Source organism: Callospermophilus lateralis, chromosome 3 (assembly GCF_048772815.1).
Source record: "Callospermophilus lateralis isolate mCalLat2 chromosome 3, mCalLat2.hap1, whole genome shotgun sequence".
Lineage (NCBI taxonomy): Eukaryota > Metazoa > Chordata > Mammalia > Rodentia > Sciuridae > Callospermophilus > Callospermophilus lateralis.
In genome coordinates this window covers 171,357,023-171,501,201 of record NC_135307.1, presented here as the reverse complement: position 1 = coordinate 171,501,201, position 144,179 = coordinate 171,357,023, and the positions used below count along the sequence as shown (strand labels likewise).

The following is a 144,179-nucleotide window of genomic DNA, read 5'->3' as shown; positions in this document are numbered from 1 at the left end:
ACATTTGGCATTTGTTTTTTAGGGATTGGCTAGCTTCACTTAGCATAATCTGCTCTAATGCCATCCATTTCCCTGCAAATTCCATGATTTTGTCATTTCTTAGTGCTGCGTAGTACTCCATTGTGTATAAATGCCACATTTTTTTTTATCCATTCATCTATTGAGGGGCATCGGGGTTGGTTCCACAGTCTAGCTATTGTGAATTGTGCTGCTATGAACATCGATGTGGCAGTATCCCTGTAGTACGCTCTACAGCATGGTACTGGTACCAAAACAGGCGGGTGGACCAATGGTATAGAATAGAGGACACAGAAACCAATCCACAAAATTACAACTATCTTATATTCGATAAAGGGGCTAAAAGCATGCAATGGAGGAAGGATAGCATCTTCAACAAATGGTGCTGGGAAAACTGGAAATCCATATGCAACAAAATGAAACTGAATCCCCTCCTCTCGCCATGCACAAAAGTTAACTCAAAATGGATCAAGGACCTTGATATCAAATCAGAGACTATGCGTCTGATAGATGAAAAGTTTGGCTCCAATCTACATATTGTGGGGTCGGGCTCCAAATTCCTTAATAGGACACCCATAGCACAAGAGTTAATAACAAGAATCAACAAATGGGACTTACTTAAACTAAAAAGTTTTTTCTCAGCAAGAGAAACAATAAGAGAGGTAAATAGGGAGCCTACATCATGGGAACAAATTTTTACTCCTCACACTTCAGATAGAGCCCTAATATCCAGAGTATACAAAGAACTCAAAAAATTAAACAATAAGAAAACAAATAACCCAGTCAACAAATGGGCCAAAGACCTGAACAGACACTTCTCAGAGGAGGACATACAATCAATCAACAAGTACATGAAAAAATGCTCACCATCTCTAGCAGTCAGAGAAATGCAAATCAAAACCACCCTAAGATACCATCTCACTCCAGTAAGATTGGCAGCCATTATGAAGTCAAACAACAACAAGTGCTGGCGAGGATGTGGGGAAAAGGGTACTCTTGTACATTGCTGGTGGGACTGCAAATTGGTGAGGCCAATATGGAAAGCAGTATGGAGATTCCTGGGAAAGCTGGGAATGGAACCACCATTTGACCCAGCTATTGCCCTTCTCGGACTATTCCCTGAAGACCTCACTTAAGGGTTTTAAGGCAACATTCTGACTTATATTCCCTAAGCACCCCTCTAGCTACTGCCAGGAGGATGAACTGTAAGCGAGTGAGCACGGAGGCACCAGTCAACCCTGTCCAGCCAGGGAGCCACTGTTATTGTCCAGGAATGAGAATGCAGTGGTTTCAGGCAGGGTGGTCGTGGTGGGCATGAGAGAAGTGAATGGAGAGGATGTTTAGAAGATAGAACCAATGGAAACTGGTATCAGCATAGATTGAAGATGGGGAGATAGTGAGGCTCCCTTATTCTCTCAGCAACATTTTATATCTGACTTCTATAAACACATCAGGCAGTAAAGGCAGGAGAACTAGCAGTAAAAGATGGTTCCTCTGCATGAGACTCCTTTTTTTACATGGCAAAAAAAAATTATTTTATGCACTAGCGGTAACATATGCTTATTTGGAATTTTACACCCACCACGTTTGAATGGAATCAATCCTCGGGAATCTCCTCCTATCACACCAGCTGCTCTTTCTGTCTCCCTCGGGGGCTTCTTCTACCTGATAATCTGAACACTGGCCTTCCTCAGTGATCATCTCTGGGCCCCTGTTCCTTCCTGCATGCATCTTCTTCCTGGAGAAATTACATTCTGTGCTGTGATTTTGAATGTATCTATGGCTGAGTCACAGATTCCTACACTCAGGCTTCTTCCTTGAGATTTCCTGGAGACTTGTGCACTCAACACTGCTTACTCAAAACCATCACCTGGATGTTCAACAGACATCTCACACTTAGGCTCCAAACAGAACTCTTGACCCTCCTCCACTCAGAGCTCTGTCCTTCCCAGAGCCGCTGCCCATCAGTGATGGCCACCTGTCCACCATCCATAAGATGCACAAGCTGAAATACTAATCATCGGAGTCATGTTTGATGTCCCATCTTGTCTCTGCAAGCCCTGTGGGTTCTGTCTGGTCGTTCAGCCCACATCTGCCTGCTTTCCTTCACCCCACCACCCGCACCCCTTACCTCCATCACCTCTGACTGGGTAATGATCCCCCAGGAGCAGCAGCTTAACCACTCTCACTCCATTCTTGTCTTGGAGTTTTTCTCCACATGTCAATCAAATGGGTCTTTTTAAAAGTGAGTCAGTTCCAGGCACTTTTCCTTTTGAAGACCTAAATGTCTACCCACTGCAGCTCAGGTAATTGTAAAACTTTTCCTGTGGCTCCTGACTACCTCCTAATCTGATTGACACCTCTCTCCCAGGCTCTTGGTCTCCAGTCCCCAATCACCTGGGACCTGGTTGCTTGCACCAGCTGTCCCTCTCCCTGGAATGTTTTTGTCTTGGGTCTCCACTTGACTGGCTCCTTCCTCACAGTCAGGTAGGGCTAGCTTGAAAATCCTATCTTCAACTTGATCTAAAGATGTCCCCTGTTCCCCCTGCACCCTCTGCCATGTCACTGGGATGTGCTGCCAACTAGGTGGGAGAAGGCCACTTAACAATGTGACACCTCTGAAGGAATCCTGTGTGAAATTCTCAGGTACCTGACATCTCTTTCCCATCTGTTCTTGTGATGTTAGGGCTGCTGATGGATTAGTGCTTTGGGCAGCTGTGCAGAAAACCCACCCTTTGATCAGCCACTGCCTGGCTCTCGGTACAATAAATGTCATGATAAATGTCATGCAGGATTATTGTGCTTCCTGTGCCATCCCTAGCATAGAGGGTTTCAATAAAGACTGCTCGATTAACTTTTTCTAATTCAATGCCATTTGTCCATTTGCCTACTTTAAAAGTGCTGTGGGTTTCGTTTTGATAAATGAAATAATTTTCCAAAACGTACACAATCACTTTGGCGATGTTCGATCTTCATTTCTGCACTGGGTAAAGTGCTTTCCATTGAGCTTGGGCTTCTTTCCGGAAACTGCCTCAAGCAGAAGTCAAGCCTGAAAAACCGTATTTTGTGAGGGGTATTGTGAGGGGATCATTATTAAACTCTCTTATTAAATTCAAGGTTTTATAAATACAGCCTCCTTGACGTGTCTCAGCTACACAGAATCACCCTTAATGACTGTAAATACCTTCCTTCCAAAGACTGCTGGGTATCACACTGTTGAATCATCACCCTGGGTATAGTTTCCTCCAAGGACACCACTTCATTCCAGAACAGCCACTTCAACTGCAGCATCAATGGCTGAGAGGGGTCCAGGAGTTTCAGAAAGCCAATGGGAAGCCCTCGGAGAGATCACCACCGTCCTCCCCCGGCCAAGAACACAAAGAGCTGGTCGAGTTGGGGCCTCTTAGGACAGTCTCGTTCCCCACATCAGACACAGTGGAGGTTTTACACACGTAGCTGTGTTCTTTTTTGCAAACACTCTGGTAACAAATCGCCCTCCACTCCATTTGAGAGCATACTGTGTATTTATACACTGACATTCTCTCAAGTAGGGTATGTGAGGCATACAAGTGATCCACTGGGGTGGAAGAATATTTGGATTCGTGTTTATGGTTGTGTTTATTTTAAAATAAGACAGACATTAATTTTTACTAGTATTTGCTACGTGGCACGATGTGTGTCGGGGTCGGTGAGCTTGGGAATGCCAGAGCAGTGGACTGTGGCTCTCTGACGCCTTTATTGGCCTTCGCATATCACCAGGCACTGCAGTTTCCTTGCTGCACAAAACCATCAACAGGGTTCATTTAGATTTTTACATGGTAAATTTTTTACCATACCTTAAAAGTTGGCTGTATAGTCTTTCAGATTTTTTCCCTAAGCTCTACTAACAAATGGTTATTTTTAAAAGCAGAAATAGGTTCATATCTACATATGCATCTTTTTTTTCTTCTTCTTAACCATATGGTTTGGGCATCTTTTCGTGTCAGTATATATAGCGCTACCTAGTTTTTTCAAAACTTATTTCTTTAATATTTGCATAGAATAGTCTTCATGCTCATTACGAGGTTAAGTCATTCCTAAAAATATTCAGATGGTGAATTTTTATAAATGGAAAAGATAGTAACTATTTGAACTTGATGGTAACCATTACTGCAAGAAATCATAAGCAGAACATAAGTATGATTCCTTAAAGTCATGAAATTGAAAACATTTAGAGTAACAGAGACAAAGGAAACAATGCAACTAATGCCTAGACGTTGTCACTACCACAACCAGCAACTTAACTGCAACCCGCTCCATGCACTCCTGTGGGGATGACTGCATAGGGCTGTCTGGAGGTGCCATATTGGTCCTTGTCAATGCAGTGGAATTCCTCAGAAACCAAAGAGAGGCTGTAAATTGAAACTCTTCATCGAGTCATAATCTTGAACTTCTGTAGGTAGCTCTTGGGGTAAGACTTTTTTTCAAGGAAATAAATACATATAATTTATTTCCCAACTATCTATTATCTAGACATTTGAGTGTGATAGTCAGAGAGGGTTGCCAAAACAAAACCCGACTGTCTGAGTGGCTTGACACCAGAAGTTTACCTTCTCACAATTCCGGAGGCTGAAAGGCCAACAGCAAGGTGTCAGGTTTGGTTTCTCTGGGGGCCTTCTCCGCAGTTTAGAGATGGCCACCTTCTCAATGTGTCCTCACATGGCTTTTCTCTGTGCAGGTGCATCCCCAGTGTCTCTCTCTCTAAGGACACCAGTCATATTGGATTAGGTCAATATGAGGTCATATGAGTCACGACCTTAAGATAGCTTTAAAGACCTTATCTCCAAACACTCACATTCTAAAGTAACAGAAGTTAAGACTTAAACATATGAAGGAGGAGGGATGATTCCATAACAGGAATGTGTGAAGACTACGTTTCTCATAATGTTCACTAGGTATTTCCTTGCCTCCCACACCCCTCAGTCCACGACGATCTCGTTTCCATCCTCAGCACTCCACTGAATACTTCCATCCTCTGAATTCCACCTGGTCCCATTACAGTTGTCCTGTGGACAACTACACTTGTCTCTGATGTGTTTTGGTGGCATTTTCCCCTCACATCCACCACCCTAGATCTCCTCTCCACATAGGTATGGTAAAAATGTATTTCTAATCTAATAATGCCATTCCTTATCTTGATACCCTTCTCTAGTGTGTAGCTTTTACATTAAAACGATGGACAAGGTCTTGCAGGATCAGACATCTGTCTACCTCTGTCACCCTCCCCCAGCCCACTGCCTTCCAGGCACACTGGCCTGCCTCCAACCCTCAAAAGAGCCAAGTTTTTCTCACTTAGGGGCTTGGGTTGTTTCCTCTGCCAGGAATAACCTCCCACATACTTCACATCTCAGGTTAAAAATCTGTCTCTCCAAGAATCCCTCCTTGACCCCCACTTGTCAGGTCGCCATTGTCCCAAGTGCCCACAGAACCCTGGGGATTACTTTGCAATGGTTATCACACATAACCCCAAGGAACATATTCATTCCTACATCCATTTTGTTGCTGTTGTTTGTTTGTTTTGGTACCTAGGTTGAACTCAGGAGTGCTTACCCACTAAGCCACATCACCAGACCCCTTTCTTTTTTTGTATTTTATTTAGAGACAGGGTCTCACTGAGTTGTTTAAGGCCTTGCTGAGTTGCTGAGCCTGGCTTTGAACTCAAAATTCTTCTGTCTCGGCCTCCCAGAGCCGCTGGAATTACAGGCATGCACCACCGCACCCAGCCCCACACCCTTTGTTCCTGGTGCAAAGTAGGCTCTCAATAAATATTTACTGAATGAATAAATAACTCAGTTTGCTGTTCCCTCTATCTGAGAAGCTTTTTTTCATTCTTGTCATCTGTGAAATTGAGGTCAATAGCTCCCAATCTTTCTGATTAGACCATGAGTTACTTCATGGCCAGGTCTCTGTACCCAGTGCACAGTAAGCAGGTGTGGTGGCACACAATAATCCTGCCAATTAAAGCAGAACATTTTGACTTTGCCTTGTATCCAGGCCCTACATTATCACCCCATTGAAGATCTTTGAGTCAGGAAGTAACTCAAAATAGTATCAACCTTCTATCTGATTCACAATGACTATCACTGGTAGAAAAAAATAAAAATAAAATAAAATTGACAATGGCTAAGATTGCATCTGCTAAATTTGTTTTAAAAAACTCAGAAGAGTCACATCTTGAGAGTAACATTAGAAATTGCAAAAATAGGGAAATCAGGGATGGTTGAAATAATCATACAAATTAAAACAGACTGCTGATATTAAACATCTACAGACCTGACAATTTTTACCAGAGGAAAATGGAACTTGCTAGTGCCAACTCTCCCCAGCCTAAGACCACCAGGAACACACTTGTAGTTGAACATGTTGAGTTTATTACTTGTTACTTGGAGAGTATACACCAAAGACAAACTACAGAGTTTCTCAATATAAAGGTGTCAGAAATTATTACTGAGTGTGAGCTCAGTTTGGGTAAGCAGGAGAGGGTCTTATGGAAGATGGGTTGGGTCTAGATTGGATGTTGTCAGGAAGCAGAAGCAAATCCATTCTTGTGAATCTAAAAAAAATCTAATCAATAGGAAAATGGACTAGAACAAAGATAAAATTGTAATTGGTAAAAATAAATAAATAAATAAAATAAAATAAAACGGTAAATTGCTGGTGAAAATGAGGTACCAGCAGTCACTCATTTTCACCAAGAGAGGGGGATGTTTGATATTTTGTGGATGGCCCAGTGACCATGATTTTTGTCTGTGGTTAAACAAAATTACAAAGTAGAGTTGTTTTTTCTCTTTTTTGGTAATGCTGGGTTTGGAATCCAGGGCCTACCACATGCTAGGCAAGCCCTCTCCCACTGAGCTCCACCAGCAGCCACAGCTTCTTCATTTTATCTTGCCCTTAGAATAACCTTGCCTGAGGTTGGAATTCTGTGATGTTGTTTATGTCCAAAATAACATGGCTGAGCTGAGGCAGGCCAGCTTTGGAATGCCAAGAGTTGCTCTTTCTCCTTAATTTTTTTCAATAAAATGAGGGTGAAATAAGAAACCTCATAATGACGGAAGTCAAAGTAAAATTCGACATACAAATTACTGAAGAAATAAAACTTCATTATGAAACAAATGGGATTGGATAGTTTAACGATGTTGTATAAAATACTGATCAAAGAATTAAATTGGCTTAATGACATTGGCTCTGGAAAATTCTTTCTAAGTAGTTCATCACTGTTGATATAATCCTAATTAAAATTATTGGATTCCGGTTTTGGTGGAGATGTAAATTTGTTAGTGTCTTCGGAGAGCAATTTGGCCATATCCGTGAAAATTAAAATTGCATTTGTCTTTTGACACAGTAATTTTAGTCTTGGAAATTTATTCTACAGAGAAAATTGCATGTGTACATACAGGTATATACAAAGATATTACTATATTACACTAGTACCATTTGTAGAATTGAAAGACTGGGGGGGAAATTACGTCCCCTGGTAAGAGATCAGTTAAATACTTCATGACATATCTGTGCTGCACTAAACTAAGCAGTCTTGAAAAGGTCAGAGAAACGTTTGCGCCGAGACCAGGCTACGTTCACCCTGTTGCAGATCCACCCAGCAGTGAGGCCGGGAGGTAAAGTCTCAAGGGACCCCGGGAGGTAGCCCCCAACCGGCTGTCCTTAAAGTTTCCGTGGGGCCCCAGTGCAACGCTTCCGTTGCCGTCTACCACCCACAGCAGGTGGAAAGGGTGGCGGCGTGGGCGCCACACCACTCCTGACCCGGTCCTCTGCCGCCTGCGTCACCATAGCAACCGGGGGCTGCCAGGCACTGGAGTGGGAAAACGAGGAACAGAGACTGGCAGCTTTCGCCCTGTCCGCCCTCGAAATTCTAAGCGCCCAGGGAGAATCTCTGCGAGCTCGAGCCCCGACTCCTCGCCGGTCGGTAGTTGGGGTCAAACAAGAAGCTTCCCCTCGCCTCCGAGGAAACCGAAGGCGCCTCGGCGGGGGCACAAGCGCCAGACGAGGGAAAAGGGCTCCTAGTCCAAAACGGCAGGTTAAGGGAAAGCGAGGAGTTCCCCCAACCCTAGGAGACAGGCGGCCAGGCGAGGGCTGGGCCAGACCCCGCGCGGCCTCGGACCCCGCCCCTTCCGGTGCTACTCCGGGGTCCGCATCACCATGGCAACCCGGGGGGCGGTGCGGCTTTCCCGCTCCGGCAGCCGTGGTCCCGCCCCTTCCGGCACTCCTCGGGGTCTCGCCTGGTCTTAGCAAACCAGCGGCATTCGGCCCGCTCTAGGTACCCGTGGCGCGTGCCTGCGGTCACGGGCCCCGCCCCTTCCGGCGCTTCCTCAGCCCCCCGCGTCCTTCACCATGGCAACCGGGGGCGGGTTGCCGGGATGCCGGCACGGGGTGGGTGGGAGGCTGTGGGGCTGTAGCTCTAGGTCTCCCGGCCAGGGAGGCAAGCGGTGGGAGGCTGGGGGTGGGGAGGGTCTCGAGGGCGAGGAGAAGGGTTTAGAAAGTGCTGGTGCCTTCCGCCTGCTCCTGCTGGGGGCGTTAGGTGGTCGCGGCTGTACTGGGCAAGGGCCTAGCGGCCCCAGGCCTCAGCTCCCTGGCGCTCTCTGGGAGTGGGCCGACGTGGGCTGCTGCTCCCGTTCCTAGTCGCGCAGGCAGCAGGGGGCGGTAGCGGCTCGCTGGGCGGAGAATCCCGGAGCAGGATGCAGGACTGGGGCGCCGAGGTCTGGGCAAGTCGTGGGCTTCCTCACATTCAGAACTGACCTAAGGCGCGGCCCTTGCTGAGCCGCTGACAGATCTCTACCCAGTTCCCGGTTCCATTCGCGGGAAGCCTGTGTTTGCTCCCCTGCACTTAGCGATGTCGCTAGTGATTTAGAGCAAGGGCTCTGGACTCAGGCTGCTTGCGCAAGCCGCCTTCTCAGAGCCCCTTTGGCTTCGTCTGAAAGTGGTGATAATAATAGTAATTAGCCTAGGGTTCCATTGAGGATTAAACGAGGTGATGGGACCCAGTGTCGTTACTGGACTTGATTTCTGGCACATGGCAACTGCTCAGTAATGTTAGTTGCTATTAGATGACCATGGCCAAGTTAGTTAACCCCTCTGTTCTTAAGGTTAACCTTGCCTCATTGAAAAATGAGGGTAATAATAGAAACCACCTGGCACTGTGGTGACTTATTTTTAGAGTTAATATTTGTAAAGCTGCTGGAATGGTGCTAGGCCCATAGTTAGTGTCATAGAAAGTGCTCTGTTATTACTGAGATCATAGTGTTATCACTCTATCTGTTTGCCTTGTGAATTTAAAGGATTGATTTTTGTCCTGCAATCATATGGACTTTTAGCCTCTTTCTGGATTACATAGATACTTGCCTACATTTCTCTTTTTACCTCTCAAAGTTTTCCAGCCTTTTACATGGTTAGAAGAGGCAGTATAGTGTCTTTAAGAGATCTCTGGGCTTTGAGTCAGGTGGACTTTGAACTTATGCTACTGGTTCTTCATGTGACCTTGGGCAGGTTACTTGCTGTTTTCTCATCTATCTCTAGGGTGCCTGGTATCATCTTTCATGTATTTACCTCACCTTGTAAAGTAATGTATTCAGTAAAGATAGCACCTATGCCAGCAACTCTCTTAGAATAGTGAGATAAAGTGGCAAATGCTTTGAGGAAATTATATGAGGTCCTATGGGATTCCAAGGAGGGAGAAGAAATTTCTTAATGTCTCATAAGTAGAAATACTAAGTTGTTTGGAGGATAAGTGAGAATGATTCCACCCCAATAAAATGATGAATTTCCCACCCTGAAGCCATCTTATTTCTCATTTGACAGCTGTGAATCTATATTCATGGTGGGGCCCTGAAGGTTCCCAGCCTTGGACCCCGGAAGTGACCTCCTCACTAACTGGAACAGGAGTATCTGCTAATAGTAATTTTTTTCTTTTGTTTTTAGAAACCCTCCCTTGAGTCACCTTCCTTAAGTCTATTTATCCTCATGTTAATCCACTAGGTTAAAGGATAAGCAGTGTTTCCTGGAGGTGATGGGTATTAGCTTTGAGAGAGGGCATATAACCCTGGTGTGACCTGAGATAAATGTTTAAGCATCAGTTTTTCCTCAACTCTGAAACAAGTATAATAGTACCCAGGGCTGTTGTGATGATCCAGTGAGATAATGCACTTAAAGGATCAACTTGGTGCAGAGCAAGTACTAAAAAAAAGGTTCCCTGTTCTTTTTGTTACTATGATGATGACTATTGTATTACCAGCTTACAAAAGAGAGAGTAATCTTTCATAGTCTTTCTGTTCTCTTTATTTCCTGGCACATTATAGGGGCTTAGTAAGTTTTTGTTAAATGAATGAGTGAATCCACCCAGGAAGCTCAGATAACAGTGAATTTCATACTGCAGCTAACATTTATTGAACACTTGTGCCAGAGATTATGGTAAATCTCATAACCTCCTTTAACACTCAAGTTCAACAACTTTATGTAGCCTTCTGACTTGATTCCCGAAGCATGTGTCACTGGTTTACAGAATGTGTGAGTTCAGATGCTAAGAGTGATGTCTGCTACAGAGTTCTCTATTATTTTCATAATGAGGCCATGTGTTAGCTTTTCATTGCTGGAAACAAAATACCTGACAAGAACAACTTAGAGGGGAAAAAAAAGTTCATTTTGGTTCATGGTTTCAAAGGTTCAGTCCACAGTGGGCTGACTTCTTTGCTCTGGGCCCAAGATCAGGCAGAACATAATGGGAGAAGGACATGTCAGAGAAGTGCGGCTCAGTTCCTGGTGATCAAGAAGAGAGAGAGCATTGCCAAGGACATGCCCCCAGGGACCCACTGCTCCAGCCATTCCCCATCCACCTACAGTCACTACCCAGTTACTCCATTCAAATTATCAATCCATCAAATGGACCAATCCACTGATTAGGTAACAGCTACCATAGTCCAGTCATTTCACCTCTGAACATACCTGCATTAACATTCCTCCATATCAGAACCATAACAGGCCAAGGGTACCATGATGCCTGTTAGCCTCTGCTAAGATAGGAGGCTGGTATCATACGACATCAGGCACTGTGTTCTCATCTCCTGAGGATGAGCTGCTTTGATGCACTTTCTCTTTTCTGGACATTGCACTCCTGGAGCACCAAGGATCAGTCAGGACTTGGGAGGGCCCTGCTCCTCAGGGTGATGATGTTACATAGCATTGGCATCACATTCGTCTGCCCCTCTGTGGCCACTTTCAGAGGAGTAGCAGCTCTAGAGTAAGAATAGAACAGGGAGGGTCTTTGTGCTGCTTTAGATCCCCTCCCTGTATTTGAGTTTGGGGTTAGGAATCACCTATTAGGATTCTATGCGGTCTTAGGGTTCCAGGACCCCACCCTTCATCAAGAGCTGCTCTGGGAAAAGAACCACCTGAACACACAGAGTTGGGTGGGGCATCCTGGTTCAACCAGAGCAAGCTCTTTGGAACATTGATGAACATGTTTCTCTTTATCCTCAATAGGAATTTTGAAAGCAAGTCGACACTTTGAGCAAGACTGTATGCAAGCATTTGTTCATTCACTGATTCAGCACATTTCCAGACACTATGCTAGGGCACTGGGGATCCAGCACTAAACAAAATGAAGATCCTGCCATCAAATAGCCCAATTCTAGGGCAGCCTGTGCCATGCGGTGCCTTTCCAGGGAGGTGACATTGGAGCAGAGAACTGATAAATGATGGAAGAAGGTTCCAAGCAAAAGGAATAGCTGTGCAGAGTTTCTTAGGAAGAAGGCTAAGGCAGCTGTGGAAGAGCACCATGGAGCCAGTAGAAAGAGAGAAGAGGCAGGGGTCTAGATTACCAGGACCTGGGAGACCATGGAAAGGGCTTTAGATTTTATTCTGAGGAAGATGGGAGGACGCTGGAGAGGTGGCAGGACCTAATTGATAGAAGCATTCTGGCTACTGGATGGAGAACAGAATTGAGGAAGTAAGAGTGGAAATGGGCCAACTAGGAGGCTCATCAAAGACTCCAGGTGGGAGATGATAAGAACTTGGACTTGGGCGGTAGAGAAAAGTGAGAAGTACTTGGCTTTGGGAGAAATGTTGAAGGTGGAGTGAATGAGTTCCAAGTTGGGTGGGAGAGAAATGAGGAATGACTCCAAGACCTGGGACCTGGGCACTTGGCTAAGAGGTGCTATTTCCTGGCATAGCAAAGGAAGGAGGGGAAAATGACTGACGTCTGTCACAGTTTGCCAGATCGACTATTTTTCATGATGGCAGAGGCATCACTTATTAGATGGAATGTTGGAATATCTGATGTCAAAAGGTTGTTTTAGCTGAGGTTTTCCCACAGTAATGATTTATTTGCCCAAGGTCACACAAGTTGGCATGGAAGCTAGATCAACTGATCGCCAGGGCTAAGGTCTCATAGTGCCTATTAACATCAACAAAATTTCCTTTCTATTGGCTCCATTTCAGGTTCAGGCAGCTGTGCCCAGAGGCACTGGTGGTTTTTGATGTCTAGGTGGTTTACTGCTCCACGAGGAGTTCATGTCATGCAACTGGACTAGCTTTCTCTCTTCTCCCAGTAGCATACCTGAAGGAGAATTCACAGGCTGGAGTGCATTCCAACGAGATGCTCAGAATGCCCTGGGCACTGAGCACCAACCCTGACCAGGGGCAGCTGGGATGCTTACCTGGGGGTACCTCAGGTGGGACTTGAGTGTGTCCTCTGAGACTGATGGGCTCTCCAAGGCAGTATCTATCTTGGTACTGTGTGTTGACTGGTTCTGATTGTATATCATTTGTGGTTTTCATATAATTAAAGTATTATCCTGAGGTTCTTTATGGGTTTGGCCACTTCCTCTTGGAGAGGGAGGTGGATGATGTGGTATTGAGGTCAGATTTCTTGTCGCAGTCTTGCCAGTGTCTGTTTAAACTGGATTTTGAAAGCAGCTAAGGTGGTGGGGTGGGGTGGAGGGGTCTCAGAAGTTTTTTTGTTTCCCTTTCTTTTCCTCTTCTTTTTTTCTTCTCTTGGCATTTGGGATCAAACCCAGAGCCTCATGCATGCTAAGCATGAGCTTTACTGCTGAGCTTGAACTACAAAATGAAATATTGTTCACATTGACCTTGAACTAGGGTGGGCTCCTTGCAGGAGCTGGAGAGGAGTTAGGGAGAAGAACCTGGAGGAGGCTGCATGCTCATTGGCTTAGGGCCTGAGGGCTGTTGTGTGAGGAGCACCTACAGCTTCGAGTAACAGAATACTACCCACGGTGCCTTTCAAAGAGCAAGGGTTTATTTTTCTCACATACCAAGAGATCTAAATTGGGCAGCTGCTGGTATTGGTTCAGGATCTCAGGCCTTTACATCTTCCCTTCCCTTGGCAGGGTAGCTTTTGTTCTCATGGTCACCAATCGTTTGCCTCAGCTGCAGGCATGGAACCTTCATTCAGGGCAAGAAGAGATAAAAAGGGGCAACTAGCCAGTGCCAGCTGTGTCTTTCTCTTTGTTGTTGTTGTTTTTTTTTTAGTTTTGTTTTTCTTTTAAGATTTTTTTTCTTTTTGAGCAGTTGTTCATTCATAGCAAAATTGAGTGGAAGATACAGAAATGTCCCTTATATTCCCAGACTCCCTCCCCCAACACACACACATAGCATCTCTCATATCAATATCCCCTTAGGGGTGGTATATTTGTTATAATTGGTGAACCTACATTGATAACTTCATCATCACTCAAAGTCTACAGTCTACATTAGGGTTGTTGTCTTTGTGTTGTCTGGTCTATAAATTTGGATGAATGTAAAATGACATGTATACATTATAATATCACTCAGGGTATTTTTCACTGCTTGTAGCTCCAGCTGCTTGGAAAGCTGAGGCAGGAAGATTGCTTGAATCCAGGAGTAGGAAACCATCCTGGGAATGCCTGGGAAAAACAGTGAGACCCTGTCTCAAAAACAAAAGAAAACCATAAAATCCTCTGTGTTCCATCTGTTCATTGGTCTCTCTTCTGTAACCCCTGAAAACACCCATCTTTTTTTTTTTAACTGTTTCTATATTTTGCATTTTCCAGAATATTATGTGTTTGGAATCATACAGTGCATAGCCCTTTCAGATTGACTTATTTTGTTAATAATATACTTTTAAGGTTCCTCTGTCTCTTTTTATAGCTTGATAGCTTCTTTCTTTGTAGCACAGAATAATATCCCATTGTACCACAGTTTATTGAACTATTCACCTAATGAAGGATGTCTTGGTTTGGGCAATTATGCAGAAAGCTGCTTACATGCACATGTGTCTGGGTGGACATAAGTTTCCAACTCCTTTCGGTTAATGTCTAGGAGTGTGATTGTTAAGAGTAGGTTTAGTTTTGTGAGAAATCAATCACCAAACTGTCTTCCAAAGTGACTGCGCCATTTTGCATTCCCACCATAAGTGAATGAGAGCTCCTGTTGATCCACACCCTCCCCAGCTTTCCATGGTGTCAGTGTTTCAAAGTTTTGTCATTCTGATAGGTGTATTGGGTCTATCTCCTTTTATTAGAAGAGCAAAAGCTTTCTCAGAACCCTGACAACATTCTCACACCAGCCACCTTCACTTCACCTTCATGTGACTTGGCTTCCACTATGTCGTGTGACCATCCAGGATGAAAGAGAGCCTGGAAGATGAATACTGTATTTAGCTTTGTAGAGAGATTACAGGCCAGAGAGAAAAGGGCAGCACCGTGTAATGGGATATGGTGGAGCTACATATATAATTGTATTTCTTTATTATTTTTAAAATTTTTGGGTACCAGGGATTGAACTCAGGGCACTTAACCCACTGAGCCACATCCCCAGCCCTATTTTGTATTTTATTTAGAGACAGGGTCTCACTGAGTTACTTAGTACCTTGCTTTTGCTGAGGTTGGCTTTGAACTTTCAATCCTCCTGCCTCAGCCTCCTGAGCGTCTGGGATTACAGGTGCAGGAATGCACCACAGCACCTGGCTACATATGTAATTTTAAATGTTCTATTAGTTACATTTTAATTAGGTAAAAAGAAAAAAAACAGTAAATAAATGTTTAAACTTTTTTATTCAACCTAATATAGCTGAAATCATTTCATCATGTAGTCAATATAAAATTTTTTAATGAGGCATTTTACAGTTTTTTTTTTAAGAAAGAGTGAGAGAGAGTGAGAAAGAGAGAGAGAGAGAGAGAATTTTAATATTTATTTTTTAGTATTTGGCGGACACAACATCTTTGTATGTGGTGCTGAGGATCGAACCCGGGCCGCACGCATGCCAGGCGAGCGCGCTACCGCTTGAGCCACATCCCCAGCCCCATTTTACAGTTTTTTGTATGAAATCTTCAAAACTCAATATATATTTTATATCTATAGCACATTTCCATTTAGACCAGCCACATTTCAAGTGCCTAGCAGTCACATGTGACTGTGACTGCCATATTATCCAGCACCGTGTATAAGACAACATGTAGAGTGAGAAAAACGACAATATCCTGCCACAGCTATTTTGTTGCTTCTAGTGAGGGGGTAGAAATATTTTAGGTCAATTTCTGTATATTTTTTTCTTGTTGAGACTTTGTGCTAACTTGGGCTGCAGTACTAAACATGTTGTAGGAGAGTGCTCATGTAATGAGAGAGATCTTACTAACAGAGTAGCCAAAGAAAGAATAGGAGGCAACAAGCTTTCTGCCCTGAGGATTGTTCAAGCATAAGTGAAAGCCATGGTCTCAACTCTTCCTTACTAACATAGACCAGGTTATGATGACTTAGGAGAGGAGTGAGTTGCTTTCTCTTGTCTGCTATCTGGACATAGCATAGCTAGATTGCTTGGTGGAAGAAATAGTGTAGAAAAATGTTATGTTGATCCAGGAGTAGGAATGATCTTTGTTTTATTCTGATCTTATGAACCCATTATAATACTTATATTTTTCTGACTAGTAGACCATGTGAAGTTTCTATGTTGATTCTGAAATGTATTCTGTGCTATGCTTGCCTGTGCTCTTAGGAGGCAGGGACATGGTGATTTCCTCATTTTCTCAAAGAATGAGTTCTTTTGAGGTAGATGAGATTTTCCTAAAAGATGGAAAATGTGTTTTAAAACCAATATCATGTTGTTTAGATCTTATATATCCATACTGATCTCTAGTAGTTCTACTGATTGCTGTCAGTGAGGCTACTGAAGCCACCAAAGTCATGGTGGATTTGTCTTTTTCTTCTTTTGGCACTACTAGTTTTTGCTTCTTGTATTTTTAGGCCCTATTGTTTGGTGCATATATATTTAGGATTGTTATGTCTTCTGGTGGGTTGATTCTCTTATCATTATGAAATGTTCTTCTTGTTTCTGAAGTCTAACTTATCAGATAAGTCTGAAGTCTAACTTATCAGATATTCTTTTAGCTCCTCCTGATTTTTTAAATTAATGTTTGCATGGCATTCTTGTTATATCCTTTTTCTTTCATCCTTTTGTTAAATTTGAGATGAGTTTCTTATAAGCAGAGTCTACTTGCATAATTTTTGTTAATCCCCTCTGACAATTTCTGTCTTTTGGTTGATATATTTAGGCCATTTACATTTAAGGTAATTGTTGATATATTAGAGCTTAGGTTTGCTATTTTATTATTTGTTTTGTTTGTTTCTTCTACTTCTTATTTGTCTGCTTCTGTTTTATACCATTTCTGTGGTTTTTAAGAACGTGTTTTAAGATTCCATCTTGCTTTATTTATAATGCTTTTGAGTATAACTCTGTATAATTTCCTTAGTAGTTACTGTCAGTTATTGTACATCATACATAAGTAATTTTACCACTTCGAGTGAAATATAGAATCTGCATTTAGGCTTCTTTACCTTCACTGCTTTTAAGTATCACTTACATGAGTACCAAATAGTGTTTTATTTTTTTGTTTCAATATCAAACATGATTTATAAAGCTCATGATAAGAGTAGTTGATTGCATGGACTCATATCTGTTTTTCCATTGTTTCTTCTCCCGTTTTTCTTCTTTTTTTTTTTTTTCTTTTGGCAATGCTGGGAAATCAAACCTAGGACCTTCCTCCTTTTCAATTCCAAATTTTATAATTGTCTTTCTATTTGAAGAACTTCCTTGAGCCAGTCTTTAAGTGCAGGTCAGCTAGTGTCAGATTCTTTTAGCTTTCATTTGAGAATGGCTTTATATCCTCCTTTATTCACAAAGGACAATTTTTCCAGATATAGAATTCATGACTGACAGTTCTTTTCCTAAAGCATTTTTAAAACATTGTACCATTTCTCTGTGGCCTCTGTGGTTCCAGATGACATATCTGCTGTCGTTCAAATTGGTTTTCCTCTAGAGATAATGTGCAGTCCCCCCTCAACCCCACCCCAGCTGCTTTTAAAACACTTTGTCTTTAGTTTTTAGAAGGTTAGTTATTATGGGTCTTGGAATGGATTACTTTGGACTTATCCTCTTTGAATTTAGCTCTGCTTCTGGACTCTGTAGTTTCGTGTCTTTGCCAAACTTGGAAAACATTTAGTCATTATTTTATTTGAATATTCTTTTAGCACCTCCTCTCCTCTCCTTCTGTGACTCCAGTGACACAAAAGCCCCAGAGGCCACTCGTCTACATCTTCTCTGTTGCTCACATTGGCTAGATTCTGTTGTTCTGGGCTCAGGTTCACTGATTCCATTCTGTTATCTTCTCTCTAATATCAACACCATCCAGGGAGATATTTATTTCTGGTATTATATTTTCAGTTTTATAATCTTCATTGGTTCTTTTTTTATAATTTCCATTTCTTGCTGAGATTTTCTATTTTTTCATTAGCATCAAGAGAATTTGTAATTGATTGTTGAAGCATTTTTATGATAACTCCTTTAAAATCCTTGTTGAATAATTCTAACATCTAATTCATCTCTGGTGACATTAATCGATTGATTGATCTTTCTCATTCAAATTTCAATTTCTTGGTTCTTCTTTGGATCCATGCTGGTGTGGTCTAGGGTGGCAGAAGAGGTTTCCCCAGACCAGAACCACTGGCGGTGTCTCAGCTGGGGAGCAGAGTCGGGCCTGGAGGATAAAGAAGACAAGGCACTTGCATGATAGAATCCCTTTTGTTAGTGCCACATAGCTCCCCCTATAACTCTGGGTGGGAGGGATGGAGTTTCAGGCCCATGAGGACCAAGAGGCTTCCTGGGCTGGTCTGTTAATTGTGTCATGGTCGCTCTTGTAGTGCCTTGGTACTACCACAGTGTGACTTGGTGGGGGACGGGAGTCCCAGGGCCAGCAGGGAAGGAATACACTTCCTCTGGCCTCTCTTCCCTTCTCTTTTTGTAGGGTTTCTAATCTGTCACCCTTGCTGGTACTGCTGGGCTCCCCTGGTGGTGCAGATGGGGGGTGCTGAGGCTGGGGGGTGAGGTGAGGAGCAACTGATGTTAGATCTGGGGGAGGGATGAACCTACCTGAGCTGCTTTCTGTTGCTAGGTTGGGGGCCAATTGTCCTGGGCCCATGTTTTGTCTTTTGTTTGCTGGAAGGACAGGAAGCAAGAACTCAGTTACTTTTTGTAAGCCCCCCCATCTTCCTCCCTGCTTCCATTCTTCCCTTGCTGCCTGTTGAGTGACCTGCCCAGCGGACACCACGTGCCTGGTACTTTATCTGTCCCTGAAGTGCTCTAAAACACCCCCTTCTAGTGACCTGGGCAGCCCAGCCCCACTCACCTCTGAAAACACACAGCTAGTGGCTGTGTCGTGTTCAATCAGAAACCTGTGTCTGATGGCCAAGCAGTCCCACTTGAAAACATACCCAGAAAGCAGGAAAAAAAAGAAAAGAAAATGAAGGTGCATCCCCATTGTTTCATAGGTTCTTTGGCAGCCCTCTGGGTGGGATTTCCTTTTCCTTCCTAGTGGGGAGATTTCACAGGAGCCAAGAGGCTTTACCTACCCTCAGTTCTTGTAGGAACAAATATGGATATATCAGATAACAACTTGATAGTTTCCTGCTATCGCTTTTTATATATTCTTATTTCAAATGGAAGGACTAGTTGTTCACTATCAAGGCAAAGCTTCTTCCCTTAAAATAGTTTCTTCCAAATGTTAGCTTTGTTTCTGGTTTTGTTAAAGAAAGGGCTGGGGATGGGGCTCAGTGGTAGAGTGCTGGTCAGGCATCCATGAGGCCCTGGTTCCATCCCCAGTCTGTGACAGGTCTGTCTGTGAGAATCCTGCTCACCCTTCAGGTCTAGCTTGCACTTTTTTCCCTTTTCTTTTCTTTTTTTTTTTTTTTGTTGTTTGTGTGTGTGTGGGGGGGATGTACCAGGGATTGAACTCGGGGGCACTCAACCACTGAGCCACATCTCCAGCCCTGTTTTGTATTTTATTTAGAGACAGAGTCTCACTGAGTTGCTTAGGCCTCACTGAGTTGCTGAAGCTGGCTTTGAACTCGTGATCCTCCTGCCTCAGCCTCCCGAGCCTCTGGGATGACAGGCATGTACCGCTGTGCCTGGCCCAGCTTGCCCTTTCGTGGCAGTAAGAAGCCTTCCCTTAACACTCCCACCCAGAGTCCTGGCCTTTCTCTCAGTCCTAGTTGCAGTACTCAAGTTGTGCAGGTACTGTTTTGCTGTCTCTCTTGCAAAGCTGTTTAACTCTTGCCTAGTGTTTTATTTAATCCCATTTAGAAAATAATAGCCAAAATCTTTATCTCCCCTCCCTCTCCCTCAGCCACACAGCTCTTCCTTTTCCTGGAGATGCTAAATACATTCACTGTCAAATCCCCAGGACCTAGAACCCTGCCTGCCGCCATAGGCACTCACATCAATAGCTGTTGAATTAATGAGTGAATGGACTTAACTTTATTAAATTGTCATCACAAATGTAGTCTGTGCTTATTTTAGGACTTTGGGAAATATAAAAATGTAGAGGAAAATCCTACATAATTCCATGCTTGAGAGTCAAAACATAATTCATACTTAAAAAGTTTTCTTTCTAATCCTTTTGCTATTTATGGTATTTTGGCTGATTTTTTTCCTGGGAATGAAACTCAGGGGTACTTACCAATGAGCTACATCTATAGCCCTTTCTATTTTTTTTATTTTTTTTTTTTGAGACAGGCTCTGTCTTAAGTTGCCCAGGCTGGCCTTGAACATGCAGTCCTCCTGCCTCACTGCCTCCAGGTTACTGGGATTACAGGAGTCGCCAAAGCACCCAACTGATTGATTTGTTTTATATGGTTAGATTTATAATACATTTTATGTAGAATTTTATCATTTTATATGTGGATGTCTGGCTTTTCCTATTATGTTTGTCTGTTCGTACTGTTTTGTAGTCCAAAAAGGATTCCAGGCCCTATGAGATTTACAAGTACAGGGTCTCTCTCTAATGCCTGCAGCATGCAAGCTCAAGCCCTGCTCCTAATGAGACACATGAGGGAGCGGGGAATGAGCCTGGGAGGCTTGCTCTCCAGCAGAGGGTGGCCACATATGGGACTGTATTTGATTCTGAGAAGCAGCCAGAACCTCCCAGCTGTGGTCCTGGCAGGTTACCTTTGGAATTGAGTTCTGGCTCTGATCTTTGTTTGTTCCCTTCTGTCTTCATTCTTTCTTTTCTGGAGGGAACATGTTTGAAGGCCTGGTCACAAAGAGTGGCCTTTCTCTAGATCAAATCAGACTCATTCCATCCCTCAGGAGTCTATTACCAAAGGAGCTCTGTGCATGTGAAGAATGCTCAGGAAGCCCCAGGCCAGCAACTGGAACGTGTATGTGTTCCTCTTTCCTCCCATCCCTGAGACACATGCCCCAGACATGTCCCAAACTCTCCCATCCCTCCACCTTCCCAAATTCCAGGCTACTCTGGCTAAAAGTTTGCAAAACAATGGTGTGTGTATGTCTCTCAGAAGTCAGGGTCCTAGAGGTGCTTGTAGCACCTAGCCTAAGTGATGACACTACACTGTCTCTTGCCACAGCATCATTGCATGAGCTGTCCCCTTCCTTGATACATCACACACATCCACCCTGCCCCAATCTGCTCCCTCATCAGATCTCAGTGTTACTTCCTCAGGGAAGTCTTCCTCTGACCCTGGGCTTAAGCTTGTGCCCTATTAAGTGGTCACGTAAAAAGGCACCATATGTCCTTCCTTTCTTCCTTGTACCCATCAGGTGATAATTCTTCATTTTTGCATGTTTTCATCTCCCATTGGGCTGTAAATGCAGTGAGGGTGGAGACCACATCTGGTTTTGTTCATTATGTCCCCTGTGCTTAGCACAGAGCCTGGGAATTTGATAGCATTCAAAATATTTTTGGAATGGATGAATGAATGATGAACATTTGACTTACGGCAATTAAGAGGTCTGGAGCCAGACATCCAGAGTTCAAAACCAGCAACATGCCTTTGGGTAATAACACCGTCTTTCTATGCCACCCTTGCCCTCCGTAAGATGGGAATAATACCAGATCTCTATAGGGTTGTTGCCTGGAATTGTTGCAAAGATCGAACAAAGCACCCTGTATACAAAACTTCAAGCAGAGTCAAACTCATCATAAATCTTCAATGTATATTGGCACTATTATCACAGCCACCATTTTCTAGGATATTGAAATATGTCTGTCATGAATATTATTTTATATGAATCTTGATGTACTTTGATGAGTGTTTCAGTAAGTGAGAGTCCTAGAAGCTGGATTATTGCCTCAGAAGATTGATTTATTTGGAAGTACTTTTTGCACTTTGCTAAATGGAGAGGCATGGGAGGCCAACAGTCCTGTTAGGTCCTGGGTCAGCAGAAATTGGACACTCAGCGTTTAGTCAGTGGTAGTAAGTATTAAGTAAAGGGTGCATTGATGACAAGGTGTCTCAGCTCTTCGATTTCCTAAGGGCCTTCCATGCACTGGGGAAGCTTTCCAAGAGCAGGTCAGTCCGTGTGGCCCAACTCTATTTACAAACTTCTTCGAAGTTCGGGAGCCTATTTCTAAACTCTGTTCTGTAGAGTGTATTCCTACCTTCCTTTCTTCCACCCTCATTGTTCTTATCTTGGCTATGGTCGCATCCCAGAAAAGTGGAGAATCAACTTGCTGAAACTGTGTCAACCTGCTGGTCTATCTGCAGCACACACAGGCCCCCACACGCCTGCATACCTAGGCACGCACGTGCGCACACGATCGCCCACAGGCTTCAACTGGGATTTTCCTTGGAGTTACATTGAACCAGTGGACTAATTTGGAGAGAAGTAATTTCTTTTCAATACTGAGCCTTCCCATCTGGAAACATGTCATATTGTTCCATTTTTTGGGGGATTTTACTTTTTATGTTCTTCAGTAACATTTTTACATTTCCTGTATAGATGTCGCCACATTTGGGATTCCTTGTTGCCACTGTCAATAGGGTCTCATTTATTATATTTTGTCAGTTGGTTATTACTGACTATAGGAACACCATCTTTTACTTTTGCTATTTATTCCTGGTAAGAGGTGAACTGAGAACATTTGAGACAGATGGCTAAGCTGATTTTAGTTGCCATGTTACAGGAGGAGCGATAAATCAGACACTATAAACAACTCCGAGGCAGGGATTAGAATGACCTATGGGTGGTTCACAGGGCGTGGAGTACGTGAAATATGCCAATAACATCTTTACTTGGTTTGGTTGCTAGTTAGCATTGGATGCAGGTTTATCTTTTACCTCATAAACATTATTCCCGAACAATCCAGGTTGGTTTACAGAATAACTTCAGGCAGCCTAGGCAAGATGGTATAGAAATATTTTTTTAGGGGAGTCACTTTTATTTGTTTTTGAAGGTTTGGGTTTTGTTAGACGGCCTTCCCAACAGTACCACCAGTTTTGTGTCATGTCCATGATAATGTATGTCCCAAGGTTTGCAGTTTTTCAAACTATCTTTTGACCTTTGGCCTTTATTGTCATGATGAAATTCTGTACTGTTTCTTTTTATTTTTACCATAACCATTTTATAGAGATAAAATTTGCATAGCATACAACTCACATAAAGTATACAATTCAATTTTGTTCTGTTTTGTTTTAGAATTTTCAGAGTTTAGCAGCCATCACTACAGATTTCAGAACATTTTGATCACCTTAAACAGAAACACTTTCTGATTGGTAATCACTCCTTTCTCCTTAATCCTCCTCTGATCTAGGCAACCATTCATCTGCTTTCTGTATCTATAAATTTGACTATTTTGGTACTCTGGAGGCTGAGGCAGGAGGAACCCTTGAGTCCAGGAGTTCAAGATTGGCATGGATAACATAGTGAGACTGGTTCAAAATCAATCAATTAATCAGCCTATTCTGTACATTTAAAAGGAACAATATAATATGAAGTCCTTTTTGATTGGCTTCTTCACTGAGCATCATGTTTTAGCATGTTTCAGTTCTTTATTCCTTTTTACCATTTAATGTCCCATTGCGGAACTCTGTCTACTTCTTGGTCGGTGGTCATCTGGGTTGGTCCTACTTTTTTAACTCTACTTTTTGGTAATAGAAAGTATCTGGGTGCAGGTTCTTGTGTGGATGAATGTTTTCATTTCTCTTGGGCATATGCCTAGAAATGAAATTGCTAGATCCTATGCTAACCCTATGTTGAAACTTTTGTGAGACTGTCACACTCTTTTCCAAACAGGCTGTACCATTTTGCCTTCTTGCCGGCACTGTAGGAGTGATTTCCAACTTCTCCAGCTCTCATTACCTGTCTTTTTGATGAGAGCCACTTCTAATGAGTAGGAAGCGGTATCCCCTCGTGGTTTTGATGTACATTTCCCTGACAGCTAAACCTTACAGTTTTTTTTTTTTTAATCTAAAATTTAAGAGTTCCCCTTTGCCTCCCCTTGAAGCTCCCCTGGCTAGATTTGTGACTGGAGTTCCATACTTATTTTTTCCCTGCAGATCCCTGAAAGCCACACAAGTAGATGATGTGCCCTATAATCACTGTAATGCTGGCAGACAGGGTGGAACTGGACCAGGAAGAACCTCAGGAGGAAAAATTAGAATGTGTGTGTGGCTTATGGCCCCCAAAAGAAAATGAGTTATGTAGATATCTCTATCAACCATAGACCTTTGGTCCAGTTATTTAAAAACTCAGAACTAAATGAGGAAAGAAACTTTTTTCCTGGAATCCTTCATTAATCATTAACTCCTGATGACTTGTAGGAAGAAAAATCTAACATGTCTTATCTGACATGAAAATGTGCACACCTCTCCGTGAACACATGCTGCTGGGTTAAAGATGAGATGCCAACAGTGGGTGGCGGGGAGGAAGCATGGAGAGTGTGGTAGGGCTACCAGGCCTACTGGCCTCACATGTCTTAGAGGATACGCCACATGGAGATTAGGAAGGAGGAACAAGTAGCGCATTACTAAAAGCAAGACCAAGAAATGGAAGAAAAGTCAATATTTTTTGTCAGTGTGAGAGCCCCACAAATCTGAGCTTGAGAGATTGAGGAGAACAGAGACTCAAATAGCCTCGGCTGTGGCATGTCATATTATCACAGTGACTGCCTTTTAGCCAGAACTCACTATGGGACAGGCCAGGCCTAGTGTGGGCACCTGAATAATTCCACTTCCTCCTCATAGCACTTCCCACCCCTGTTTTTCAGATGAGGGAAATGAGATTATATGGCCTGTCCAAAGTTGCTTGGAAATACAAATTAAGATGGCTACAGTTTGGCCTTGGGGGTTGCACCTGACAGGCTGCAGTTTATCACAGACACTCTCTCCACCCCCAACCCCTAAGTCTTTAACTGCCAGATAAAGAATGATGTTTGGAAAGAATGAGCCTGTGAGATCCCTGTTTGTGACAGTTTCCAATCCTGGGACTTCTACTTTCTTGCTGGCCATCTCAGAAGACTTATTGCTCACCGATGACCCTCACAGTGGCCCCCTAGCAGCTAATCATGGGTACTTGGCATATGAGCAGACCCTCAGCAGCAATCCATACTCATTCAAAAGAGCTCATGTAACTAACAGGGCCTGTTGAAATTTGTTAAAACGAGTCAATTCACCTCACCCCATTGTCCCCCTTTGAAAACTCAATCCTCCTCCCCTCAACACTTCTTCAGTTTCTAACAACCTGTGTCTCCCAATTTATAAATCTATTTATAATCTCTTCTGCATCCAAATGAAAGCTTCTTTGCATTTATTTAAACCTCATTTATGAATTCTTGGTTTATACTCGATAGGTAGCATTTGAAATCAAGCTTTTTTGGATCTTAACCACTCATAACTATGGTTGTTCTGAAAAGTAATGGAATATAGAGAAACTGTTATAGTTTAAATAAAAATAGAATCTGGGTAAAACTAAGAAGAAACTAGAGATTTTTTAGTGAACTACCAAAAGAAAGACCAGAGATTCCAGGCAAGGCTGAACTCAGATAACTCTATCAAAGAATAAAGAGTAAGGATTATCTTTAAAAAGACTAAGTCTTATAAAGATTTAGATGGTTTCTATAATCGCAGGAAACAATGACCTACTTTTATGTACAAGTTCGAAACTGTGTGTGAATAGTCCGTTCTCTATACCTTCCTAATCCAATAAGCTCTCCCATTTGTAATGAATAGGGTAGTTACTTTAAAGACAGGTGATATGAGGTTTTCCTGGGAGGGGTGAGGAATATTCTAGCAAGAATAAAGAGAAAAAAATAATGTGGCCAATGTTAAGGCTCTAGGGAGGAATTCAGTCCCTTGGATGATGGGGACTGGCAGTGAAGGGCTTGCCAGGCCTCGCTCTTAATACTGTCTTACAAGGTGTGGCAGCAACAACATCAAAAGCACAAAAAAATAAAAAAACACCTGTGACCTGAAAAGACTATTGCCACCCCACCCCCACCCCACACCTGTCAATTCTTAATGAAGCATCCTTGGTGATTCCCAGAGCAAAGCCAGCAGGAACTATCACTTGTCCTAGCAGCTCCTCCTGGAGACACACCTTTGTGACTGGGACCCCCTGGAGCCAGGGCCGGGCTGGGAGAATGAGCAGACTCCTGGACAGGCAGGCGGCTTGGGGATAAGGAAGATCAAAAGTCCTAAGTGCTTCATTCTTCACTCATCCTGCCCTAATTGGGGCCACCCTGGATTCTGGCCAGGGGTGGAAGTTTCACCCCGAGCCTTCTATTTTATAGGCCTTTGTGACCATCGGTCTTTGTTTCCTAGGTTGAGATTTGTCTCTGGAGAATCCCAAACCACTTCAATGTGGAGCCATCAGAGTCCCCGCCTGTCAGAAGTAATAGGCACTTTCTGGTCGTGCATTAATCGCCAAGCATTTTGTTAATGTGCCAGGTGAGGCCAGCTGCAGAGCCGGTGGGGCTCAATCACAGTGAAGCTGTGGATCGCACCTCTCTTGCAACATTTCTTTTTTTTTGAGAAGCTTCAGGCTTTTCTTAAACACTTAAAGGTTACATCTTCATCTGGAACTGTGACAGAAAGAGACAGATGGGCAGATGATAAGGAGTACAGGAAGGACTGCACATTTAGATTTTGAATGGATCTTCTACCTCACCTCCACCCAGGAAAGGTGTGTCAGAGTCCCTGGGTTTGGAATTTGCTAGAAGGGATCACAGCACTCAGCATATTGTACTCATAGCTAGGATTTATGACAAGGGAAGGATCCAAATTGAGATCAACAAAGGGAGAAGTTCAGAGGGAACCAGGAGCCAGCTCCAGAGTGTCCTCTCCCTGTAGAGTCACACAGGACATGCCCAGTTCCTCCCAGGACAAATTGTGACAACTCATGTCAAAGGTCTACCTGGGATATTCTTTGGAAACTCATGCCCAGATGGTCACATGGGCACTTTCTAGAAGGAAAACAGATATTCAGCATAAATCCTGTTGTGTGCACAAATGACACAGGCACAGCGAGCCACCTTTATGATGGGCAAGTTTCATATTAGTGGAGGGAACTGTTGACCCGGCGAGTTCCCAGGTGTCAATCAAGGGCCAACATTGCAAAGCAAGCCTCTCTACAGAGCCATCCCTGGCCACTGTGTTAACGCTGCTACACAGACAGGCAGATGCTTTTGTTCTTGTTCTGTTAGAACTTGGGAAATTGCCAGCAATAAGGTCAAAGAGAGTTTATCAACCTAAATCCCAGAGACTCACATTTCTAGCAGGCCGTCTCTTCGATGGTCCCAAGATCCGTCAAATCTAATGTGTCCAAGCCGAACTCGTTGTTACCCCACTTTCTGGCTCTTTGAACCTTCTACTTAGCAGCTCTAGGGAAGTCATCCTTAACCTTCACATCCACTACACCTGCACAGTGACTCGACATCCAGTCTCACTGTTTCTGCAACTTAATGTCTCTCGGTCTTCTTCCTTGGTCCAGCTGCTGCTTCCCAGGTTCAACTTCTGACATCTTGCTCTGGGACAGTGGCTTTCTAATAGGTCTCTCTCTATAACAACTCTCTCTCTCTCATTTTTTTTTTTTTATCCTGTGTACCATCCACATTAATTGTTCCCAGATGACTTTTCCATTTTTCTTTTTCTTAAAAACTATTCTTTAACTTTTTGTTGGAACATGTTTAAGACTCACTAAGTTATTCCTTTTATTTGAGAAAGTAATACAGGCACAGGGTAGAAATTCAAAAACCATGAAAGGATATGCAATGACAATAAGTTCTCTCACTTCATGTTCCCACAAGTGGCTGTGGATGTGGCTCAGTGGTGGAGTGCTGGCCTTGCTTGCCGTAAGGACCTGGGTTCAATTGCTGATGCCCTCAAATAAGCAGAAGCCATTCCCGGTAAGATTTCTAGTACCCTCCACCAGAGATACTCACTGTTCATTTTTTGTGTGTCTCCTTCCCAAATTTTTCTCTGCCTGTACAAGCGTGTAGGTAGGGATATCATCCAACACATACTGCACACAAATGAAAATACACTCTACACGCCAGTCCACGTTTTTCTCTTTCTTTTAATGTCACCTTCAAGAACTTCCCTTATCTGTACATGCTGATCTATGCCATTTAAAAGTGTCATAGTATTCTATTGTAGGAATGCAATTGACTTACCCAGTTCGCTCTTGATGGATAATTGAGTTATGTCAAGGTCTTGCTATTTTTGAAGAGTTACTTTTTTTTGAAAACCTGAATGTGCTCATATTTATCTCTGGTTCAGACATCTAAACTAACCTCCCTGGTTCGCAGCTCTCCTTCCAGCTGAGGATCAGCAGATTGCCAGGGATCCCTGAGGCCACAAGAGAAACAAGGGCACATCTTCCTAGAGATCCATGGAAAGATGCAAATTGAACTGGTAAGTGGTTAAAATTTTTCATATTGGATCAACACAATTCTACTATAGTATAAAATACAGAATTCTCACATATATTTCAGATGGTGGTAGGAGGCTTCTAAAGAAGTTCAGGGAGATTATCAGAGTGGTGTGACCCTTGGCAAGTTACTTAGCCTCTCTGAGCCTAGCTGACCTCATTTTCAGACACTAAAGGTAACATCCTAAGACTTAGGAGGTTTAAGCAGGGTATTACATGTTAAGTGCTCAGAATGATGCTCGATACATGTTAGTACTATATAGAGGTATTATTATTATTAATGTTATTATCTTCATTATTCAAGGTCCAGTTTCCAGGTACCAACTTCTGCCTCCGTCACATCTGCTTACACTTAGCACCTTATTTTACTTGCCTTCTCTTCCCCATTAGGTAATGTTCTGGATAGAAGGGACCCTGTATTGTGTTCAACATATACTAGATAATCAATTGATGTTGAATAGATGCTAAATAAAGAGATAATTATAATAATTACTACTATTATAATAACATCTATCCTCATTTCTAGGTATCATCCCTTTTTATGAAACAACTGATAATGTTGGGGTCTAGGGGCTTTTCACTTCCCCAATATGGTTTATATGTGAAAATGTCACTATCGAAAACTTTTACACTAAGCTAACCTTTCTTTAACTATCTTGATGCTTCTAGATATTTTCCAAAAGCAGGTGGCATGCATAAGTACACTGGAGACATCTAGATCCCCTGAAGCTACATACGTATCTTTACTGAAATATTTCTCAGGGCCCTTCCTAGGCCCATGTCCACAGGGTAAGGTTAGCGAATTCCTTAACCTTTTTCTCACGGAACATCATCGGCAAGGGATTCATTGATAAACACAGCACCAGCCAGACCTCACGCTCTCTTTGGGCTGACTTGCCCTGAGCGGGGGGCCATTCATTGATGGCCACTCACTGGTGCCATGTATTGCTATGATCCCAGGCTCCGAGAGCATCTCCACTTCTTTCCTAAAGCCCTCATCATTAGTGAGCCACTGTGGCCGCTCGCTGATGTATTTGGTAAAGATTTATTGAGTTTCTGCTATGTCAGCTGATGGGGGAGAAAACAAGATCCGTGCCCCGGAGGAACTAAGTGAGGACTCTGAACAGACTCACAGCACGTCCAACTCCGGGCCGTGAATGTCAGAGGGGCAGGGGGCTCTCCTGGCTGCACAGAAGCTCTGGTCCGAGCATTTTTTTGTTTTTTCAATTTTTGAACTTGCCAATGGATCTTTATTTTATTTAAAGATAATAAAGATAATAAATAAAATAAACTTGCCAATGGATCTTTTTTATTTATATGTGGTGCTGAGACTCCAACCTAGTGCCTCACACGTGCTAGGCAAGCTCTCTACCACTGAGCCCCAACCCAGCCCTGAGCATTCTTGAGGAACCCAGATTTCGAGCTGGATAAGAATAAGCATTAGTGATCCATTGCACAGAACAATGGCCCTAATTGATAAGGCATCACATATTTCTAACTTGCTAAAGAGGGTAGATTTTCAGTGTTCTCACCACCAAAAAAAAAAAAAAGTCTTGCTGTGAGATGATAGATTTGCAAATTTGCTTGTTTTAATTATTCCACCATATAAACATATATCAAAACACTACATTTTACCCCATAAAGAGACACAATTGTTATCTGTCAATTAAAAATTTTTTAAGTTGCGCTTTTTTTTTTTAAGGAAAAAATTTGAGGAGGATGAAATTTTGTTTTTCTGGTCGAAACCTCTCATTGAATAAGTGGGTGGGGGAGTTTGAAGGGGTAGGATATTTTTGTTTTGTTTTGTTCTTTTGTTTGTTCTTTTGTTAGTGAGCCGCTCTTCTGAGCTCACACAGTGAGTTGGGAGCACATGGAAGCAGTATTTTTTCCACAGCATCCTCTGACTCCTGTGTCTGAAGTGGAGAAAAACAGACAGACACCCGAGGGTATCCACAGGGACTGGTTCCAGGACCCCTGAAGACCCAAAACAGTGATGCTCAACTCCTTTATATAATATGACAATATTTGAAGATACATATGTAAATCCTCCTGTGTAATTTAAGTCATCTTCTGGATTATTTATGATAACTAATATAAATTCTGTGTGTGTGTATGTATAGTGTGAGTATAGTACTGGGGGTGGAACTCAGGAGGGCTCTGCCACTGAGCTACACCCCCAGCCCTTCTTATTTTTTATTTTGAGTCAGGGTCTCACTAAGTTGCTGAGGCTGGCCTCAAACTTGTGATCCTCCTGCCTCAGCCTCCAAGTCACTGGTATTATAGTCATACACCCAGCAGTATAATGTAAATTCTATATAAATAGTTCTTATCTATGTTTCTGGGGATAATGACGAGAAAGAAGTCTGTACATATTCTGCACAGCTGAAAAAAAGTTTTCCAAACATTTTCAATCTGAAGTTGTTTGAATCTAGAGGTGCAGAACCAGCAGATATGGCAGGCTGAGTATACATAGGAAAGGATTTCTTTGTTGAACTTGTTCAGAGTTCCTATTAATGACCTCTGACCATGATCTATTTTCGTGGGCCTGTCTTTTTATCGCTTCCATCTCAGGCCATTCCTGGAACAGGCGGTTGTACCCTGCAGAAGCCATAGTCAAAGCAGGGAAGCTTTAGAAGCCAGAGGGCTGGTGCAGCTCCCTGCGGTTTGCCAGCCTGGTAATTGCTGGTGGGAGGACAGTGATACAGTGCGAATAGAACTTTCAGAGTGCAAGGGAGTTTGCGGTATTGTGGTTCCCAGTGTCCCATGCAAATCCTAAGCAAACAGGAATGTAATAGATGCACCACAGATAGCATGAACGAGGCCACCCACTCTGGCTGCAGGCTCTCAGCAGCCACCCCGCCTGCTCAGCGCCAAGGAACTAACCGCAGCTCCCACAAATGGCACTCATCACTTCTCCCAAGAATTCCTCTCTGCATTTGGAATGAAGCCCACATCCACTCTCTGAGCCCCCTTGTTCTTCCACCCCCAACTCCACCCTCCCTCTCTCAATTCCTCTTCTGATCTCCCTGTATGTTCTCTTCTGCTGAGCCACGCACATGCCCCATGCTTCCCCATCTTAGAGTCTTGGCTCACAGCTTTCTGCTGCCTCTGCTTGTTGAAATCCCATGACTCTTTACAATGATGTGAACCAGTAATGTTCAGGTTCATTTGCATTTAAGAAAGTTCTGCTGTACTGGTTGAACTAAACAGGGCTTAATGTATCTTGTACAACAAGAAGTTCAGGAGCAGGCAGTCTAAGACTGGTTTGGAAGCTCCAGGATGCCATCCAGGAACCTAGTTCTTTTCATCTTCTCATTACAACTTCTTTATAGTGACACTGCTGTGGCTGTAGGCATTATAGAAGTCCCAAGTAGAAAGAAAGAGGTAGAAGTGGTAGAAGCTGCCCTAGAAAAAAATCTACAAATGTCTCATTGGCCAGAACAGAGTTGCTTTGCCATCCCCAGCTGCAAGGGAGCCTGGGAAGATTTTAAGCTTTCTAGCCTCTAAAGGCCAAGTAAAAGGGAACTGAAATGGGTGTTGAGTGATTTAACCTGTTTTAAATGTTACCTCCTCCCTGAAGCCTTTTTCAGGCATCTTAAACTTTCTTTGCTTTGATCTAACATGTGTAATCCTTTTCGGGAGCATTTACATTTTGCCTTGTGTTGGATATTTCCTAGTCTTTCCTTCAGGATTATAAGCTTCTTAAGGATAACAGATGCATCCCTGGCTCCCACCTTTCCCTTGCAGTTTCTTTTGGATTGATTTGTGATTTCTTCCCACGTGTCCTTCCTCCAGCTCTTCCTTTCCTAAAATGCACCTGGTAGACATTCCGTAAGCCTGTGTTGATTTCCTCTGAGTGGATTGAAATGGGAGAATGATGTCATGCTAATCTAGAATTAGGAAGACTGAATTGGAATCCTGGGTTTTACTTGGTGACTTTGATAAGTCACGTGGCCTTTTTGGACCTCCGTCTCCTCATCTGCAAAATTAAGGGCTTCAACTGAATGGTCTCAAAGTTTTCTTTTAGCTTTAAGATCTTGAGGACTCTTATGAGATTTGATTCAGCTGTTCTGGGGCGTTCAATAGAGGTAGAGCCCATTCAGCAATAATGAGAGAAATGGTGGAACCCAGGCCCCTCTCACTCAGTCCCAGTTTATAGGCCCAGGCCAAGTCCAGAAGGGCAAAAAGGAAAAAGGAGACCGCATATGGAGGCTGGAGGTTGGTCTGTCTTGGGGCCCAGAGCAATCTTAGGAGTTCATTTCAGGGAGTGGGAATTCTTCCATCTTAGAGCCTTTCGGAGCCTCGCCTCCTAAGGCAGAGAAGGGCTGTCGCTAACACTTCCCTAGATTTGGGGAAAATGGAGCTCCACATCTGGCATCATCTGTAAACTGGAAGGAGTAACCAGTGTCTGTCTCACATGCCACAGGGATAGGGACCTTTGGGTTGGAAACTCTGCCCTTAACGTTATTTCAAACAAGTCAATCATTCTGTCTGGGCTTTAGCTCCCGTCTATAGAAGAAAGGCACTGCCATCTATCACTGTCTTTCCAATCTTTAGCACCAGAACAAAAGTGATTAAACGCTCGAATAGGTTCCCCAAGCGGCAAGTCATCTTCTTGGCAAGAAACGCGTCATGGTCTGTGGAATCCCAGGAGCATCTCTGCAGATCCCTGTGAACGGGCGTGGCAATGGCTAGGGTAGGCGCCCCCTGAGCTCCCGCCCGGCTCTCTGGCTGCCTTTCCTGGTCATGATTACAGTCTTGTTTTCATGTTTTCCATCTACTTCAGCCTGGACCCCAGTTTCGGTGTCAGATGGAGGGAAGAATGTATCACCATGACTCTTGGTGCCAAGTGGATGGGTTTCACCTGGGTGCATGGCTTATTTCTGATCAGTCCTCATTGTTTTTATTGAAGTTTCTATTTTCCCTTCCCCACCCCAAAACAGGGCTTGGCTCTGAGTCTCCTATGCCCTCACTACACGCAATCCTTTGTAAGATATTATGACAAATTCAGCCATTCCTATCCCTTGTCTCCTGGTTGGTGAGTCACAGGTAGGCCATGAAGCTGGTGCTGAAAAGCAGTCTCACACCTGGATGAGACTCTTGTTTCTACTCAAAGCTTCACCTCACAGGTGGCAGTTGCTGACTTTAGATTTTTTTTTTTTTTTCTGGTCATCTGTTGGGAAAAAGACCTTTTGATCCTGATTTCACAAGTGACCCGCCAGACCAGTTCCACTAGGGTTCTCCAAGTGGAGATGACAGCTAAAATTTGTGATTCTTCCTCCTGCTGCTTCAATTTATTAATAATAATGGTAATAATCGCAGTGATGGTGGCACCTGGCTACCATTTATAGAATTTCTGTAAGGTGTGAGACCCAGAGCTGGTTGCTCCATATTACCTTTAATCTTTATAACTTAAGAGGTAGATATTATTGTCCCATTCTTCAGATGAGTAAGTCTCACAGAAATAAAGTCCTTGGCCCAAGGTAGCCTGACTAGTAAGAAGCAGAACCTAGATTCATACCCAAGTCTGTCTGGTTCCAATGCTCATTTTCTTTGAGGTTTGTGTTCATTTTGAAAAGAATGAAGAGAGAAAAGGCTTCAATAACTTCAAAATGATACAACTTTACCTGGAAATTAAGTGAGAACAAATTGTAAAGTCAAATCTGACTTCTGAGAAGACTCCACAGATCGACCTTGGCCCTTCTTCACATGACCTTGGGAAAGTCTTTAAAACTCCCTAAGCCTGTTTCCTTGTCTATGTATGGGAGAATCTGGGCCTAAATGCAGAACTCACTGCAATCAGGGCATCACTTGCTCACCCGGGAAACACAGTCATCTGCTCAAAGATTTTCTTAAATAAATGTAAAGTTCAGGATGCAAAATTATAATAGCTAATTTAGATCTGTAAAGTATTTTGCCTTTTACCAAGTTCACTGTTATCTATTACCTCATTCAGTCTTCTCAATGGCCCTTGAGGAAGGTGTTACAGTCAGAAGCTTTGGCTAACAACTAAATTGCCCTGAGTTATTCCAGGGAAAGGACACAAAGCAAGACCAACAAAGGGAAAATGTATATGGGGCAAAGTCCGGCAGAAACCAGGCCCAGGTTTTCAGGAATTCTCTCCCACGCCGGGCATGGTGGGGCACACCTGCAATCCCAGCACCTTGGGAGGCTGAGGCTGGAAGATCCCAGATTCAAGACCAGCCTCATCCATTTAGCAAGACTCTCAGCAACTTACTGAGACCCTGCCTCAAAATAAAAAATAAAAAGGGCTGGGGATGTGGCTCAGTGGTTAAGTGTACCTGGGTTCAATCCCTGGTAGCAAAAAAAAAAAAAAAAAAAAAAAGGAACATGCTAATTCTTCCAGGAAAAAAAAAAAGGTGACATCATCAGATGTAACATCTCGTCTATCAGGAAATGTCACTTGAGCCTAGATGCCCAGGGTGTTCATCGGAGCTGATCATATAGGCACATCAGCCTAGCACATACAAAATTCCAGACTCCCAGAGGAAAGCAAGACTTTAGCACAAACCACATTGTTAATACAAAGGGTTCAGCACAATAAGATACTCTTATCATCAGGGAGGAGTGTGGACCGTCCCAAATCTATGTTCCGAAACTTCAGTCAAGGCCAAACCCCAAGCAGATCTAAGACCGGCAGCCTCTGGTCCGCTATGGAGTCACTCCTCAGCCACCGCCAAGGCGACTTTCCAGCAGTATTATCCCCTACTAGGGTCCCCTGCAGAGGTCAACACTGTTATATCCTCCAGGGGTCCTGGACTCAGCCAGTTAAAGCAAATCCCATGGACCATAAAGACCTATCTAGAAAGCCAAGTGGCTCTGCCCTAAGTTTTTGTCTGAACTCCCCGCTGCCCCGAGGCATCCACTTAGGTTTAAGATGGTCTTAGCCAGACAGTGGCAGCTTACCTGAGGGCCATCCAGGGCAGAGAGAGTGGTGATAGGAGGCTACAGGTCAGCCCCACGGGCTCCCTGAAGACACAGCAGAGGGCAAACGGTTGGCAGAACAGGTCGACAGGACTCCCAGTGTGACCTCCAAGAGGGTCCTCCAACCATAGGCCTCTGGTTGGGTCTAATTAACTCAGTTGCGTCCCCAGTCCCAGCACTGCCTCGGGCAGTCTGTTACAACCCATTGCTTGTAGGTGACACCAGTGTGGCTGACATGTGGAGGTGCTCTGCGTTGGGGACAGGTGAAGTGGTACCACCCCCTGCTGTCCTGGGGTCCGCTGTCAGGCGCGATCACAGGCCTGTCAGCCAGTGGAGTTCAAAGCGCTCCCAGCAGCTTGGAAAGGCAGCCGGGGACGTTTTCCTTCAGGAAGAAAGGAAGCTTCCAGGAAGAGTTCCAAAGACAAAGACTGTCAGATAGCCAGCTAGTCGCCTGATGTCAGGCAGGGAAAAGGCAGGGAAGGGCACCTGCGAACCACGGGGAGGCGTCCCTGACAGCCAGGCACCTGGAAGGTAAGGGCTGCGTGGCTCAAAACCCCCCCGCAGCCATCATCACATCCCCCGAAAAATAGAACAAAATTTAAAAACATTGTTTCTAGATCCTGTTGCACCCCACCAGGTGGCCTGGATCCTCCCTTATCACCCAAACGATGTCACAACCCCTAAACACTGAGACTCTCACAAAGAAAACTTTCTGAGGACAAATCCATTAAGGGGGCAGGACACCATGGCAAAAACAGGGGGACTCAGTTTCCCTAAAGTCTCTAACTCTGAGCACCACACCGTCCTCTTTGGAAGACGGCCCATGCAGTTCCCATGCTGTCAATCAAAAGCCAAGAGGTGGACCTGGTCTGGCTCCCTGGAAACTTCCTTGGGACCCCCAATAACACAGGAGCAGGAGAGGCACACCCTCCTCCTTCTGTCTGAGACACCCACTCTCTCCCCCAAGGGCGTCTGCTCTTCTCTTTTCCTATCTCTTCTAATAAACTCATGCCTGTTACTCTGAGCGACATCTCTGAAATCTTTCTGGCATGATTGCAAGAAGCAGGCTGAAGGGCGGGCCTGCACAGCCACCTGTAACCCGAGGGACTGCCTAGGAGCCGAATCCAGACTCAGGCTCTGGAGGTGCAAGTGTGGACATCACCCGGGGAACAGCCCTGGGTGAAGGGGGCCTCATGCTCCCTCAGCTTGGCAGCAGGCCTGGGACTCTGAAACAAAGGCCCCCTGTACCTCCCCAGGTGTCAGGCTTCTGTTTCCCCTCTGTTGCTCTAAAATCAGTGGGCTGGTTTCAGTCCCTGGCACAGGAAACAACAACAACAACAAAAAAATCTAGCCATCCGAACTGCACATTTTCAAAATCATCCCTGCCATCCAGTGATAGACCCAACCTGATCTTTTCTTAAAATTGGGAGCAATCTCGCCATAAAGCCATGAAAAGATAATTTTGGCTTTACTATAAATTACTGCAAATTCTGAACCTGCTTGGAATGCCTGCCCGTGCCTTGAACTCACCCATGCCTGGCTCTCTGACCAGATAGCAGCCCTCTCTGAAACTTAGTGACACCTCATAAATATTGGCCTTCCCTGGCCAGACAACGACCCTCTCTGAGGCTCTAATGGTCCTTATAAATTCTGATGTTGGGGCCAGCAAAAAATGTAAACTACCATTAGTGTGATGCTTGTCAGAGTTCTGTTACCTGTAACCCCCCTTTGTGTAACTTTCTGGGCTATAAAGTTGGGCTGCAGGAAAGCTGTTGTGCTGTCTTGTTCCTGCCGTTTTGGGAGGGAGAGGCAGCCTGGCTGGTCAAAATAATAAGCTTACTTTAATTTGATTTTAATTGGAGTCAGTGGTCTTTTCTTGTGTCCTGGTCTAACACCAGACCTTCCACCAGAAAGAGGTATATACAAGAGGGATAAAAGCATATTCACTGAAGAACTTTTTTATACAACTTAACATTTTTATGCAAAGATACATCATGTTCAGGAATCGATCAAGAATGAAATCTTGAATTTTCAAAAAATTTCAACATGAGCCAGATATGGTGGTGCACATTGGTAATTTCAGTGACTCGGGAGGCTGAGGCAGGAGGATCATGAGTTTGAAGCCAGCCTCAGCAACTTAACAAGGCATTTAGCAACTCAGCAAGACCCTGTCTTTCTCTCTTTCTCTCTAGAAAAAAAGAAAGAAAGAGAAAAAGAAAAAAAGCATAAAAAGGGCTGGGGATGTGGCTCAGTGATAAAGTACCCCTGGGCTAAATCCCCATCACCCCCCCAAAAAAATTTCAACATGGGCTGACAAAACCTTTCATCCCTTTTATTCTGAGCAGCCTGAAAAAAAGCCCACTCCCCTCCTAGTCCCAGTGGCATTTAATAACCAAATTGAGACAGTCAGGGACCTCCAGTGAAAAGCAGCACCCCTTAAGATTAAGGGAGTAAGACCTCTGAGAGTGGGACGGGTACAGTGGTGCATGCCTGTGATCCTGGGGCTGGGGAGGCTAAGGCAGGAGGATTACAGGTTTGAGGCCAGCCTCAGCAATTTAATGAGGCCGTGTCTCAAAATAAAAAGTTTAAAAAGATGGGGACATAGCTCAGTGGTAAAGCATCCCTGGGTTTAATCCCCAGTACCAAAATAAAACAAAACAAAATTCTTGAGAGTGGAACAACACAGTGAGGAGCCACCAATGGGCAGATGTGCTCCTGCCCCTTAACTGGACCCTGGGAGCTGTTAACAGCATGATCTGTGCTTTTTCCCTGCTCTGTCACCTTAACGCATAGCTTGCTAAGTCTTCAGAGGAGGCTATGTGCTTTCCCCACCCCCTCTCTCACTCAGTCTGCAGCTCTGTCTGATCAGCCTCAAAAAAAATAGGTGCATGATTGAAGCCAGGATCTCCTCCCTGTAATTCACCAACAACAAAAATAAAAGATAAAACTGTTGCAGAATCACGGAAACAGCAAGTTCTCAGGGCCCTTAAGCTGTTACTTGCTGTGATTCCTGTTCTCTTCCACTCCCCACCTGTGTGTTCCTTTAACAGCTACAGCAGCTCATCTGCATCACAAGGCACAGGAGTTTGTGCCTGAGATGAAATAGTGGCTCCAGCTTGACAGGCTAACCACCCCTCCCTGGAGGTGACAGTGCTCACCCAGGGAAAGAGAAAGAGCTTTTGAAATGTACCCAAGGCCAATCACCATCCTCAACTCCAGCCCACCCTACCACTCTTTCCTGAAATAAAACTAGCTCTATCCTTTGACTCTCTCTTGGTCAGTGCTCTCCCTTCTGCTAGAGCAAGAGTCTCATTCCTGTCTCAGTTGTGCCTTTATGAGATTCTTCAGATGGACAGCGTAAGAACCCTCTCAACCAGTAACAAAACACCCCACGAAGGCATGCGTCCCAGAGCGAGGCGAGGCAGGCGGGCTGCCAGGTCCATTGCTGGAAACTGAGGCTAACCCCCACAATGCAACAGGACAGTCGACAGCAGAGGGGCATCTCCAAGAGGAGGTCGAGAGTCCATCTGTCGGGAGCAGCTGAAGGCATCACTGGTCTCTGTGATGTGCGCTCCCCACCTGCAGCTTTCAGGAATGATCTCAAGGTAGAAAGCAAGTGGTCTCCATATCAGAAATGCAGAGCCTCTCAATGGTGCCATCTCAGATGGTCCCCTGAGAACACAGTACCTTCCTCTGGAGGTTTGAATGTGACCCAAGTGGTCCAACTAGAATCCACGATGTTCTCATGGTTTAGTGACCCCAGGAGTGTCCTGTGTCCTCCACAGCCCCAGAGCCCAAGTCCTGAGTGCAGAACCCAGCAGGAACCAGTTGAAATGGCCAAGCAGGAGGTACTGGGTCTCAGCTCAGAGTCCGGCCCTGGTAGGGAGCATCAGTGAGCTCAGGACTGCAAAAAGACCAGGGGCATTTCTTTGACAGCAGAAAGGCAATGTTGCCAAAAGCTCGGTCCTTGTCCCCAATGCCAATCCAATACCGAAGACTCGGCTTTGAGAAAAACGAAAAAGAAGGTTTATTGCTTTGCTGGCATAAAAGAAACACAGGAGACTCCTGTCCCAAAGGCTGTGATTCTGCCATCTGCAGAAACGAGGGGCTTCTATAGAGATGATTCAGAAAAAAAAATGAGATTAGGAAGGAGAGATAAGAAAGGAGAAGATTAGAGAAAAGGAGATCAGGGAGGAGACGTTTAGGGAAAAGGGAGAGTGGGAAAAAGAAAAAAAAAAAAACGTGGTTTCAATGCCAGAAGGGATATAGTCAAAGCATCAAGTGAACCCCTGTTACAGCAAGACACCACAGGGCCCCAGAGGCTTCCACTCCCCACCTGTGTGTTCCTTTAACAGCTACAGCAGCTCATCTGCATCACAAGGCACATTTCCAAGCCTCTGTGACTTTTATTTTTCTTTTGCCCTTTATGTTTTGTCATTCTTTTTATTTTATTTTTTAGTGCCAGGGATTGAACTCAGGGACACTCAACCCGTAGCCACATCCCTAACCCTATGTATTTTATTTAGAGATAGGGTCTCACTGAATTGCTTAGCAATTCTCCATTGCTGAGGCTGGCTTTGAACTTGCAATCCTCCTGCATCAGCTTCTCGAGCCGCTGGGATTACAGGCATGTGCCACGGTCCCTGGCCTGTCTTGTCATTCTTAAAGTCCGAGTTGACCCACTCAAAAATATGCCCAGCAGGTTGAAAATCATCAGCTGAAAAGGTCGAATTTAACAAGATCTGATATGATTTACAAGGGGTCCTTAGCAGCTATAAATCTCCTTCTTAAAACTCCAAAGGACGTCTTCATCTGTTGAGCAGCTCTCTTTTCCTGTTGATTGCCTTGTCTAGAGGCTCCAAAAAGTTCATAGTAAAATATCATCCGTGTGGAGATTTACTGTTCCTAATACTCAAGAGTTTAAATTCTAGTTTGCTCATCAGTGGTGAAAAAGCAAGGAAGTTGTATCTCATAATTTCTTTTTCTGCGTTCCCAGATTGGGAGGAGCACTCTAGCATTTATGAAATTAAAAAGCCTTTAACACTTGTCATTGGTTCTTACTATACATACAGATGCAAGAGCTACAAAATATGAAGTCATGTAAAAACAGCAACAATGTCAGGCTTGGTGGTGCACGCCTGTAATCCCAGCAACTCAGGAGGCTGAGGTAGAAGGATCTCAAGTTCTAGGCCAGTCTCAGCAACCTACTGAGGCCCTAAGCAACTTAGTGAGACCCTGTCTCAAAATAAAAAATAAAGAGGACTAGGGATATAATTTAGTGGTAAAGTGCCTCTGAGTTCAATCCCCAGTACCCAAAGTAAATTTAAAAAACAACAAAAATCCCTTTCTTTCCCATTGCAAATGTTTTCAAACCCCTACCAGTGAATTTGGCATCTGCAGCGTTAGTTAATATTGCAGCTGCCATGCATCTTAGCGGAAGGAAGGGAGGGTGTGACGAAATGGCCACACTGTCCCCTTCCCCTTCTTTCCTCTCTGGATTCAAGTTTTCTCCTAGGAACAGACTGTTTCCCTCTTCATCTTGGAGGAAAAAGCAATGCACATCATTAACGTCTTTGGCCCACCCAAAGCACGCTTGTTAGAACAAGTCGGGGCCCTGTTCCTCCCCACCTATAGGAAAGAAAAAAACCAAAAACATCAAGCAGGCTGGATTTTTCTCTCTCCCCCAACTTTGGCCAGCACTGCCAAAAGCAGCCCGGGGCCTCCAGCAAGCCAGTTCTTCTGGAGTTAGGAAAAAAATAACCTAAATTTGGGCCTCGCACCCACCATCTGGGCTGGGAATGGCCTCCTTATGTTGAGGAGGCTGTGACCCCCTCCCAACCATTTCTCCAATCTAGTCCTCCATCTCCAAAGCCCTCTTTAATGGTACTCTTAAGTTCTAAAGAAAACCCCCTGAAACACCTTTTCTTCCCCCAATTAAAAAGACAACGTGTCTATCCAACAGGGAAATACGGATGCTGGCCCCTCTTGATCACACCAGAAAGATTCCAGCGTGTGGCTCAGGGTAGAAGGGATAAGAAAAGGGAAAAGGGAAAAGGGGACACCCTTGAGGGAGAGAGTGGGAGTCCCAGGGAAGCTTCTAGAGAGTGCCACCAGGCTTGACTGACAGCGTAGTAACCACATGGACTCCCTCTGAAAGACGACTGTGTGGTGCTCAGAGCTGGGAATTTTAAGGAAATCGAGTTCCCCTGTTTTGCCTCAATGTCCTGCTCCCCTAATGGATTTGCTGCCCTTTCAATAGCCCCCAGCAAACTTTGTGAGGGTCTCAATGTTTTGGTTGCCAGGGTGATTTGAGGTTTTGATAGTCAAGTTTGGGTGATAAGGGAGGGTCCAGGCCACCTAGTTGGGTGTGATATGATCTCAAAACAACCCTTTTTCTTAAGGGGATGTGATGATGGCTGGGGGAGGTTTTGACCCACCCGGCCCCCATCTTCCAGGTGCCTGGCTGCCAGGGAAGCCTCCCCGTGGTTCTCAGGTGCCCTTCACTGTCTTTTTTCCGTGCCACCCTTTCATGGATGACCAGCTGCCTAACACCAAGACAACCCCAGGTTCTGGGGTTCACCTGGAGGCCTCACGAGACTCAGCGTTGAGCGAGACTCCTCTTACTCACAACTATGACTGTGACAGTGAGAGGACCCAAGGCGAAATCAGAAAACGTCAAGAGGCTTCTCCTGGTGGGTTCATGGAGCACTGAGCTGGATTCCAGTGTGCGTGAATGTCGTCTGTGGGTCACTGTACCCATCTTTGGTCTGCGCGGGATCTTTGGCAGAGTCTAGGAACTGAAAGAACACAACATAGATAAGAGGAGAAAAGCACAGGCGTTTTATTAATTTTTACACATACAGGGGGGTAACTGTGGTCCACTTTATACTTTGAATGTAGACCTCGCTTCTCTGCCAGCTGCAGCTTATTTTTGAAACAGACACACTTCTCTCTCTTCCTCTCTCACTCCCTCTCCCTAATCTCTCTCCATCCCTAATCTTGGGATTCCCTTTCTTCCCCATTATCTGTCCTTGAGCACACACCCACCACCTCTTTGCCCATGGCCAGGGTTCCCTGCCACTATGCCCAGTATTGGCTCTGCCCCCAGGGCTGCCAGGGGCCCAGCTCCTCTTTCACATAATCCTTTAAATTTAGGGTATGTTGTTTTCCACCAGTCAATCTTGCCTTAACTTCGAACACTCATGAAAGATCCTGTGTGTTTTGCCAGGGTTGATAGAGAGGTGTTTGGAGATAAATGCAGTGTGACACATTCTTTTCAACCTAATTGTCACCTACTGTATGCTGTTATGTTTCAAGAAAATACTTTTAACGATACTATCCTAGGCTGGGTGTGTTAGTTCATACCTGTAATTTCTGTCACTCAAGAGGCTGAGGCAGGAGGATTGCAAGTTTGAGACCAGCCTCAGCAATTTATTGAGGGCCTGGGCCACTTAGTGAGATCCTGTCTCAAAAATCAAAAATAAAAGGGACTGAGGATGTGGCACAGTGGTAAAGTGCCCCTGAGTTGAATTCCCAGAACAACAACAAGAAACAACAAAGAGATATTATCCCATGACTCCATTTATAGAAAGTTCTAGAAAGGACAAAACTATGGTGAAGTTTCCAAAGCAGATCGGTGGTAGCCAGGGGTTAATAAGAGGATTGGTTGTAGAGAACAAGGGCGTGTTTGGGGGTTAATGGAAGGAACTATTCTGTCTCAACATTGTGGTGTATGTTTTTCAGAGTTCCTTGAATTCTACACTTAAAATCAATGAGCTTTATCATATGTAAATTATAACTCAATCAACAGTATGACTTATCTCTAAAAGGAGAGAAAAGGAACATCCCTTCCTCTGTCCCCTGCCCCCAAATTATTCTCCTGTTGTTTGAAATGCAGCTGTGAAGAGAAAGCATGTTCTGATGTGCTTTTTGTGTGTTAATTTTATTGAGGCACAGCATCCAGAAAAGTGCATAACAATAACTTGTATACAGCTCATTAAAATTTGACAAAGTGAACACATCTATGAAAATACCACCCGCATCAAGAAGAAAGAGTCGCCAGCATCCCCAAAGCCTCCGCTCATGTCCCCTTCTAGTCATTAATTCAACTCCCCAAGGATAACCACCCCCGTGACCTCTAACGTGGTGATTTGTTGAGTCATATAGAATGTTCTTTTTTGTTTGACATACGTGAGATTTGTCCATGACGTTGAGCAGGGTTGTTCCTTCTTTTGGCCGTGTGGTATTCTAGTTGTGCGACTAAAAGCATTCTGATGTTGATAGAAATGTGGGTCGTTTGCTATCTTTGGCTACTATGAAGAATATTTTTATGAACATCCTAGCACCCATCTTTTGGTGAACATACGTAATTCTGCTGTGTATACATCTGGGAATGGAATTTGCTGAGTCATGGGAGTGAATATATTCATTTTTCTAGCTGCTGCCCCTAAAAGCAACATGAAAGTCTTGGTTGCTCCACATCCTTGTTAACACTTAATATTGTCTCTTTCATTTTAGCCATACTGGTGGATGGGTATGGAATTACACTTTGGTTTTAATTTTCATTTCCTGACTAACTAAATTGAGCACCTTTTTGTATACTTATCTGCCATTTGGATACCCTCTTTTATGGAGGGCTTGATCAAATCTTTCCCCATTCTCCTGTTGGGCTGCCTGCTTTTGTCAATCTGCTGTAAAATAGTAGTTTCCTCCCAACATGGTGGTGTAGAAGTGAATTTTTTGTAACCAACTTTTTCAAGGATAAATCTACAGCATCTTTATTTTTTCTTTTTCAGAAAAATATATCACAGTCCTAGGACATGATGACATGTTAATCCTGAAGAAAACTTGGAGATCAGAACATCCTCATTATAAATTCTACTCAGAATAGTTTTGTGACATACTGTGTCTCCAGCATAATGTTGGGTTTTAAAGAGGACAAAGTGCAGAAGAAGGAGCCAGGCATCCAGTTGAGTTAGGTCTAATAAACCAAGAGGGGGGGAAACTGAGGACTAGAGAGAGAAGTCACACACCCATAGCAGATTCTTTTTTAAAAAGCCATCTGAAGCAGCAGATTAGATTTGGAACACACTTTACTGGAACCCAGGACTCAAGCGAACCTAGCTTTATTCAACAGAGCCAAAGAAGATTTGCCATCAAAATCCCATTCTTGCCAGGTGTGGTGACGCACGCCTGTAATCCCAGCAGCTCAGAAGGCTGAGACAGGAGGATCTCGAGCTCAAAGCCAGCCTCAGCAATTTATTGAGGCATTAAGCAATTCAGTGAGACCCTGTGTCTAAATAAAATACAAAAAGTTCTGGAGATGTGGCTCAGTGGTTGAGTGCCCCTGAGCTCAGTCCCTGGCACACTTCCACTACCCCCCTCCCCAAAAAAGTCCCATTCTTCCTTCAAGATCAGCTCAGGTGTGGTGTCTTTTTGAGTAACCTTTCCTATCTTTCCTGTCAGAATCAGTCTCTTTCCATTATCTCTGCTCTGGATTGGGTTGTTGAATTGTACCCAACTCTCTCTTGGACTATTTGTAGTCACGTCTTATCTCCTGAGCTGTGTGGTGAGCTCTGGGGAAGGCAGACTTGGCACTTTGGGATGAGGATCATGGGAGAAAGGCTTATATAAATCATTTGCTCATACATGTCCAAGTTAAATTGTATTGCCTCTAAGGAAAAAAGGACCTCAGGAACTATGTATTCCAGGAAGCAACTGACAGGCATATTTATATTAAGTTGACAGATATCTTTATTTTGTACTAATGGTTCCTGTACTTTGGAGAATGAAGTCATGCGGAAGGGACCCTAAAGGTGACTTTCCTTGGTAGGGTGTGAGAGCTGCTCTGTAGTTCCCTGCCATGTCCTGAGTTGGTGGCTAACTTCGTTCCTGCTTTTATCTCACTTTATGGTCCAGTGTAGCTTCCAGAGCTGCCATGGAGACAGCTGTAAGCAATGAGAGCCCTAGAGATTTTTTTTTTTTTTTTTTTAACATTCTTAACAGATTTTTTTTATTGGTTGGAATGCTCTAAATTCATGAAAGCTTCTGAGAAAATCTTCAACTCCCAACCCCTTAAAAAATTGTGTTCAAAGGAAAAAAAAAAAACAAGATACAAAACAGTATGCTCCTCTCTTCCTACATCCCCACTGCCATTTGCTGATAAAAAATTCTCCAAAGTAGAATGTTCTTAAAATTCATCAAGTAGGATGTCTCCAGTATAAAGGACCAACCTGGATCTGGTGCCTCTGCTTACTCTTTGCAGGTCATTTTTTAATTCCTAAGGTGTCATTATACATTTCACATGCATTTGCGTGACAAGATAAACATTATGTTTATATCTCACATGAGTCAGGCTCAAGGGTTTTTCTCAATGCTGTGTGAGGCACTAGAAATTTCAGGCTGTATCAAGTCCGTATCAGTATTAAGCTACTGGACTCTATAATGAAATATTACAGATATTTTACCGAAAACCAATATCAAACACTGGCCCAGAAAGACCAGTCTGGAAATATGCAATTTTCTTAAGATGTGTGCGTGTGTGTATGTGTGTACACATGCACACTATTTAAGACAATTATGTGGGAGAATCCCTTTCATTAATGCCAACTTCATCATGACAACTCTGATTCTTTATGAAGGGTTAGGGATACACATCTTCAGCAGTGCATAGAGAACTAAACTCTAAAAAAAAGCAATTTCTAGGGTTTAGGAAGGACCATATTCTGGGAAGTACTTCAGAGGAATGGACAATAAATCTAGGATTATAGCCAAGAAGGACTGGAAGACTTCCGGAGATGTTTCAGCTTCTTCTAGATTTTCAATGTTGAGTAAGCCCCTGAAGTATGATATCTATAGTATCCTTTTCTTTGCAAGAAATCGAATAGCAGCAAATTTCTCTACCCGGAATAGCAGACAGGATATTTTTTCAATTAGCTGTTTCCCATCCAAGGTATTTGGAAGATCTCTCTTGTTGCCGAGTCCTGGTACTGGAATTCTTTGTCACTGCAGTTGATCTAGATTAGGTAGCTCCTTTGGAGAGGCATCTATCCTGTAAATGATGGCATTGACTCTTCTGCAGTACAGTTCCCACTCGCTCCGGAATCAGGGTCGTCCTCCTCTGTCCCAGATCTCCCTGCCTCCCACCCCGTGCTGGGGTTTGCACCCAGGGCCTCGTGCGGGCGAGGCAAGCACTCTGCCAACGGAGCTATCTCCCCAGCCCCGATGTCCCAGATCTTTAATGTCAGGTTTAGTCTCTTTCCTCGTGTTGAGGCCCACTGTGGGTGTCCTATCTTCGCTGCATGGACCGGACGCGTTGACACTGACGAAGGTGGTCGTGCCGCAGTAGTGCAGCCCCACCAGTGTCAGCTCCGTGTCCTGGTAGGGCAGCTAGTGGAACCAGTCCCGCAGGCGGGGGCGATGGAGGGTGCGCGGAGCCAAAGCGGAGCCAGGCGGACCGGACCGGACCGGAGCACGGGCGGCAACGGCAACGCCAACGGAGACTCCCACGCGAGCCAACGAACTTGCCCGCGAGGCGGCCTGGGCTCAGACCCGCCAACAGCTCAGCAGATCCCAGCACAACAGGGGAGCACCCGGCCGGCCGCAGCGGCCTGAGCCATGAAGCTAAGCCTAGAGCTCTGGAATTGAGCCGAGATGGACGCCCAGAGTAAGTATGCGACGGTGCTGCGACGGGGTGGGGAGGCTGGGGTTCTCTCGGGTCCCCAGGGGGCAGCCGCAGCCCTATGACCTCCGCTGCCCCTGACCTTCCCCACCCTCTCGGCCACACCCCACCTCCCAGCACAGAAACCTGTCCCGTCCTAACTCAGGCACAGTGTGGCCTTGGGTCAAGTAGGTACTTGGAGTCCCCAGGATCCCCGGATTATACATCATGTGCCCATTAAAGGAACAGTTTTGACCTCAGAAGGAATTTCTTTGGACCTCAGGGTGCAGGAAGGATAAAATCTTTCTAACAGTTTGTTAAATGATCCCTGCATCAGACTAAGAAGGCCCTAGGAGGAACAGAGACTGCGTCCTTCCTCATTCCTCATACTTAGAGGGGAGGAGTTGACCAGGAAAGGAAAGAGGAAAAGGATTTTGAATTTCTCTCTTTTTTCTTTTTTGGTTCATGAGAGTCATAAAGTCAAATGAATGGAAAGGAAATACAGAGCTAAATAACTGATGGCAAGAAAACCTTGGTTTAGGGGCTGGGGTCATTATATATATATATGAAAAAAGAAAACCTTGGATTAGAGCTCAGATCATGAGATATAAAAAGGGAAACAAGGGTGCGGAAACACTCCTGGTGAGCCCTGTCAGACCCTGTTTGGGGTTGGTGCTCATACTGCCTCATTTACTCTGGGTAGCAAGGCTGTGAAATCCAGGACATGCCATTTTATGATATCAATTTTTTTTAAATAAAGTCTCCCATATTACCCAGCACTTGGCACATAGCAGTAAAATGAAGACCCAGATGGCAGGGGTCCCTGGCTTGTCATGAAGGACACTCAGGTCAAGGGGCCATTGTAACACATTCTGTAGTGATCACAGGAGTTCAGACCTAAGGGAATCGGGGAAGGCTTTCTTTCTTTCTTTCTTTCTTTCTTTCTTTCTTTTTAAAATATATTTTTAGTTGTAGTTGGGACACAATACCTTTATTTATTTATTTTTATGTGGTGCTGAGGATCGAACCCAGGGCCTCATATATGCAAGGCAAACGCTCCGCCGATGAGCCACAATCCCAGCCCAGGGAGGGCTTTCTTGAGGAATTGTGAGGACCTGGAGTGGTCAGAGCGTGAGAGGTGAGGATGAAGGGGGTGAGCAGGGAAGATGAGGAATGAGGCCAGGTGGGAGGCGGGTAATGCATTTGAATTTCACCCAAGACAGAACAAGGTGGAGGCCATTGGAAGGTTTTGAGGGATAGGGAGGACATGTTCATCTTCTAAAAAAGACTTGACTTTGGTGGGAGGGAGGGAACTATGGCAGTGGTCCATGGCCACAAAGACAGTAGCCCAAACGATGACAGTGTCAGAGGAAATGGGGGAAATGGATGGATTCAAGAATTCAATTTAGGAGATAGAATCACCAGGACAGGATGACTGATGGGCTGTGGGGGTGAGGGGTTGAAGGACGACCAGGATGAGTTTCAGGTTTCATCTTGGACAGCGCTGTTCAGTTGTCCAGGTGACAGAACTGGATCACAGAAGCAACTTGTCCAAGGTCCACCAGCTCATAGCCCATCCTTGTTTAGGACCCTCCTTTTCCACTGAGTTCAAAATTTCCCTGTTCTTCATGGCCCTGACAGCAGCCACCAACAGCTTTGACCAAGGCACTGCGGTGCTTTCTGGAGTGGTGGGCTTCCAGGGGATAGTGCACATTTATACTGAGCCTTAGCAATTAGTTAATTTGGATTAGGAGTCCTGGGTTCAATGAGGCCCAGCCTCCTCATTCTCAGAATGAGAAACTCAGGGTCCAGAGAAGGTAAGTGGCTCAACAAGACCAGGCTTGAACCCAAGTCTCCTAATCCAAATGAATTAATTGCTAAGGCTTAGTATAAATGTGCACTATCCCCTGGAACCCCCCCACTCCAGAAAGCTGTCAGTGGGACAGGCACAAGCCCCATGTCACCCTGAACAAATGATGATTTCTGGAGTGGGGGTGCCAAGAAGAATCTTTGAATGCTCTCCAGTGATTCCAGTGAGTGGGAACCACTGTCTTAGAGGACACTGGGAAATCACCAAGGTGTGTGTTGCTGTCCACAGCAAGTTAATGGGAGGATTTTGACTTCCACAGAAGAGAGAGCATCTTGGGGACAAGCCAGGCATTTCAGAGCAGGGAGGGAAGCCAGGTTTGGATGAGGGCTAATCCTGACTCATCTCTGAAATGTGTTCCTAGGACCAGAGGGAAAGGAGTAGGGAAAAGTAACTCCCCCCAAGTGCCAAGTACAGTGCTGGGTAATATGCCGGCACTTCATTAAAAGAAAAAAAAAAAAAAGAATGATACTGTTAAATGGTGTGATTCTGATTTAACAGCATTTTACCCAGAGTAAATGAGATAGCACAAACTCTGAACAAGTCATCCATAATCTGTTTTCCCATCCTTGTTTCTATACCTTACAATCTGAGTTCTAATTCAAGTTTTGCTTATGATCAATTATTTGGCTTTTTAAATTTTCCATTATTTCGACTTTATGACTCTAATGAGCTAAAAATATTAAAATAAAGCTAATAAAGAATTCCAGCCTGTTCCCTAGGTCGTGCTTCCCCTTTCATTCCTTCAAAGCATCGAACCATCCTTGGGCTCCCCAGAGCCCCAGCTTGGGCATTGTGAGAGAGGGCAACTGGCCCTGGGGTCTGGGGCGTGAAGCGAGATTACATCTGCTTGAGATGGGGCAAGACTCTGAGGTAGCAGACTCTGAACCAGAGCCCCTCTGCTCTCGACGATGGCTTAACATTAATCCGTGTCTGTCAACATTTACTGCACATGCACCCTGTGCCAAATATACACCTCCCATGAGACGCACAGAGCAAAGATGCAGACTTTGCCCTGTAAGCACCAGAGAGGAGGAGGTGTCAGACAAGCAGGGGCACTCGGGGTGGTGTGGGAGGCTCTGGCAGCCATCAAAGCTAAGGCTCCTTAGTCCAGGAAGTCTTCCCCAGGGAGATGGTGCCTGAGCAGAGCATGAAGGACAGGCGCCAATCACCTAGGCAGACTGGATGGATGTGTGAGGAGGAGCTGCGGTGCCATTACTGTGTTGTACATGGTCTAAAGCCTTATCCATCCAGTATCATACCTGGTATTCACATGGTGCCCACTAGGAAGTTCACTGATGGGTACTGTCTTTCGGACCTAAGGACCTTTAAGACATTTAAAAAACCATCTTCATCACTAGAATAGGAGAATCAGAGGTCCTTGTTTGGCAAACACAGTGGCTGTGGAAGGACTCTGTCATTGACATCTCCATGCACCATCCCCTTCCATCTCTCCAGTAACTTGCGAAATAGATGGAATTTTCTTCATTTCATGGGAGGGGAAACCAAGACTTATACTAACTTCTCCATCAGCACTCATGCATGGGGTGGCTATGCAAGGATTCAGCATTTTAAATACTTTCTGGATAAAGGTGGAAAACAGATTAATAATTAGTCTTTCCAAAATAGGGCTTTTTTACCATGTCTGCCTGCTACAGACAGACTTCAAGGAAAGAATATTTTTATTAGGTAAGTCACTCCCTGTTTACTTCTAGTTTGGCTGTCATAACCCAAAAATATAATGACAGAATTTTTAGTTTGGTCATGGTTGACTGAATATACTTATGACATCTTGGTAAGCTCTCTTATGACCACTCTTAGAAGGCATCACAACAGCCTCTTGATGTCCAGAGCTTAAACATGGGGTCAGCTTGATTTTTTTCAGGTGAGTTTTAATCAGGGACTCAAAGAGATGAGGAATAAGCTTTGCCTGAGCTCCCTAAAGCTTTCCAGTAGATTCTAAAAGATCAGGTATTTCCCCAGGTAGAGAGGTACATGTATTCAAGGCCATTTATCTCTAGCGAATGGGAGTAGAATGTAGAGATTTGCAAAAGATATTATCCAAAGTCAAAATATTGTTCTGTGGATTGGCTTTTAAGAAAAAATTTTTTTATATTCTTAATTAAGCTTCCTTGTAACTACAAAAAAATTGTCTCTAGTAAGGGGGAAAATCACAGATATATATTTTCAAGTTCTGGAGGTACCAGGAAATCCAAAGGACTTATGTTATTTTCTTCCTCTTTGCAAGTCTAGCTTTAATTCCTAAACAAATCTTGTAAATTTGGTTCTTATCAAATGACAACAAAGTTTCCTGAACCATCATCAAATATATATATGGATATTTGGTCTGTGTAGCCTCCTCTCACACTGATGGCCTGGGGATTTCAGTGACTGGGTAGGTTCTGGGAACATTGAGACCAAGCCTTTTCTCCAGAGTGGTGGGGGAGCTCAGCCTGGTGGCACATTGCTGGACAGAGCCAAGCAGAGATGTGATATAAAGACAGCACCCAAGATGCAGCAGCAAAAGTTGCTATGGAAACCACACAGAGGATGCTGCCTTTGAGCCTGAAGTTCATCAAGCAGAGGAGACCGAAAAAGCGAGATGTTCCCTGAGGTCATAGTTGTCTGTACAGAGAGCCACGCGTCTCTCCTATTCTTGAACAAGATAACTGCTGTTTGGCTACCCTGTGATCTTTGACTATAATGCAATAAAATTAGAAATGACAAAAAAAGCAGTGTACAATAAACCATGGAACAATATCATCAAGGTATTCAGTTTGCAAAAGAAGTGCAGAATAGGGTTTATAATAGTTTCCATTTGCGTTGAAAAAATAGGCATACATTTGAAAATGCGTTTTTAAAGCCCTAGAAAAATACTTTAGAAAATGGTGACAATAGTGACCTTCAGGGAGAGAAACAAGGCACCTGGGTTGCAGGAGAAAGGAGGGAGGCTTTGGTTTTTAATTTGCTTCTTAAAAAATTAATGTCTAATTTACATACAGTGCAAGCCACTCTTTTTAGTACACATTTCTCTAAGTTTTGACACATTCTCTAGTGTACAGTCAAGGAAGGACCGCCACAATGCAGGCATAGAACAGTTCCTTCGGCTCAGCTCGCACATTTTCTCTTGTCCCTTAGCCACGCCCTCCCACCACCCGCAGCCTTTTGCCCCAGGAGTCATAGAGTCTCTATTTAAAAACCAAATACAAGTTTTACAAGGTAAAAAAATTATTCCATGCACAAAATTTGTGGTTGTAGAGAAATCCCAGTGGAAACTATAAAATATTTAGGACTGAATTATAAACAGAGTATTAATGAACTATGATTAATGAAATCAATTTTGAGACCATCATACACACTGGGACTATCCAAACCCATGAATGCAGCAAACTTGATACTTGGAGGAAAATTTATAACCTTAAAGACATTTATTAGAAGACAATTTTTAAAGAGCCTAATACATTTTATTTTAAAAGTTAAAGAAATAAAACGAATCAAAAGAAACTAGAAGTATAAAAAATATCAAGCTAATTATGAAGTGATGAATAACGACAAAAATAGAAATAATAAACATGCTTATGATTTGTTTATTGATACCCAGAATCAACTGAGGGTGGCAGAATGAACAGCAGGCTTCATGTCTGAGCCTGTTTCTCCACTTCTTTCAGATGGAAATAATACCTTCCCTCTGCCCAGCAGTAGGTGGGACTTACACCAATAAGGACTTTGCCAGTGTAGCTCTCCCTTCTCTGTATGCAGTAGCATAAGAGATAATAATAATGGGATTGTGGTGGAGCCATAGCAAAATTTATCTTCAAGATACTTCCCTGCTTATGATGGACTACCTGATAAATCCATCACGAACTGAAAATATAAGTTGAAAACATATTTAATACACCTAACCTACCACACATCATAGTTTAGCAATATAGTACGTTGTAGGGCATTGGCTGCTCTCACCTGTGATCCCAGGATTGGCTAGAGCTGGGGCTGGCAGCTGGTGGTGCTGCCCCATCATAGCAAAAGAGGACCATACTGCACCTACCAGCCCAGGAAAGGATCAAAAGTTTAAATATGGTTTCTATTGAATACATGTCACTTGTACACTTTTTTTTTTATGGTACTAGGAATTAAACTCAGGGGTCCTTTACCACTGAGCTACATCCTTAGTCCTTTTTTATAGGGTCTCACTGAGTTGCTTAGGGCCTGGCTATGTTGCTGAGGCTGGCTTTGAACTCAAGATCCTCCTGCCTCAGCCTCCCGAGACTCTGGGATTACAAGCATGCACCATCACACCTGGCTCATACTATCTTAAATTTGAAAAATTGTGAATTGAATGATTGTGAATTAGGGGCCACCTGTACTCCATGAGTTTCTTCTTACTACTTCTTAAATCTCTTCTTTTCTCCTCCACTGTTAATGAGGTACTGCAGAGAAGGACAACCTGGGGCCGCTGAGCTAGGTCAGGCAGGTGAAGGTCACACACTGGACTCCTGCTAAGGCCCTAGTGGTAGAAGAGTGAGCTTTAAAACCAGATCTACCACATTCTAGTTGTGTGATCCTAAGCAAGCCTCTTATCCTACTTGTGTTTAGTGTCTTTATCTGTCAAGTGGGATTATAATACTGCTCACATCACAAAGCTGTTACGGGAATCAAAGGTGATAATACGTGAAAGCATTTTATAGATTGCAAGTTGCTATAAAATATTGTTATTATGGTAATTATTTTTATGAAAACTTGTTCACCAAAAATTCACACGACTCCTTTGCCTGTGGGGATTGGGACAGTGGCGATTCTGATGAGACATGACACTTCCTAGGCCAGCCAGCCCTCCAATTAGGGTCACCTGTGTAGATTTTTAGTTACGAGATTGAAGACCCTGCATAATACTCACAGGAAGGAATCATGGCAGAGAAAAGAGAGGAATTTTTGTTATTGTTATTGAAAAGAAAATCATTACTCTTAACTTTGTTTCCTGGGTTCTTGGCTAGTCAGAAGAAATTATTTTTTTACTGAAAAGTTAACAAATCAATATATAATTCTTTTTTCAAAACTTCCATAGATGACCTTATAGGGCTGTCTGGTAGAACTGAAATTCAAGCTGTAAATAAAATTTTAAATTTTCTTGGAACCACCTCAAGAAGTAAAAAGAAACTGGTGTAATTCATTTTAATAATCTCTTTAACTCAGTATATGTAAGCTATTAGCATTTCAACATATGATCAATGCAAAAACTACTAAGGAGGTATTTTTCTTTCACTTTTCACAGTAAGCCTTCAAAATTTGAGGTTGACTTAAGGTCCATCCCAATCTGAACCGATCCCATTTCCCGTGTTTTTTAGCCACGTGTGGCCTGTGGCTGTCTCATTGGAAAGGGCAGGACCAGAACTTCATAAGACTTGGGGGAAGTTCCTTCAACTCAGAAAACACAGCAGGAATCCAGGTAGCTTCCCTAGATGGTGGCAGGGAGAGAAAAGTGAAGAGCAGACCTGAGTTCCTTCAGCCTTTTATTCATTTAAGTATCTATTGAGCTCCTAATTTGTGCCAAGTGCTGTGATCTCGGCTCTGCCATCAACTCGGTAACTTTTGGCAAGTCACATTCCTTCACAAGGCCTCAGTCTCCCTGCTCCACCTTGGAAAAAATGAAGATACCCATCTAGGAAGGAACGAAAGATTTTCGGCAGTCAGAGGACAGTGCCTCTGGAAATCATTCGCTTTCTGGTGGAGTCTTCAAAGGCCATTGGCACCGATCACTTGTATTGATTCTGTGGCTGGAGCTCTCACAATCTATTATTAATGTCAAAACCAACCAACTCTATAGGATTTTAGTAGAGGAATTAATCACACTTGTCTTATCCGTGGAAACAGTGATTTGTCATGCTCACGGTGTCACCCAGAACCCTATTTCTTCACCAGTGTCTTGTTCACCATCCTTTTAGGGAGGTTCTAAGGAAGGACTAATAAAACAAGTCATAAATTCCAGGAGCTTTATATGTGCTAAGTAATCGTCGACATCTATCAGCAGACTGAACTGTGGGAAGATGTCTAGAAGGCGTGGCGAGGAGGGTGCAGGGACTTCTTATCGTCATTAGGCCTGGAAATAGAGAGTCACATTCATGAATCTGTAGGTGGCCATGACTTAGGAACAACAGCAGCTTCCACTGAAAGAAGGAAACAGATTCACACTTCCAAAGCACTGCCTGACCTTCACCATTCCGTGCAGGGGGTCAGGTGAAATCCGTTTTTCACTTCCATGCTGGGAAAATGATGTCACAAAAGTATTTAGAAGGGGAGAGAATGACTCGGGAAATAGAAGTGTTGGAAACTTATTAAATAGATAATGATCAGAAAATCAGATCCTATCACTTCTGGTTTCAGACGGAGCCAGCATTAGTATTTGTCCTGCACAGAGACGGGTAAGACATCACAATTGCTAATGCGACTTCAGGGGACGTACACAGAAAATTAAGCCCTGACATGGGGACATAGTCATTAGCTTTACGAAGTCCTCTCACAGCACTGTCTGGAGGGAGCTGCGCAGCAGCCTTGTGTGGTAAACAAGCTCAGCGTTAAGATACTCCGTTCAGGAAAGGAGATGGAGTTTAGGGCTGGGGACTAGTGAATGACAATGATGTCAGTAAAAGCCATGGCTTTCTGCTTTTGAATATCATCCGCACCCCTGGCTGCCTTCCTAAGTGTCCCCAGCACAGAAAAGCAATGTGGAGCTTCTTAGAAGAGTGTGTGCCTGGAGAGGTCCTAGCAGTCCACAGACTTTCAGCTGATGTAAGCATAGAGGAAGCCGGCCTCTATCCGTCCTGAAGGGAAGGAAAATGGCTGTTCTCATTTGCTCTAGAGATGGTCCTGACTTATAATGGTTTGGCTTATGATGTTTTTACCATAGTCCAAAAGTGATTTGCATTCAGTAGAAACTGTAATTGGAATCTTGAATTTTGATCTTTTCCCAGGCTAACAGTATGTGGTACCATAATCCTTCTCTCTCCCCCTCTTTAGCCCTTTTCGTTTTTATTTTGAGACAGGGTCTTGCTAAGTTGCTCAGGCTGACCTTGACCCTGCCCTCCTCCTGCCTCAGCCTCCTGAGTAGCTGGAATTACAGGCATGGGCTAACACACCTGGCTGTCCTCTCTTTTGATGCTGGGCAGTCGCTGCCAGCCACAGCTTCCAGGGAGCCCAGCCATCATGAAGGCAAACAACCAGAACTCCACAGGTGCTGTGTGGCTGAGCTCTGATGCTCAGTAGGTTAGGAGCGGTCAGTGCATTTTGATTTATGGTACTTTCAACTCACAATGGGTTTATTGGCATGTAACTCCATCATAAGTTGAGGAGCATTTGTATTTGGGGTGCTATCAGACACAAGAGAAGTGAGATCATTTCAAAGAAACACTTCCCTAGAACTGGGCATGTGATCTTTATTAGAAATGAAAAAAAAAATACTTTCTGTCCCATCTTATATATAACACCCTGTGTTTCCACCATGCACTTTGGAGTTCATATAAAACTTTTTCACAGTCATATCTCCATCAATTCATGCACAGCAATTCCCTCAGGTGGAAAGCACACAAATGCCTTGTGCATTGTAGAGAGTCACATATTTGTTGAGTGAATAAATGACTCCGACGCCATTTTACTGACAAGAAAACTGAGTCCCAAAGAGGTTGTTGAGGGGTTTGTCCCAGTGAGAGAAGCATGATTGAAACCCGTATTATCTGAGTTCAAGTCTGATCGTGTTCTTACGTAAGTTCTCCCTTGACATCTGGTTTTTGTACAAGCACCATGGAATGTTACCAGGGGAGACAGTTGTACTTTCTCTGCATGGTTTTCCACGAAATAGGGATTTGGGAGCATCTCAGTTCTCTCTAATCATTCCTAATCACTTACAATGCTATAAATCATATCATTATTCACTTCCTCTGGAGCCCAAATACCAAATTAGTATTCTGTTTCTCAAGTAGCCCAAGGCTGAGTGAAGACAGTAGGGAATAGTAGCCAAATTTCTAATTATCTCATCAAGAAATCAATGCAGAAGAGTTAATCTATGAGCAATATAAAATAATGCCAACTTGGCCGAGAGAGTAGAAAACATAGATAGCCCCAAGAGCACCTGGTACCGAAATCCCAATCCATGAGCCCGATGTCTCAACGGAGGACAGAGCTTATTTATTCTCTGGGAATTTCAAGATTGAAGAAGGAAATCAGAATCTGAAGAAATGGCTTCCAAGGTGTTTATCACTAAAACCCCAAGGAACAAAGAATGAAAGTCAGTGGCGAGGGAGAGGAAGTGGTCCCTATAAATGCAGCAGCGTTTGGAGAAGGGTACAGGTTTATTTTCTCTAGGAAAGGATGCAGGCACCCCTGGATCACACTGCCAAGAAGGACAGGCACCTTCTCACCAGGTCTTTTCCAGAACTCAAGCCTCTAAATTGAAGGGGACCTCAAATTGACCCTGTGGTATAACACCCTGGCCCTAGCCAGCCTGCCACCTGTCTCCTAGACATTTCTGTCTGTGTCATTGAGCTGCCATTTGTTCTTCAGTGGTAGACAAAGCCACCATCCCTTGAAGTACAATTTCCCTTCATCCGAGTTCTAGAAAGGTTTGCCCTTATGTCATAAGTTCAAACTGGCTGCTCGGGTACTTCTACCTGGGAGCTCCTTCCAAAGCTAATTCCTCTTCATTGTGACAGTTCACCAACTCTAATCATAATGCTTCTGTCCTCATCAACAAATTCTCTCCAGTCAGAGGCTAGTCACAACGTTTCCAGAGCCACCACCCTCAAGGCCATCCTTCTGGCTGAGTTTCAGGACCCTAGAGATAGGCTGGGGCTGCAGCCCCGACAGGCCCACTCTTGCCCCAGCAAGTTAGTTGTAATTTGTGCTCTTCCAGCAGCAAGGCCCACCCATCCAGGGCCTGGAGTCTCCTGAACACGAGTTCTCCAGCCCCCAGAGAGAAAGTGGGCCCAGTCAATGGTCAGGGATTAAAAACATGCGCAGGAGAGAGGGGGCACTGAGAGGCATGGCGATGTTGGCAGTGTTCTGGCCTTTGACACAAAGCTCCTTCCCATGGAGCGTCCTTTAGAGCTAAAGGAAGCATCTCAAACCTGAATTCCTCCTTTTTGCAGATGAATAGACAGGCTCAGAGAGGAGGAATGACCCACCCCAGGGCACACAGTGACACAGAGGCAGAGGCTGGGGAAGGACCCAGCAACCAATCCTGGAATCTGGGCAGTCAGCCTTGTGTTTTTCTAGAATCTTCTGTGAAGGTGCTGTAGAAGGAAGACACGGGGACTCCCCCTCCTTCATGGTTCCCCATAGCCGGGTCACAGGCTCGTGCTACAGTTTGGCTTTCTGCTTTGCATAGCTTAAATCGATGAACATCAACTGTGGGTCAACCAGCAGAGCAGGTAAACCACGCTGGACCTCCGGGACAGGAGACCATGGCAAGTCCTTACCTTGTAGCTTCACTTCCTGGTTCACAATGTGGCTTGGGGTAGCTGGTCACCAAGATCTCTTTCTGCCCTGACGTTCCGTGATCGCTCTGCCGTCAAGCACCCCACCAATCTGTGTACCCAATCTGGCAGAGAGATTTCATCCAGTGTTAACAGAAGCCAAAGGAATCTGTACCTATGCCAATTGTCCCTTTTACTATGACAAAAGAAAGAGGGACAAGGATGGGACTGGAGATGGAATCTGAAAATGGCTCTGCTGTTTATAATGGATATGGGGGAGGGGAGGGGTCACAGGTGTTCAGGAGGCATGCTGGCACCTTGTAGAAACTGGGGTCTTTTTGCCTGCTGGGTCCCCATGGAGGATTTTCCTATCCCCCCAAGACATACCCTCATCAACACTGCCAACATAAGGCCATGGGGTCGCCTCTCCACTATGTCTTGTTCTGATGCCTTGTGTGCCTCAGTGCCTGGCAGGTGATGGGCACTTACCTCATCCTTAATGACTGATGAATTGCGCAGAGCCCATTGGGACCAGCAGGCAGGACAGGAGTGAGGCCACGGTGTGTTTGGAAATGCCTGGTTTCAGCTTGTCATATTACTTAGGCAAGTGTCCTGCCTCCCTTTTTGTACTTAAAGTCTGGTTGATAAGTATTTTCTAAACTGATTTATAAAACACTGGTTTCTTGGATGTTTTGCATGGAAACAAGGGTCCCTGGGTGATTTGGGTGATGTGGCTCTCTGCATCTGTCTTTGGAGTTTCACATGCACATTAGAATTTGAAAGGCTCTGAGCTGTCCTACAGTAAAGGCATCTATTTAATTTTATCTAAACCATCTTCCTTTGAATCTGTTTGGTCTTCTCCTCAGGCCTGAGGCGTTGGGGTTCTGAGACATACAACCTGGGAAATGAGTCTCTTTGTAAACTCCTTTATCTCATCTAGAAATGAGGTGTCCTGGTACAGCGGAAAAAAGAAAAAAGTGTGGGTTTTGGAATCAGACCTGCGTTCAACTCTTGGCTTTGCCATTTAGTAGCCACGTGGCCTCAAGTGAGCTCCTTCACGTTCCCCTCTTGGATTTCCTCATCTGCAGCATGAGCCTGATGATATCTATTTGTTGTGGTTGTCGGTTGTTGAGAGCATTGAGTGGCAGATGTGAAGTGTGTAGAACAGAGGTTGGTACATGTAGGCCCATGATGCACGTTCTTCTGCCCCCTTCCTCCTACACTCTTCTACCCCCCACCCCTCCTCCCCAAGCTCAGAACCAGCTGCATCAGTGCAGAGCTTGTAGCAGAGGCAGGCCATGTCTGAGTCCTCACACGGCCCTAACCATAGTTCCATGGAAGGACCACACCCCAGCAGGCCCTTTGATGGGGAGACCAAGAAGGTGCCCTTCTTTGCCAAGCACGTGAGTCCTCCATGCCTGGGTTGCTGAGTCCTCTGGTTGCTCTTGGTGAAAACAGAAGATGAGAGAATGCTCCTAAGTTGTTCCAGAATGGATGCCCATGATCATAAATCCACTGCTTAAAATAGCAAATCCGTCCCCAAGGCCCAACTTGTGGGCAAAGCCCTGTGTTTGTCCAGGCAAGAAGCAAACAGGAAGGTAGGGCCTCGGGGATGGTGAGTGAAAAGGCTGGATCAGGCATCTGAAAGAGCAGGGATTAGGAAGGCTTCCAGGAGCCTCCACACCAGGACAGCCTGGCACGAGCTGTCCCTGGAATAAGCCACCACTTGACAAACACAGAAAGGCATCAGGTTTGCACCAGTCACGACTTCACTGTGCTAAAGGAGTCTGCTAGGGAGGGGAAATGGGCACCGGAGCTGGGCTCTTCGTAGGGACTGAACGAGCAATTTGAACCAGAACGATTGAATCTCTGTGGACTGATCTTGCTTCTGTATTACTCTTTCCTTTCTCCCTCCTCACTCTAGGGCGGGGCTGGAGGAATGGGCACAGGACTTGAAGACAAAAGTGGTTTCGAGTCTTGTTCTGCCCTTACTGGTTTTGTGATCTTAGGCAAGTTACTTAACCTCTCTGAACCTTAGTTTCTTTATAGGTAGGCTAAGTACAATGATCCCTACCTCTAGGGTGCTTGCAAGGGCTGAACAGCTGTCATTGATGGACCCCAGAGTGTGACATATTTCTCTTGACATGTTTGTTTTCATATGCCTTCGAAAACAATAGCATGCCAAAGCCGCTTATCAATTGGTACCGTCATCAATTGGTACTGGGCGTAGGTAACTCTGCAAGTTGAAAAAAAAGAGAAAAGGAATTGACTTAAAGAAAAATATTCAGTACATCATGGGATAATTGGTGCGCAAATATAGCAAAGTTCATGAAGGTTCTGGGCAAATAACTGAAGTCTGGAAAAGTGAATTTATGCTGAATCAGGCAGGTGCTGAAGGTGTTTTCTCTTTCCTTCCCTTCCATTCCCAGAAAAGAAAGGATGAGAGTGGATCAGGGAAGAAACAAAAGTAGCTACAAATCCACCCCCTCAACTTGGAACTCTACCTCAGCCCTACTTTTTCTAAAATGTATTTTATTTTTTATTGGTGCCTATCAATTATACAGAATGGTGGCTCTTGTTGTGGTGCACTGTACACCCGTGACACCATGTGACCAACTCACTGTCCAACTCCCCCCACTTCCCCGGATCCTCTTCTGCTTTCTTGACATCCTTTTCTTTTCTCCTCCCCCCTTCTTCCTTCCTTCCTTCCTTCTTTCATTTTCTTTCTTTCTTCCTTCATTTCCTTTCTTTCCAACTAACTTCCACATGTAAGAGGAAACACATGATACTTTCTTGCTGAGTCAGGCTTATTTCACTTAACACAATGTCTGCAGTTCTGTCCATTTTCCCGCAAATGATAACATGGTGTTCTTCTTTATATCAACCCTGCTCTTTTTGTTCCCAGATTCTCTTTTTGTATGATTGCTTTATTGCCTCCATTTTCTCCCAGCTAAGGGTCTTAGTTCTCCTTTTGAACATTCTTGCTTAAGTCCTCTGGTATGATGCAGGCATCCGAAACTCTAACCAATAGCATCAAATCCTTATCCCCCACACTCCAATGCATCTTCCGGAGATTTTCAGGCAGGAAATCTGAGAAGAACAAGGAAAGGAAGGTTGTGGGAACAGCAGGGTCAGATCATCAGATCACGATTCTCAAGATGTCTTCCTGTTTCCCAAATTGGCTTTTCTTTCTCCACGGAAGTAGAAATCTAGAAAGGGGAAGTGACTTGCCCAAGAAAACAGCAAGAACCCAAACATGGCAGCCTCCATTCTTGGTCCCGTTCTTTGCTTTCTGTCATAATGGGGAGTCTGGTCTTCACAACTCGAGGAGAATTCAAGCAGTTGCCCTTTAAAATAGTTCTGTTTTTAAAAACAGAACAAAAGCAAAAGCCATGAGGCTAAACAGCTTTAAAGTCCAGACCTCATCAGGTCAAGACCCAGCCTGTACCTGAAGCAGAGGAGTGAGCACTGGGGCCAGAGCCACCTGCCTGTGGCAGTCTTCTCCACACTGATCTGGGGAGGACTGAATGTCACGGGCTCCCAGGAAGATTAAGCAGATTGCCTTAGATAAATGGTTTTGCATTTGCTGTATGGCCTTAGGACAATTACAGAGATTTTAAATGGTGGTGTTTGTAATTTTCAGCAGCTTAATGATTGTGGCTGGGAGAAATCTATTGATTTTATCACGCCCTCATTCACACAGGCACTTCTTGTGCTGTGACTTTTTCCTTAAGGTGTGAATATGTGAGTGTACACATATGCCTACGCACACATGCATACATACATGCATATATGTATACGTACATATAACCTTATATATCAAAGCTCTTATGTATACTTAAGTAGTAGGTATCCTAACGTTTTTACATATATGTGTATATATATGAGTATACACACACACACAGTTGTTCTTTTCTGAAAGGACCATACATGTCTGACAGACACTGCACATTACCAAATCCCTATCCCTTCTCTCCAGCCTTACTAACAGAACCCCAACTTTGCAAGGATAGCACTATATCCAATTGAAAAGAAAAAAGAAAAAACCCTCTACTTCCAGCCTCCCTTGCAGCTTGAGGGAATAGCTCAGTTCTGAGCAGAACTGAGATGTCAACAGAAGCTACTGAGATGGTCCCAGGAAATCTCTGTAAGAAGCAAGGAATGATCTGCTGCTCTTTGCCCTTCTGTCTTCTTGCCTAAATCACGGGTCTTGCCTAGAGAGATGGCAGCTCCCTGTGAGCTTGGGGGTCAGACAGGGCCACAGTTCACGATGGTGTTGCAGACAGCCAGAAGGAATCTCTCAGCAACCTGCCCAGGTTTTTCATTTAGTAACAAAAACTAAGACCTCTGTGTGACTAAGTCACATTCCTCAGGTCTCTGTGACACACAGCCAAATGAAATTCCTAAAGTAGTATTTATTCAGTTAAAACAAAAACAGCAGCTCTGCAGTGAAGAGTTGACCTCTTTTTTCCTTAACCATGAGGCTCCTAGGTCCCTTCCTCAGAGAAAACCACTTTTCCCAGATAGCATCTGTGTATGCAAGCATAATTGTGGCCATGCCCATATTTTAAGGCTCTTTTGATCATTATTATCTAGAATCATAAAACTTAAAAGAGTGAGGGGGAGGTGTGAAAAACACTTGACATCATTTTCTTCAGAGATTCTCAGTGAGGATCAGAAACAGGTGGAAGTGCACTCTGTCAGAATGGCAGCTATCAAGAATACTAACAATAAGTGTTGGTGAGCATGTGGGGGAAAGGCACACTCATTCACTGCTGGTGGGACTGCAAATTGGTGTAACTACTCTGGAAAGCAGCATGGAGATTCCTTGGAAAACTTAGAATGGAACCATCATTTGGCCCAGCTGTCCCACTCCTCAGTCTATACCCAAAGGACTTAAAAACAGCATATTACAGGGACACAGCCACATCAATGTTTATAGCAGCACAATTCACAATAGCTAAATTGTGGAACCAACTAGATTCCCTTCAGTAGATGAATGGATGAAGAAACTATGGTGTATACACACAATGGAATATGACTCAACCTTAAAGGAGAATGAAAATATGGCATATGGTTAATGAATGGAGTTGGAGAAAGTCCATCAAAAAAAAAAAAGCCAAATGTTTTCTCTGATATATGGATGCTGATCCATAATGGGGAGAGGCAACATAGGAATGGAAGGACTTTGAATTGGAAAGAGGGGAGTGAGGGGAGGGGAGTGGGTAGTGGGGTGGGAAGGTTGGTGGAATGAGACAGACGTTATTACCCTATGCACGTGTATGATTGTATGGATGATGTGACTCTGCATAGTGTACAGCCAGAGAAATGAAAAGTTGTGCTCAAATTGTGAACGATGAGTCAAAATGCATTCCGCTGTCGTGTATAACTAATTACAAAAAAGGAAGAAATGGGTGGATGTGGCCATGCTCCTAGATCACTGTCTATTGGAAGATGCTCCTGACCAGTGTGTGTAGAACAGGAGATGGTGGTGTGAAAACTAAAGGAAAGGTTGAAACTTCCCCATTTCAACCAAACCCTTCATTTCCTAAGGTCTCCAAGTGACTTGCAGACAGAGCTTTGACTAGACCCTAAGTCCCCAGATAGCCATCGTAAAACTCCAATTTCACCCAGATGTCATCAGTGAGGACCAAGACTCAGAGCCAGAGGAAGTCCTCACAGCCACTTTGTTGTTGGAACGATGCCAAGTGTTTGGAGCTAGTTAGAAGCAGACAGGAAATTATTTGTTCCTGTGTTGTAATGAACTCAACTGAATAGTTCCATGTCATCTCATGTTCCCTGTGCACGAGTCCTATAAGTATTGCCACATTGTGACTTTCTAGACTTTTTATGCTCCAGAGGGGTGAACAGGGCCGTTTCCCAGACATCTCCCCATGCCTACTGTCCAGAGAGTCTGCCAGGAGACAGGGTTGGAATGTCATTTGCAAGTCATTAACATCCTTGCCGTGAAGGCCCATGTTATGCCGGAACAAGCCTGAGCCCTCTGAAATTTATAACTCTCTTAATGGATGCATGAAACTGAGATCAAAATCTACTGCCTGGGAAATTCCTACTTTGTCCCTGATAATTAAGGAAGTGTTTGTATGGGATCAATCTGGTGAAGACAAAAAATCCCAGTCAAATCCAGGCAAGAGCCGACGAATTCCCAAAAGTATGAAAGAATTCATTAATTCAGGTTCTCTAGTGCTGAATCCGTTTTTGTTTACCTCATTCAGTTTGCAATGAGAACAAATTAGGGGGAGAAATGCACCCCTTGCACTTACTCACGGCTGCCTTCTTTGAAAGAAACTGAGGAGCCCGGGGAGGACACGTGATGGAGGAGGGGGTCTGGCAGGTGTGATGGGGGGAGTTGATCAGGGGCCACTTGGTGCCACAGAGGTGCTGCTCCCAGGAGGAGCCCACTCGCCTCCCTTGCCTTTTCTCTGATGAGAATGCCTTTCCTCCAGTTCTTTATTTGTTCCTTTGTATCTTAAGGCATGGCTCAAATGTTCTCCCTTCCATGAATCTTTTCTCAATTCAGCAGGCAAACTTACTGAGCCCTCTTGCCCATGTCAGTTCTGTGCATTCTTCTCTCCTCTCCAAGAAAGTTAGAGACAGACCCTTGACTACCCAGAGTCCCCAGGTGCCTAACGTAGGGCTCCAACTCCACCCAGACGTCATTGGTGAAATTAAAGGCAGGACCCTATTTTAGCTTTAAAAAAAAGGAAACTTAACTTTTCTTTCTCATTATATAATTTATGCATATCCTTGATAAACACTAGAAAATACAAAATTAAGGAGCACAAGCATTTGTATTTTGTTGTACAATATCTAGCTTTTTAAAATTCCTACATTTGCTATAAAGATATATCAAAACTGGATCATACTAAGCTATATAAAGTTTTTAAGTATACTTTTTATACTATAATATGTCATTATCATCTTTCTAAGATAATATGGTCATTTTTCTTATTATAAAAATACGTGGTACACCCCTGTAATTCTAGCAGCTCAGGAGGCGGAGGGAGAAGTAATGCAAGTTCAAAGCCAATCTCAGCAACTCAGCAAGGCCCTAAGCATTTTAGTGAGACCCTGTCTCAAAATATGTAAGACATAAAAAGGGCTGGGGGTGTGGCTCAGAAGCACCCCTGGGTTCTGTCTCTAGTACCAAAACAAAAAGCAAAAAAACAAAAAAACAAGAGTGCTCATCATAAAAAATTGAAAAGAAATGTATAATTTTATAATCAAATTGTTTTAATTTCAACACATAGACCATTATTGCCATTCTAGTGTATTATATAGCCTTTCATATTTTCCACTAGAGTATGTGTAAATGTATCACATTCCACATGTTTAAATTTGTTCATTCGTACGTGCAGTTTGTTTTACTTAATATATCATAAACATCCTTCAATGTCAAGTAATTTAGCCACAGACATCACCCTTTTTAATATCTGCATAGATAATGTGTGAATCTACCATACTTTAATAAGGCATTTACATTTTTTCAAAATACCTCTTTAACCAATTACATATCCCCCTAGGACACACTCTGGCAGAGGTACACTGTTACAGGTTGTGATACAAGTCGCCCTCAATGAAATGCGTTCAGATTTTAGTTTTCCACAATGTCTAAAGAGAGAGAGCCTTGCCCATAACGGCATAATAACTGTTGGCTGAATAGATGAACAAAATCCAGAAGAAATCATCTTCCATTCCCTCTAATCTTTCTTTTATTAATTTTGAGACATGGCTGGAAAATCTATTTATTCTTCTGGCACCAGGGGAGGGGAGCCGTTAGAGGTAGGTCCTGTGTACACTGATCTTCTCTGTTCTCCTACTGTTTTGGTAAACTGAGGAAATGGAAACTGAGAGAAAGTGCCTAGTTCCAAATCTGGGGGTGAGTGAGCCACACGAGGTGGGGGCAGAGAACACTCCCTGAGGCCATCGGACCCCAGGCCAGCCCAGGCCTTCCCCACTTAGCCTGGGCAGCCCTTCTCTCTTCTTTGACCTTTCAGTTTCTTGATAAATCACATTTTACTCAAAGCAGCTTATACTATGTCAGATGGCAAAAATGAAGCACGCAGGGAATTTTCTCCCTCTGATATTTATCTACTCTTATCAAATTATATGAGATGGATTAAAAAAAAACATGAAATTTAAAATCCAAAGTTTCAAATCTGAGTCTGGCTTTTGCTAAGACATGCAACCAATGCAGGCCCAATTTTTTCCCCTGTGACTTGGCAAGCAGGTGCCCTGTGATCTGCTGCCAAAGACCCTCTTAAGGATCGGGGAGGTGGTTTTGTGGTTATCGAACGGATGCCAGACGATGTGAATAGTAACATGCTGCTGTTGGTGACGTTGAAGATCATTTCCCTAACTTGCAGGGCCAGCCCCCATGGGACTTTCTAAGATGTGTTCCTCAACTGAAAGGAAGGAAGTGACTAGAACAGCATTGCAAAAAGAGCAGCGTTCCGAGAGCCGGAAAACCTGCATTCTCGTTCTGGATACTTTGGGCCTTAGCATTCTTCCTTTTAAAAAGGAAGTTGCAGGAAATGACTCCTGTGCTCTCCTCTGCCTCTGGCACTCAGGTCAGCAATTCTGTGATCTTAGGCAAGTCGTCTCTCTGCGGGCCTCATTTTCTCATCAGGCAAATGAAGGGATTAAGCAGACTGGCCTGTCTGGTCCACTTCTTTTCTGAGGATTGACGCGGTCCAGGTGAACCGCCCCTTATCATCTGGTGTATTCTTAACCACACCACAACTTGGCCCCCCAGGCTGTGACCTCTGGGACCACAGATAGTGGGCTGTGGTTTCCTTTCTCCTCCCCGTTTGTTTGTTTCTGCTGTGTGCTCACAAATAAATGGCCAAGGGACAACTTGGCAGAGTCAACCGATTCTTCCAACAAGATGCTTTAGACACGCAATGATCTGAGGCTGCAGGTTGGTTGGCCTTCCTCAAGCCTGAGGATTAAGTGTCACGCTAGTGTGTCAGGGCAGAGTCAGGCCTTTCCCGTCTCCCCAGTGCCCTGGGGTTCTGGGTCCTCTCAATCAACGCATGTGCAGTCTTCCCCAGGGCCAGGCTGCAGGCCCCCCCACTTCTCCTCCCGCCGGGAACGCCTCTCTTCACGAGCTTTCTCCTTCAGGGTTTGTGGGAAATGCCTCCTTCTTAATAAAAGCCCTTCCTAATCTCTGTGATCAATATCCATCACTCTTTCTGGATGCTTTTCACAAGTGGTATGCACTTCTTTTTAGCTGTTATTAGTTCATCTTTTTTTAAGCAGCAACAGAATTTTTTTTTTTTATCTGTCTTCTCCACTGGGAGCTGGGCATCTGATAGAGTCCGGCAGGCCTCCTGCAAGCAGGCAGTCAGCGACATGAGCACCTATGCAAGTTAGCAGGACTTTTGGATACCCACTCTTACTCCAAGGATTTGGTTTGCTTTATTTTTTTGGTCAGAAGTAGAAGATTTGGGCATGAACCCAGGAATGTTGAAGCTGAAGTATCAGTCTTCTAGGGACCCTGACCTCCTGGTCAGCCCTGGATTGTTCACATCATATCACCACGATCAATGTCAACGGTCTCTTGAATTTAAGACCCAGGTGCCAGCCTGAGGCTCCATCCTCAGTGACCTGGAGGATTTGTCAGAGACAGAGCTGCTTAGTGGTTAGGAACAGGGCCTCTGCTGTCAGACAGATCTGGGCTCACATCCACATCCTGGTACAGCCCCTTGTTGGCCATGTCACCTTGTCCCAGTACTTAGCTTCTCTGGCTTCTTGCTCATAAAATGGAATAATAATGCCCACCTCCCAAGGAGGCTCTGAAGTTAACTGAGGTGCAACTCTTAGTACAAAGCCTGGGATCAGGAATGGTGTCAGCCACGTGGATGCATATACTACCCTCTTGAAGAGTCTCACACTCTGAGGTGTTCCTTGAAACGGCACTCACAGATTTAGATCCTGTATTCTTGAATATGTGACAAGTGACACTGGATAACTTCAAAGAGCTCAGAGGTGGGCAGATCAGTGCACTTTGCCATTTACAAAGGGCTTTTGTGGAAGCATTTCATGGTTTCGTACCATACTCCAGAGATGGGCCAGGCAGGTGGCATCAGACCTATATTGCAATGACATCATCGGCTGAGAGAGGTTAAGTGACTTGCCTGGGGTGGCTTGTGCAGTTAGAATGTGCCCCTGAGACTTAAGCCTCAGTTGGCCTATTTCCTTATAAATCGTCTTCCCACAAACCACAGGAAGGAGCAGGAGAAGAAACTGGCTTTGGGCCGTGACAATGATGATGCTTACTACCTAAGGAATGGGGCAGGTGTTCCATGGAGGCCCAGCTTAAAGACAGGTGGAAAAATGATCCGTCACATTTTGCCAACGAAGAGAGTCCATGTAAGAGTTGCAGAAAACATGGAATTAAGGAGGAACATATTCTGAAAGGCTCCAACTGCCCAGCTAAGGAATTCAAGCTGATTGGGCCATGGAGATAGGGAAGATTTCAGAAGGGAGTAGCAAGATGATGAGAAGCTCCCAAACCATGACTCACCAGAAATGATCTTTAAGGAAACAGGTGTTTAACCTGGTAAAGAGAAGACTTAGGGAGAGAGGAAAGTGTTTGTTAGGCCTGGGGGAGAACGTGACCGGTATTGGATAAAGGAAGAAGCAGGCTCATTTTGTGTGGTCTCCATAAGTGGTTGGGGCTGGTGGGCAGCGATGAGGGTCAGTGGATAGAAGCTCTAGGGAGATGTTTTCAGTTCAAATGAAGAAAACCTTTCTGGTCCTTTCAATGCACTTTAACCAGAGTTAAAGGCCTCAGTCAGAACCACCCCAAGGTCTAATGCTACAGCCCGAAAACTTCTCTAGTATAGCCTGGGCTGTCTTGAGAGGCATAAGATCCTCTTCCTTTCAGTGGTCAAGAGAAATGTGTCACCCACCTCGTGCTGGGGGTGGTCTGGCCTGGACAAATTTCTCATAAGCGTTTGTGCATCTGCGTGTGTTGTGAAATCTTCAGCAACCCTAAATCCCTTAATTAGAGGGAGAAAAAAGGCAAGTGATCAATTAGGCTCTCTGTTTAAAAGCCTCCATTTGCATGTTCCATCTTAACTGAAGTCTGAGGAGCAGAGACTGTGGCCAAGCAGGAATTTCATCCTGCGTGTAGCTGGGTGACTCCACCTAGGAATTGAAAATCATTTAGCTGAAGTTGTGACATAGCCAGCAAATCATAGTCTGCCTTCAGGTTGGGGCTGCGGCTACCACTGTGGCGCAATCCTCTGGCAGGTAACACAGAGTCGACTCAGGGCAGTCTCCCTGCCTGGCCCTGCTGCTGCTGCTCAGTTAGCAGGCTGCAGGCCAGCCCAGCCGGGGCAGCAAAGGAGGGGAGACGGGAAGCCAGCCCCCGACCTGCGTGCGTAACAGGAGTCTGTCTAAGGGGGACCTCAGAGCTGCACTCACACCCTAATTCTGAGCCTCACTACAGCCTGGGAGTAAGAAAAGTGAAAGGTCACACTGTAGGCAAGTTACAGCACCTGGCTTTGAGTCCTAGTCGCTGAGTCCAGCTCAGAGTATTTTTCTAACTGCACCACACTGGGGTCAAGGCTGATCAGCACAGACCCATCCAAGGGGAGATCAATGAGTAGCGGTCAGTCACCAATGTCCACGCTGTGCACACTGGAAAGTGGAATCCCTTAAGGGTATTAGTGATCCTGATAACATCAATACCAACTTCTGACGCTGGGCTGTGCCAGGTGCTGTACTAATTAAGCACTTTATATTCATGGACTCCTTTAATTCTCCAAGAAATTCCACCTCGGTTCTATAGATAAGTAAGGAGGCTTTGAGAGGTGAGGTGACTTGGCATCCGCAGAATTTTGACCCAGGCAGATCTCTGTGACCAGTTTCCTCTCCGAGGGCAGTGCCACTTGCCTGTCATTTCTTCAGCTTCCTCTGTCAAGTCGTTGAAAGGATGGCCCAGGGTCCAGTTCCTCTTGGCTCCCAGGCCAACCGTAATAACAATCATCATAAATTGTCAAGAAGTTCTCAGGCTTCCTGGTGGGACTGACCCTGCGTAAGGCAGGCCTTGCCAAGAGTCAAAGCTGGCAGAGGCCAAGGCCACCCTAGAGGCCACCCTTAAACCTCCGAATCAAGGTCCATTGCTCTTTGCCATACACCTCTGCTCTCTTTACGCTCTCTTCCTAAGCAAGCAGGCTCCAGAGTCACTTACACAGGGGAATGAATCTCACAATTGTGTGTCCTCGGGTTTCTCCGTCTGTCCCCATTTTACTAGAGCAATAGCAGTAGCACCCAGGTGAGAGGGTCGAGATGCACTGGCTGGCTGGAGCTTGCCCACAGGAATAGCTAAGTGGACGGGAGTGACAATCCCCAGTCCTAATGTTATTGATTGGTTTATTCAAACGTGTGTGTGTGTGTGTGTGTGTGTGTGTGTGTGTGTGTGTGTGTGTGTTCCTGCTATAGGTCAAGGGCTCTGCTAGTTTTGGAGCAAGGAATGAATGTAACCCACAGCCTGTTCCTTTAAGGACCTCAGTCTAAGGATGGGATCCACTAAACATGTCCCAGTGCAATGTGATCCACATCTTAAACACTCAAATCTATATATCTTCCTTCCTTCCTTCCTTCCTTCCTTCCTTCCTTTCTTCCTTTCTGTGCTGGGGATTGAACCCAGGGCCTCATGCATGCTAGGCAAGCACTCTACCACAGAGCTATACCCCCATCCCATGATACATATCTTACTACAGGTCCTTAAATGTACCAAAGGCCCAGAGAATAGGGAAAGAACATTAATTCCTCTTTCCAATTTTTCTAAGCCTCTTGTCTATTCATTCTTGTCTTCAAGACCCAGGATTCCCACCTTCTTCCCAAAGACCCAATCTTCTCATCACAGTATTCAGTCCTCACTCTCCCACTCCAGCGCTAGGGAAGTCTTGTGAAATAGTGGCTGTGTCAGGACTCCCTGAAATGTGACTGTTAACTCCCCTGTCTATCACAGGAAACCCCAATACTTGTAAATAGCCATCATAGGATCTTGGAAAAAACATTCACCTTAAAAACAAGCGAACGAGGCCTGGGTTGTGGCTCAGTGGTAGAGTGCTTGCCTAGCACGTGTGAGGCACTGGGTTCAATTCTCAGCACCACCTAAAAATAAATAAAATAAAATAAAGAAAATAAAGGTATAGTGTCAATCTATAACAAAAATACTTTTTAAGAAATAAGCAAACAAACAAGCAAAAAAAATGTAGAATGTCAAAAAAAAAATGTTTTGTCACCACTTCTCACTCATATTTTTTTAAACCAATAAGGAAGCAGAGGGTCAGTGACTACCCCTGCAGTCTTTTTTCTTTTCTTTTTTTTCCCCTATAGTGGGAAGTGAAACCAGGGGCTTTAAACCACTGAACCACATCTCCAGCCCTTTTTAATTTTATCTATTTATTTGTTTGCTTGTTTGTTTTTGTGGTGCTGAGGATTGAACCCAGGACCTCATGCATGCCAGGCAGACACTCTACCACTGAGCCACATCCCCAGCCCTATTTTTTTTATTATTTTTTTTTTATTTTGAGACAGGGTTTCACTCAGTTGCTCAGAGCCTCACTAAGTTGCCAGGCTGGCCTTTGAACTTGTGCTCCTCCTCGCTCAGCTTCCCGAGCCTCTGGATTACAGGGGTGCACTACCAGATCCCACTTCCCCTGCAGTCTGACAGGTAGCATGTGGTAAAACCAGAAGGCCAGTGGCTGTCACTCCTTCTCATGAAAAAGAATAATTTTTCCCCTGATCTAGAATCAAACTGCCACTGGATTCTTGATGATCTCTGGTTTAGTCGGCTGTGGTCCGTGAACATTCGCTTTCCACTTGCGTCATCACTAGGACTATTCCTCTGCCTACATGAGTTGAGAAGGGTGGGCACGATTGTCCCTAGTCACAAAGCTTCCAGCTTTCAAGGCTGAATGATGACCGCAACCTGGCCAGCTATTGGAGAGCTTCCAACTCCAAGTCCAGCGCTCTTTCTATCACACCACAGCCCTGAACAAATGGACAGTGATGTGTTTCACACCCCTTGTGCAAGCGGGAAATACTGAAATATGTGCACACTGAGAAAGGACTTCACAGGTTTCTGCTCAGGGGTTCAGCTGAGATTTATTGACCCAGAAAGAACTTGCAGTATCAACTCCCTAAACCTTATGATCCAGGAAGTTGTTCACCTTTTTTAAAAAATAAATCATAAAAACAAACTATTTGACGTTCTTATCTCACCCCTTCCTCCCAAGCTGGTCTTGCACAAGCGTGATGACCTGCCATTGGGCGATGAGCGTGTCGTAAGTGAACGTTTACAGGCACTACAGGAATGACCTGGTGCCTCGCCCACCTCATTAGAATTCTAATTGGGGTGTGTAGGAGAGGCTTCTATAAATGGTAAGGCAATCCCTGGCACCACATCTCCCCACACTGTCCCTGACATTCTCAGCGGAGCCCCAGAGGAGGCTGAGGAAGGCGAAACATGAGAGGTGAGTGTGTAGCATCTTCTCCAGCAAGCCCTTGCTGGAAGCCGGTGGGGGGCCTGAGCAGCCGAGCAGGACAGCTGCCTGCCCGGGGCACTGTTGAAGGCTGGATCTCAGTAGTTCAGGGTTTTATTCAGAGGTGGCTCTTTTCAGAGTGGCTGCCGGGCTTCCTCTAGCACCTTCTAGGTGTGGGATGTAGTTCTGAGTGATGGGCAGGTGTTCAGTGCAGCTGAAGGTCAATGTCCCCTTAGATGGAGGACTAGCTTTATCGTGTTGGTGTTTCTTTGACACGTTTTGTCACCACTACTAAAGTCAAGCCAGAGAGCACTTGCTTGTTGTGTTTCGCAGTGTCTACTTTACCAGCTGTCAGCAGCAGAGGCGGAGAATAGCAAGAAGTCTCAGAGCCCTCAGGGGGTGAGAGAGCAAGAGCAAGGAAGCTTAGTTGTAAAAAGAGAACTCCCTGGCATCGCTGCAATGCTCCTAAGTAAACTATGCATCCGGAAGCACCAGCTCCTTGTCAGAGATTTGATGTGCTGAAATCCAGTAGCAGAAGGTCTACCACAAGATGCTAGGAGTTCCTACCTGGGAAGGGGAGCAAAAGAGAACAAGAAGTGCAGGTTCTTTAACTCTGTAGTTACTGTCGGTTACTGTCGAGGATTTGGGCCCTTTGTTACTCAGAGACCCTGCTAAGCCCCTGATAATTACTGCCTGTCATGGGTGTTCAGCCTTAGACATTGATAGCAGCGATGCCAAACCCAAACAAGGCATGAGTCAAACCCATAAAATACTGTGAATGGCAGTTAGGACCACAAGAAGGTTTACCACAGGAATCACTGAACCAGATGCAAAAGGTGAATGCTGTCTCCTCTAGGAACCCCCAAGACCAGGTCAGGGTTGTTGCAAAAATGTGCCTTCCCCTGCCTTCCGCTTTCTCCTGTGGATACGCAGCATGGCCAGGATGCTACTGAGAGGAGCCCTGAGTCCTTCAGACTTTGTCAAAAGGGGATGGTAGCTGTCATGAAGCTTACCTCTCTCCCCCAGGAGGTGACTGAGCACCTGAAATGGACAGACCTTTGTCAGAGTCACACAACCAGTTGGTAGCAGAGCCCAACTATGGCCCAGCCACTGTGGGATCTGTTCATTGGGTCCTGTTGCTCGAGCTGAGCTCATACACAAGTGCAAGTGACATGTGGGACACAGGAAAGCAATCCTGAATGTGGATTCTTATTTGGTCTCTGTTACCAACTGCTCCCCGTCACTTCGGAGCCTTCAGTCTGCAAGATGATGAGCTTGAAATAGAGGGACTCTGAGGCACCTTCCAGGAGTGATTCTCCATGAAAGGAACTCAAGGGCAGAGAGCCAGTGGCCCCAGTATGTGCTCAGCCCCTGGAGGTATGAATCACATGAGTAACGTGCACATAGTGGTCCAGCTGCTTGACATCGCTAGGGTCTGGGATTCCTGGGCACTGAGCTCCTAGAGCCCAATCAAGTTAACCAGAGACATTCTTAGGTCACAACAGAATGAGGGCAGTGGCTGGTTGGGAAAAAATCAATTTGAATAAGAGGAAGGAAGAGCAGGTGAATGCATCCAGTGCCTTAAATTTGTCACACATGTAGTCCCTAGCTCAGTGCCTAGTCACTCAGCCAGGAAGGGGTTCATGTTTCGCGGGTGAATGGATTTACTTGTGGGAAAGGGAAAGGGTCTATGCCAGGTGCAGAGGGGATCAGGAGATGAATGGCATGCAGGGCCTGCCCTTGGTGAGCTTTGAGTCTTGACGACACCAGTTCATTGGTAAGATACATGCAGGGTGCACTGTCGCTAGGCTGCGTGATAAATGCAAACCAAGTGCTGTGGGGACCAAAATGAGGCAGAGATTAATCTTGGCTGGAATGTGGAATATGGACGGCCCTGGAGAGTCAATGGCACTTGGTCATGGGCACTGAGCTGGGCTTGGTCTGGAGTGGTTTGTGAGATTAAGAGCATTCAGGCAGAGGGAACAGGAAACAAATGTGGACTTACATTTAGGTGGGACCCAGGGGACTATCAGGATGACATGTGTGTTGAGGACTCTGCGTCTAGCTCCTCACTTGCTCCTCTTGCTGGAATAAGAGTGTGTCCAGTTATTCTGCCTGTCGGCAAAGAAGGTCACCTGGACCGTGGGTGGGACAATGGTGGCTCAGGAAGAGTCAGCACTATCCTACACACAGCAGCCTCAAGCACCCCTGGAATGAACAGGAGTACAGACTGTGCACCCAGGTGTTGGGCCTGAGGTGGAGGGGAGCACTGTTCCCCATCCCCAGCACCTCATACAGGCAGAGTCCTTAGGGCGCAAACCTAAACCTAAGACCTCTGCTGCAAAAGACCAGAACCTCTCGGGGACTACGGTTCTGTCCTGCTGGGGGCCATGAGCTTTCTTACCAGCCACTTTCCTGAACGTGGCACTAGCCTTGGCTTCAGGCATTACCTTCTCTTGGCTCTGTTTCCCCATATCCCGAGGGTGTGTCACATTCTGGACTCGTGGGCCGGCCACCAAACATCTCCCTGCAGCTGGCGCATCAGGGGCTCCTTGTCCCATGAAATGCATTCCTTCTGGGGTGCTACCTACTTCTTTCTGTGAATCTTCTGGGATCTTTCTGGACTCTCCTTGCATTCTTGATTCAGTCACCTGGACTCTGGTCACTCGGAAAAGTAGATGACCCCTCTGGGCTCCAGTGAGGACTAGCTACCTCCTCTGTGCCCCAGACTCACCGTCTTGGCTGACATGGACAGCAGCTGCTCCCTGTTCATCAGAGACATGTCCCTCCTGGCCTGAGGGCCACCCTTACTTTGGTTTTTGTTACCATGGGACTGTATTCAGGGGCAAGGAAACCAAGGGTTACAAGGGCAAGTTAAGAGGTGCTCCTTGGATTGACTGTCCCCTATTGGTGGAGTGAGTGGTCTCGGACAGGTTAGATAACTTGTGTGTCTGGGTGTCCTCACCTGAACATGAGGGTTATTGTGCTGTCCACTTCCTAGGTGTCTCCTAGGACCTGGGAACTTCTTTCATGAGTCTGTTTTCTCCTTGCTTTGGGATCTTATGAGATGAAGTTTATTTCCTAATCAAGGATGATTCCCAGGCGATCTCCCCTGTTAGGAACCTCCCTAACACCTGTCCTCCTGTCCCCTCACCAGTCCCCTTAATACACTCCTGGAGCCTTGGGTCCTGGTGTCTGCATGGGCTTCTTGTCCACCTCAAATGATTTCTCCACGCTACCTCCACCTGCATCGCTGTCCTCCCCAGGGACACATGTCAGGCTGCGGGTGTGCTGAAGTTAGGAAATTCTTTTCCTACCACTTGGGAGCAGAAAGAGCGAGAGGCCCGTCGTCTTTGGTAGGGGCTGGGAGATGAGCTCCAAAGAAGCCTGCATTCCCCTCTCCTAGATTTATTTGGGAGAAGAGAAAAGTAACACCCCCCTCCCTCTCAGAGCAGCTCAGGTAAGATCATGTGAAAAAGTGTCAATAGTATCAAAAATGACACAGAGGCCTAAGGTAGGCAGTGCTCACAGAGCTTTTAAAAATACTAGTGCTCTTCCTACCCCCAAAGTGCTCATTGACTGGTCTGGGGTGAGGCGCAGACCAACATGACACTCTCCAAAGGATGCATCTGGGCAACATGGTTGAGAGACCCTCCCCTGGTCTGAGAGATTCTAATCTCTGTTCAGAGGGGAATGAGGTCCCCCTTCCCCTCTGAGCAGGCCACGGATGGCAGTTCCAGGGACTGGCCCTAGTTTTTGCCCCCCTAACCACTTGGGTTAGCTGCAGGGTGGAAGCTCAGAGTCATCCAGGCTGAACTGGGGTCCAGGCTCTGCCTGAGCTCGTGACATTGGACAGATGACTTCACCTGACTCAACTTCCAAGTGCCTCATCTATAAAACGGGCATGACCACATCAGAGAGTTTTTCTGACATTAAAAGATGTAATGCAGGTAAAAGGCTTGACATAGTGTCTGGCTCCGAAGAATACTGCCAAGGCAGCCCACAAAAAGCTCAAACCCTCCTCTACTCCTGCGTGACTTTGCCATTATATGTGCAAACCCAGGGCATTTGTTCCCTCAATCTCTGAGACCCAGGGATAGCGGTGGGTCTGTCTTAGATCCCAACAATAACTCTATAAGGGAGGACATTCAGATCTCAAAACTCCTTTCTACACACGAAGAAAGAACAAATTAGAGACACTGATACTCTTGCCTGTCTAGGCCACCAGTCCAGGGCTCATCCCTCTTTGTCCCAGAGAGCCTCACACCAGCTCCTTCCTCTGTCCACCGACAGAGCCCCAGACTTCCCACTACCTGGCGCCACTTGTGCTACTCAGGGCTGGAAAGTAAGAATAGGGAGGCGAAGCTAAAACAGCAGAGGCTGGAAAGAGAAAGGGGAAGGGAGGCTGTCATCAGAGCCAGAGGTGGGGCTGGCCAGGAGCTGGAGAGGTGTCTGTGGCCCGGGGGGCGGGGAGAGCGGCAATCGGAATGACTCACAGCCCTTACATGACTTGGATCTGAGACCCGGCTTCTGGGCCACGCTCGGCTCATAAACTTCTCTGTGATCTCCGCAGATGTCTTCTGCTTTGGTGTGCGGGCTCAGTTTCCTGTCCGATAATGTACAAATTTGGGATTCTATCACTCTTTTTCCAAGCTTCCCATTGAAACCCATGAGCAGGTTGTGAAATCAGCTTAGTGGATGGTGACCAGCAATCTTTTAAAAATATGAAGTAATAGAGAAAGTATCTGAGTGCTTTATACCCAGCTTTATAAGAAGCGCTAACATTGTTTCATGAAACTTGGTGTCCGTTGCAGATTGATGTGTGCGGACATGGTGTAAAATGCATTTCTTAATGTGGTTTCTAGATTATTTTTTTTTTTGAAAGAGAGAGAGAATTTTTTAATATTTATTTTTCAGTTTTCGGTGGACACAACGTCTTTACTTTTATTTTATGGGGTGCTGAGGATTGAACCCAGCGCCCCGTGCATGCCAGGTGAGTCATTAACGCTTGAGCCACATCGCGAACCCAAGTTTCTATATTTTTTTAAAAAGCTCAAAAGCCATTCACCTAGATGATTTTTTAAAGAATTTCCTCTCAGCTGTAACTCTAGAAGTGTGTCAGATAAAAATATATCTTTGTCTTGAGTAGAGTCTGGGCAGGTAGGAGGTCCACCTCCTGGAGTAGTTGTCATGCCACATTGGGTCACCTGCCAGCTCCTCTGTGGTGTGATCCTCCCCGGAGCAGAGGTGAAATTAACCACACACCCAGCAACCAAGGCGTCCTTACCTGCATGCTACAGGGACTCACAAGGGTCAATTCAGCTGATGGTGACCCCCTTTCACAGTCTGGCATGTTCTCCCATCACCCCTGCCAAAGTTAGACCCCAGACACCAGCAGGGCAATTGATCAGGTTTCTCTGTGACAGTGAGCCTCCAAATAAGTGCCTTACCAAGAACAAATAAATAAATAAACAAGACAACAGTTTCTTTCTTACGTAAGAGGTGTAGATGCGGGCAGTTCTGGGCAGGTAAAGGCACTGTGGAATCCTCGCTGGCCCAGGCTCTGTCCTGCCTCCAACTCTGCCATCTCTAGGGTCTGAGGTGGCCACTGGAGCCCTGTCCACCCTCCAGACAGCAGGTGGAAGAAGAGGGAGGAAAGCCAGCAAAGGACATTTGCCAACAACTTTTTAAAAGAGCACGGTGGCACACACCTGTAATCCCAGTGGCTCAGGAGGCTGAGGCAGGAGGATCACAGGTTCGAAGCCAGCTTCAGCAACTTAGCGAGACTGTAAGCGATGTAGTGAGACCCTGTCTCAAAATAAAAAGTAAAAAAGGGCTGGGATGTGGTTCAGGGGGTGAGTGCCCCTGGGTTCAATCCCTGGTAATAAAAAATATTAGAGTCTTTCGTATGAATGTTTATAGCAGCACTCTTCAGAAGAGTCAAAAGGTAGAAAGCATCCAAATGTCCACCGTGTAATGAATGGATAAACAAACTATGATCTATTCATAGAATGGAATATTATTCGGCCATCAGAAGAGAATGAACTACTGATACATCCTATAACATGGATGAGACTGAACAGCAGCATTATGCTAAAGAGCACATGTTGTGTGATTAATTTATATGAAATGTCCAGAACAGGCAAATGCATGGGAGAAGAAAGCAGATTCATAGTTGTCAGGGTCTAAAGAAAGGAGACAATGGGGGAGGGGGGCTGAGGGGGGCTCTTTGGGGACCAGATAGTGCATAACATTGTGAATGTACTAGAAGCCACTGGGTTCTACTTTAAATTGATTAAAATGGTGATTTTTTTTAATGTTATGGACATTTTACCACAATTTTAAAAATAAAAAAAAGATTTCTGGAATCTATGTTTAAACGTAGAACTGCCTACAAGTCAGGGCCAAACCTTACTCATGTGACCACCAGGTGCAATGGAGCCAGCAAAATATGGTGCCTGTTGATAAGGGGGATTTTATGACCAGGAAAGGAACAAATAAGTATTGGGAAAGAATTTAGTAGTGTTCTCCACAGTAGGACTGCTGGTGGCTCCGATACTCTTGGAGAAAAAAAAAAGTGAGAAATTGCCTGACCCTCGAGTTAAGCAGTAACTCAAGGAGGTGGCATGATATTGTGGGATGAGCCCTGGAATGGAGATCCAGAGGTGCCCTTTGTGGGAACCTGTATTTTCCTCTGATTTTTTTTTTTTTTTTTTTGCATGCTGGGGATCAAACCCAGGGCCTCACACACATGCCAGGCAAGTGCTCTACCACTGAGCTACAGCCCCAGCAAGAATGCACCTCTCCATTCCCTCCCTCACCTAGGCTGGTGCAGGAAACAGCCCTGAGGTTCAAACATGTTCATAAACTGCAAACTTGAGGAGAACCATAGATGGTCAGGTCCCTTCTCCCCCTTTGTCTTTGTGCACGGCTGGCAGCGTGGGCAAAGGGCTCTGCCAAGGGCGGTGGGGAAGGGCCAGGACAGGAGCAAATGGGTATTGGGATAGAATTTAGTAGTGTTAGGTGGAATTCAGAACTGTGGATTACCATCCAAATGCAATAATAATATTCCATTCTATGATAGATCATATTTTGTTTATCCATTCTTCCCCAAGTAATCCACAGGGTCAACAGGTCCTTTCCAAGATCCCAAGAATTTTAGGAGCTGGGGGTGGCAGAAGCATGCATTTCTTATGGTGTCACACCTGGGTTTAGAACCCTGGCTTTGCAACTCCTGGATACAGGACCTCAAATAAGGTGCCTTGTCTCTCTGAGCCTCAGTTTCCAGTTGTGAGAGTTCCTCGATGACTCACTGCAGCCTGTTGACCAATGTCTTCCTCCTCCGTCCTCTCCAGCTCAGAGGAGGCTGTGATCCCACGATACCCTCGTGGAGAGCAGACCTCCTCCTCCTGGCTGGGGCTTTCACTTGGTGTAGGAAAGGAGGCGATGGTGAACGTGGGCTCCGGAGGCAGACTCCTGTGACTGTGTACTATAGTCCTCCACGCTGGAGCGGGGGGACCGTGACACGGCCTTCTCCACACCTTGGCTTCCTCATCTGTAAAACAGAGTATTACACATGCCCAACTCACAGGGTTTATGGGCTGATGCGTGTAAGGACTGGAGTAATGACAGGCACATGGATGCCCAGTAAACTTCAGCTAGTTCTGTGATCGTGGCCACCACAATCACCCTGGCTCTGACCCGGTGGGTCATGCAAAGTGCACCCGTCTCCTCGCCCACCCGTGTCCCTGGTGGGAGGAAAGATGTTTCTGCAGCCCAGGCCCCTGGAGCTCAGTCTCGTCTTGGTCATTCTCCCAGGGGACCAGTCACTGGTCTCTGGGATGAACGAGAGGGGCCTTTGCTGCTGACACAGACGCAGCAAGGACAACCCGAGCTTTCCTAGAGCTGTCACAGGTGTGGGCCTGGCGGGGAGGGCAGGTCCAGCTGGAGCTGCAGAGTCCCTCCCTTCTTTCCTTCCCCTGTGCTTGGCAGAGAGCCATCTGGGGACACACTTTCTGTGCCCAAAGAACTCACGGTCTAGAAGAGCGAGTTTGACCTGGAGAAGGGCGTGCTTCCTTTAAGGTTGAGAAAGGAGGTGAAGAATCTGCAAGTGGCGTAGGGGGCTCAGGTGGTCTGAAACCAATTTTTCCATGGAGGCCTTCTTTTTCCTAAATAAAGCTCTACCAGATCTCCACTGACCGGGACCAACAGAGAGCAGTGAGCAAGGCCAGTAGGAGGCAGAGGTTAAAAAAGCTGGGGACCATAGCCCTCGAGAGACCGAGGACCCAGCACCCAGCAGCCTGGTTGTCTATGAACCATGCAAAGCTCAGTGTCAGCTCACATCTGAGCCTCTGCATGGCCATCTCCACCTGCTACGGATGGCCAGGAACATTCACCTTTTCTTCTTCCTTCCCTCTTCTCCCTCCTGGCCTCCCTTTCCTCCGCCCTTCATTCAGTCAATTCTTGTGGTTTGCATGCAGGTCTCTGTTTCCCTAAATAACCCTGCCCTAGCCCCCTGCTTGTTCCTGTCTCCCTCCCTCCCTCCTCGGTGCAGGGCCTCTGTTCTAGGCAGCTCACTCATCTACGCCTGCGGGCCTCTCTCCCCATCCTCGGGAAAGCACACTGCTCTATTGACACCTGACAAAATTATCTTCTTTCAAGTCCCGGCATGTTCTTCCTTCTTTTTAATTTGAATTTATTTTTAATAGATAAATAAAGACTGTATGTATATTTTTGGGACACATATGATGTTTCAAGGCATGCATGCAAATATTGTATAATGTTTAAATCAGGTTCGACATGTCTATCTCACCATTTACCATTTTAGGGTTGTTAGGGTCTTTCTTAGAGCTCTCTAATTATAGCTTAGTACTCATTGATCAATCTGTCCTCATACCTCCCTTCCCTTTTTTGTCCCCAATGAGATCAACCTTTTGCATATGAATGAGACCGTGTGGTACTTGTCTTTCTGTACCTGGCTTACATCATGGTACAAATGATCTCTAGTTCCATCCATTTTGTCAAAGGACAGGATTTCAGCCTTTTTTTGTGGCTGAATAGTATTCCATTGTGTGTATGTACCACATTTTATTTACCTGCTCATCCCCAGATGGACACTTAGGTTGACTCCAATTCTTGGCTATTGTGCTTAAGTGCCCAATAAACATAGGCGGGCAGAGGTCTGTTTGACATACTGATTTCATTTCCCTTGAATATTTACACAAAACAAAAGTAGGATTGCTGGATCATAGTTCTAATTTTAATTTTTGGAGGGCCTTCCATACGGTTTTGCAGGCTGGCTGAACGAGTATACATTCCCACCAGCAGTATGCAAGCGTTTCCCTCTTCTCTTACCTCCTGGCCAGCCCAGCCTTGTCTTTTGTCTTTTTTACAATAGCTATTGTTTCTAGAGTGAGGTGTGGTTTCCTGTGGTTTTGATTTGCATTTGCCTGGTGATTAGTGATGCTGGGCATTTTTTCATAGACCTGTTGGCCATTTATATGTCTTCTTTCAAGATCCAGTTTTTCACCAGGCACAGTGGGCAGGAGGTTCACCAGTTCAAGGCCAGCCTCAGATACTCAGTCCTAAACAATTTAGTGAGACCTTGTCGCAAAAGATTTAAAAAAAAAAAAAAAAAGAGCTGGGATGTAGCTCTATGGTCAAGTGCCCCTGGATTCAATCCCCAGTTCCTAAAAACAAAACAAAAAAATTCAGCATTTTCAATGAAGCTTTTTCTGATCCCTATAACTGTGATTACTGCCTGTGTGACTGATGCACCCTCCCTTTGGGCAGGGGACAGGATTCCCCTGACTCCATCATCCTTTGTCACTCATGCCTATCTTACCCGCTACAGATGATCTTAAAACTCCATCTCACACGTTTTTCCACTCCAACATAGGGTCTAACAGAGTGTGGTACAAAGAATAGGTGTTTTATATCTGTCTAGTGAATGGGTGCCCTGCATTTCACCTTCCTTTATGGACCGAACTTTGAGTGGTAGTTACGAGGATGTTTTATGACGTCAGTTTTTTCTTTGTTCACTTATTTTTTCATTCATTTATATATCCAGTTATCCTACCCCAGTCAAGCAATGTGCGGAGGCACCAGGATTTACAGATCAGGAAGGCATATTCTGATGGTGAAAGAGACACAAATTTAAGAATCCAATCTGACTGGGGTGTGCGTCTCCCTCCCGGCACGGTTGTGGACTTGTCAAGAAGACAGAACTGTTTGGGTTGCGGAGGAATGAGTGACATAACATCTCACTCATCACTCCAGGGAACGAGCTGTTCTACAGGTTTCCATGAGCCAAACTCCTCATACGTCACGGGGTCTGTCATAAGCCCCATACAGTGTGGCTCTGTCACTTCTACAGTCACATGAGCAGGACTGGAGTGGGGCGGATTTTGAGATGGGTGTCCTTGGGGTCTCATCCGGGGATTTCACTGGCCTTTGATCCAGTCCTCTATGTAGCTTTTGCCGGGTGAGTTTTTGCAAGTTTCCTCAGAGGCTGGAATTTCCCAATCTCCAGGTCTAGAAATGTTGCTGAGGGTCATGGTTAGCAGCATCCCAAGCCCAGGCCACCTCCCAGTAAATGTTTGGCTCTTGGTGACTGGGGAGATGCAAGGACACAAGAAAGCAATCCATGCCCCTAGAGTGGAGACATGCATCCTCCTCCCCAGTTCTGTTGGAACCTCATCCACTAAACAATGAGACATGCTAAAACATAGGACAGAGTTGCTCTGGGGACACAGGTCTTCTGAATGGCTGGTGAAGTGTCCCTGAGTGTTTGGCCTATTCCTTGAAGTCTGAGTGACAGGTCACCAGATACAGATGAAAGACCCTCTTAGCAGTGGGATCAGTATGTGGAGTGGCTTGGCTCTTTACAATATTGGGGCCTGTCTATAATCTTGGATCATGTGAATTAGAATATCTAGGTCTAGGAAGGTCAAATTGGAATAGACGGTGAGATTTTTACTAGGCAGGACCAAAGTCTTTTTGACTCTTAATGTGATTCCTTCCAGAAGTTCGGCTCTGCCCTGACTAGCCTCACCCCATCGCTGCTTTTTGGTGTCTTATATTCTTCTCCACTCCACCACCCTTGACTCCCAAGAATTCAGGTTGTCCTTCTCTGTCTCACAGGTCTGAGACTCCAGAGTGTCAACTGGCAAAAGTCTGCCAACCGGGATGCACATCACACGGAAAAATTCTCCAGCCAAGAACTCATCCTGCGCAGAGGCCAGCCCTTTGAGATCGCAATAGCCTGGAACCGAAATATTGCCCCTGAAGAACATCTAGATTTTGTGGTCTCCACAGGTACCTGCTCACCTCCCCACCACATCCACAGACACCTGAGTAGATTTTGGGACTGCCCATCCCAAGGACGATGGCCACCACACTGGGATCAATGGGATTTTTTTTTGGACTCTGGCCCAGCTCTGCCATCAGTTCAGTGTAACCTTGGGCAAGTGGCTGCCCATCTTTGAGCCCAAGAGTCATCACCTTCAGATGATACTTCCAGCGGGATAATAGGAACTCCTTTGGATGAATCCCCCCGAAGGACTTTGCAATTGTACTGGAACCTGACCTGTCCCTATGGTCTGACCCACCGTCTTGGGTTTCCTTCATCTTCTGTCTTCTTTGACAGGGCCTTCGTCCTCAGAGTCAGCCAAGACAAAGGCTACATTTCCAATCGGCACTGGGAATGCTGGAGGAGGCTGGAAAGCTCAGCTCAAGAGCAAGGAGGGCAATTTGCTGACCGTCATCGTCTCCAGTCCCGTCTCTGCACCCATAGGATGGTACACAATGAACATTCAGGTCACCTCCTCCTCCTCCTCGGAAGGGATGTATACCGCGAACCTTGGAGTATTCATACTGCTCTTTAACCCCTGGATGCAAGGTAAGCCCGGATCCAAGCTGTGGACATGGAAAGGAGGTGAGGGAATGCCCTTTGGCAGGCTCAGGTTTCACTGGGGCAAGTTTGTGGGCTGTGGAGAGAACAGAGAAGCTAGAGGTCAAAAGCTCTGCCACTTACCCAGCTTTGTGACTTTGAGTGGTCAACGCTCTCTCTCTGATCCTCAAATCCTTCCCCATCAATTGAACATCCTGCTATTTCCTCTGGGGATCACTTGAATTTTTATCCTGCCTAGCATGGTTCATTATAATTATGACTCCAATACAGTTCTGGAGTTTGGCGATAGCTTTCTGCCTGAAGGAGGAAGTGTGTCATCCCTGGGGTCTCATTTCCAGACCCTCAGGTCAGCCGAGCTGCTCTTTCCAGCCCAGAGCACCACAAAGAAGGTTGGAAGCATTAATAACCCAAGACCTCATTCCCTAGGCGCAGGTTGGGGGAGGGCTGATGGCTTGGATCCTCTGTGGGATTCTAGTCCCTGGTATCTGCTTTCTGTGTCAAACAGGGGATGATGTCTTTATGAGTAACGAAGCCGAGAGACGAGAGTTTGTTGAGGAAGATTCCGGTGCCATCTTCGTAGGAAGCGCAAATCGAATTAACATGGTTGGCTGGAATTTTGGACAGGTAACAGTGAAGACTAAGGACAGCGACCCAATTAAGCAAGCTCAGTGGCTTGTCTCACAGATCAGCCCCGTATCTGTCCATGTGCCTGCCCTTATTCATTCATTCAGAAGGTATTTATTGAGCACCTATTATGCTCCAGACCCTGAGCTGCTCACTGAGGATACACGAGATGGAGAAGATCTGCTGCTTAAAGGAGTCACAAGCTAGTGGGCTTGACAGACACACATAACTCAATTAGTACAAAGAAGTATTACTGGGGCCTCAATAACATAAGGCCCCAGAAAGACCGTCGGGACAGTCACATAGCTTCTGTTACTCATTCAGTGTAAAAATGTAATGAAACATCTTTCCTGGATGCCCACACATGGCCGTGGACATTTTGTCCTATGTTACCTTGATCTACCTGGGTTTGTTCAGAAGATAAATAAGGCATTAGAATGAGGCAGAGCCAGGGTACCCTGGAGGAGTGCAGAGGTGCCTGCTCTGCCCACCCCAGGTTCCATTCTGTGTCAATCACAGCAAATCTTTTCCATGTTGAAAAGAAAAGAAGGGTAAAGGCACAGAGTTGCACCTAGGGATGGCAAGGAAGCTATTTTTGATAGCCTGGTTTGAGAAAGCCTCTCTTAGGAGGTTTTTTTTTTCTTAGGAGGTTTTTTTGCCAGGAAGGTGAAGGGGGCAAGGGAATCTGATAGGCAGCTTGGACAAGAGCCTTGTAGGCAGAAAGAAAAGCACAAGCAAAAACTAAGGCCAAAGGACCTAGTATGAGGCAATTACTTAACATAAGCCTCATATTGTGACAGTGGCTTCAGGTGTATTTTTAGTAACATATTTTCTCTTTATAAAACTGGTTTCCCAGGAGTCTAAATAATATAGTCTAGGTCACAGTCATAGCTATAAGAAAACTTTGAGAAGACCTTGGCCTGATCATTCATTGGATAGAGCAGCCGGGGCCGCACAGGCTGAGCAACAGACTCCCAACTCCACAGCAGCAAATCAGTGGGGGAGTAGGGACAGGGTCTTGGGTACAGCAGTTTGCAGGGCTAATGACTGGGCACGGCCACTGTTCCTCAGAGGCTCTCCGTTCAGGAGGTCACAGAATGGAACGTCCCATCGAGATCCTGTGGCCTCGCCATAGAAGCTCGCGTTCCCTTAGTTATCCAGTACCACTTGTCATTTCTTTTGTGGTAATATATAGTCCCATTCTGAATAGTATGAAGAAGACATTCTGAAAATCAGCCTCGCCGTGTTGGATAAGAGTCTGAACTTCCGACGTGACGCTGCTACTGATGTGGCCCGAAGAAATGACCCTAAATATATTACCCGGGTGCTGAGTGCCATGGTGAGTAACAATAGAAAGATAATTACTGGTGGTTACCTCCATAGGGAGGCCTTTCTCAGATGAGGTGTTACCTGCAGCTGAGCCAAGGAACCTGCCCGAATGCAGCCAGATTCAGCCGCCTGCCCACATCATAGAAAAATGGTAAAATAAAACAAAAAAAGCCCAATGCAGAGGCGCACACCTAGCTGAAGCAGGACGATCCCAAATTCAAAGCCAGCCTCAACAACTTAGCAAGGCCCTAAGCAACTTAATGAGACCCTGTCTCAAAATTAAATACAAACCAAAGGGCTGGGGATGAGATTCAGTCTCATTGGAGCCCAGGTGAGTTTCTTGTTTTCAGCACGAGGAAGTTTGGGTGCTGTCTGTTCCAAAGGGCACTTCCCCTTTGGGCATCTTCCAGGGATGGGTCAGGAAGGAGAGAGGATGCAAAGATAGCCTCTGCTCTATCTAGGGGCCTCTGAGAAGGGAGGCACATTACATCCGCTAGGGAGTCCGAGGCTTTGACCTCCTTTGCCATAATCCAGCTCCTCCACAGAAGAAAGCTCTAGACTGTCGAGACACCCATTCATTATCTAGATGGGGAAAGATGCTCAAGGAGCTAGTGTGTGTTGCTCAGAGTGCATCAAGTGTGAGTCAGACCTCAGGAAGGCCTTGAGCTGCCCACCCAGGCTCTCTCCACTCACTTCGACCTTGGCATGAGAGATGAGCATGCACACACGCACACACACACACACACACACACACACACACACACACCCAGACACACGCACACACAGCTAAATCCTGGAGGAATCTGTGGCTCTGCACTCAGTGTATAGAGAATGCCTCCATTAAAAAACGACCAGACAAGGGTTGGGGTTGTGGCTCAGCAGTAGAGCGTTTGCCTAGCACGTGCAAGGCCCTGGTTCGATCCTCAGCACCACGTAAAAAAAATAAATAAATAAAATAGATTGTGTCCAACTACAACTAAAAAATAAATATTAAAAAAAAATGACCAGACAGTGTCCCAGTAAATCCCATTATCATATGTAATCATAATGCATCAACCACAAAATTTTTTTTTAATTCAATTAAACAAGAGGATCAACCAGCTTACAAGTTAAGAAATAAAAGTCAAAGCAAGTTCTTTCATTTTAACTTTCTTGAACTAAACAATTATCTAGAAGTATCTCAAACTGCTTTTTTATTTTGGTTCATGATTTAGGCTTGTCTTGGTCTTTTTACTTTTGAGATGCATTATTATTATTATTATTATTATTATTATTATTATTATTATTTTATTTCCAAACAAACTAGTAACTTGGTTAGAAATTCCAACAACTTCCAGTTGCAGGATACATAAGCAGGGTTAATTGGAGAGGGCTATTTGAGAGTTGAGTCTGAAACCAAGCCTTGCAGGAAAGGAATGGAATAGGCTCCAAGAACCTGGGGGCCCTGGGATCAGTGAGGGCCAAGGCAGTCAAAAAATGGTACGAAGAGGAAGCAAGATTGGGGCTGAATCTTGAAAACCAAGTAACCTGGAGGAGGGGCTATTAGAGGGAACTCAAGTCTAGCTGGAGTTCAGGGCTTCCCAGGGAGCTGAGCTCTTCCACCTGGAGCGAGAGGGTGCGGCCAGCTGGCCCTACAGCTGCTGACTCACTAAGCCAAGGGCCAAACCACTTTATCTCAGAGCCAATTTCCTCAGCTGCACCTCCCTGATGCTCTCTCCAGACCTCCCTGTTGGGCTGGGCCAGGAGCTAATTATGGCCTGTGAAAGGGCTTTGAACACTCAGCTTTCGGCCAGAGGTGACCCTGCTGATTACCACACTGGTGGCTGCACACTTGTGACGTAGGAGAGGGAGGAAGGCTGCACATGCTCCATCTCAGAGGAGGGCCCTCATGGCCTGGTCCTACAATTATAGTCCAGACCCTCTTGGAAGGGGTGCGGAGCACCCCTGGACTGAGAGCCAGGAAATGTCCAGCCCAGCCTGTCCTGGGCCAGCATCTGTCTGTTTCCAGAATATGCATTCCCATAGGCCTTTCCACTAGGGATGTCCCAAAGAGAGGGAGTGGAGCCCACAGGCTGGAGAAGCCATTGGAGGTCCTGGTCCAGCCTCTTGTACAGTGGGGATAAATGATACGGGTTGCTAGAAGGAAGGCAGCTTAGCGAACATTTCTTCTCACTTTCTCTGCATTGAAGACATAAGGCCCAGGGAGGTGAGTGACCTGCACAGGATCCCCAACGCACCCACGCTAAGTGTCAACTCAGGCCTTCAAGCATTCTACTACTGAGCACCATCCCTGGCCCTCTTTTAACTTTTTATTATGGAAAAGTTCAGATTTACACAAAACAAAGGATAATAAGTTCCTATGTACCTATCACCAGATTCAGCAATTGTCCACCCACTCAAGACTGATCTCGTGTCACTTCTGACCCCCCCTCCTCCACAGATCATTTGGTAAATCCCAGACAGGACATTGTTGATATCATTTCATAAGTAATTCAGGTCCTTACTTGGTGCTCTTTTATTTTCTTTTCTTTATCTGAATGGTGCTGGGCTAGAACCTAGGACCTTGTGCATGCTAGGCAAGCCACCTGTCACTGAACTGCACCCCAAGCTCTAGTGCTCTTCTTGTTCTACAATATGATTGTGTTCCTTAATAGAAACATGCTCTAAGTCGAATGCATGAATGAATGAATAAATTGACGGATGAAAAAATGGACAAATGAATGAATAAAAAACAATATTCTCTTTTTATTCTTTCTAAGAAGTTAGATACTTAAGTCTTAAAATGGTCTTTGTAGAACACGAGTTTCAAGTCATGGACCCCCAAGCTGACAGACAGCAGTGATAGCTAGCTCATGAGTTCTTTTTTGCAAGAAGTTCTCTGCAAGCTATGTTTCTGACCCTGCTGGGCCCCTGGCAGGCTGTGGAGTCTCTGTTTTCAACTGCAGTGCAGGATTGATGTGGGGATCAAGGGCAATCCAACATCGCACATTAAGCAGAGCACCTCTGAACCCATAAACCACATAGGACCCCCAAGGGGTTATTATTAGAATTATCATCCCCAAAATGAAAGACATAAAGGTTCCCTCAGGGGGTCCCTGGTTTTCTTTCTCATCTCCATACCTGGTCCTCTGAATTCTGCAAGTCCCTCTCCTAGGACAAGTATGGTGTGGATTCATTTGTGGGATTTTCTGTCCAGATCAATGGCAACGATGACTACGGTGTGCTTCTTGGGAATTGGAGCGGCAATTACGCCGGTGGCCGGGATCCAAGGAACTGGAACGGCAGCGTGGAGATCCTCAAGACATGGGAAGCTTCTGGCTTCAGGCCAGTCCAATTTGGCCAGTGCTGGGTCTTTGCTGGTGTCCTCAACACAGGTACGTTGATTGTGATGTGCCTTTGCTGGGCCAGGGGGTAGCCATGGGGTGTGCCAAGGTACCCCCTCCACAAGCCAAGTGCTCATGCCAACCCTGATTTGCAGTGATGCGATGCTTGGGGATTCCCGCCCGCGTGGTCACCAACTTCAACTCGGCTCATGACACAGACAAAAACCTCACCGTGGATGTGTACTATGACCCCATGGGAAACCCCCTGCAGAAAGGCAGTGATAGTGTATGGTGAGTATCTGACCCTGCCATGTGACCGTAAGCACCAAGTTTCTTGCCCTCACCTTCCCCTGGAACCCAGGTCCATCTGGAGTTGGAGGGAAAAACGTGCCTAGTCTTAGCTTCCTCTACAAAAGGAGATGGTTGGTGGAACAAGATGCCTGGTCTTCTGGGGGAAGGTTCTCTAGTTGCAATCTTTCTGTGAAGATTCTATACACTAGGAGCTGCAGGGACACCTGAATATTTAAGACTGGCTCTCTCTGCTCAAAGCATTTATGATGCAATTAGGAGACGGGGTAGGAAGCCCTTACTAGAGGTGACTTAGCAACCGGCATGGTGTGTGACATGCCTGGTGAGTAATTCAGACAGTAAGCACTGTGGGAACCTGGAGAGGGAATCTTCAAGAAAGGCTTCCAGAGAGCAGGAAGGTGGAACTTTTAAGCTGAATTTGGAATTAGAACTTTCATTCAGATATAATCCCTTTTGGGACAAGTAGAGGTTGATGAAGACATACCTGGGTGGCTCACTGTCATTTCTGTTGGGAGAGTTCCAAGTCTAGGAGCTCTGATTGTTCCTGAGGGTCCTGTCCTCCTTCCTCTAGCACCTCCTTTTCTGATCCCTTCTCTGCAGTGGAGCTGGTGGCCATGCCCCACCCCAGCCCCTGCCAGCTGTGGGAGGGGGAAGCAGCCCACGATGGTATGAAGACAAGGAGTCCTGAGCCCTTGTTCCAGTCCTACTACCGGCTTGCTGTGGGTGGTTCCCGAGTTCCTCCCGTCAGTGAACTCAACTGTCATTTAAGTCTCTTGCAAACTTCACTACTTTCACTCTCTGCAGCTCCAGACCACCCCACTTTTGCTATGAGGGCTACCCCTCCCCAAGCAGTCATGCTACACTTTCTACATTAAATTCATCCAGAGGAGAGCTGAAGCAAAAGTCATTTCTGTCTGGAGTGAAATTACTAACCTATTATTATGAGAACAGCCTGGGTTTGGATAGAAAAACCTTTGGTCTGAATCTTTGTGAGCTATAAATGTTGAAGGCTTTTAGAACCTTGTCCAATAATAGAATGTGAGGGTCATGAGGCTAAGCATCACAAAATGCTTAGTAATGATAACAGTGTAGCCCGTGGCTTGCTAAGCCATGGCTGTGTGCCAGGTCTGTGCTTACATTCATCTTCCAAATGACAAGGAGTGCCCTATTATTGTCATCCCCATCTTATAGTTGAGGGAACTGAGGCACAGAGGCTGAAGAATTTACCCAATGGCACATATCCAGAAAGTGGTGGAGATGGGATTTGAACTCAGGCAGATTTGTAAACTATAGAACCAGGCATAGTGACAGACGCTTATAATCCCAACGACTTGAGAGACTGAGGCAGGAAGATGGCAAAGTTGGGGCCAGTCTCAGCAACTTAGCAAGACCCTAAACAACTTAGCAAGATCCCGTCTCAAAAATACCAACAATGACAGAGTGTTGTTACTATTCCTAACTGATGTTTGAGAAATCTGACAGCTCTCACCTTGAAATTTTTCCAAAAGAATTTGGCAGGTCGCCAATGAGAGCTCTGGTTATGTTGGGTGCTACGCAACTCATTCCAGAGAAGCTAGGCTGGTCTTTTGTTTGTTTTTTGGTTTTGGTTTTTTGGGTTTTTGTTTGTTTGTTTGTTTGTTTTCATGCAGCAAAAGCTACTTATTTGTGAGACTAAATGTGTCCCAGAGTCTCCATGAAGAAAAATGACTCGCCCAAAATCACACTGTGAATTAGTGAGCAAGCTAGAGGTAGAAAACAGGTATCCTTAAAGAGGACTCTACCAAGCCAAAGAACATTAGTACTGGAAGGGTCCTGAGAGGGATCTGCTCATTTTAAAAATGAGAAAACAAAGGCACAGAGAGAAATATGGTCAACCCTGTGTGTCTGTGGGTGTCACATCCACAGATCCAACCAACTGTGAGTCAAAAATGTAGTTATGCCTGTGATGATTGCATCTGTACTGACTGAATACATACAGACCTTGCTGTCATTACTCCCTAAACAATGCAGTGTAACAACTATTTCCATAGCATTTGCATTGCATTAGGTATTAGAAGTCATGTAGGTATGATTGAAAGCATATGGAGCATGTGCAAACACCACACCATTCTACATACGGGATTTGAGGTTGCACATTTTGATATCTGCAGGGGGTCCTTTTCTGCATCTCAATCCCCACTCCCCAACCCCATAAAAGGAAAGGCTAGATCAGGAATCCTCTGCTATTTCTTCCAGGTCTTTTTAAAAATCACATTCACAGCGTCCAGTGGGGAACATATTTTTCTAAGCCCTTCTGCTCATGCCAATTTATTCAGAGTCAGGACAGTTTAGGGAGAGCTTAGTTAAGGATGCTTTTCTGATCCAGTTCCCTGTCGGGCCACTGTGAAGGAGGTCTCTGGAGCCCACTTAGTCACTGAGCAGCCACCAAATGATTCAGAACAGTTCGGCCAAGGTTAGCTTGATGTTTCTGGCTTGTTTCCTTAATTTGTTAGACTCCATCTCCCAATTTCTGTAGTCACAGACCTGACTGTGCTTGGAGGCGGTGAGGAGCTCTGGGGTAGGAGGCAGGTGTGGGTTGTGCAGCCCTGCCTGGCAGATGGAGCTGGGCAGAGCTTCCAAGGAAGAGCTGTGCAGGCCCACTCGGCAGAGCCCCTGGCTCCTCCTGCAGTCTCCGGACACAGCTCTGCCTCTGGACACCTGAGTCCACTAAGACTTAGCCACTGAGACCCACAGTGAGGCAAACAAGAGTAGCCTGGTCCTCAGGACAGCTGAACTCAGCAAGTGTGACTCAGGACCTCCTTGACGGGTCACTGAGCACTGAGAGGGGTCCCTCCTCTAGCAGGGACTGCAGTAGGGGACTTCATAGCTGTGTAAAAAGATTGGCTGTGATGGAGCAGAAGAACTGAAATTGTTGAATTATGTGGAACACTCAAGAGACAGCAGAGAGGTCCCGTTTGGCATTCTCTGGGCATGTTGGGAAAGATTGCTTGGCAGAGGCTGCATCTGAACTGTGGTTTGAGTTTATCTTTAGAAGGGGTTGGGCATTGGGGTTGCTTTCCAAAATGGTCTCCTAAGCCTGTGAATTCTAAAGTAAGCTTACTCAGTTGCTTTCTCTATAGTAGTGGTTTATAAACGTCCAAGGTTACATTAGAATTGCTCTGGATGGAGCCAGGGCTGGTATTGTGTGCTTGTAATCTGTAGGAGGCTGAGACAGGAGGATTGCAAGTTTGAGGCCCGCCTGGGCAACTTAGTGAGATCCTGTCTCAAAATTTTAAAAAAATAAAATAAAATCAAAAGGGAAGGAGATGTAGCTCAATGGTAGAGTGGCCCTGGGTTGAATACCTCATACAGAAAAAAATAAAAATTAAAAAAAAAAAAAGTTAAATTGTGTGGGAAGAGACAGGAAGGACAGGAATCTACATCTTTTAATAAACAACTCAGGTAGTTCTGAGGTCTGAGTCTTTCCTGAAACCCTGAAGACAGAAATAGGAGCCTAAGTGGGTGGTGGGAGAGAGTGTGGTACAACCAGAAGCTCAAACTGGAATTTCTGTGATGATGCGGATGGGCATCTGAATGGCACGCATCCCCAATATGTGGGACCAATGTAGTGGCTTCTACGTGAGGGAGGAACCAGGATGCATTTGTTATCTGCCCTGAATTAATCCCCACTTTGTAAATAAGTACTAAAACGCTGCTAACTAACTAACCCATCCTTCTCCTGGGGTTCTTTGCCAGGAACAACACAAAGTGGTGTCGAACATGGTGTTCTTACCGCCCTTTCTTCCCTCCCTGTCCCCTGTGCCCACCTAGGATCATCTTCCCACACTCCCTCTGTCTTCTCTTGGTGAATTCTAACCCATCTTCAAGATCCATTCAAAAAGACACTTTGTGGGTGTTCCTGGAGATAAATCTTATGACGACTTTTTTTCACAATTTTAGGAAATGTCAAAATGTATATAGAAGTAAAACTCACGATGATTCTGTCGTTCACATATTTCCAACATTGATAGTTTTCTATCCAAACTTTTCTCCATGAGTTGTTGCTATTTGTAGAATTGGGATTATACATTATGCAAGATTTGAGAGCAAGACAAAACCTTTAATAGGTACACCCTTCCCTTTCCCACACCTGGAAACCAACCACTTAACAGATTTAACCATGTGTTTGTGGCCAAATATTTTATTACTAGCATTTGACTGTCATCAAATAATCTTCAAAAATAAGATTATTTCAAATGAAAGATAATCTATTATTAGTTTGCTTTTGTGCATAATTTTTTATACACAAAACTTACTAGGAGACCTTGAACATCACTTCATTTCTTTGCACCACAGTGTACAGATTTGTCAAATGGGGATAATAATCATTTCTATCTTATAGGATGCTATAAGGACTGAATGAATTAATATAGCCAAGGAGTGAAACTCAGTGGTAGAGCTCATGCTTAGCATGTATAAGGCCCTGGGTTCAATTCTTTGTACTGGAAGAAAGAGAGAGAAAGGGGTTGAGTGGGGAGAATCAGAGAAGGAGAAAAAGAAATAAAGAAGGAATGGCACGCATCCCCAATATGTGGGACCAATGTAGTGGCTTCTGCGTGAGGAAGGAACCAGGATGCATTTGTTATCTGCTCTGTCTTAATTTCCACTATAACAAAGCCAGTTAGAACACAGCTTTCCAGTTAATACTATGTTAGCTATTATCATTTATATACTATATAAAATTATTAAATCTTCATTTATTTTCTAGTAACAAAAGTCATGAGTAACTTTGAACATACAAAATGGAAAAGATATAAAACTTATTTCATATATTACCATATTCACAATGTATACACCAAACTGTTAATCCTGGCCAAGACAATAGAACTTTGGGACATTTTTTTCCAATTTTTTATGTATATATTTTTTTTAATTTCAAGGGGTTTCATCACACACAAGATTTTGTAACTTGATTTTCTTACCTCACGGTGTACTTTAAATGTAAGTAAGCACCAGATTGATTTTTCTTGTTCTTTTTTTGCTTAATTTCATTTCATATTTAATTGGCAAAAGACAGTTGCACATACCTATGGGGTGTTCATTCTCTTCCATAGCTGCATGATGCTCTGCCATAGAGCTGTGCCACAACGTACCTGACATTCCCTTATCCATGAACTCTTTCTTTGTAATTTTTACAATTACAAACAATAGTAAATAAGTCACATTTTTTTCTGGCTCTTTGCATGTTGAGTCATTTGAGATTGTTCAGACTGTGCCTGTATTCTGTGGACATCTTTATGTGGACATCTCTGTGTACTCACGTGAAGTTTTCTGTGGGAGAAATTCCTAGAGGTGGAAATACTGGCTCTGTAGGCCTGTAGAGATTTAAAGGTTTTTATACTTGTTGCCAAATTACCCTCCACACAGGTCATACCCATTATACTCCCACCATTGGTGCATGTCAGCACTCGTTTTCCCACTGGGAAATGAGAACAACATGAGCCTGTCGTCCTGTGCTTTAATGTTTGCCAGTCTAATAGATGTAACCTTTGTGTCATTGTAATGGTTTCTCTCCGTCATTTTAATTTTCTTTTAATAGTAGTGAGGTTAAAGTCATTATCATGTTTATTGACCATTTGTATTCCTTATGAAAAATCTCCTGCTCACTGCCCTTATGGTCATGTGTTTCTTTTTGTCTTTTTTTTTTTTTTTTATGTCTTTGTAAGTATAATGTTAATCTAGTAAATCTCTATCTAGTGTGTGGGTTGCAACTCTATCAATTTTTACTTTATCAATTTTGTTTCAATTTTTTTCTCCCTTGTGTTCAGACTTGGTAATTTCTACCAATCTGTCTTCAAGTTTATTCATCCTTTCCTCTGTCATCTTCTATTATGCTATGAAGTCTGCCCGTTGAATGATTTAATTTCAGTTAATCTTTTTTCCAGTTAAAAAAATTCCATTTGGTTCTTTTCTAAATATTCTCTATTTCCCTGCCAAGGAGCTCCTGTCTTTTCATTCATGACTAGCATATTTACCTTTATTTCTTTGAACATGGTGATAGTAGCTGCTTTAAAGTCCTTGTATAATAATTTCAACATCTGCATAATTTTACAGTTCATCTCCATTGACTGTCTTTCCCTTTGAGAATAAGTCACATTTTTTTTCTGGCTCTTTGCATGTTGAGTCATTTTAGATTGTACAGACTATGTCTGTTTTCTGTTATTTTGTTTGAGTAATCCTGTGGGGAGACTCACTGCAAATCCTCTCACCTGTAAGTGAAGCAGCTCCAATCTCAATTCTTTCCTTCATCTTAATTTGGATTATGTGTGATGTGTCTCATACATGTGTGATTCAGGGGTCACTCAGAGGCTGGGGTAGAGTTTATAGACAAATTTGGGGTACCTTTTCCCTGATTCTTTCTTTTCAGAACGCTCCCCCTCACTCACTAGCTACCCTAGTTAGCCCAGGATCTGTTTCCTGGGTCTTCAGGCCAGAAGGATATTGGGTTATCTATTTTAGAGCTTTTACTGTCCTTCACTTTTCCCTTACCATAGCCCCTCCTTGGGGCTCATCCTCCAAGTTTTGACTCTCCTCCAGAACCTTCGGACTTTGTTTACTCTCATGTTGTTGTCTTTCTTTTCTTTTCCCCCTTTTTTTTTCTTTTCAGTATTTATTTCCACATTCAAAAGCGTCCATGTGTCCTTTGTTTATCCTCCAAACCAAAAGCAGAGCTATGGGCTTTGTTTGTAGGGCCCATGTCGCTGTAGCTAATTGTGCCTGGCGAGGGGCAAACAGTGACAGAAGTTTGCAGACAGGACACAGAGTGTTGTTGTGGATGAAGATCTCCCCAGGGCCGATCTGGGTCGTGCTTCCTTTCAGGCCTCAGCCAGAGAGTGTGTGTGTCCCTTGGCAGGATGTCACTCCTGCTGCAACTCCACTCACTGTCAGCCCACATGGGATACAGCGATGTCCCCAAGAGGATATAGACTATCTGGCCTGCTGCCTTCTATTCATTCTGCTCCCCAGAAAGGCAGTGGACCAAGGTGGGCAAGGCTTTGGCTTTGAAAGTTAGGCACGTCTGGGTTCAGACTTTGACTCCGTCATTGCTAGCTGCTCAGTGTCTCTGAGCCTCAGTTTCCCTTTTTATGAAATGACCATTTCACAGTCTGTGCGGATTCCCGTGGGACAGTGCTCACCAACCCATTGCACAGTAGCTGGCACAGAGTTAACTCACCTAATGAGGATCAGGGTGCTCTGCTGCCAGGTCAGGGATATGGTGTTGTGCCACTTGTCTGCTGTGTGACCTTAGGCAGGTTCTGCAGTCTCTGGTTCTATCTGCAGGAATTTCCACGTCTGGAATGAAGCCTGGTTTATGCGAAATGACCTGGGCCCCATATTCAATGGATGGCAGGTGTTGGATGCTACCCCCCAGGAAAGGAGCCAAGGTAATCCTCTGCTGGCCCTGCTTTGGGCTTAGCTTCAAGTCATGAGCCTCCCCATTATTTACAGCAGGACAGCGACACAAGTAGAAACCTAAAAGGCCTCTCCTTCACTGCAAAGTGTAACACGGTTTTTAACACTGTTTTTAAAATTTAAGTAGCAGCTCGGGCTGCTACTTAACAAGGTGCCTCCTCTGCACCCCGTCTGGCTGCTACTCCCACGGGAGAGGCCCCGGCATGTGCCAGGTGACTTTCCAGCAGCTTGTCCTTCTCAGCCCAGAAACCTCATGGCTCCCTTTGGCCCTTGGGATGTATTCCACGTTCTCTGCTCGACCCCAGACCTCAGGATTGTGACCACAGCAGTCCCCTCTCCTCCCTGGGTGTCCTCAAACACAGCTCTCCTTCCATCAGGCCACCGCATCTCTGTTCCAGGACTGAACTCTGGCCCTGGCCTCTCTCCCTCCTCTCTCCTATCAGGGCTGGGGTCCCAGGCTCTCTTGGGGCCTTTCCTCCATGGCATGTCTTGTCTAGCACCTTCATTTTGAGTTGTTTGTTTGAAACCCAAGCTCCCTGTGCTGCATGCCAGAGGAGGAAGGTGAAGATCAGGGCAGGAGAGCTCAGAGAAGCAAGAGATCCTGGGGGCTGGGCATTGGGGGAGTCTTCCAGGAATAAGAGAGCAATGACCTTGTAGGCCAGAGTGATTCAGAGAGGAAGAAAAGAGACAGTGGCCATGAGCACAAGACAGGGAAGACTGACTTCTTTAGGAAACAGATCGACAGGCCTGGACCAGTTGAGATTAGGCACCCAAGGGAGGCTGGATGGAGCCAGGGTTAGGTAAGGGTGGAGTTGGAGGAGGGTGCCATTGCAGAAAGATAGCAATGGGAAGGTGCCCGCTGAGTCCAGATGAGTCGGGCACACAGTCCCCACTGAAGGAGCTTGGCCAGGGCAGAGGCAGGGGGCTGGCGTGATGGCAGAAGGTCCTCAGAGAAGCAGGCTCTGCAAGGCGGTGGCAGATGGATCAGGCCTTAGCACCTACGCGCCCAACCTCTCGTCCTGGCCACCAGGAGTGTACCAGTGCGGCCCAGCTTCGGTGAACGCGGTCCGAGAGGGTGATGTGGACCTGAATTTCGACATGCCCTTCATCTTTGCGGAAGTGAACGCTGACCGCGTCACCTGGATCTATAATGCTTCCAATGGCAGCCAGAAGCAGAACGGCGTGGACACTCGCAGCATTGGCCAATTCATCAGCACCAAGGCGGTGGGCAGCTACTCGCGCATGGATGTCACGGAGAAGTACAAGTACCCAGAAGGTAAGAGGGCCCTGATGGCTGGCCCCGCAAGGCTCCAGGGTGGGCAGGCAGTTTTGAGGGTGGAGAGGAGAAAAGGCCTCATTTCCCTGCCACCTTGCTCAGCTACTTCTGCCTGAATGGGAGGATGGCTCCTTGGCATGGAATGTCCTTGGCAGCTGCCCTGACAGTGGGGACAGGAATGTCAATCGTAGAAGTTTGCTTCAGGGCACAGGGAGCTGTCTGCCCAGCTCAGCTCCAGCTGTGTCTCCTTGTCAGTGCACAGCTGGGGAAGCATTAGGACTGAACCTCACAGGGGGAGACATGTTACCCATGAAGATCCCCGAGGTTTGGGGCAAGATTTTCCTGTCCTCCTGCTCCCCTATCCTCCACTTGAAAACAAGAAAGGGACAAAGAAACCTAGAGACACAGGCCTGGGCTATGTTCATTTAGAGGCTTCCCAAAAAGCCAGATGAGGTGTGATCGCATGGTAAAGCAACGCTCGAGTCTCCAAAACCTCCGGCATGCACACCAGCGCTGGTCCTTGGGGTGGCCTTGAAAGGCCAGGTGTTATGGAGCTCCCTGACCTCCAGTTCCATCTGTTGCTTGGAAATTGTTTTTGGAACCATCAGCATAGTGGTTGATTCTCCGTGGTGGCAAAAGTTCTGCCTGTGAAGGTGAAGTTCATGTTTAGAAATAGCCCAGAGTAATGTAGCGCTTGTTTTAGCAGGCCATGGTCACTCCTTAATGGGTTTAATGGTTCACTCTTTCTGAAATGTTTGGAAATAGTTGATGCATTGTTCCTTGCAGCTGATTCCCAAGGTCAAGAGGAGAACTCTTGCAAAGGTGCTCACAGTGCCCCCTAAAATAAGCTTGAAATCTTTGAGCAACTTCTGGTTCTTCTTGGTGTTGTCCAAAGTTTATAGAAGAGGAAATCTGAGACAGGGCCTGACCCCTATGTCACCCTTCTGAGTGACGATCTTTGTGGAGATTTTTGAGAAATACCTCTGGGGTCATGAGATTGATGGCCTCAGTTTGGCCTCCACCTATCTCTGCAGGCTATCCCCAGAGTGGAGGTCAGATGAACCTTCTGTCAGTCCATAAGCATGCAGGGAGCCTGTCAAATCTAAAAAAATAAATCATTAGAGCCAGGGTTCTCCAAAAATAAGTTATATTTATTTGGGAATGGCAGAGCATTGTAATGGGAATACACATACCATAGTGAACGGTGGGTGTGTGCAAAGAGAGTGAGACAAGGAGACATTTTTTAAGGCAAAAAACAAAGATTACATCAGATATTTTAATGCAATAAACTTTGGGCAGAATGATCAATAACCAGAGTGACATCAGTCCAAGGGTTAACAGTCGCTGGGAAGATGTCCTTGTAGAGGTCATTTTTGTGTCTGGCTGTGGTGGCCTCTGTGAAAACTCTTGGTTCTGGCAGAGTCTTTTGAGTTCATTGCTGTCAGTCCATCATGCATGAGGATTCTTTCTTCAAAATCTCTCAGCTTCATTAAATTATTATTATTATTATTATTATTATTATTTTGGTTAGGGTTGACACCAGCAACTCCATTTTTATGCTGGCAGCTCTCCCCAGTCATTCTTGAGTGCCTGCTCCAGGCTTGGGCCCGGGGCATGCAACAAGAGAGCACAGCAGACAGGGTCCTGGGGGAGGCAAACGGAGAAGGAGGGTTTTTCAACAATGTCATGATGCAGAAACAGGTGTACAGAGAACAAGCGACCTAGGACAGAAAATGAACTCCAGTTCTACCACTTATAACTATGCAGTCTCAAGCAGGTTTCATATGATCTCAGATTCCTGGTTTCCTCACTGGGAACATGAGAATGGCAATACCTGTCTTCAGTTGGATTTAAATATAGGGCTGTACGCAGTGTGCCAAGTGCAGTGCCTGGCATCTACAGAGGACTTAATAAATAGTGTGGTAGCCTATCCTAACATCTGTAACCTCCCTGGAATAATGATTTCCCAAGGCACTGCTTACTTGCATACAGGAGCCTATGAGTCTCCTATTATTCCTGCACCTTGATCCTGCTCTTCCAGGGCTCTGGCTAACCCAGCCAAACCCCCTAAGCAATGGAGAGAGGCTAAGTAGGGAGTCCCTGCAAAACTCCTGGAAATGTCTCAGCCCTGGCATGAGCAAGACAGATCCCCCTGACCAGTGTTGCCCAGTTTTTCTTACCTGATAATACCAGCTTGTCTCTGAGAGCCCCAGGGAGGAAAAGCTCATAAAATGGGTTGCTAAGCATTTACACAACAGCAACACCACAGGGAGAAAACAGCAGCAGGAAGTTTAGTATTGAGTAAGCCCAGCAGGTGACCTATATAGGCATCTAAGCGCTGAGCCTCATTGTGCAAACACACCTGCTTGGAGGTCCCAGGCATAGAAGGCTCAGATCCCTGCTCGCTCCCAGCTCGCTCGCAGCCCTGGGCGTGGACTGACAGCGGACCAGACAATGGAAGGGCACCCAAAGGAACCCAGCCTACCAGCAGCTCTTGGCTCGGGTAATCAATCTGGCTGCCTCCTTTCAATAGGGCGTGTGGGAGGAACCTTAGGCCAGGGCTCTAGAAGGTCCCTTCCTCCTCTGCATGTAATCCCCAGCGTGGCTTGGCCCAGTCACCTCTTAGCCTGATGTGCTTGGATCCCTTAGCCTCTGAAGTCTCTGCCTATAACCTACAGGCAAGAGCTCACCAAGTTGTAAAGTGCTGATCGTAAGTCACCTGGCGTCTTAGAAATGTCACAGGTTGGTTGAGGGAGCAAGGGTCCATCGGGTGGCCTGCAGAGGTCAACGTGGTCATTCTTCCAGATTCCTGGGAGAACTCTCCTTCTCCTTTTCCAGGTCCAGGCAGGGAGCCTCCCACTGCCTAGCCGGCCTCAGGCTGCTGAGTCAGCCTGGCAGAGGCCAGCAGTTGGTTACTCAGCTCTTATTGCCCCCAGAGCCCTTTTTGGGTACATAATTGTCACTCTCCAAGGGTTCCTTATCCCCCTCATATTGGGCAGCACCCTCAACTGCATCAGAATCAGAAAACCCATCCTTTTATTCATAACTTGGAACCATATCAGCCACGGGAAGTTCTAGTTGACTGGCACAGACACAAATGTCATTCTCTGACTTTTAAAGTGCCTTTAGACACAAGCAGGGGAACACAGGGAAGTGTTTTGATTTTTTTTTTTTTTAACAAAATCAGGTCTAAATCATAACTTTGTTTTTTGTATTTTGGTGTTTTTTTTTTTCTTATGAATTCACCCTAACCTTTTTTCAGCTCAGTTTTTATTATTTACTTTAAAATGGCCTGTTAAGTCCCATAAAAACCTTTAAAAAAAATAAAGCAAGGTATGGTGGTCTACACCTGTGCTAAGGCAGGAGGATCACAAGTTTAAGGGTAGCCTGGGTAATTAAGTAAGATCCTGTCTTAAAATTAAGGCTGTGTGGTAAGATCACTCTGGGTTCAATTTCCAGTATCAGAAAAAAAGAAAGAAATCTAACTTGACACAAGAGAATGATCAAGCCATATAGTAATCTTGGGCAGGAGCAGACCAGCTTCATGACAATATTGACCAGACTGGAGAAAGGACCCAAGACCAGCAGCCTGGGAGCCTCGGTCAGGAGTATGAATGGATATCTTGCTTTGAGTGTCATGGTGGCAGAGCAGTAGAGCCAGTGTTAGTTCCAGGACCCCCCTTCCAGGTAGGCCACTGACCTTCGTCCCAATTGCTGCCACCCAGGTTCTGGTGAGGAACGGCAAGTGCAACAACGGGCAATGAAAAAACTGAAACCCAGTGCGTCCATCACGCCAACATCGGCCGAGAGTGAGGAAGGAGAGGGGTCGTCGCCCAGCATCTCTGGGAGGTTCAAGGTCAACGGTGTACTGGAAGTAGGCCAAGAAGTCAACCTAGTCCTGCTGCTCAAAAACCAGAGCCAGGACAGAAAGACGGTGGCCGTGCACATGACCGCCTGGACCATCGTCTACAATGGCACACTTGTCCACGAGGTGTGGAAGGACTCTGCCATCATATCCCTGGAATCCGAAGAAGGTAACTTGTCCTCTCAGCGGTGCAAAGTAGTTAGCAGTCTGTGGAGAACAGGAGGGCTCCTGCTGGGCTCCCGGTGAACTAGCTGACGGGGGACAGAGGAATGAAGGAGGATAAGCCTTAGATTTGAGGGCTTGGCAGTTACCATCTCTATGAACAGCATTAAGTCGTGATGGTATCGACCAAAATCCTCTTACACCCTAGGAGAGGGAGGGAAGGAGACGTTGGCAGCTCATAGCCACAGCACAGGCATACACACCCCAGCAATTTGCAGAGTGTCCTTAAATACTACTTTGTTCAAATCTTCTCCAAGAGGGTAGATATTAGTGTCCATGTTATGGAGACAGAAATAAGGTTTAGAGATGGCATCAAAGCCCGCGAGTGGCAATACCAAGGTCTTCATCCTTGGTTTCCAGAGCCTGTTTGCCATGTCACCATTCCCACCTTCACCCTGCCCCCACCTCACTTCCCCTCCCAACGGATCGCTTTTTAGGTTCAGCCCCAGGTGGACTGTAATATACCACAGGGTCTCGAAGCCTCCCCAGTGCCCCCCAGAGCTGCCAGGGTGTGAGTGGAGTTCTTGATTCCTGACAAAGTGACAGGTTTTCTTAGAGCTTTGAGCATTTGGGAGGAACAGTGACTCCTTGCCCCAGGGTGGTGCAGGCAGGTGGGGAGGGAAGAGGTGGAGCGGAGGAAACCAGCCGGGTTTTGTGGGATCAGAATGCAGGTATGCCCACACTGGCAAAATCCTTCCAGCTGTGATGAAAAGTTTGGACTCACAAAGCCGATTAGCAAGGGCGGGGTAGCTATTTGCTTCACATAATGGAATCTGATTAATGATGTAGCCCATCATGAAAGAATTATGTCTGCAGAGAAATTGAGATGTGCTTCACCTGTCAGAAGGCAGCATCCTCCACCAGTCTCTTGGGGCAGATTTTGGTAGAAATGTTTTAAATATCAGAAACAACTTTTTAAAATGTTTTTAAAATTTGTTCTAATTATTATACATGACAGTAGAATGCATTATGACACATCATACATAAATGGAGTATAACTTCTCATTCTTCTGGTGGTACATGATGTAGAATCCCACTGGTCATGTTGTCACATATGCCCATAGGGTAATACCATCCAATTCATTCTACTATCCTTACTACCCCCTCCCTTCACTCCCCTCTGTCTCATCCAAAGTACCTCTGATTTTACCTAGCCACCCACTCATTGTGCTGCATATCAGAGACAACATTCAGCCTTTGGTTTTTTGAGACTGGCTGATTTCCCTTAGCATGATATTCTCCAGCTCCATCCATTTACTTGCAAATACCAAAATTTTGTTGTTCTTTAAGGCGGAGTCATGTTGTATTGTGTATATATACCACATTTTCTTTATCCATTCACCTGTTGAAGGGCACCTAGGTCATTCCATAGTTTAGCTACTGTGAGTTGAGTTGCTATACACAAAAGGCACACTGGGAACAGTCATGGCATTGCTGGTGGGACTGAAAATTGGTACAACCATTCTGGAAAGCAGTATGGAGATTCCTCAGAAAATTTAGAAGGGAACCACCAATTGATCCAGCTATCTCATTCCTCTGTATACTCAAAGGACTTAAAATCAGCCTACTATATTGATGCAGCCACATCAGTGTTTATTTCTTTTTTCTTAATTACAGCATTACAGTTATACATAGTAGTTGGGTTCATTTTGACAAAATCATACATGCATGGGATTCGATTTCAATCCTGTTTGTCCCTCCCTCCCTCCTCTTCTCTTTCTCCCTCTTCTCCTCGCTCTACTCTATTTATCTTTCTTTCGCTAGTTTGTTTTTGATTGCTGCTTCCTACATACACATACAGGTGATATTATTTACCTTTGAAACTCAAAGGAGGATTTTGTATTGTTTCCGTGGGTTGTTTTTTTGTATGTGAGTGTGTGTGTGTGTGTGTGTGTGTGTGTGTGTGTGTAGTGTGTGGTAGTAGGAACTGAACCCAGGGCCTCACACATGATAGGGAAGCATTCTACCACTGAGCTACACCCCCAGCCCTGGAAGAAGCTATTTCTGGAGGCCAAAAATAATCCACATAAGGAAAATGGGTTCAAAAACGTCCTTTAGCAAGAGACAGTGGACCAAAATGGGAAAGAGATGGGGAGGCAGGCACAGTGGTCCTGGAGACTTGATGCTGTCTAGTGCTTGCTGGGTGATCCTAGGTAAGTCTCTTGCCCTCTCTGAACCTCAGGTTTGGATCAAGAGGGTTCAGTCACTGAGAGGGTTGGAGCATCTGATGCAAGGGACTGTCTTTTCCGTTCTGGGGACAGTCATGGCAAATTCCTCCTGGATCAAAAGCAGCACAACCGCATGAGGGAGAACAGTGTCCAGGGCCGTCAGAGCAGAGGCAGTGCCTGTGGACTGCAGTATCAGAACAGGAGATGCCCTGAACCCTGGAGAGGAGCTGGACAGATGGACTGCGGCCAGGGAAAGCAGTTCCATGTAGGGAACAAGAGGCAGGTGGAGAAGGGCAGACGTGCCTGTTCTGTGTAAGGAAGGGTGAGAAACGTGGAGGTGAGCCGGTCACAGCAACGCAGGGCCAGCTGAGGGTCTGGGCTCCATCTCTGAGGTAGCCAAAAGCCATGGAAGATTTTTATTTTAACATGAAAGAGGAGCAACGTGATTTAGAAAAAAATGTGGCCTTGCAAAGCTTTGTCAGTGGCGTGTGGATGATTCCAAAGCAGGAGAGCCCAGAAGCGGGTTGGGGAAGGTTTTGCAATAGAATCGCAGGTCACTGATGACTGGAAGGCTCCAAGCCCTTCTTTAGCTGATACCCCGGCTTCCCTCCCCGGTTATTATTGTGTTGTCGTCGTTATTGTTGGTGCCGTTAGGCCATCAGTTAACATTCCCACTCCTCTCTGCCTCTTTAGGAGGAAACTTGCCTTTAACATTTTCCAGAGCAGGGGGTGAGGAAGCCCATCCTTTCCAGAGTCCGCCCAGCTCCCTGGAGCTCTGGGCCCCCCCTGGGCCCTGCCCTGGAGCCCACCCAGCACGGGGCCTGGCCCAATCCTCCCTGCTTGAGCTGGCTTGACAGCAGGGTCCATCCCCACCCTCCCTCCATTCCCCTGGCTTCTTCTTACAGAAGTGCAGCATCCTGTGAAGATCTCGTACGGCCAGTATGAAAAGTACCTGAAGGCAGACAACATGATCCGGACCACAGCCATATGCAAGCTGGCCGATGAGGACGAGGTGGTGGTGGAACGGGACCTCGTGCTGGACAACCCCGCGCTGATCCTGGAGGTAAGGGGATGGGAGGAGTGCCTCGGCCCCCAGCGCCCAGCCTCCGCAGCTCGGCACAAATGGTAGAGAACCAGGCTCAGCTTGGCTCAGGTCTCTGCCAAATGCCTCAGCCCAGGGCTCTGCTCAGGCCACAGTGTGTGCTTCCTGTCTGGAGAGATAAACAGGCACAGCTGCTGGCTGTTTCTTTGGTTCCCATTCTTGACCCACTGGGGACATCAGTGAGGCAGGACTGGGGAGGGGCTCGCTTCAGCCTGTTGGACCATTACCGAGCACGTGCTGGACTCTGGGCCTCGCTGGGCCCAGGAATCCCAGAGGCCCAGGCTCAGGAAACCCAGGGTCCACGGAGAGATCCAGTGTCCTTCCGTGGCTGCAGCTCAGTCACCATCCATGGATCAGATAACTAGCAGACTTGACTCCCCGCATCTCCCCAGCCTCTGGAGCCCAGGGGTTGTGGAATCATGGACTCTTAGAAGCCAAATCTCAGGTTCTTATATCCTGTCATTCACATCTAGGTAAAGCAAGGCCCAGAGAAAGGGGAACAGCCAGTTCCTACCAGAGCCGGGGCTAGACCTCTGGCCCCTTCCCCTAAATCTATATCCTTTCCAAAGTTGGTCGCCACAGCAGTATCCAAAGTGGCTGAGCCCTAGGACCCTCTCTCTGCGTTCAGAGCTGGCCTTTGTCTGCAGACTCTGCTCCCAGACTTCCTAGGAGCCCTGCCATGCAGGGGCCCCAGCTACCACTCTGTCCCTTCTTCAGTGCCAAGAAGGAGCATCTGTGTGGACTCTAAGCCTGTCTGTCCCCCTTCAGCTTCCCCAGTGCCTGGGTGGCCCATGTGAGGACAGCAGGCAGAGGCAGTAATTCTGACCTCAGGCTGAGCATCAAATGGGCTCACATCTGGGCCTCAGGATGTATCAGCACCGACACTCTCTCACAGGGATAATAAGACACTTCCCTTTCAGGGTGCCATTTCCCCTGGGAAGCCTTTCCTGATGCCCCCAAATCAAGCCTGCTCCCCAGTTATACACCCCCCTCGCCCGTCTTCTTCCTTCACTGCATTTGTCCCAGCTGAAATGTCTTGTTTATTGGTACAATGATTTGCTCCCCTCCCTGACTGTAAACCCAAGAAGGCAGGTGCTCCCCGAGTTCCGGGCTTTTCACTGTCTCCAGGGCACAGTTTCTTAGTAGATAATCAATATTTGTAAAACACAAAGCACTCCCTCCTTGGGTCATGATTGGCCAGAGCCGTTGGTCTGGGCTCGCATTCTTCCCACCAACCCCCACCCGGGGGGGGGGGGGGACAGATGGTACTGTCAGTCCGCTCATGTGCCCTGTACTGTATAGCCCTCTTGCTTCACAAGGCTTTGCCAAGACACTCTCCCCATCTCTGTTGACACAACGGATGGCCAAGTGTCCGTTCCAATGCCTCAGGCTAGAAAATGACGGTGGCTAGCAGCCAGCTCAGTTATGAAAACATTTTGCCTTAAAATGATGAGTGTTGAAATGAAGCTGTTTTTCCCCCATTCCATTCCTTTATCCAATATCCTCAGACCGCCTTAGAGTTATCTTTTATTCAACATTTTAATTCTACGTCTTTTGGATCTCCATATCAAGGCTACTTTATCTTTACAAAGGAAATCAGAACACGCACAGGCCAGAAGGGTCCCATCGTCAACCTTTAATCTTTATGAAATGCCCCTGAGTTTCCTTCTTACACTCATGTTCTCTCCTCGAAGCCTGCAGACAAAGGAGACGTTCTTGACTTGATTGAACAAATCAAGGCCTCGCTCACTCAGAGCACGGCACAGATTTTTAAACTCGCCAAGGTGATTTGTATGAAAAGATTACAATTTGGGTTAAATCCCATTATCTCATCTGGCACTGATTGACAATTAGCATTGAGGACCTTAGGCGGTGGAGTCAGAAAGTCGAAATACTGTTCCAAAAGTTGACGTCCTCCAAATCTGTGACCTGTGGTCCTCATGCTCTCCTTCCAGTGTATTTACAGATTAGGGTTAGTAGGTGAAGATGGTCAATAGCAATAAAGAAAAAGAAACAAACACGTGGAGATCTCAAATATTGATGGAAAAAATATGACATCTACTTATGTTATATCCTAACAGCCTAAAATAGTGTTTCACTCTTAAAATTATACCATACACTTAAAATCATGGTTGCGAGACCACTTCAATTATGCACAAATTATTGGTCGGTATTGCAAGGCCTGTCAAAAGGAGCGAAGGCTCTGGAACCTGCTGGGCCCTGCTGCTCCTAGTGTGTGGATTTCCCAAGTTATTGCATTAGTCTGAACGCTTTGTCACTATGCAATGAGTTGCTGTGAGGACTAATGACAAGAAAAACAAAAACCAAACTAACAAAACACAGCAACCTCCTGTGATCCTAAAAGCAGAAGAAAAGAATTTCCCCAGCCACACAGTTTCCATAATGCTTTCCTCCCTGTCTGTGATCTCATTTGGTCCCTTCCAGTACAGGAGGGATAATTGCTGGTCTTTACCAGATAGGTCTGTCCAGAGTGCTGGCCAGCTTTTTGCAGAAGGATAACAGCTTTCTCTGGGAGTGGTGACACATGCCTGTAATCCCATTGGCTTGGGAGGCTGAGGCAGGAGGGTTGCAAGTTCAAAGCCAGCCTCAGCAAAAGCGAGGCACTAAGCAACTCAGTGAGACCCTGTCTCTAAATAAAATACAGAATAGGGCTGGGGATGTGGCTCAGTGGTTGAGTACCAATCTCCAGTACCCACCCCCCCCCAAAAAAAAGGACAATAGCTTTCATCTTAAATAGTCCAGGTTACTTTTCTGACCCCGAGTCCTGGCTTCACTTTCTTTACCCTTGACTGGTCAGTGTTGCAGCCCTACCCAGACCACAACATGACACACTCAGAACCAAAGTTTGGAAGGAAATCAGTAGACTGGGTTGTCATCAAAGAAGAGTGGCATGGATGGAGGTGGGGGGACCTAACACCTGTGATAAGGAGCGAAGGGCTCTGGCTGTGAGCCAGGATCTGAGCAGCCTCAGAATCCTGTGGTCACCATCCTCAATACCATGGGGCCTCCTTGGAAGAGAGGCTCTGGCTTCAAGGCGAAAAAAAACAAGCCCAATTACTGGGAGGCTCAAGAAAATGTTATTAAATTCAGCATAAAAAATGTCCTCACACCCCAATAGCTGGCAGTTGGGATGAGCTGTTCTGGGAAGCAGGGGGCTGCCCTTCCCTGCAGAGTAGCAGAGAAGCCATCCTTCGCTCCTCTGCTGCAAGAGACCCTCTCTCCCTCCGAGCCTAGTTTTCACCTCCATAGCATGGGGTTGATGGCGCTAAGAATCCCCTACATGGATGCTGAGAGCCAGCGGGCACTTACGGGGCTAAGTCAACGGCCCTCCCCTTTTCAGGATGTTCTCAGTGACATCTCCCCCACCTGTCACCACCTCATCCTGCCCCGCCCTCACCAGGTGGCCGTTCTCCTCCACAGGTGCTGGATCAGGCTCAGGTGCAGAAGCCTTTGAATGTGCAGATGATCTTCTCCAACCCCCTGAATGAGCCGGTCAAGGACTGTGTGCTGATGGTGGAGGGCAGTGGCCTGCTTCGGGGCAACCTCAAGATCGAGTGAGTCCCAGGCCAGAGTGGCCGGTGGGGGGATGGCAAGAGAGGGCCAGAAGGCCTGCCCTGGGCAGGACAGACAGAGCTCCCTCTGGCCTTCTTCACTTTTTTTGGTGGGGGTTGGGGGGCAGGAGGAGGTGGTCTTGAAACTCAACAGTCTGCATTTGCGTTAGGTTTGGGGGTTCGCCAGTCTTGAGCTCCTGGGAAGTCCCAATTGCCAGAGCTAAGAGCCAGCCCTCAGGGCCCATGCTTACAGGGCCACGGATCTTCCCCCACAGTCCCCTGTTGGGTGTCATAGGGCTAGAGGGTCCAGGTGACCTAGAGAAGCAGCTGGAGGGAGCTGAAGAAGTGGTCAGGGTTGGGGTCACAGAAGGCCCATGGGGCCCCAGGTCTGTGTCTCTCACATCAACACTGCTCTGTACCCTTCCCCATCAGCGTGCCAGCTCTGCGCCCCAAGGAGCAGTCCAAGGTCCGTTTTGAGATCCTGCCTACCCGGAGTGGCACCAAGCAGCTGCTGGCTGACTTCTCCTGCAACAAGTTCCCCGCCATCAAGGCCATGCTGTCTATCGATGTGGCTGAGTAAAGGGCCCCGGCACCCTCCCTACTAACCTGGGTACCACGCAGCAGGGACGCTCACCCGTGGAGTGAGACCCCTGCTTGTGTTGCCCAGACTCCACCCTCAGAGGCTGCCGGACATGAACTTCCAGCACATCCCCCCTCAGCTCCAGGCCAGGCCTTAATCACTGGCCTGTGACTTAATCATTTTTGCACATTCCCAGCTGCTGCCCCTCCGCTGCAGCTTCCTGCTGTGAACCCCATGACCCTGCTCACCCTTCAAGCCGGTCAGAGCACCGACCCAGGCACTCTCCACATGGATACGGGGAGGAAGCCAGTCTGGACTGCTTGGTGATCCCCAGCCTGCAATTGGAACACATCTGCTCTCCGCCCTTGGGTCACCATGGACGGCAGGGAATGCTTAGTTGATCTGCTGTAGCGTAACATCCTTACACTCAAAATAAATAAGTGCAATCACATGGCAACAACTCTAGCGACTGCTGTTTTGCCTGGGCTGGTGGAGGAGACAGAGGGGCCAGGGTCAAGTCCTTGTGGAGAAAGGATGAACTTGGGGGAGTCCTTGTCGTCTGTGTTCCAATGCCCGGAGGAGGTGGAGTTCTTCTGTGGGGCTCCAGGTGCAAAAACAGGACGACATTTCAAGCCAATTCATGGAAAGATTTCTAACATGAGGTCTAAAAACAGATAAGGCTGCCTTAGGAGAGAGTTTCTGGTCACAGTAGGCTCCAAGCATATCCTGTGTGCTGGGAAAACTCTTTTAAAAAGTGACTCTACATGTTTCCCCATTTTCTGTTGCTGTAACAGAAATTCGTGAGGCCACATAATGTTCAAAGAAAAAAGAAACACTTGACTCACCGTTTTGGAGGTATCAGCTCTGGTGAGACCTTCATGGCAGATGGCAGGAGTCTATGTAAGAGGGAAAGATAAAATGTCAGAGAGTGGGGAGGGACTGTCTTACTATGTTAAAGCAACTTGTTCTCATGACAATTAACTAGAGGTTCCAGGAGAACTACCTAATCCCGTCCAGCACCTCCCAGTGACCTAATGGCCCCCCAGAATCTCCCTCCCTCTTAAAAGCCCTTCTAGCTCTTAACACACGGCCACCCTGGGAACCAAGCCTCCAGTCTGTGAACCTCCTGGGTGCCTTGCCCAGGACAGAGGCGCCACTTCAGCTGGTCACACAGTGCTGTTGACCAGAACCTTCTCTGCCTTCCCACGTGCTCCTCAAACATTCCTCAGTCCTTGCCCCTTAAAACAACCCCAAGCAGATTCCATGGCTTTCCTGTCACTTGCTCTGGTTAATCGCTTTGTGACAATTCTATGTACTCTCCCAGTTAAAGGGATCCATCTGGTCTAAATAGAAACCTTGACTCCACATCGGCCCAAGACCCCTCCCCTCCTGCTCAGTCCAGTCCTGCCCCAGGCTTGTGAAGGGGGCACGGTTGTCCTAGTCGTCCCTCTCTTCCTTCCTTGCTGGCTCCTTCAAAGCCAGAGCAGTGGAGAGAGACTCAGTGGCAAAGGTCCACTTCCACTGGTGCTGAAGTCGCGGGGCGACCAATCCCTGACCGGGCAGTATTTCAATGCAGTCTCCCTACTGACATGTTTCCTGATGTGGGCCAACGTGGCCCTCTCGGTTCTGGCCCTGGAAGTACAGCCCCCCACCCAGGTGTCATGGAAGTTCACAGTGATGCTTTCATGATGGTGGCCCACTTCATGGGGGCCACTGGCCCTTGGGAAGCTCACCCCCTCTTGCCCCACCAAGCAATAAACCAGTGGGCTGCCCTCAAACGCCCTGTCGTCTGCCTGCGGTTCACGCAGTTACCCGAATCTCCTGAGGGAAGTCAGCAGCAGAATCTGGGTCCACATTTGGCCCCCATGTCAAATGTCCCCAGGAACTCCCACCAGGCCCCCACTCAGATGACTGAGCACAGCAGGTCCCCAGCTGCAGAGCGAGGTGCGCTGTGACGCCTCTTTAAACATCTTCCCCCTCTCTGTGGACTCTTGGGGTCGCCCTTGGCCTTGGCTTGGGGATAGGGGCATTCTATTCCTCATAGACTCTGCCCCAGACCCCATTGAGGAGCATTTGTATAAAACAGACAGACCCCCTCTGCTCTGGATTCTGACTGAAAGAAATCCCAGAAATTTCTATCTCCTTCCATTCATGGGAGGTTTACCCCTGACGAATACCCTCAAGCATCATCTTCACCAGCCAGCATTCCTTGGGGCTACACTAATTACTAGCCACAATAATTTTTCCTCATTTCACCATCTTTCCTGCCCCCATGCAACCCCCCACCCTCCCTCTCCTTTGCCCAATCAAAGTTCCTCCATTTTCCCATGCCTACACCCTCCCCATTTTGGATCAACATCAAAATGCATTCTGTTGTCATATAATAACAAAAAAATAATAATTTTTCTACTCCTTGAATTGGAGATGAACCTCAGTGTTTGGCCTGCTTCGGCCAATAAAACCTGGCAGAGGTGAGATGGTGTGGATTCTCAGAGCCAGTCCCTGGAGAAGCTTCACCCTCTTGGGACAGTGCCCAAGATCACTATATGAAAACACATGATCCATTCTTGTGTCAACCATGGATATGTGTCAATCCTTTGTCCCTTCCAGAAACACCTTTTCAATAAATGTAATTCATAACATCAATAGATTGAAAGATAGGAACCATATGATCATCTCAATAGACACAGAAAAAGCATTTGACAAAATACAGCATCCCTTTATGTTCAAAACACTAGAAAAACTAGGGATAACAGGAACATATCTCAACATCGGAAAGGCTATCTATGCTAAGCCCCGGGCCAACATCATTTTAAATGGAGAAAAATGGAAGGCTTTCCCTCTAAAAACTGTAACAAGACAGGGATGCCCTCTTTCACCACTTCTACTCAACATAGTCCTTGAAACTCTGGCCAGAGCAATTAGACAGATGAAAGAAATTAGAGGGATATGGATAGGAAAAGAAGAACTCAAATTAGCACTATTTGCTGATAATGATACCTCTGATAGTGGGGGATGAGTCCTGCTTCCCCACATGTTGAAATCTGAACATTAGAGAAGCCGGCCAAGGCAAGCTTATGAAGCAGGGTTTATTTAAAAAGGGGCAACAGACTTCTCCTAGAAGGGAGAAGGGGGTCATAGCTGGTATCCTGGTACCCCAAGAAGCGAGGTGTTCCGCCCTTTTTATATGTCCTAGGCTTCCTCTGCTCTCCTGCCTTCCCCCACCCTTATATTTCTCCTTTCTGCCCAGGAATGCTCGGTGGGACGCCCAAAGGTGGGAAACAGGTGGGCTGAAGGGGGAAGGGCAGGGTGGAGCAGCCCAGGACATATTAATTAACAACTTCTAGCTCCCTGTAGGGAGGGGCAATCCCTGGCACAGGTTACCTTGGCAACAGGTTGGAGCAGGGGCAGGTTCTGGATAAGGGTGGAGGAAGGGCTCTGAAGGAATTAACATTCCAATCCCTCAGGGGACAGTCTCCAACTTCCTCCACACACTCAAAATTGGCCTCCTGGATCCGACCTGACTCGATTTACCTATCTATACTGACTGCCTGTCTAATTCTGGCTTCAATAATATGACTCTATACCTAGAAGACCCAAAAATTCCACCAGAAAACTTCTAGAACTAGTAAATGAATTCAGCAACGTAGCAGGAAACAAAATCAACAGCCATAAATCAAAGGCATTTCTGTACATCAGTGCAAATCCTCTGAAAGGGAAATGAGGGAAACTATCCCATTTACAAAAGCCTCAAAAAAAAAAACTTGGGAATCAACAATGAAAGAGATGAAAGATCTATACAATGAAAACTATAGAGCCCTAAAGAAAGAAAACAAAGAAGATCTTAGAAGATGGAAAGATCTACCTTGCTCTTGGATAGGCAGAATTAACATTGGCAATTATGACCATACTACCAAATGCACTATACAGATTTAATGCAATTCTGATCAAAATCCCATGGCATTCCTCATAGAAATAGAAAAAGCAATCATGAAATTCATCTGGAAAAATAAGAGACCCAGAATAGCTAAAGCAATCCTTGGCAGGAAGAATGAAGCAGGGGACATCACTATACCAGACCCTAAATTATACTACAGAGCAATAGGAACAAAACAGCATGGTATTGGCACCAAAACAGACTTGTAGACCAATGGTACAGAATAGAGGACACACAGACTAACCCACAAAATTACAATTATATTAGACAAAGGCACCAAAAACATACAATTGGAGAAAATATAGCCTCTTCAATAAATGGTGCTGGGAAAACTGGAAATCCATATGCAACAAAATAAAATTAAACCCCTATCTCTCACCATGCACAAAACTACACTCAAAGTGGATCAAGGACCTAGGAATTAAATCAGAGACCCTGCATCCAAATAGAAGAAAAAGACCCTAATCTTCATTATGTCGGATTAGGTCCCAACTTCCATAGCACAAGAATTAAAATCAAAAATTAATAAATGGGATGGATTCAAACTAAAAAGTTTCTTCTCAGCAAAAGAAACAATCTGTGAAGTGAATAGAGAACCTACATCTTGGGAGCAAATTTTTACCCCTCACACATCAGATAGAGCACTAATCTCTAGGGTATATAAGGAATCAAAAAGCTAAAAATCCAAAAAAACAAATAACCCAATTAATAAATGAGCCAAGGACCTGAAGAGACAATTCTCAGAAGAGGATATACAATCAATCAATAAATATATAAAAATAACTAGGTATTAGAGAAACTAATCAAAACTACTATAAGATTTCACCTCACTCCAGTCAGAATGGCAGCTATTATGAAAACAAACAACAATAAGTGTTGGCAAGGATGTGGGGGAAAAGGTACACTCATACACTGCTGGTGGGACTGCAAATTGGTGCAGCCAATATGGAAATCAGTATAAATATTCCTTGGAAAACTGGAAATGGAGCCACCATTTGACCCAGCTATCCTTCTCCTTGGTCTATACCCAAAAGACTTAAAAACATACTACAGGGACACAGCCACATCAATGTTTACAGCAGCACCATTCACAATAGCTAAACTGTGGAACCAACCTAGATGCCCTTCAGTAGATGAATGGATAAAATAAATGTGCCAATTGAATATTCAAATGTACTCGATTGAATATTACTCAGCAATAAAAGAGAATAAAATCATGGCATTTGCAGTAAATGGATGGAGCTGGAGAATTTAATGCTAAGTGAAGTTAGCCAATGCCCCCCTCCAAAAAAAAACAAAACAAAACAAAACAGGTACCAAATATTTTCTCTGATATAAGGAGGCTTATTTATAGTGGGGTAAGGAGGGGGAGCATGGGGAGGAATAGACAAACTCTAGATAGGGCAGAGGGGTGGGAGGGGAAGGGAGGGGCCATGGGGTTAGAATTGATGGTGGAATGAGATGAATATCATTATCCAAAGTACCTGTATGAAGACATAAATTGGTGTGAATATACTTTGTAAACAACCAGAGATATGAAAAATTGTGCTCTATATGTGTAATACAAATAGTAATGCATTCTGCTGTCATATATTAAAAAATTAATTTAAAAAAGAGGAATATATAAAAAAAATATTTTAAAAAAGAGAGATATCTTGTTTCTCTGCAAGGAGGGCAGTTAGCTGACAGCTTCAGCTGATAGCACCTTCTGGCTCCTTTTCAGCATTTGAGGCATGCTCTTCCTGGGTAGCTGCAGGCAATGACTGAGCCAGCAGCAGAAACAGGACCTGTTGAATTCTGCCCATCACTGGGTTCCTCTAGTGGGCGATTTTTGCTCTGGGGCTCCCCATCAGGGGTGACTGAAATTGACAGATCTCCATTGCAGACGGAAGCTCTCCTTTGCACATCCCTGATTTCTCCCCTGTTATCTTTCAAAGTCTTTATCACACACTCAACAAATCTCTTAACTTCCTAACTCCAACTCCAGTCTATTATCTGGAGGACCAGCTAATCGGTGGTACCAGGAGTGGCGTAAGAACAGTAATTTGGAGGAGAGCCCGTCTTCATTCCATATCATTCCAGGGGATGTGGAGAGGGTCATCTGGATGGAGACCTTAGAGATTTGGGTTCTCCAGAGGCCCCTGAGCCCTCGAAGCCCATAGAGATGGATGACGCCCTTCCTATTAGAATCCCGCCACATGGGAGATGCTGGAGAAGCCTCTCCTCTACAAGGAAACAGAGCCCCACTCAGGGTCTGTTCCACCCTCTCTCTGCGCTTCCAGGCCAGAAAATGTTGAGTCACGACATAAATTAGTTAGAGACCCATCAGTCCTAAAAAGAGAATAAAGAGACTGTGGTCCAAAAGGATATGTGGAAATTAGCCCACTCAAGACAGCAGGACCAGAGCAGTATGGGAGTGGACTTGAGGGCCCTTGAGTAGGGGGCAGAACAAGGAGGACTTTTAGGGACTTGGGCCATTGTACACACACACACACACACACACACACACATATACACAATTGAACCTAGAGGGACTTTACCACTAAGCCACACCCATGCATGCACCCCTTTTTAAAATTCTTATTTTTGAAACAATGTCTTGCTACGTTCCTGAGGCTGGCCTTGAACTTGAAATCCTCCTGCCTCAGCCTCCTGAGTTGCTGGGATTACAGGCATGCACCTATGTACCCAACTGGGCCACACTTTTCGTGACACAGGATTTAATACTGTGACCACCAGGACACCAATGCTGGTGCAAATTTGCAATGAAGTGGCTCCAAACATCTGGGGAAAGTGATGGCTTATGTTGAGAAAAACTTACCAGGACAAACCCCATCCTAGGCTGAAGAAAATCTGTATCCTACATTAGAAACAAAGAAAGAAATCAATAAATGCAACTCCCTCCTTAAATCTATAGCCAGACTGATCAGGAAAAAACTAAAGATACCATGACTAACATCAGAAATAAAAAGCTGGACGTGGTGGCACACATCTGTAATCCCAGTGGCTAGTGAGGCTGAGACAAGAGGATGGCCAGTTCAAAGCTAGCCTCAGCAAAAGTGAGGCACTAAGTAACTCAATGACCCTGTCTCTAAATAAAATACAAAATAGGGCTGGCTCAGTGGTCAAGTGTCACTGAATTCAATCCCCAGTATCAAAAAAAAAAAAAAAAAAGAAAAAAAAAAAAGAAAGAAAAAGAAAAAGAAAAGAAATAAGTTTTTCGAAGAATAATAAAAGGATACTACAAATAATCTTATGCAAATAAATTTGCATAACTTAGATGCAACAATAAAAACTACCTCCGCATCTACTAAAGGAATGAATTTAAAATGAAGACTGGTAGAAAACTGAACCTAATCCAAGTAGCCAACCACAGATCTGCTTGTTGTATCATATTTTCACGTGGTTTGTTATGCAGCAAAAGATATTATTAAATATTATTAGTTTCCATCTCCATGAAAACTCAAAAGTCCCCTCTTGTGGGAAGCTTTTCCCGAATCTCTCCGCCTGGCTGCATCCCAAACACTCATGGCCTCTCCTCCTTCTGCTCTCCCCTTCACTGTGCACAGGTCTTTTTAGAACATTTTGACATAGTCAACTGGCCTATGACTTTTGACCCCTCTCCTAGACCATGTACTTGTCATGTACAAGAACCATTTCTTTTTTTAGCCCGACAACCTCCACATCTAGACAGTATCAAGTATAAATTAAGCCTCCATATATGTTCATGAAAGAGTTAAATGAATGATATTGTGGATGAATAACTGAATGAATTAAATGATGAATGAAATGAAAATTGTCATTTCTCCCATTCACTGAGAGCGAACACTTTGTTGGTCTCTGTTCTAAGACTTTGAGAGGTATTTATTTAACCCTTCCAACAATCCTTAAGGATAGTGCTAGTCTTATTGCCATTTGCAGATGAGGAAGTTTCTGAGGTCACAGGTAAGTGAGGTCAACGGAGGACGGAGCTGGGATTCACTCCTGGGTGGTCTGGCTCCAGTGCCTGATCTGCGTGTCATGCAGTACCACCTGTCCAGCTATAAATGCCATAACAGGGTTACGAAGAGTCAGGGAGGTAAATGATGCAGAATATCAAGGAAGTGTCTCTGCTATGCTGCCCAGCCCAGTGAAAATACTCTTGGACGACTCCTTCAAGTCTCCTTTCCTGTAACTGCTAAGTTATTGGCTCTCTCATTCCTATGCTGAGGCAGTGTCATTGGCAGGGGACCCAAGAATCCCTCTTCCCAGAAGCAACCCCTTTGGCCTCCTCTTCTGGCTCTGGGCCACTCTCCCTCCCAACCTGTATCACAATTTCCTTGGGAAGCCAGCCTCAGAGAGCTACATGCAACCTGGAGCATGCCCAATACCAGGGGCTCCCCTTGCCAGTACATAATTTGTCCTCTCAGCAACCTTCAAAGGTGGATATTATTATTCCCTGGTACCAAGGGGAAACAGTGGTTTAGAGCAAGTTCTCTCTGTTCCTTGCTCCCATATAAGCCTTTCTTTTATGATCAACTATAGTAGTTTTTAAAATAATGTAGTGATATCATATCACAAAATATGTATGTTGGTCAGTTTTCAGTTACTGTAACAAAATACCTGAGATGATTACCCTCTAAAGAGAAAGGTTTGTTTTTCATACTGGTGGAGATTTCAGTCCATGAAATTTCAACCCGTTGTTTTTGGTGAGGCAGCACATCATGGGGATGGGGGTGGGAGGTCAAAGGTTGGAGTAAAACCCCTCAATTCATTGCCAGAACTCAAAAGAAAGAGTGAGGAGGGGCTACGATCTCACTACTCCCTTCAAGGGCACACTCCCAATGATCTAAAGGCTCCCGCTAGGCCCCACCTCTTTAAGGTTTGACCCCCTCCCAATAATGCCATAGATTGGGGAGTAAACCTTTTACACATGGACTTCTGGGGACACTTAGGGTCCAAACCATAGCAACAGGGTTCTTGGTGACATTACATGATGAGTTCAATGTACTGTGCAAAACTGCAATGACAGACGAGTGTTCATGCAGCAGTTCCATCAACCTCACACACCCCTCAGGTTTCACTGACCAAACCTGCACATTTACCATGCCTCAGAGGACACAGAACTGAGGGGGTTTGATTTGAAACAAAGTTAAATATTACTTATTCATACATTTATTTATATTTATTATTTAAAGTAAGTATTTCTATTTACTTCTTTTATTGCTTCTGATTACTTAAAATCGGAATATTTAGACTTTATGGCTACTCCTTAATAAATTAGCTTTCTCTATATTAAAATAAAAATATTTAAATATATGCAGACACATTAAAATATTTTTTACAGAAATATATTCACGACATAAAAAAAATCTTTATATAAGCATACAAAGGAATTTTAAAATGTCAGACATCTCCTCTTTCCCCAACTCATGCCAGAGGACACACTTGTTGCTAATTTGGAGTGAGCCTTTTCCAATATTTCTGAGCCCTTAGGGATTAGAATGGAGCACCCCCTACTGGTTCCTGGGAAAAATTCAGACCCATGTACAAATATCTGATGGCCAGTGTTTCAGTCCCGCATAATATGTAATGCCTGTGGGGGTTGGGAGCATGACTCTACAGAAGGATTTGAGTATTTTTCTTATTTGACATTGGCAATCTCATGCTTTTTATCCTGTAGGATATGACCTTCTGGGGTCACCATGCCATTAAATTCCATGACCAAGATTTCACTGAATCACAAATGATTATTGAGCCCCTACTGTGCCTAAGTCATGGAGACTCATCAGAAATGATTTGTGCTTTCTGGAAGTCTGGAGTCACGGGGATTGGGAGGGATGTAAGAGGGGTAGAGGTGAGGAGTTAGAAGAGGCAGTGAATAATCATATAAACACAAAATAAAAATCCAAGTTAACAATGACTACACTGGTGAATAAAAGTCAGAATGGAGCATGTGTGGGGGAGGGACCGGATGGGAGAGGCTCTCCGATGGGGGACGTGTGAGTTGACACCTGATATGAACTAGGGGGGAAATCGTGTGGATCTAAAGGAGCGAATTGCAGGGAACAGTGGGGCAAAACCCTGAGGTGGGAGCATGCCTGGCATGTGTGCGGAACATGAAGGAAGCGACGCTCCCAGGGTGCAGAGGTGAGGGTGCAGGTAATCAGAGGTGAGGACACAGAAGGTGGGAGGCAAAGAAAGTTCCAGCAGGACCTCATGAGCCACTGTGAGAACCTTGGCTTTTATTCTGAATGTGATGGGAAGCACAGAAAGATTTTGATCAAAGAAGTCACAGGATCTGGCTCTTGTTTAAAAGAACGCCTTGGGTGCTGCAGAGAATCCATGGAGAAGACTACCACAACCATCCAGGTAACAGAAGCATCATGGTGGCATGGACCAGGGTGGTAGCAGTGGGTGGGCTCGGAAGTGGAGACAGAGCCCATGAGTCATGCCAAGGGATTGGGTGCGGGAGGTCAAGGAAGAGGTGTGCCACTGACATCCCGATGTTTAGGCCTGAGCAGTTCAGTGGCTCTGTGTGACTCCACTGACCCTCAGAACCTAGCTGCCATGTTTTAGGAAGCCCAGACCACAGGAAGCGGCTTCTACAGGTGTTCCAGGCACAGCTGAGGTTCCAGCCACCAACCCTGGGAGTAACGAAGCCCTGGATGTTGAGTTACCCCCAAACCTTGAGTCTTCAAGCTGAGGCTCTGGAGACTGTGGTACAGAGGCCAGCCATCCCACAGTGCCTTGTTCAAACTTCTCACCCTTGAGAATATACAAAATATTTCTCACGACTGAGTTTTGGCGTAGCTTGTTATGCAGCAACCGTGACTAGAAGAAGCCTCAGTGCATGTCAGCCTGGTGCATGATTCCCCAGCGTCATCAGGACCGTCTCCCCTATTATTTCCAGGGTTGTCAATGTCCAAGTAGGTATTAAAGCCAATTATAACCTTTATTCTAAATATTATTTTATTATGGTCTCCTGTTGTGCTTGGCTGGTGTCTGTTTGCTGAGGGCACAGATACTTTCCCCACCCAGGGCAGAGACAACCCTTGTGATGCTGCTGAAAAACAGTTGCTTGTAGTCAACAAGAGGCCTGCTCAGGTCTCCAGGTCACTCTGCAGGAAGGAATGTGACCTGCAACACGGGACTCATCAGTCCACCTAGTGACTCCCAGGTCAAACCCGGCTCAAAACAAGCTTTCTCACCATCCATGCACCCATCCATCTATTCAGTTAAATACAGCCCTTCTAAGCAGGGATTTTGCTCTACACATAAGAACATAGGAGTCTGTGGCCTCGTGGGGCCATATCCTAGTGGGGAGCCAGTCAGGAGCAAGTACACAGACCAAATCCAATCAGATTGTGATAAATGTAATGAAGGGAAGGCAGGTTTTGTCCTGGGAACGATAGGCAGTGTTCCCTCCTGGCCAGTCAAGATCCTTCATGGAATCGTGTTTCAGCTAAGACCTGGAGCCAAGCATGGTAGACCTGACTGTAAGCAGGAGAAACCAACTCCGGCTGAATCAAGGGCAGGGGAAAATATGTAAAGATGCTGAAATATTTCCAAGACTACCTGAAAAAAATGAGAGAATCCAACTTAGAAAACAGGGAAAGCCCTACAGATGTAGCTCAGTGGGAGAGCATTGGCCCAGTGTGTACAAGGCCCTGGTAGCCAAAGCCACCATAACTGTCAAAATGACATCATAAACCTATCAGGTGAGACCTCATTGCGTGACCTGAGAATAATCTGGCATAAGAATCCATTGTGGCCACGGAAAGCATTGCTATTATCTCCTAGAATGGAGTTCCAAATGTCCCCTCCTTCTTGCCACCAGCTCCCAATTAAAATTTCCCAATGAGAATTTCTGCTTGACTCAGTCTATGTTATGCAACTTGTCATGGCCTTGCTGCAACAAAATCTAGGGAAGTAACGATGTGGGCAAGATGCTTGGATCCACAGCAGCCATCCTGTGCCAATGCAGCCACAAGTATGAAGAGCAGCCAGCCATCAAGGGTAGGGGAACAGAGGAATTAAAAGAACTAAGTCCTTTGTGGTGCTGCTGAGCTGCATCCTTCATCAGTCTTGGGGATGAATTCTGGAAATTTTATTAAATAAACAATATAGAGCTTGAGGATCTTAAGCCTCTATTGTTGGGGAGTCCATTACTTGCAGAGAAAGCATTTTAACTGTTATATTTTATCTAAAATGACTGGAAGGATGTGCTCTAATGGATGTGGGGCAGGTCAGTAAGATTCCTCAAATGTTGGTATGAATCAGGATTGACAGGAGATACTTATTAAGATGCAGATTCTCACGACCCATTCCTGAATTTGAGGAATATGCTTTTAATGGCATCCAGAGGACCCTGAGGAACACAGTCCATGGAGCATACTTGGTAAATTCTACCAACAGAGGTCCCTTGGCTTTGAGGAGCATGGGACAGACAGACAGACCCAACAGGCTCCATTCTTTTATTCTTCCTCCCGGAGTCCCTATTTCTCATCTGCAAAACTTAATATGATCATCAATGTCAAATAGCTAACAGTGCCTGAGCAGTAACAATATATATAATAATATTTATTCACAAGACTGCTTGGCCCAAGGGGCTCTGCCTGTCAACTGACTGTATAACTTTAGGACAATTACTTACACCCTGAGCCTCAGATTCCCCTCTTGTACGATGCAGATAAAAATGGTGCCCACTATAAAGAATCATGACCATGGTTGACTTCGTGATATTGAGCCCTTAGAACAGGCTGACAGAGGGAAAGGCTCAGTACAGTCAGCTTTAATTATTACCACGAGAGCCAGGCATTAGGAAAAAACAAACATCATTTTAGTCAACATGATTCCCACCCAACCCCCACAGCACCAGGACTCCAGAGAATCAGCAAGAACAATTCGTTTTGCCTGGACATAATTGGAAAGACATTTGATGGAAGTGAGGTTTGAGTTCACCTCTGGTCAGAGGTGGCCTCAGCCGGGCATGGTGGCTCTCACCTGTAATCCCAGCAGTTCAGGAGTTTAAGGCAGGAGAACTGCAAGTTCAAAGCCAGCCTCAGCAACCTGGCGAGGCACTGAGCAACCCAATGAGACCATGTCTCTAGATAAAATTCAAAATAGGCTGGGGATGTGGTTCCGTGGTCAGGTTCCTCTGAGTTCAATCCCCAGAATACCACCCCCCCCAAAAAAAAAGGTGGTCTAAACAGGGCTGGATCCGTGGCACCAAGAATATGCCTAGGTTGAGAATTATTGCAGAATTCTGATGGTTTACCTAGAGCAGAGCAGAAGGCCCCCTTCTTTTTGAAGTCACAAGGACAGATGCAGGTAGCTGTGGCCTGAATGTTAAGACCCAAGGATGGTGAGGACTGGTGACGGCCTGCTGCAATATTAATCATCACCAGCAGAGGGAGACCTAGACTAGAATCAGCCCGTGGAATTTAACAACCAGCTGATGTCAAGACTGGAAACCAGTGTTTTCAGTTTGCCACAAGGTTAGGGCTGTTAGCTCAATGGCAGAGCGCTTGCCTGGCACGTGTGAGGCACTGGGTTCCATCCTCAGCGCCATATAAAAATAAACAAAGACATTCTTTCCACTTACAACTACAAAAGAGAGAGAGAGAGAGAGAGAGAGAGAGAGAGAGAGAGAGAGAGAGAAACACCAACACCCTAAGAGTGTGTTAAAAGCAGCTGGGAAGCCGGGAGGTTTGGGGGGTACATACCTGTAATCCCAAAGACACGAAGGAGGATCATGAGTTCAAAGCCAGCCTCAGCCAGCCTCGGCAACTTAGTGAGACCCTGAACAATTTAGAAAGACCCTGTCTTAAAATAAAACATAAAAAGGACTGGAGATGTGGCTCATGGTTAAGTGCCCCCTGGGTTCAATCCCTGATACAACAACAAAAAAAAAATCAGCTGGAATCAGGGCATTTAGGGGGATAAACACACGTTTGAGGCCAGCTTTGACAACTTAGGAAGAACTTCAGTAACTTAGCAAGAACCTGTCTCTAAGGGCGTGGGAAAAACACCTGGGAAGCTTGTTATAAAGGCATACCCTGCCTGACGCAGTGGCACATGCCTGTAATGCAGCATCTGGGGAGGCTGAGGCAGGAGGATTGCAAGTTCAAAGCCAGCCTCAGCAACAGTGAGGTGCTAAGCAACTCAGTGAGACCCTGTCTCTAAATAAAATACAAAATAGGGCTGGAGAAGTGGCTCAGTGGTTGAGTGCCCCTGAGTTCAATCCCTGGTACAGACCCCACTCCCAAAAAATGCATGCCCTGATCTGGGGTGTAGGTCAGTGGTAGAGTGCTTACCTAGCATGTGTAGGCCCTGGTTTGAAGCCCCAGTAGAGCAAAACAATTAAAAATGAATGCATGTCCCAGTCCAGCCTGAGAGAGTACAGGGCATTGGGGCAGGAGGTAGATGTGTATCAAGCACTCCAGATTCTTCCAGCCCCACCTGTCACTTGTCCCAGTCACTGCTGCAGCCTCTCCCCTGTGTTCTGGACTCTCAGTCCTTGTCCAGGACTCTCCTTCTGATGCTAAGGATGAAAAGTCAAGGCTCGTCATTGGAAATTAAAATGCACACACACAGATAACAGTGGCAAAGATGAAGCACTTTTTTGCAAGTTGCTGCTAGCATATATAGGAAATGAAAGTCAGTTATCCTAAAACAGGAACCCCCTGGGACCAATCTAGTAACAGTCAGGTCATCATCTGCAGTGCATGAGATTCTGGGGGGTCACGAGCTGTTCACAAGCCCAGATGGGTGAACCAATTGGAAAATTTTCAAAACAACCTGTTAATCCGCCCATTGGCAATTTGCCCGCCGCCATGTGACATTCATGGACCCATTATTAGAAAAACCCAGGGAATCTTCAGGGAAACTCCCAACAAAGGACCCAAGTTCAGCTTCCACATATGCAACTATAAGTAGCTCTGATCAGTCTGCCTGGTGATCCCATCACAGGAAGATGGAGCTCAATGGGGAAATTCTTCCTCCTTTCTCACCCAGAGACATGGCCCTGACTTCACGGCTCCCCCTCTGGAAAGCCCTCCTTGGTGAGGAATCCCTGTGTCTTTGCTTCACACCTCTCCTTTCTCATGAAACAGGAGAGATCAAAATGAAAGCAAAGAAGCCAAGTTAATGGGCACCTGGGACTTTCTTATTCTAATATCTACACTTTCATACATATTTATACAAGATTTTCCACAATATAATATATATGCATACATAAAAATGAATGCTGCACAGATGGAAATTCAGGACAGTAAGCAATGACAACACTGAGGAAAAATATGAACTCTTGAAATTAAATTTACAATAATCTAATGAACATTTATTAATGGAAATTTGCTGATTCTCAATAAAAGAATTAGGATCTGTGGCTTTATAACTTGTCTTATTTTCCTATCCCTTCCTTTTCTCTGTGATAACTTTAAAAACCAGACCCCTCAGAGTCACTATATCTGTAAAATCAGCAGCCCTGTGGCCACCAGAGGGAAAGACTAGATTTGAAGCTCCCTGATACCAAAAATAAAAATAAAAAAATGAAAATTCATCCTCAAAGCATTATTACTATTTGATCTATCTTACATCTCTCTGTAAAAGTTCCATTCACAGGATGCTGTTCTTTGATCTAACTTGGAGCTGGCTCTGCAAGAAAAGCCCTGTCCCCAGGGTGTTTGTCAAAATAATCAGGAGTCATTGTCTAATATCAGTGGCCACCTGGGTTGGTGATACCAGTTTGGTCAAACAAGAAGGCAAAACACTTAAGATCTCGGGAGTAAAATGTCCACATTGAAAAGATCTGACATCTTCCGGAGGACTTAGAAGGCTGTGTCCTATGTTCTCCTATTTGATTTTTTTTTTCTTTTTGAAACTTACAAAAAAGTTATAGGAACGGAAACAGTGTGGTACTGGCTATAAAGACAGACGTGTGAACTGATGGAATGAAGAAGAAGGCCCGTAAATAAGAATGTGAAGACATTTATAGTCAAGTGTTTTTTGACAGAGGTGCCTAAATCATCCAATGATGGAAAGGACAATCTTTTCAACTATCGGTGCTCGGAAGGCCGGCCATCCACATGCTACAAAATAAAATTGAAACTTAAGTAATATTCCAAATAAAAACAAACTGAAAATGGATCAAAGACCTAAATGTAAGAGATAAAGCAATAAAATTCTTGGAAGAAAACAGGAGGAACATTTCATGTCATTGAATTGGCAATTATTTCTTTAAATATGACACAAGCAATGAAAGAAAAAATACACAATGGGACTTAATAACTTTTGTGACACTATCAACAGAGTAAAAAGGCAAACCACAGAATGGGGGGAAACATTTGCAAAGCACATATCTGATAAGGAGTAGATATCCAGGACATAGAGAGAAACCTTAAAATTCAAGAACCAAAAGCAGCCCCAAAATGTGAAATGAATGTAGAACTTGTACAGATCTTTCTCCAACAAAGAAATGCAGATGGTCAATAAGTACATGAAAGGGTGCTCAATATCACTGATAGTTAAGGAAATATAAAAATATAAAATCAAAACTAGACTGGGGATGTAGCTCAGTTGGCAGAGTGCTTGTCTCATGTGCACAAGGCCCTGGGTTTGATCTCCAGCAACCCCCCCCCCAAAAAAAAACAACACTTTATTGGGCTGGGATTGTGGCTCAGCGGTAAAGCGCTCACCTAGCACAGGTGGGACCCGGGTTTGATCCTCAGCACCACATAAAAATAAATAAATAAATAAAGGCATTGTGTTGTGTCCATCTACATCTAAAAAATAAATGTTTAAAAAAATCAAAACTACAGTGATAAGCTACTTCACGCCCATTAGGATAAGTACTACTTTTTTTAAAAGCAGAAAATAACTAGTATTGACAAGAATGTAGACAAACTGGAATCCTTGCGTTGTGTTAGTGGGGATCTAAGATACTATAGCCTTTATGGAAAACATTAGGATGTTTTATAAATTTGGTTTTTCAAAAAAAAATTATATGTAGGACTACCATATAATCCAACAGTTCTGCTTCTAGTTGTATACCCAAGTGATGGGTAAAACAAAATGGATACACACCACACATGCGTGCGTGCGACACACACACACAAACACACACTGGATTATTCAATCTTAAAAAGGAAGAAATTCTGACATGTGCTACAACATGAATTAAGTTTGAGGACATCATGCTAAGTGAAATACACCAAGCGCAAAAGCACAAATACTATACAATTCCACTTCTCCGAGGTACTCATTGATAGAGAGAGTGACCAGAGCTGTGCCTTCCAGGGGCTGAGAGGAGTGGGGAATGGGGATTATTGTTGGATGAGTAGAGTTTCAGTTTCTAATATGAAAACAGTTCTAGATGGTCATGACGGTTGCATAGCAATATGAATGTACGTAATGCCTCTGAACTACATATTTAAAAGTGGTTCAGATAGTAAGTTTTAACTTATTTATAGTTTGCTACAAGTTTTAAAAATGTGTGCGTGTCTGTGTGTGTCTCTGTGTGTGTGTGTGTGTGTATGTGTGTGTGTGTGTGTGTGTGATGTGCTGGGCAGGGCCTTACTCACACTAGGCAAGCACTCTACCATTGAGCTACACTCCCAGCCTCACTCAAGAAGTTTTTAAATAATGTTTAGAACAACAGCCTAAAGCAATAATTAGAAAACTACATTGACCAATTCACTATGTGTCAAGATGCCACTTGTGTGATGATAATTACACCAAAGAGGGGCAAGAGGAAGAGCGGTGGGGGAGTACAGTATGTGGATGCGGGGGAGAGTAAGTTGGCATTCATCAAATTCAAATATTTTTTAAGCAACCCCCAAGAAAATAACTTAAAAATAAGAGTGCAGAAAATTAAATACAAGAAAATATTTTACATGAAGAAGTCAGTGATGGAGGAATAAGAGGAACAAAGATTAAAGACAAATAAATAAATAAATAAATAGCAAAATGGCAGGTGTAAATCCCATCTTGTCAGTAATTACATTAAATGCAAATAGCAACTCAAAGAGGGTCCTCTCCGCAGGAATGCCTGCATTTTAGCAGCGATCCAGTTTGAGATGAATGAGATTTTAATGCCCGAATTGGCTTACACACACGCAGAGTAAATATACATTTGCATACACACATAGACACACATATGTACATACGCACCATGTGTTAGAGAGTAGCAGCACAGAGTGATTCTATTCACTATTCACTATTCACTAGTGCTGACTATGAAGGAAAGTGTTTCTCAAGTGATTCCAGCTGCAAAATTCTTTCTTCAAATCAAACAACTAATGGGACTTCAATGTGCATAAAGTAATCAGGGAAGTAGCATGATTTGGCAGGTGTGGGGGCCCGGGGATGGGCTCACTCCACCTCCCCCTTGCAAGAAGACATCCATGATTCACCCTGTCTTCTGAGCACAGCTGGGCTGGAGAGCCCTGAGCACCACCGCAGGATCTCATATGCAGGCCTCCCTGCTCTGCTTTCAGAGGAGCGTCAGAGGTTACTCAGTCATGTGAAGGTGCGTTGGAGAAATGTGGGGAGGTCAACACCCCTAGAGATAACCCACAGGCTGTGGAGGCTGGAGGCTGGAATCAGCCCGAGGTCTTTTGATCATCTGGTCTTTTGGAGGGATAGTTCTGAGGTGTATTCCATACAGTTCTTCAGAGAATCCCTGGTGGCACTAAGTCCCAGTCACCCATAGTAACCAACTCTTTAACATACAGTTGATTGACATTTTTTTCCTTCCTTCTGTTACTCCTTTTTTTTTTTGGAGGGGCAGCAGGTGCTGGGCATTGAACTCAGGGGCACTCGGGGCACTCGACCACTGAGCCACACCCCCAGCCATATTTTGCATTTTATTTAGAGACAGGGTCTCACGGAGTTGCTTAGTGCCTCACTTTTACTGAGGCTGGCTTTGAACTCGCAATCCTCCTGCCTCAGCCTCCGGGATCACAAGTGTCTGCCACCGCGCCCAGCTCCTTCTATTACCCTTAATGCTCCCTCACTTCTGCTTGCTTGAGTTGCCTCCCAAAGCAACTATATGCACCATTATTTTCTTAAGGTTTGCTTCCGGGGAAACTCATCAGAGACACCCGGTATCTCTGCTCCTAACGTGCCTCCCAAGACACCTGACAGGGCTCCTCCATGGACGTGTGTGATGAACACTACCCCTACACTCTCTTCACTCAAGTTCAAGCCCTCAATGGGCTCAGCCTGTCCCACATCACATCCAAGAAGCCACCTGGATTCAGTATAAAGTAGCCAAAAGGAGAAGCTCAATACAGTTGACTTCATATGATATTTAGAATTCTTCAGCTAATGTTCTAACAAGGTGAACCGGTCCTCAGGGCTGGATGCTGCTGAGGGCAGGATAATAGAGGAGGACCCCAGGCTTCCAGGTTGGTTCAGGCATGGGAACGGATGCCATCTGAGCAGATTGGAGACGTGTGTTTTTGGAGTCTGAGGCTATCCTAGTATAGTTTCCAGTACTCGTTGGTTATTGGCTTCTGGAACTCAGGAGATAGAGATTTGAAAGACATCAAACTATAAGTGACATTCAAAGTCATGGGCATAGATGAGATCACCCCAGGTCAATTTTTAGAGCAGAAAAAGAGTTTAAGAATCACTATTTTTAAAAAATCACACATAGTGGCTTCTGAAGACTGGGATTTCAGTGGTAATTGAATGAAAAACTTTTTAGACACTTTCAGGGTGTTGTTTTATGTCTATTTATCTGTAGTAGATAAAAGTGAGAGAAGAGAATTAAAAGGTCATGGAGATTCCCTACCACGTTGTACCTGCTGGGCACTTCTGACGTCCTCTCAGCACCCGTTGGAGGGGGGCCACTCCCCAGCATATGGCCCAGCTCAGTGGGAAGGTCCGTTCCAGACCCAGCCAGCACCGGGGACATCACAGGCCATGCAATTTGTTGAAGGGCGGCAGAGGGTGTTTACTTGTTTTATGTGGTCACCGCCTACAGTTGCCATGTCCCTTTGGGCTGTTTCAGGGAAGTTCTCCAAGATAGGCATCAGCTCACTCTCCAGCTGAAGAGTGCCACCTGTAAAACTCAGGATGAGACGCCGGCTCCTGGAGGCGGAGCAAAAAGACCTCCCGAGTGGTCCCCGTGGGGAGATGGGGCCAGAACACGATAATGGAGGAAGTCAGGGGCAGAGTGGGAATGGCACAGAGACAACCCCAGATGTGATCCTTTGCCAAAATGCCCCCGGTCTGAGCCTCAGTTTCCCTATCAACAACAGGAAATAATGACCAGCCTCTCTGAGCAAAATCATACGGATGGCATCTTTGAGATTTTTGTATAAATTGTAATGTGCTGATCACACTGACAAGGGGTTGTTATTGTGACCTGACTTGTCACCACCAGTGGCTTCTCCTCAAGCCAAGTTACATGAAGTATCAGAGAGAATACAACTGATGTCCATCATGCCAAATTTCTGTCCATTGTGGACCATCTTCAGGATTTTCCATCCCTTTCTGAAAACCACTGATTCTATCTCTGCTTCAAATTTTTTCATGAGAGCATTATAGTTAAACATAATAGTTGGGTTCATTTTTGACAAAATCATACATGGATGGAATTTGTACTTAAAAATGTAATGTTTTCTAAATTATTGTTGAGATATAATTACCATACCAAAAAAAAGTCACACAGATCTCAAGGGCTCATTTTGATGAGTTTTGATAATTGTTTATACCCGTGTCATTATCATCCAAATTAAGACAGAGAACATTTTCGTCTTCTCCAAAAAATAAGATTTTTTTAAAAAAGTATTTTTTCCAGGTTTTTTTATTGTCATAAAATACACACAGCATAAAATTTGCCATTTTAACCATTTTTAAATGCACAGTTCAGTGGCATTAGATCCATTTATATTATTGTGCAACCATCACCACCATCTGTCTCCAGAATTCTTTTTATCTTGCAAAATTGAAACTCTACATACATTCAACAATAGCTCCCCATCACCCCTCCCCCTGTCCCTGGTGACCACCATTCTACTTTCTGTCTCTGAATTTGACAACTCAAGATACCTCACATAAATGGAATCATTCTGTAGCTACTTTCTTTGTGGTTACCATGGAGATTACATTTAACATCCTAAAGCTACAACACTCAAATTTAAATTTGTGCCACCTTAACTTTAATGACACTTATAAACTATGCCCCATTATAGTTCTATCTCTACCTTTTCAATTGTTGATGTCACAAAATTGCTTCTTTATCCATTGTGTTTGAAACAAAAACTAAAAATGCATTTCAAAGCATTGGTCTCTTGAAGTTGATAGAAAACAAAATATGTGGTTACAAACTACAGTTATAATACTAGCTTTGTCTAAAAATTGTTTTTATTTATTCATCTCTTAATCATGTAGAAAAAATTTTTAAAGTTACAAACCATTGTTATTATAACACTAGCTTTTATAATTGTCCATATATTTACAGAAATCTGTATTTCTTAATAGAAGTTTGACTTAATATCTAGTAAGATTTTTCACCTAAGACAATGAGCCTCCTCAGTCTTATTTACCTAGAAGTGTGTTAATTTCTTGCTTACTTTTGAGAGTTTTGCTGAATAGAGGATTCTTGGTTGACAGCTGATTGTTTATTTGTTTTCCTTTTAGCACTTAGAATAGGTCAACCTGCTGCCTTCTGGCCTCCAAAGTTTTTGATGAGAAATAGTCCGGTAAAGTTATTAAGATCCCTTGTACAAGATGAGTTGTTATCTCTTGCTGTTTTCAAGATTCTTTCTCTTTGACTTTTGACAGTTTGATTATAATGTGTCTCTTTGAACTCTTACCTGGAGTTCATTAAGTTTCTTGGATGTTACATTTATGTCTTTCATCAAATTTGAGATACTTTCAGCTATATTAATCTTTTAAATAGTCTCTCTTTCCCCTTTTCTCTCTCTCCCCTTTCTGAGACTCCCATTAAACATACGTTGGTCATTTTGATGATGTGTCACGAGTTTCTTAGTCTGTGTTCACTTTTCATTAATCTTTTTTTTTCTATTTCTCATATTTGGTAATTTCCATTGTCTTAAAGTTCGCTAATTCTTTCTTTTGTGTGTTCACATCTGCCTTTTAATTCCTCTAATAAAATGTGGTTTTTTAAAAAAAATTTTTTTCAGTTGCAAATGGACACAATACCTTTATTTTGTTTGTTTATTTTTATGTGGTGCTGAGGACCAAACCCAGAGCCTCACACATGGAAGGCGAGTGCTCTACCACTGAGCTACGACCCCAGCCTCTAATAAAATGTTTTTATTTCAGTTCTCATACTTTTCTGTTCCAGAGTTTCTTGTCAGCATCTCGTTGATTTTTATCTCTTTGATATTTCCTTATTGTTTACCTTTTCTTGACTTTCTTTCTCCACATTTACTCTTAGTTCTTTAAGCATCTTTAAGACAGCTACTCTATAGTATTTTTTTAAAAGGTCATTAGGCCTTTTTCATGGACAGTTTCTATTTGCTATGGAACAAACTCTTTGCTGCAGTATGCATGCCCCTCAGAATTCACGTGTTGAAATTCAGTCCCCACTGAATTAAAAGGTGGAGGCCTTAGGAAATGATTAAGTCAAGAGAGCCCTGGCTTCATGAATGAGTTTAGAGCCCTTACAAAGGATCTTGAATTTGAAGAAACACTGTCTCGCCCTCCATCCCTTCTTCCATGTAGAGACACAACCATTTGTCCCCTCTAAACAATGCAGCGTCAAGGTGCCATCTTGGAAATAGAAAGCAGAACTCACCAGACACCAGTCCTGCTAGTGCCTTGTTCCTGGACTCCCCAGCCTCCAGAACCATGAGAAATAAATTTCTATTATCTCAGGCACTTAGTTACAGTGGCAGAATGGATTAAGACACTCTTGTTACATGCAACACTTGGAAGAATCTCATTAAAAAAAAAAAACCTACTACATAGAAAAAAAAAGCCTACTCTAAAAGATTACCTCCTAAATATTTCTATTTATATAACATTCTTGAAATGCCAAAAGTTATAGAAATGGAGAACAGTTTAGTGGTTATCAGTGGCTAGAAATGGAGGAGAGAATTTGTGGCTATAAAAGAACATGGAAGAGAGTCTTCTAGTGAGGGAAATTTTTTTGTGTATTGGCTGGGGTCATGGATTTATCATATACAAAATTATGTATGATAAAATTTGTATGGAATTCAGTAATATGCACATACATACACATAGTGAGTTTAAAACTGGGTAAATCTGAATAAGTTTGATGGCTATGTCAATGTTGATATCCTTGCTTTGATACTATACTATATAGATTTTTACAAGATGTTACCATTGGAGAAAATCAAATAAAAGGTACCTGGGAGTTCTCTGTGTTATGATTTTACAAAAAATTGTCTGTGCTGATCATACAAGAAACAACAATACACCTCAGACAACATGTTCATGTGCTATCTTTAACCATCACACACAGCTAGTACACTGGTACATTTCTCACGTCTGGAGGTATGCATCCCAGTGACCAGTCCACCAACAAGAGGATTGACTCAGGTAAGAGACCTGTTCAGGATTCACATAGAGGATCTGAGCAGTTGATCAGACCTTTAGTGTCATCTAGATAGAAAACGGAGCCACAGGTTCTGTGTGGTCATTGCCTCTTGGCCCCACAGACTTTTCACCCTGCAGTGAAGGGGCATGGTGCTTGGCCCAGGTTTAAGGACCACTTAAATATCTCTACAAAGTTTATATGAAAAACATCAGTCACCCTCTCCCTTTCCCCAGCTGTCTCTCTGCAGTGCAACTTCTCACTCTTTCCATGTAGGAAGAATTTCAATATGACCACTTATGATGGTTAAATTTATGTGGCAACTTAACTGGGCAACAGGGTGATCAGATATGTGCTTAAATTATTATGGGTGCTTCTATGATGGTACTTCTTTTTTTTTTTTTTTTTTTCTTGGTACTGGGGAGTGAATCCAGGAGTGCTTAACCCCTAAGCCACATTTTCTTCCTCTTCTTCTCTTTCTTCTCCCTCTTTGTTAATTTTGACCCTTTGAGTTACTATCTAGTACATGTACAAGGAGTCATCCAGTTGCACTCCATATGTAACCAGACAGATGATGTTTTAATCTGGTTTCTTTCACTTAGCATAATGTTTTCAAGGTTTATTATTATTTCAAGGTCATTACCTCTATATAGCTCTTTTTTATATTTTATTTAGAGACAGGGCCTCACCAAGTTGCTGAGGCTGGCTTTGAACTCACGATTCTCCTGCCTCAACCTCCTGAGCCTCTGTGCTCAGCTGATGGTACTTTTGAAAGTGTTTAAATGGGTAGGCTGAGCAAAGCAGATTGGCCTTCCTCTTGTGGACAGACCTCATGCAATCAATTGAGGGCTTGCCTAGGACACAGAAGGTAACCCTCCTCCAAATAAAAAGGAATTCCTCCTGACTATCTTTGAGCTGGGACACTGGCTTTTTCCTGGCTTCAGATTTAAATGCACCAGCTCATCTGGCATCTAGAACCTTCCAGCCTTCAGGCTGGAACTACACCATTGGCTCTTGTAATAAGAAGTCCTGGAATCTGGAGTGGAACTCAGACTCTGGCTGTCCTGGATCTCCAGCTCGCTGGCTCAGCCTGCAGACCTCAGGACTTTTCAGCCTCCAAGATCATGAGAGTCGATTTCTTTCAATAAATGACTAAGTAAATAAAAAAATTGTTTGTTTCTCTGGAGAAACTTAAGCAACACAACCACCAGTGACCCTAGCGTTTATAAAACCCCTTCTCCTTTGAGTGTGGATAAACTGTCTGGTAGCACTCCCTTGATTATGTCACATTATATGGCCCAAGGAGATTATTCAGGTGGGTCAGATATCACCAGATGGTCCCTTAGAAAGCAAGAATTTTCTCTACGTGACCAAAGAAGAAGATATCAGAGAGATTTTCATTTGGCCTGGCAGAAAGAGAACATCTGTATTGCAAACTACCTCCCAGGGCCAACCGTGGAAAACATGAAATAGTAAATGAACAGGGTGTTCTGTTTTCAGAAACAGAGTTTATTTCACATATACAACCTTTCTACAAGGTTGACATGAAAAACACCGGTCACCCCCCACTCCGGCTCTCTGAGTTTCATGATTTCTGGATACTCCCTCTCCTGCAGGTGAATACAGACTTGTCATATTGAGTTGATGTCTCAAGCTAAATGGGACCAGGACATTTTCAAAGGGTTATTAATAATCACATTCCTCCTCCAGTGTTAAAGCTTCTTAACAGGAAGTATACTACTCCTGTTAAGTTTTTGGAATGGAGTTTAGTTGAAGAGAGTGGAAGGGTCAAAATTAACAAAGAAGGAGAAGAAAAAGAAGAAAAAACCTCAGGTTAACACTCTGCCATGCGGTAGATTTCTCTTAATCAGGTTAATGGAAGGCTACACTCACTAACCCAGAATGATACTGTACAATTAGATTATACAGTTTTTTTATTGAGGTGAAATTCATGGAACATAAAATTAACCACTTTAAAGTGAACAATCCAATGGCATTTACCACAGCACGGTGTTGGGCAACCATTACCTCTATGTAGTTTTAACACATTTCCATCATCCCAGATGGGAACCTCAAAGTCCATTAAGCAGTCACTCCCCAGTCCCTCTCCCTGAGCCCTTGGCAACCATCAGCGTCTGTCCTCTGTGGTTTTAACGACTCAGGCTATTTCATGCACAAGGAGCCATACAGTGCCACTCACATGTAACCAGACATATGACGTTTAGTCTGGTTTCTTTCACTTAGCATGATGTTTTCGAGGTTTATCCATGTGGTGACATGTGTCAGTATTTCATTCCTTTCATGGCTGAAGAATATTCCGATGTCTTATAGCCCACAATTTATTTCTCCATTTATCTGTTGATGAGCATGTGGATTGTCTCTACCCTTTAGCTGTTGTAAATAATGTTACTATGAACGTGGGTGTACATGTGTTTGTTTGAGTCCCTTCTTTAAATTCTCTTGAGTCTAAACCTAGAAGTAGAATCTTGGAATGATAAGGTGATTGTGTCTTAACTTTTGAGAAACCATCCTGGTTTTTCATGGGTGATATTTCAGCTGCTCGATTTGTGGGCATTTGTTACACAAAATGACAAGACAAATACACCTTGTTTTATCTCATTGCTTTTAAATTGACATTCATATCTCTAAGTAGCATGCTCTGAAGAATGTAATTGCTTCTTGTTTTATCTGAAATATGGTGACAACCATCCAGTGACTTCCCAGTGACATCCCACCACCACCACCACCATACCCAAGTCCAGCCTTCCCATCCTCCATCTCCCAGGATGCCTATGCCTATGCCCTAACTCCAGTTAAATAACTCATTGGCCCTTACTTTTTTTTTTTTTGGTTGCGGGGGGGGGGGGTCTGGGTGTTGAGCCCAGAGGTACTTTACCCACTGTGTGTGTGTGTGTCTCCCTACTCTTTAATTAATTTTAAAATTTGAGACAGGGTCTCGATAAGTTGCCAAGGCTGGCCTTGAACTTGTGATCCTCCTGCCTCAGCCTCCCAAGTCTCTGGGATTACGGACATGCAGCACTGTGCCTGGTCATAGTCCTTACATCATTATAACTTCGTAAACACACACAGGTGATCTGTGTAGTTAAACCAAGTTTATTTTTCCTTTCCTGAACAATATTTTGTTTTCCCTGGAGTTAATGATTCAAAGTCGAGCCTTTCTATTTGCTTAGTTTTCTCTGTCCTTATTATTATTTCAACACTAAGCCCTAGCCAGTTGTTACAATAGCCCAGCAAGATGTCTAGATACACCAGCTGTTCTGTCAGATTCAACATCCGAAAGAAGTTTCTTTCAAAGCCTTCTCATCTACTGTACCCTGGACTGGTTGGTCTGTGGGCCCAATTCCCAGATGACATTCAGGAGTTTTCCTTTAGGATCATCCTGAAATCTGCAGAATTTCTTTGCTGGATCTCTTGTTTCCTGTATCACACGTGTTTTCTTTTTACCTGGCTCATTCTCTTAATGTTTTTTTTTTTAAGTCTTTATTTTTATATTTGCCTTGTAATTCAATTTGGGCATGGAATTCTAACATGGAAATTATTTTCCCTCCCAAATTTTCTACAATGCAGTATTATTGTTGAGAAAACTCAAGTCCTTTGGGTTCTTTTGTGTGTGATTTGGTTTCCTCTGAAAATTTGTAGGATCTTCTCTTTGTCCCTAGTAGTTTGTAATTTCGCAAGACGTGGTGAGCAGCTGTTTTCATCATTACCCTTCCTGTGTGGCTTTCAGTGAGTCCTTTTAACTTGGAAAGTCAGTCCCACCCGTTGCTGGGACTCCAGATGGCCTGCACCCAGCTACTCTGGAGGCTGAGGCGGGAGGATTGAATGAGTTCAGGAGTTCAAAGCCAGCTTGAATTACTTGGGGGGAGTCACAGGCTCAAAAAAGCCAAAAAAAAAAAAAAAAACAAAAACAAAACTGAAAAATTCAATCCTTTTTTTTTCTTAAAATATGTTATTGATACTTTTCCCCTTCCCTGCTATTTCACTTTCTCTCACACTCATTTTATCTCTCTCATTCCTTCTATTTCTCCTCCAATTGCTCAAATAGTGAAATTGGTGGACTGACTTTCTCATTGCCCCTGATTTTTCTTTTTACAATACTTTATGATTGATATTCTCCTATCATATTGACATATTGAGATTTTGTATTTCTGCTATCCTGTTTGGAATTTCCAGGCCTTTTTTTTTTGGGGGGGGGGCGTTGGATGTCGATTTATAATTCCTCTTCTTGTTTCATGACTGCAGTGTCTTCTCACAGCTCTGAAAATATCAAGAATAGTTTATTTTCCTGAATTGTCTTCTCAAATAAACTGTTGTCTCCCAGCTTTTCATTCCAATATATTAGTTTCTTCCTTTCTCTTTCATGTCAGAAGTTTTCTTCAGCTGGCCAGTAATTCATGTCTGTTCATATTTAAGAGTAGGGACTTACAGAGTTGACAGGAAGTTCCCAAGAGAGGTTGATGTCTGAGGGTGTCCTCGTTCGGTGACTGCCTAAGGCTATTTGGCTGAGGACCCTCTAGTGTCAATAGTTTCAAATCTTTCTTTTTGAGCTGGTCAGGCTCCTGAGAGGTATTAGTGAGACACTCAGGGACAAAGACAAGAACAATGAAACAAACCACAGAGTGCCATCACTATTACCCTTTATAGCACAGCGGGTTGCTTCTCTACCCTTGTGCTCTTTTGAACAGACCTGACACGAGAGCCTGATAAAACCACAGAAGCAGAATGTTTGCACAAGATGAAATTGTTCCTGGGGAAAAACCTAAAGAAACCCTCTAGCTTCACTTATTCTTAGTCAACTTCAAAATCACTCTTTGGGGAGGGAACACAGCTGGTAATATATTATTAGCCTCCCACTAGCTTTGTTGTAGATAACACCTCTGACATGTGGGTTATGATGATAATGGTTGCCTAGGTTACCCTGCAGGGACTTAAAGGCTACTTTTGCTGAAGAACAATTGACTCTTCTGTAAATGTTTTATGCTGAATCTCTCATTTCCTGTATCACAAATATTTGGGGCCTACAGAAGTCAGGTGGGTGACATTGTGTCTGTGCCCTTTGCAGGCTGAACTTAGAGTCAGAGTCTACTTGGCTCTGCATCTAGATGTGTCAACTGTCCCTTGGAGCTGGTACATGTCCCTCCACCCAAACTTGTGCTTTCTCAGCAGCTATAGTGGCCCAAGCAGCCCAAGTCCTTCAGCCCCATCACAAGGCCCAGATTGAGCCACAAGGCCAGGATGTTTGCCCAGGTTGATGGCACTGGCTACAAGAGTCCAAGTTTGACCATGACCATCCAGCGGTCCAAGTGTCCACTCAAGAAGAAACATCTTTAGGAATGCTGCTCCTGGCCAGTGGAAATTGCCAGAGTCGAGCCCACCCCAGCAAATCAATTAAAAAAAACTTGCATCTCCCTTCGTTCAGGGAGCAGCCTAGTCTCCCTCGCATTCAGTGTTGAGCCCCAATTTAAGACGTGCCTCTGTACTCGCACTCACTTGACTTCCTTTCCTTTCTACCATCAGAAGTTCCCATCCCCAGTACCCTTAGCTCCCAGCTGCCAGCATCATGACTGAGACGTGTGGGCCAAAGGCAGAGTAGACAGGGCCAGCCACTCAGCACCCAGGATGTAAACGTCCCCTCATACCCCACTTTCAGTGTGGCAGCCCCGCTCTCAATGGAGCTTGCTGGGCTTCAGTCAAAGACCCTCTGCCAGGCGCAGTGGTGCACACCTGTAATTCCAGCAGCTTCGGAGGCTGAGGCAGGAGGATCGCAAGTTCAAAGTCAGAACTCACAACTTTGTGAGGCCCTAAGCAACTCAGTGAGACCCTGTCTCTGAATAAAATACAAAAAAAAAAAGGGGGGGAGGCTGGGGAGGTAGCTCATGGTCAAGAACCCCAGGGTGGATCCCTAGCGCCAAAACAAACAACTACCTCTGCTTTACTCTCCCCCAACGAATAAAGCTGCAGACTTTCATTGGGCTAGGAAAAGGAAAGTCTTTAAGCTCCGACTGGGGAGGAGAACAGATTTTCAGCCAATTTTTTTTATTTTATTACCCTAAGTCCCTTCATCCCAGAGCCTTTGAGGGGATTTTGCAGTGAATATTGGGTCGGTTTTCATCACTGCCTGGATTTCTCCACTGTCGCGTTAGGAACAGTTTTTTCAGACCTGCTAAATTATTTGCAACCTACCTTCTGCTTTCCAGCTGTCAGAGTTTCTCTGCTGTTACCTTCCCCACAGTTCTCCATCCTGGAGCATTTGTGCCTTTTGCATAGAAACTCTTTATTTTTAATTGTTACATGCTGATTGTACATGTAGTATTTATGGAGTTCAATGTGATATTTTGATGCATACATACAACGTGTAATGATCAAATCAGGGTAACTAACATATCCACCTCAAACATCATTTCTTTGCCTTGGGACCATTCAAGGCCCTCTCTTCTAGCTATTTTGAAATAGACAATAAATGTCAACTAGAGTCACCCTACCGCGCTGTGGAGCATCAGAACTCCTGTGTTATTTCGGCAAGGTTTCAGGAAATTATTGCAGGTGTCCACTCCAATCTGAAAGTCCCCTTTAACCTCTCTGTCCTGCAAAGCTCTCAGTAAAGTATTTTTGTGTTTGGGGGGACAACCTTCCTGTCTGCTTTTCTGGAGTGACTGGGCTGAACTTGATCCAGCCTGGGCTGGCCCGGATGCAGTCAGAACCGGAAGACTCTGACTCCTAATTATTTTGTCTTTTTCTTCCTTTTTCATTTCCCTTGAGAATTCTTTGGGGGCAGGGAAGATTAGGAATTAGATTGCAAGATTATATCTTTTCTCCAACTGATTCCATTTGAGATGTAATAAAAAAGCACTTAGGATTCACAGGAAGAATATCATTCTCCTGACAGAATTAAATTACTTTGATTCTGTTTCCTAGGAAACCTTTGCTAGAAATGTCCTCTCCCAGCTCTGAGCTAGCACAGCTCTCTGTTCATGCATTTCTGAGGAAGCACCAATTTCTACCCTGTGTTGTCATAGCTATTATGTGTGTTTGTTTTTCTTTCTTATGATATTGAGTCCCTTCAAGGCGAGAGATTGTTCTTTTTTATTTTTACTCCGGCTCCCCCTCCCCCTTCATCTTGTGAGCAGAGGATGTTAATAAACATTGTATAAATGAATGAATGAATGAATGAATGAATGGAGAAATGCTGAGTAAAGTAATGCCCAGGGTCAGGAGGGCATCTGACCTCTTGCACAGTGAAGGTGCCCATGTGTTTGGCGGTTAACAGGATAAAGTTCAGAAACTTGAACAAAGTGGTAATTGGATCCCCAAAGCCAGAACATGGCAACCTCCTTACCTCTGCTGAGCCTGTCCTTGTCCATGACAGCACTAGCCATGTATTAAAGAAATGAAGGAACTGTACAAGAATCGTGTGTACCATGGTCAAGGATGTAGATTCTAATCTGACTCCATCGATTAGCAACTTTGTGACCTTGAGGACAATATGCATCCTTTCTGAGCCTCAGTTTCCTTCTCTGCCAAGTAAGAACCACACGGGTGCCTCGTAACACACAAAAAAGACCAGGAGAGCAGCCCCTGGAATGTAGGAAGTACACAGTAAATAGCATTAAAATTTCTCCAAAAGGTAAAACATATGTGGCTTTTACTTTTTTAAATCACTGATATAATCTTCATGATCCCCGGTCCTGCTAGGTCCCAGGAAAAATACATTTTCAACGTGAATCAATGGCACTTGAGACTATTCCAGAGATAATGGGGTCCCTATTGCATGAACGCCCAATCTCTCAGACATCTTCATCTGGGGGACTTGGAATGGGGCTTCTATGATGGAGTTTGGGGCCCACATGTTCTCTGATTCCTTGGAGACTTCTCAAGTCTGCCCTTCACTCCTGACATAGGAGGTACACCTGAGCCAGCCCATCTGGCCTCCAGGGCATGGTGCTGGTTCTCAGAGTCTGGAGGCTGGGGTCCTGTGGTCCTTCCCATATGCCTCCAGATGAGAGGCTCTTACTCCTTGTGGCTTCGGTCCTAAATCCAGGCCACTGCTTGTCAACAGGCCCTTTTAGCATCTCCAGTTCCCCTCCCCTGGGCATGTGGAAACTTCTGGATCCCTGCCTTCTGTGGCCAGGAAACTTGCGTCAGGATTCTTGAATAAGCATATCAAAAGGATAAGGAGGACCCACGAAACTTCAGGAGCACCCAGCTTCCAGGAATGCCATCCAGAACCTCAGACTGGCCTCAAGAGGAAGCGGCAGCTGCTTCTGATGTTCCTGTGTCTGCTCTGCCCATGCCTCTCCTGGGGCAGGGACTCACCCTTGCCCTTCCTGGGAAACCGCAACCCCCACGGACATTCGTCGCTGCCATCACCTGGACCAGCAAACACTGATGTACAAACAGTGGATGTCATCAGATTGCACCCTTCTGAGCTGGGGTCCTGCTGGCTGGGATCTGATTTGATGAGTGCAGGTCACAGGGCAGCATCCTTCCTGAAAGGAAGCCTGGGCTTTGGTATTTCTGTGTTCTACCTTTGGATTGGGGCAGTGGTAATTGAGGCTGGAAATTCACAACCTGTAGCCAGGGCATTCAAAAGGTGCAGGGTAGCTAGACAACAGGACACCATGTGGAGAAAAAGTTCTTTTAAAAAATAATATTATGAAAATTTTCAAACATACAACAAAGTTAAAAGAATGTAGTAGTGAGTACCATACTCCTACCACCTACGAGTCTACCATTAATATGTTACTATATATGTTCTATCATCCATTCATCCATCCATTCAACCATCCTGTTTTGGTGCTCTTCAAATAATTTTCAGGCATTGGTACACGTCTCTCTAAATATTTCAACATACCTATCGTTAACTAGAGTTTAAATTTTGTTTGTAGTTTTTTTCTTGATGTTTAATTCACATGCAATGAAATATACACATCTTAAGTGTCCCTTTGCTGAATTTTAACAAAAGCCTATGCAACCAACATCCCAATTAAGATTCAGAACAAACCATCACAACAGAAATTTCCCTCATGCCCTTTCCCAGTTAATTTTTATTCCCACACCAACCCCAAAGGCAACCGCTATTCTGGTCTTTCTTCCATAAGTTAGTTGGGAAAGTCCTCTTAATTTTGTCTTTTCCCATGAAACTATGTAGCTACTAACACCTCCTCATCTCTGGAAATTTTGTTGAAAGAGGTGAGATCGGTAGAAAATCCTCCTGCTTGTCTTCCTTGGCCTCCCTTTCCACATCAACAGAGGTGGGCTTCCTCTCCACAGTGGAAAGCATACCCTTTAAATAGTATAGCCAGAACTCTCTAGCCATGGCTTATAGTAACCTTGATGGTCAAGTCCATTAGGCCTGACTCCTTGATTACTGGTGGAAGTTTAAAGAGTTTACTAGGTATTTCCTTGGCGAAGCCTAGCTTTAAAGACAGCATTGTCTTATGAGAGACAGAACAGAAACCCAAATAACCTACCCAGGCAATCCATTCTGGAAAATAGTCCACTGCTCTGAGTCCACTCTGCCCTATCCCTGAATCACTGAGACACTCGGCTTCCAGTTTAACATGATTGACAGGAAATAGAGCTACAAAGATTTCAAAAACATTCTCCCCATCATAAAATAAATGAGTCCCCATGAACCAAGGAGAGGATCTAGAATCAGATGGCATCTACACATTGATAGGAAAAGGGCCACAGCCAGTGACATCTGGGTACAGGGATTTGCCCTTTCGGGGGCATGAGAAGTCTTTGTTAAACAGATTTCAGAACGTGGATGAATGGAGAATGGACGAATCAGTGAATGAGGAAGGGGACCAGGAGGAAGGAGACTCCTGGGCATTCAAAGCAAAAACACAGTAAACAACAGAACTCTGTAGCTTTAGAACAGCTGCTAAGTCCCCACAATGTTTGAAAGATGGACAGATGGATGAACAGGCAACACCTGGACACCAGGTGCATGAAGCCACCTCTAACATCCTGGGGTGCCCCAGGGCTTCTCTGTCCCACACTGAGGGGGCAAGAACAGGTCTGCTGGGGATGAGACGAGGGCATCTGCCTTCTGGCTGGGTGGGCGTCTGACTCCTGGAGCTGAATTCCAGCGGCTTAGGTCCCTGAACAAGGCTGTTACTGTCAGGGTGAGGTGGTATAGAGATGAGCTAGAGCTTCACAGGCTTTTATTAGTTGCCCAGTAACTTCGCCAGGGTGGGAGGAAGCAGTCTCATCTTCATTTTATAGCTGAGTTAACAGAGGCCCAGAGAG

General features: G+C 45.0%; 1 protein-coding gene, 1 non-coding gene and 1 pseudogene across 2 annotated transcripts; 1 reads left to right on the top strand and 2 right to left on the bottom strand.

Moving 5' to 3' along the window:
- Nucleotides 1-46,004: 46,004 nt before the first annotated feature.
- LOC143394370 (ADP-ribosylation factor-like protein 8B) lies at nucleotides 46,005-49,003 on the bottom strand (annotated as a pseudogene).
- Nucleotides 49,004-59,524: 10,521 nt separating this feature from the next.
- On the top strand, nucleotides 59,525-110,866 carry Tgm3 (transglutaminase 3). Its single transcript, XM_076849447.2, has 13 exons — nucleotides 59,525-59,593; nucleotides 83,836-84,031; nucleotides 84,363-84,614; nucleotides 85,132-85,250; nucleotides 86,461-86,589; nucleotides 89,776-89,953; nucleotides 90,058-90,193; nucleotides 97,532-97,635; nucleotides 98,694-98,939; nucleotides 102,665-102,973; nucleotides 106,100-106,257; nucleotides 109,738-109,871; nucleotides 110,301-110,866. Exons 1-13 carry the CDS (start codon nucleotides 59,525-59,527, stop codon nucleotides 110,446-110,448), a joined length of 2,178 nt encoding a protein of 725 aa, XP_076705562.2. The 3' UTR covers nucleotides 110,449-110,866.
- Trnaa-ggc (transfer RNA alanine (anticodon GGC)) lies at nucleotides 71,656-71,728 on the bottom strand. The gene has a single exon. It is a non-coding gene; the product is annotated as a tRNA-Ala (tRNA).
- Nucleotides 110,867-144,179: the final 33,313 nt, after the last annotated feature.

What these genes read in the sequence shown, in the direction of transcription:
- Tgm3 (XM_076849447.2), top strand. Translation starts at nt 59,525, where the DNA reads ATGGAAGGACCACACCCCAGCAGGCCCTTTGATGGGGAGACCAAGAAG. An exon ending in CCCGGGTGCTGAGTGCCATG is followed by an intron (nt 86,590 to 89,775) that starts GTGAGTAACAAT and finishes TTTTCTGTCCAG; the next exon opens with ATCAATGGCAACGATGACTA. An exon ending in CCCCCAGGAAAGGAGCCAAG is followed by an intron (nt 97,636 to 98,693) that starts GTAATCCTCTGC and finishes CCTGGCCACCAG; the next exon opens with GAGTGTACCAGTGCGGCCCA.